This window comes from Microcebus murinus, chromosome 9 (assembly GCF_040939455.1).
Source record: "Microcebus murinus isolate Inina chromosome 9, M.murinus_Inina_mat1.0, whole genome shotgun sequence".
Lineage (NCBI taxonomy): Eukaryota > Metazoa > Chordata > Mammalia > Primates > Cheirogaleidae > Microcebus > Microcebus murinus.
The window spans coordinates 92,707,265-92,850,191 of record NC_134112.1 but is presented as its reverse complement, the minus strand read 5'-3'; the positions used below and the strand labels follow the sequence as shown (position 1 = coordinate 92,850,191).

The 142,927-nt window shown below is 46.1% G+C and overlaps 6 protein-coding genes and 1 long non-coding RNA gene across 9 annotated transcripts; 4 read left to right on the top strand and 3 right to left on the bottom strand.

Moving 5' to 3' along the window:
• The first annotated feature begins 871 nt into the window (after positions 1 to 871).
• Positions 872 to 1,999, top strand: LOC109731232 (olfactory receptor 10AC1). Its single transcript, XM_020289690.2, has one exon. The coding sequence runs from the start codon at positions 957 to 959 to the stop codon at positions 1,923 to 1,925; it is 969 nt and encodes a 322-aa protein (XP_020145279.1). The 5' UTR covers positions 872 to 956; the 3' UTR covers positions 1,926 to 1,999.
• Positions 2,000 to 23,462: 21,463 nt separating this feature from the next.
• LOC105873358 (olfactory receptor 2F1-like) lies at positions 23,463 to 24,404 on the top strand. The gene has a single exon (XM_012768208.2). It carries the CDS (start codon positions 23,463 to 23,465, stop codon positions 24,402 to 24,404), a length of 942 nt encoding a protein of 313 aa, XP_012623662.2.
• A 20,149-nt stretch (positions 24,405 to 44,553) lies between these two features.
• TAS2R41 (taste 2 receptor member 41) lies at positions 44,554 to 45,480 on the bottom strand. The gene has a single exon (XM_012768216.2). It carries the CDS (start codon positions 45,478 to 45,480, stop codon positions 44,554 to 44,556), a length of 927 nt encoding a protein of 308 aa, XP_012623670.1.
• A 23,938-nt stretch (positions 45,481 to 69,418) lies between these two features.
• Positions 69,419 to 70,465, bottom strand: TAS2R60 (taste 2 receptor member 60). The gene has a single exon (XM_012768207.2). It carries the CDS (start codon positions 70,463 to 70,465, stop codon positions 69,419 to 69,421), a length of 1,047 nt encoding a protein of 348 aa, XP_012623661.2.
• Positions 70,466 to 103,655: 33,190 nt separating this feature from the next.
• EPHA1 (EPH receptor A1) lies at positions 103,656 to 119,026 on the top strand. 2 transcript variants are annotated; one of them, XM_012768107.2, is made up of 18 exons: positions 103,656 to 103,796; positions 104,779 to 104,846; positions 109,502 to 109,783; positions 110,685 to 111,087; positions 111,303 to 111,458; positions 111,716 to 112,060; positions 112,201 to 112,328; positions 112,584 to 112,734; positions 112,963 to 113,059; positions 113,275 to 113,333; positions 114,071 to 114,196; positions 115,008 to 115,193; positions 115,326 to 115,387; positions 115,493 to 115,699; positions 115,837 to 115,986; positions 116,242 to 116,435; positions 118,420 to 118,575; positions 118,657 to 119,026. In XM_012768107.2, the coding sequence occupies exons 1-18, from the start codon at positions 103,718 to 103,720 to the stop codon at positions 118,733 to 118,735; spliced, it is 2,928 nt and encodes a 975-aa protein (XP_012623561.2). In that variant the 5' UTR covers positions 103,656 to 103,717; the 3' UTR covers positions 118,736 to 119,026. The 2 variants fall into 2 exon arrangements, with proteins under 2 accessions (XP_012623561.2, XP_012623562.2); XM_012768108.3 differs by lacking the exon at positions 103,656 to 103,796 and adding an exon at positions 103,991 to 104,155.
• Positions 119,027 to 119,112: 86 nt separating this feature from the next.
• On the bottom strand, positions 119,113 to 128,992 carry ZYX (zyxin). 2 transcript variants are annotated; one of them, XM_012768102.3, is made up of 10 exons: positions 128,394 to 128,992; positions 127,304 to 127,523; positions 126,669 to 126,865; positions 126,427 to 126,519; positions 125,785 to 126,309; positions 121,803 to 121,923; positions 121,493 to 121,662; positions 121,222 to 121,400; positions 120,249 to 120,369; positions 119,113 to 119,677 (listed from the first exon to the last, which is right to left on the bottom strand). In XM_012768102.3, exons 2-10 carry the CDS (start codon positions 127,509 to 127,511, stop codon positions 119,573 to 119,575), a joined length of 1,719 nt encoding a protein of 572 aa, XP_012623556.1. In that variant the 5' UTR covers positions 127,512 to 127,523; positions 128,394 to 128,992; the 3' UTR covers positions 119,113 to 119,572. The 2 variants fall into 2 exon arrangements, with proteins under 2 accessions (XP_012623556.1, XP_012623555.1); XM_012768101.3 differs by lacking the exon at positions 128,394 to 128,992 and adding an exon at positions 127,663 to 127,783.
• Positions 126,854 to 142,354, top strand: LOC142872942 (uncharacterized). The gene is made up of 2 exons (XR_012921042.1): positions 126,854 to 127,168; positions 142,050 to 142,354. It is a non-coding gene; the product is annotated as an uncharacterized LOC142872942 (long non-coding RNA).
• The last annotated feature ends 573 nt before the right edge of the window (positions 142,355 to 142,927 follow it).

Sequence of the window (142,927 nt, the reverse complement as noted above, 5' to 3'; positions counted from 1 at the left end):
GAATGCTCAGAAAGAAACTGTGTTTGGAAGGCAAATTTGGAATGCACTGCTAACTCTGAGAGCGAGTTAGAACAGATGCACCTCACCTGCTCGCACGTTGACAAAGTATTAATAAAAATGTTAGGGACATGTCGTTCCTGAGGCGCCCGGTGAGGCCCTCCTGCAAAGCACGTCCTGCTGCCTGCATGTCTGCCCCGGAGCCTAGCACAGACCCGGGTCTCTATTTAAAGCTAAACAAATATGGGTTGTCTTCACCCGGGTGACCTTGTCTCAGAACCTCATATGGGTCGTGGAAAGGTCTGGGTTCAGCCTCAGGAATGCAGATTCTGTTCCTAACTTCCGATAAGCAGTTAAGTCTTTCAACAACCCCCTCTTCCCACCACCTAAGCTTTATTTTCCTCCCTAAAATTATGAAGTTGCCCGAGATGATCTCTGAGGCCCTCACCCGAGTCACCTTTTTGTGATTCTATGACTTGCCACAGAAGGCAACTCAGAAGTGACAGAGTGGGGCAGGCAGGAAGAAACAGAGCAGGGACTGAAGGCATTCCCTGCCTTAGCGGACTCAGGCTGCGGCAGACATAATACTCATGGCCATATGGACCCACAAAATAATAAGAGTACGGAGGCATGTGGAGGTCAGGGGCGATGCATTGCAAAGAAAGGGAATAGAATCGGGGCTTCTTTGGAAAGAGTATGTTTACAACGCAACTCTAGGGATTCTAGTGCAGGAGGCAGCAAAAACTGCACCATTTTTCTGAGCAAGTCAGTAAGACACCCTCCTGGGGAAGGGGTTGGGAATGGACCCGTGAACCACTGTCACCTCCCTGCAGCCATCTCGCCTGGCTCACCTCTAACTTCCACTTGGTCTTTTCTCCTCCAGCGAGGCCAGAGAGGCGGGGCCCACAAGCCCGCCCTTCACTCACTTCTCTCCCTCAGGTGCCTCCCTGAGCCTGTGCATGGACAGCCCCAGCAACGCCACCATGCCCTGTGGCTTTCTTCTTCAAGGCTTCTCTGAGTTCCCGCACCTGAGGCCCGCGCTCTTCCTGTTGCTGCTGGCGGTGCATCTGGCCACCCTGAGCGGAAACCTGCTCATCCTGGTGGCCGTGGCCTCGGTGCCCAGCCGGCCGCCCATGCTGCTCTTCCTGTGCCAGCTGTCAGCCATCGAGCTCTGCTACACGCTGGTGGTGGTGCCCCGCTCCCTGGCCGACCTGACGGTGCCGGGCCACGGCGGCGGCAGCCCCATCTCCTTCCTGGGCTGCGCTCTGCAGATGCAGATGTTCGTGGCGCTGGGCGGGGCCGAATGCTTCCTGCTGGCCGCCATGGCCTACGACCGCTACGTGGCCATCTGCCACCCGCTGCGCTACGCGGCCGTGGTGACCCCTGGGCTGTGCGCGCGACTGGCGCTGGCCTGCTGCCTCGGGGGACTGGCGGTGTCGGTGGGGCTCACGGTGGCCGTCTTCCACCTGCCTTTCTGCGGCTCCCGCCTGCTGGTGCATTTCTTCTGCGACATCACGGCGCTGCTGCACCTGGCCTGCACGCGGAGCTATGTGGACGAGCTGCCCCTGCTGGGCGCCTGCCTGGTGCTGCTGCTGCTGCCCTTGGTGCTCATCCTGTCCTCCTACGGCGCCATCGTCGCCACCCTGCGCCGCCTGCACTCCCCCGGGGGCCGGCGCAAGGCCGCCTCCACCTGCGCCTCGCACCTGGCAGTGTCCTTCCTGCACTATGGCTGCGCCACCTTCATGTACGTGAGGCCTAAAGCCAGCTACTCCCCGCGGCTGGACCGCACGCTAGCGCTGGTCTACACCAATGTCACACCGCTGCTGTACCCGCTCATCTACAGCCTGCGCAACCGCGAGATCACCGCCGCCATCCGCAGGGTGCTGGGGCGCCGGCGGCCAGGCCAAGCGCGGCGGTCGTCTGTGTGAGCCCTGACAGCAGGCAGGGGCCAGGCCAAAGCCCGCAGCTCCTCTTCCTAAAGTTTTCCCTATCCCGAGGTGTCTGCATCGGGAAAGCCACCAGGGGGACTCAAGGACTGGATTCTGGAGAGAGAGCTTGGAAGTGTCCACATAAGAAGAGCATCCTAGCAGTTTCCCCATCCTCCACCTGTCCCCTGAGGAATGGCCTGGAAAGTGTGGGATCCAGCCCTGGACCTGGATTTAGTGGTTCCACGAGTATCTGCAGAGTTTTCACCACGTGCAGGAGCCGGAGCAAGGTGTTGGGCTGGCGGTGGTGAAGGAGGCACGACACATGGCCCCGAAAGGCTGTAGACCCTTAGGTGACAAGGCCAGGTGTAAGCAGTGACCAGAGATGGGTGGAGGGCTCACAGTGGCTCAAGAAGGTTTACCCATGCTAGACTGTTCCCTCTTGGAGGAGAAAGATTATCTGAGTGGAGAAAGGGAGGTCGAGTCAGGCTTACCCAGGTAAACAGAAAGGTGAGGACTGCCCCAGGCTGAAATGGTTCCCAGGGGCTGGGGCACACTGGGAAGGGCCTTGGGTACAGCTGAAGGGTCTGAAATCACGGAGGGATGTGCAGACTTGCCCTCTTGCGTGATCGCTCAGGCTGCAGGCTGGTGAAGGAACGGGAGACACGAAGACCAACTTGGGAAACTGCTGCCGCAGTCTAAGCAAGAGGCGATGGAGTCTGGACCAGAGTGTCACACAGGGGATTAAGCCATAAGGAAAAAGTCCAGAGATAGCCGGGGGTGGACATGACAGGACTTTGGAGAGGGGGCAAGGAAGAAAGAAGAGTTAAGGACCACTTCTGACCTAGGTTCTTTGTGGGTGGCGGTGCCCTTGCTGAGGAGGAGAACACGGGAGCAAGTGGGCAGAGAGGAGGAGGAGGGGTTTTGTTTCGAACATGTCACGTTGAAAGGCTGCGAGAACAAACCTGTGAAGATGCTGGTTGAGGAGGCAAATGCACGTATCCAGGGCTGGGGGAGAGGTTCGGGAGGAGGGATGGCGCCTGAGACCATGGAGGTGGGCGACACCACCCAGGATGAGTGTATAAGGGGGAAAGAGAAGAAGCCCCAGCCAGAACCCAGGGGAAGGCCAGCGTGAAAGGGAGTGGAGGAACAGAGCAGCTTGAGGCGTGAGGGCTGCTGAGGACTCCACGGCCTTGGCCATTCCTTCCTTTCCTCTCCAGCCTCAGTCGGTATAACTGCAAAATGAGTGCCAGACTTAGGGATCTGCCAGGTTCCTTCTTGTTCTGTGATCCCTTGAGGTGGAACATGCAAAGGTACATATGGATCACTTGAAAAGGAACAAAAGGAAGTGTCAATAATTTAGTGCCAACTGAATGTCTAAGGGATGACAAATGGGGAGTTGAAGTCATGATCAGATGCAGGTGGCATTAATCAGGAAGGTTTATCTGGATGGGACTAGGAGGTTGTCTGAAATGACTTTTGGAAAAAGTGACTGCTTTGTTTTGATTCCAATCATCTGGCAGTCAATTGAAATGCTTGCTAACTGATGCCGGGAGAGGCCAGTGAATGCAGAAAGTCAGCTGATGGAGGGGCCGGGCCACAAGCTTTTCTAGACCCTCTGTCCCATGAGGGGCCACCTTCCTGGGATGTTAAAGACGGTTTCTAGAGGTAGTGAGCGTGTACACTTGCTCTCAGAATGGTCGAAAGCGATCTCAGGGTAACTGGGATGGGAACCCTCAAAGGTAACTAAGGGGGGAAGCTAAGCAGGGAACCTTGAATGGAGCACTTTGGGGTTTTCCTCTGGGTTTGGGGGATGGGAGCATGATACTGACACAGTTACATGCTTGGAAGGTGAATTGGCAATAACGATTCAAAACAGAGGGAAGGGTGATGAGACTGGTAAGGGATTGTGGCACTAGTCCACAGATGAGGAGATGAGGTTACGGAAGGGAATATGTGGATGAGGTGGAACGTGGTAAAGACATTAGCATGAACCAGTGTGGGAAGGAAAAACTCACTATTTAGAATAAATAAACTTAGGTATTCACCTTAAAACATGCACAAAGTAAATGTCAGATGCATTAAAGATTTAAATGTAAAATATAAAACCATAAAAAAACTGAAAGAAGAATGTAGGTTAAAAATAGAAACATAACTTATCTCAAAATAAGGAGAAATGGTCTAAGCACAAAAGCAAAAGGAGAGTCACAAAAAAAAGACTGATAGGTTTGATTGCAGAAATATTTAATTCTTGTGTTTATTAAAAAGTATATGTAATATCTATGTGTGTGTATATATATATATTTAAAATTTAAAAGCAAGGTGACAAAATAGAAATATGTAATTGGAACAAATACTATAGTAGAATGGCTAATGTAGCAGTTTTTATCAAAATAATCTAAGAAAATGATGAATGGCACAATTTTTAAAAATGGGCTGGAGGCATGAAAAAACAATTTGTGGGATGGCTTTATACAATTTTTTTTAAGTTCGACTTCATTAGTAGTAAAAAATTCAGACAATAAAATATCATTTATCTCCTATCACACTTAGAAAGAATTTCTAAAACAATTGTCAATTATGGCATGAAGTGTACTCTCAGAGAGTTGTCATGGGACAGTCTTTAAGAGCTCCATCACTCTCTTTAAATCATGATTCTTTCTATGTGCATCCTCTTTGATCAACTAATTCCACTTCTTGAAACCTATCCTGAAGAAATGATGCAGAAAGATCATGCAGATGATGATGCAGAAAGAAGCAGAAAAGTCATGCAGAAAGATTTTTGTAAAGAATATTAATTGCAGTGTTTTTATTTAAGCAAAAAATTCAAAGCAATATATAGGTCCAATAATGGGATATTGATTAAATAAATATAATGGAATATTTAAAAGCTATGCAAACAAGAGGTGTTTGATGATTTATTTTTGACTTGAGGAAATGAATGTTTTTTAACTTTTTATTTATTTTTATTTAAATAGATTTAGGGGTTACCATTTTTTGTTACATGGATGAATGGTACAGAAGTTTAGACTTTTAACATACCTATCACCTGAATAGTGTGCAATGCACCCAATAGGTAATTTTTCATCTTGCACCCCCCTCCCACCCTTCCCTTTCTGAGTATCCAGTGTCCATTAAATTATGATGAATGACCATGCATGCCCATTGCTTAGCTCTCACTTGTAAGTGACAACATGCAGTATTTGCTTTTTTTGTTACTGGGTTACTTCACTTAGAATCATGCCCTCCAGTACCATCCAAGTTGCTGCAAAAGACATCATTTCATTCTTGTTGATGACTGAGTAGTATTCCATGGTATGTATACACCACATTTCCACATTTTCTTTATCCACTCAGTTGGTGGGCACTTAGATTGGTTCCATATCTTCACAATTGTGAATTGTGCTGCAATAAACATACGGGTGCAGGTGTCTTTTCTATAAAATGACTTCTTTTCCTCTGGGTAGTTCCCCAGGAGTGGGATTGCTGGATCAAATGGTAGATGTACTTTTAGTTCTTTGAGAAATCTCCATACTGTTTTCCATAGAGGTTGTACTAATTTACATTCCCACCGACAATGCATAACTGCTCCCTTTTTGTTGTATCCATGCCAGCATCTGTTGTTTGCTGACATTTTAATAATGGCCATTCTGACAGGGGTGAGGGGTGAGGTGATGTGTCGTTGTAGTTTTAATTTGCATTTCCCTAATGATTAGTGATATTGTGCATTTTTTCATATGTTTGTTGGCCATTTGTTTCTCTTCTTTTGAAGAATGTCTGTTCGTGTCTTTTGCCCACTTTTTAATGGGGTTATTTTTTTTCTTGCTGATTTGAGTTCCTTATAGATTGTAGATATTAATCCTTTATCAAATATATAGCTTATGAATACTTTCTCCTATTCCGTAAGTTGTCTATTTACTCTGTTGAGTATATCTTTTGCTGTGCAGAAGCTTTTTGTTTTCATTTCTATTTGTTTTTGTTTTTGTTGTATTTACCTTTGAGGCCCTAATCATACATTCTTTACCTAGGTCAATGTTGAGGATAGCTTTTTCTAGATTTTCTTCTAATATTTTTGTGGTTTCCGGTCTTACATTTAAATCTTTAATCCATCTTGAGTTAATTTTTGCATTTGGCGAGAGATGGGGATCCGGTTTCATTCTTCTGCCTGAGGCCGTCCAATTTTCCCAGCACCGTTTATTGAATAGCTCTTCCTTGCTGATGGAAGGACACATTTGCACAACTTCTGTAGAGGGCAAGTGGGCAGTATTAATTAAATGAATGGCGTGTGTCACTTGTTTCAATAATTTTGCTTCCAGGGTTTGACCTTACAAATATATTTGCCTTGTGGGAAAATATGAATGTTCAAAAATACTCGTGCCAGCATTACTTGAATTAGCTGAAATAAATAAACAAATAAATAAACCTAGAAATTGCATATCAATATGAGTCTAATCAAATACATGCTGGGTTATCCCCATGAGGGAACCCTCTGCAGCTGCCAACAACATGAAGCAGGTTTATCTGCGGCGGGTGGGAAACCGGGTCTCATGCCAGTTGTTAAGTGAAAAAAAGCAAGGTGTGTGATTGCATGCATCAAGGCATCATCCTTGACTCTACTCTCTTCTTCTGGACCATCTGGCCTTCCCCCTTGTTGAGTCCACTCTGCAGATCCTCCCAGGCTGGCCATTGTCGTTCGGATGCGGGTCACGACTCCAGCACTGACTCTTCAGAGAGGCCTTCGCTGGTCACCCCGTGCGATGTCGCCTCTCTGCCGCGTCTCGCGTTATCATGCTTTAATCTGGAATCATCTGTCGTTATTGGACATTACCTTACTTACTTGCTTTTTCCACTTTTTAATTGCCCATTGCTCCCAACATAATGTAAACCCTATGAAAGGCTGTCTGCTTTACTCACCATGCTGTTCACAGTCCCTACGAGAGCCTGGCATGGAGAAGATGCTCAATAAATTGTTGAATGAATGAGTCAATGAATCGATATTTATGGTATGCCAGCATTCATAAGCACAAATACACAATGTGTGTGCCGGGGTATGTCCTGTGTGTTTTATATGTGCACACTCATACACACACATGTTGGTGACAAAGTTAAAGTCTGACTCATAATTTTCATTGAATACCCTCCTTACATACATGTGTGTGTTACTTATTCAATAAACGCTTTTCCAAAGTAAAGATACAGGATAGGCAGAGGAAGAAGAATGCACAGCAGAGGGTATTTAAAAAAGAAGAAAAAAAAAGAGCAATCAGAAAAGTGGAAGAAAATCCACAATATTGTGGTGCCATGGAAACCTAAAATAAATTTCAAGGATGGAGTTATCAAGAGCGCCAAATGATACTCCTATTTCTATTTTTATTTCTAGAATACTATGATACTGGAGCCACAAATGGCTTTTCGAGAGGCCTGATCCAGCCCAGAAAGCACCAAATTCACCTGTGCAAACCTCTGCAACATGTGCAGAGGCCTGCTGGCCAAACGACAAAGCACACACCCAGAAACACTGTCTATCCAAAAAACACACAGTGATGGCCAGGCCCCCACCAGTACCGAAAAACTGTGCAAAAGCCACTGGAATCCCATGTAATCAACTCCCAGAGAGGGAAATAACATGGACTTTCATTTTAAATGCCAACATATTTAACACAGTTTCAAGATTTGTACCAGGCTTTGCTTTAATCGGGTAGGGCAAAGTGACAGACACACAGGAACAGCTGCCTTTGAAAGAAGAGTGTATTACTCACAGTTCCCAAGAGAAGGGGGCTGCCATGCAAGGCAGGGTCATGTGGGAGGCACATGGGCTCACCGGGAGGGGAGAAAGAGAGGGGAGAACATGGCCCAGAGCCTTGACTGTGGGTTCTATGGGAAGGAATGGGCGAGGTGGGGTAGAAAGCTTGAGCAAGTCTAGGATTGGAAAGGTTGAATAATGTTAGTGGGCTCTGGAGTACCAGGATGGTCTCTAGTTGTCCACCTTGCCCATGGGTGATTAGGGTAGGGGGCGTGTTGGCTTGGCATGTGAGAGTTAGATAGAGGAGGTGGTTGGAGACATGGGCTCTGGGTTCACTGGTTTGGATAACAATGGCATCCTCACAGGGGAGGCGTTCGCCATCTCCAGGAATTCGCTAGCACTGGAGTGGGCTGTCTCGCCCAGGCCTGAAAGGCTCCCAAGATGTTGAAGCATCATAAAATATAGAAAATTAAAAACATGATTAATACACACACGGACTCTAAAAATGATACCTAAGATAGTGTGCGTGGAATAAAATATTTCTTTGACCCTTCAACAGGACCATCCCTGAGTCCAGTTGTCTTTCTGTAACAAATCCCACCATGGAGATGAAACCAATGTCTCACCAAATCTCTCTCCACCACAGCTTCTTACTTCCCAGCTGTCATTTTCTTGCTGAGACCCTCCCTCATCACCTGCCTCAACAGCTCCGACCCCTCTGGCCCCCCATGTTCTCTCCATCTGTCAGCCGCCAAAGGGAAGCTCCTTTGCTGTCCTTCAAAACCAAGATCTCTCGGATTAACTCTTTAATCACTTGAACCAACACTCTCAACTCCATTGTCTGTGGGTTCTATACACCCCATTTATAAAACTCAATCCTTTTTCTCTAACTTCCCAAATACCTGTGTGTGCTTAGTACTGCTGAAGACTCATCACTCCACGATACCACTACCTCAGCGGGCCCTTTCCTTGGCCATGCACTGGAATTACTCAAAGGCATTTTAGAATACCAATGTCTGAGTCCAATCACCAGAGATTCTGACTTGCTTGGTCTCAGTGTAGGTCGGGCAGTGGGGTTGTCAAAAGCTCCCTTCAGGCGATTTTAAGGGGCAGGCAAGGTTGAGAAGCACTGCCCTCCACAAAATCAGTTACAGTGGAAGAGGCGGCCCTCCTCCTGCTTAAACTTAATCCTCTCGCTTGGGTTCCAGATCCATCTTCACCCACCTCCTCGGAGAGCTCACACATTACTTAGTGCTACTGTCTCCCATGCTTTGAACCCAGGTTATGAACAACTTTAAGATAGGAAAGTGCCAATTACCTTGATTGTACAGGGCCTTTTCCTGGATGTAGAACTTCTAGCTGAGGGGAGGGGCTAGATCATGTGGAGTTTGCAGTTCCCAGTCAGTGAATACATCCCCATGTGGAAGGCTAGAAGAAAGGAGGGAGCTTGAGCACCCTCATCCGGAAGGAAAAAGGAAAGGGGAAGTAAATATGAAAGTTACATAAAAAATCTTTATTAAAATTTCTTTGGATACGAGACAGTTTCCCTCATCTAAGCCAAGGCTCACTTAAGAAGTAATATTTGTGTAACCCTTTGGAGGGCAATAATTCTCCAAAAAATCTGAGTTGTAGATGACAGCTAAGCCTTTATATTAAGCCTATTAATGACTTAAGTCTTTGCCCAGGGCTTCTGAAATTTTAATCCCACATGGTGGAAATCAAGATTTCTATGATCCTCTTGACGAGGAGGCAAATGCAGCTTCTTCATATGACAATGGGGGGAGACGGCCATATCATCTCCCTGAACCCACCACCGCTTGGCTTACCTGCTCCCGGGGCTCACATCCCCTGCAGCATCCGCCTCCTCCCCTGGCAGCTGATTTATTGGTCTTAGTGTCTCATTACAGAAGTCTGTGTCGTCCCCAGCCTTCAGCTGCTCCCTAAAATAGTTGCTACCTTCTAAGAAACAATCAACAAAGTGAGTTTCATACATTCTGTGTCATTACAATTAAAACACACAAGCAGAAAAAGAAAAGTACAGTCCTTCATCTAAAGGTTGCTGGGACATATTGCCTGCAGAGGCAAGGCTGGGCCTCTTAGAGAAAGGTGGCAACGATGGCCATACCACCCTGAACGCGCCCATCTCGTCTGATCTCGGAAGCTAAGCAGGGGCGGGCCTGGTTAGTACTTGGATGGGAGAAAGGTGGCAGTGCCATATTTCAGGGACACAGAGCCAGGCCACTTGGGTCTGAATTCTGTTTCCTCCAATTCCCTACTGTGACCTTGGACAGGTTACTCTAACCTCTTTTGACCTCTTAGTCTTCACTGGATAATCTAGAGTTGATGTTAGCACCTGCCTCACAGGGCTGTGATCATTAAAGCTAATACAGAAATGTGCTTAGAACAGTGCCTGACACTCTTAGCTATTACCAGGAAGGCACCATGCATGGGAGCTATTCTCTGGTGGGCAGGATCAGTGCTGAAGTCCTGAAGCTATTCTAGGCAATGACAATTGTTAGCTTTATATCCCAGGCCTCATACCTCACAATGACACACCTGAATGGGATTTCAGGAAAAGAGCAAAGATGTTCCAGATGATTTTTAGGAAGGCTTGCTGTGGGGTGTGGAAGGAGCCCCCATCAACCTCCACACTGAAATCAGTGATCATTGCACTGGGATTTGTGGTCCATGTGGACGATGTGATTACATCCCGGCCACAGGTAAAAGAAGAAAGTCTAAGGAGCTTCAGTCTTGGTGTGGTTGTGTTGCAAAATATGGGCCTATTTCAGCTTTGTCCAATGTCACTACTAAACCTGAAAGTCGTTTATATTTGGTGAAATGTGTTGCTACATGAATAGCTGAAATTAAAAGTTTCAGCAGAAGGCCGGGCGCTGTGGCTCACGCCTGTAATCCTAGCTCTCTGGGAGGCCGAGGCGGGCGGATTGCTCAAGGTCAGGAGTTCAAAACCAGCCTGAGCAAGAGCGAGACCCCGTCTCTACTATAAATAGAAAGAAACTAATTGGCCAACTGATATATATATAAAAAATTAGCCGGGCATGGTGGCGCATGCCTGTAGTCCCAGCTACTCGGGAGGCTGAGACAGAAGGATCGCTCGAGCCCAGGAATTTGAGGTTGCTGTGAGCTAGGCTGATGCCACGGCACTCACACTAGCCTGGGCAACAAAGCGAGACTCTGTCTCAAAAAAAAAAAAAAAGTTTCAGCAGAAGAAATTCACTCCAAAAATTTTTTAAAACCATTTTACCCATAATATTCCTGGAAAACTATGTTATCAAAGAATACAATACTATATAACACACTGTATTTTCCTATAAGAACAATATCATAAATCAAAGGCTGGTTTTCTGACTAAAAATTTCCATTAAATTAATCCTCTAGGTAGCCAGAAATGTATCAAAAGAAAAGTACTCTAAACCTTTAAAATAATTTAAAGTAATGAAATAAATATTCTAATGCCTTATAAAATATTATAAGAAGCACCTACTTTTTAATGCAAAGGTCCCAATAATAAAATGCACATGTAAGTAATAAAAAATATAACCTGATGACATTATAAACTTGATTTTCTAAATAATATGCTAGCTTTAGTAATATTTTAGAAAGTCTTGTAGTTTTTCTTAGAAATAACTTCAGAATAAATATTTAGACAACCTAAATAACTTAAAATTGTTTATCGAGGATGTCTGAAATAGAGATCACTTTTTCTCGAGATATTTTTATCTTTTATTAGCTGAAGCCTTCAAAATTATTCCACTGATCTTAAGGCTACCTCACACTGGTAGAGTAGGATTTTAAATATACATTTGATGATGACAATATTAGTAACAATTATAGTACTTCTCCCATTAAAACTCTTAAAAATAAAGGAGCCAATCCAATATAAGACTTAGAGTCAGACCCCCGACTCCACTTAGGAAATACTTGACGTTGGGTTGGCCTTGAGTAGCTAACTCAGACTCAATTCTCTCCTTCCTCAAGTGTCTTTGACATTTTTTGAAATTAAATAAGCACTATACAAATGGAAACTTCTTTTTCTTTTCATGGATAAAGGAGAAATTGGCCTCCCTCTTGAGAAAACACCCTCCTAGCAAGATCAGAGCTGGAACGTCATCTTTTTTATGGAAGTTGGGGATGATTTTGGATTCTTTGTCACTAGACTAAGAGGTGGATGGAGAGAGGGAGGGGGTCTGTGAGGCAGTTTCTCAGGGCAGCACCCCTCACCTTCCCACCCTGTCTTCAGGGCACTGGTTGTATGTTCACTGTCAACAGGAACAGAGGCAAGATGGAAAGGGGCTCCCGTGCCTCTGTGAACAGCTTCGGGACCCCAATTTGCTCTTCCATCATCATTCCCAGCCCCTCCACTTATTTTCCTTTTTTTGGCCTCTCTTTGATTTCAGCGTCCCCAGCTCTGCCCCAGCTGGCCAGAAGGGAGCTTCCTGGACTGGAATCCAACCTTTCCTTTCAGCTTCCCTCACCAGCCCTCTGCAGGCTGCAGTTGGCTTCCAGGACGGGAGGGAGCCTGGAAGCACTTCACATTTAATGCAAAGCTTGAGGAGCAACTCCAACCAATGGAGCTTCTGAAAAGGGGCCTCCAAAATCTCTCTCGCAGCCTCCCGAGGGCGGCATAAAACACTTTGTGTTCGATGCAGAGAACTGTTAGAACAGCTTGTATTTTGCAAAAGAGAAAAATAAGAAAATGTTGAGTTTACAAGCCTCAGCAGAATAGAAGCAAATGTGTCAGGAAATAAAAATTAATTTCTGTTCATAGCATTGGCTCGACTAGCACCTTTCTCCTAAAGTGTTCAAAGTTCAACATGAATATGCCAAACGTTCATTGAGGGCTTGCCATGGACTGGCCACTGCTAAGTGCTCTACACAGATGATCTCGTTTAATTTTCACAAGAGCCCAGGAGGAGGATATTATCATTCACCTTATTTTACACAGGAAGAAACTGAGACAATGGAGACTTTTACTTGCCCATTGTCGTTATCGCAAAAGCTGAGGAGCCGAGATTCAGACTCCGGCATCAGGGTTTGGAGCAGACACCTGTGCTGCCTCCAGAGGGTCGTGGTCTGCCAAGCAGATGAAACCACCTCCACTACACAGAGGGCGTCTGCTCCTGAGAAGATTTTAAAGTCTTGGGAAAATGTCGCAGCCAGGGTGGGATTCCCAGGCTCCAGACCACCAGATCTCAAATCTATTGTGTTCTGGAAACAAAGAGGAACTGGCCCGTTGAACAAGCTGAACTCATAGGGTGTAATCAGAAAATAGCTGTGTTCCTCCTTTCCCCATACCATCAGCCAGCACTGCTGCGGGGTTGGTCCTTCCCTACCCTTGGACAAAATCCATACTACGTAGCATAAATTTCCTGCTTCTTCCTAGAAAATAAAAAGGTTTTCAGTCACTTTCAGTCCCCAAAGCATTCTGATGTTAGCCTTAAAAATATCCAGTGCAATGTAAAATCAATATTCTGAACCTCATTCTAAGATGCTTCTTCTGCCTCCTAAGCCCGAGAGCTTACAGCGGATAAGTTGGCTTCTTCCCTCTTCTCTAACCTTCCCAACTTTCTCACCTCCATCCCTACCTTGCCCCCACTAGACTCTTCTGATGCATCCCAGAGTGGAGCAGGGGAAAGAGCCAGATGAGGGGCAGAAATGTCCTTGCTGATGGGCAGTGGTGCCCCCTGGGAGCAGATGGAGTGCAAGAAGGAGGTCAGACTCAGGAAAATAGGCAAGGTGTGGAGAACAAAGCCAGAGCATCATTAATCGTGAACTAGTGCCAGGAGAACCTGGGGCCAAAGGAAGGGAGGATATTAGAGTCTGTATTAGTTTCCCAGTGCTGCTGTAACAAATCACTATAAATCTGGTGACTTAAGACACATTTATTGTCTTACAGTTCTGGAGGTCAAAAACCCAAAATCAATTTCACTGGGCCAACGTCAGGGCTTTGGCAGGGCTTGTTCTTTCTGATGGCTTCAGAGGAGAACTCATTTTCTTGCCTTTTTCAGCTTTTAGTGGCTACCTGCATTCCTTGGCTTGTGAACCCTTCCTCACTTCATGCCAACATCTGGCCATCACCATGACATCTCCTTTTTTCATTCTCTCCTTCCTGCCTCCCTCCTACAGGGACCCTGTGATTATACCGGGCCCACTTGGATAGCCCATGATAATCTCCCCATCGCAAAATCCTTAACTTAATCACACGTGCAGAGGCCCTTTTGCTAAATAAGGTAATACTCACAGATTTGGGAGATTAGAAGAGGATGTGGACATTTGTGGGCACCATTATTCAGCCTATCACAGGATCCAAACTGTTAGGGCAAAACTGAGGCCAAAGTTTAGGCCTGGGGGTGAGCCGGAAAGCACTAGAGATAAAGGCAAGTTGGCTTCCTCATCTACAGGCCAGGAAGCAAACTGTATCTAAGAGGAGCAGGAAACACCCAGGCAGAATGCTTTTCTCTGCTCTTTCTGAGTGTCAAGAGACATTGGTTTGCTTAATTGGGTCATGGAGAAGATCCTGACAGCAGAAGATACTGCTTTTCCTTCGGCTAACCTGGACGTGCAGGACTGCAGAACATCGGAGCAGGAAGAGACCTCCATGTTCTCCCATTACAGCCACTTCCTTTCAGAAAGAAAAGAATGCAAAGCCCAAGAGTTGAGATCTGACATCAGACGTATCTGGATTTTCATCTCGCTGGCTCTTCACCAATCGTCTACCTCTGGTGGAGTCTGTACCCACCTCACAGAATTGTCCTGGATTTGACAAAATAACACGTTCCCGCCCTCATTCCCTAGAAGATGGCATGGGCCCAGTGCCCTCTTTGGGGTCAAGCCCATACCGAGCAAGGGAAACGGGGAAGGGCCTTTCAAAAAGAATCAAACAGGCTTTTAGCAAAATATTTCGCATGCCTATGTTTAGTGGTCACACTCTGAACATCTCCTAGCGGCTGGCGTTGCAGTCTGACTTGTCCTGGCTGCATTCCTCCATTCTCTCCTCTGCCCACAGAGATCCACAGCCCCTGGTGGTTGCATCCATGAAAGAAAGGAATGGGAGTGAATCACTGGCAACCCAGGCTAAAGGCCAACGAGAAGTGGCTGGGGCGCAGACGGAGTGCAGAGATGCAAGAAGGCTAGGGGCCAGTGGGGAGAAAAATTCCATGGAGGAATTTCCTTAAAGGGCAAGGAGAGGGACAGCCACATGGAGAGGAAAATGAAAGCCCAATCTGTCCACTGGGGCAGGTGGGATGAGCTGATGAAGAAGAGAAGAGATGTCTGATTCCCCATCCAAGATGGACACTATTTGTGGAATAGTACATATAAGGATAATACTTCGGATAAATTAGATCAATATATTTTTGTCTTTATTAATCCCAAATTTCTGAGGTTCTGAAGCATCTATATCAAAGCTAATAACCTTCAGATTTAGACACTGAGATTTTGATAAACTAGGATACAGGGAACCCAGGATATGAGATAAGGGAAATCTTGCATTCCTTAAATTTGGAAAAACTTCCCTTTCTGGCAAAAGTTTGGAGCAAAATATAGGAAAAGAAACATAGGAGAAGCAGATAATCAAACACATGTGTCCTGACCAGCCCTCTAAGGGACTAAAGCCCTGGGGATGAGGACAGGGCCAGAGGTGGAAACGCTTTTCTGACCCCCATTTGGAGCCCTGCCAGGAGACTGTGTTGAGGGTGACTCAGAGGCTCCGAGGAGGTTGGAGGACAACTGAGGAGCAGCAGTGGAGCAGGATGCCAGGAAAGCCAGTCTGAGACATGCCCCAGGCTCCCTCCAGCATGGGGCGCCTGCCTCCCGTTCCTGCCCACCTCGAGTGGGAGCTACAGAGACAGCTGGAAGTTCAACCAAAGGACCTGCCAGCAGGGATCAGCTTGGTCAGAAAGAGTGGTCCTGCCACCAGGGGCTACAGAATTCACTTCCCAACCCAGGGCTCCCGGAGAAAATCAGTCAGTTCTTAGAGGGGTGTGTGTGTGTGTGTGTGTGTGTGTGTGTGTGTGTGTGTGTGTGTTGTGTGTCTGTATGTGTGTGGGGGGGAGGAATCATAGCATCAGAAAACTGGAAGTGGGATCATTTCAACAAGGGATTGCCACTGAGCCATGACAACAAACAGTCCATGGGGTCCCGGCCACCGGCTCCTACAGCGGATGCTACAGGAGGGATCCACAGTAGCCGCATCTCAACTGAAACCTGTCGTGGGAATCTGAGAGGAGAGTGGGTGCCTGGCTGCAGAGGCCAGCACCAGGACAAGCAGGAAAGAGGAGTGGTTCTGCGCTCCCATTCCACATCCCATAGTCAATACCATCGGTTTTTATCATATACGCAGAAGCCATGTGGAGAAAGGAAAAAACTATAATAAAAAACACCACTCTGACATAAGGTTGAGCCTCAAATTAATGAAATATTTACCTGGAAAGATCATTGTAAGTCAGTATAGACCATGTATACTGTACTGAGATACTCGATTAGCATTACATTATTTGCTTTTTTCCCCCCTTTTCACACTACACATCAGGATGGTGACTCAGGAAGGTAAGATCATTATAGAAAACAACTTGGCTACAGTTTTCATGGAACATCAGTGAAAAGTATTTAAATTTTATCACATAGGAAAGTTAATCTTTATTTTATTTTATTTTTTTAATTAATACTTTTTATTCTATTTTATTATATTTCTTCTCTTTTTTTTTTCCATCCTAGTTTGTCCTAAGGCAAGTTGATCTTGAAAGAAAGATTGTTCCGGACTCCAGATTTATACTTGTAACCTATTAAGGAAAGATTTCCGTTCCAGAAAGGAGCTGTGCAGTACCCAGCTAATGTTAATATACAATAAGGAAATTACATAAGGTTTCAACAAGATCATCTTCTAAAGCGTGTCCATTAAATTTTAGTTGCCATGTCTTTCTTATCCCCACTACCAACATTTAAGTGGTTTCCCCTAAGGCACAGAGTTGGTTATGCACAGAGAGAAGATCATAGCATAGAAATGCCATTTAAAATTTTTCGTAGGAGTACAGACAGGGAGAGAATAGTACCAAGACCCACTCAAGACAGCTAATGAACGATGAGTTGTATCTGAGGCTATGGAAGCTCCTATGAAGTATGGCAGGTACAGGCCGAGCAGCATGTTTCTCAGAAGGTGCCTCTTACATTTCACTGGGGAAAGAAGGAGAAAAGTTAATTCTGGCAAAAATGGGATGGAAAGAACTGAATGGAAAAGGTTAGTGGCTGAGAACCAGATATAGGAGTTCCTGAGGAGTGAACTGAACTACTGACAGTAACAGGAAAGCCTGGTGGCAGGAGATATCAGGGTAGGAAAGTCTGGGGTAGGAAAGTGGGTACGGGGGGAGGGGAGGAATTCCAAGGGGGTGAAGGGAAGACTGGGCGAGCAGCAGGCCTGCGCCCTCACAGGCAATGCAGGAAGCCAAGGGCCACAGGTCCAAATGGTGCATAAAATAGTGGTTCCTTCAATAAAACTCCTGGCATGAATCAGTCTCAAAGGGAAGAATTACTCCTATCTGCTTACGTCCACAGTTTGGAACCCACGATGGAATGACTTCTGTCTCAGGCCTCAGCATCTAGAATCTAGAATGAAAGGAAAATACTGTCCAATGCTTACGCTGAAAAACATACATTCTAGAACTGCAGGGTCTTTTAGGTCTAATCCAACCACTTTGTTTTACAAATGAGGAAACTGAGACCCAGGGAGACTAAAGGACTTGCCCCAAACCACAAAGCTATACTAAAGCCAGAGTGAACCCCCAGAGTGTTTACCACCATAGAATATTTACAAGTCTACCTTGATGGTGTAAATAATCCAAAATCTGTAGTCATATCTACTTTGCTGAGACACAATTTTTATTATGCTTTTCCTCCACCCATTATCACTCACCCAGAGGCTATTTAGCTGTGCTGGACGTTGAGACAGTGAGTCGATGTCCTACTGTAACTGTCTCAATGTGATATTTATATCAGTAAGAATCTTAAATTTTTCATTTGGATATGTACTAAAAATATGCTTTTGTAGACATCTATAAAAATATTGATAAGCAAAAAGGAAGAAAATGAAAATATACATAATCCTATTACTCAGAACCCATTGGTATTTATTATTTATGGTCATCCTTTCAGTTCTTTTTCCTACTATTTTCTAACCTACTGGGATTATTTTTTAATCTAGTAACATATCATCTGTCACTTTAGTATTCGAAAAAGTAAGAGGATATATTTTTGCTTTTCCCAGCATGGAAACATTTTTATTAGCTGACAATAGTGTGGAATCTGGAACACGATGCCCAAAAGTTCTTCGCCTTTACCCTGAGTCGCCTGTATCAGTTCATACCGAGTCTTCCTTTGAGGTGCATCAGGATCCCACCTCTCAGGTGTCTCTCCCTTCTTCTCCCTCACCATTCTCTCACTTTTCTTTTTACCTCTGGCCAACCTCTCAACCTTTGGCTGCAGCTCATAGGCAGGCACCCAGCAGTTTTTCCCATCTGTGGACCTCAAGATGGAGAACGCGCCTGGTTCTTTGGATCCTGGGGTTAGCTGGTGATGGAAGGAGCACTGATGAACCAGAAATTCTTTAGGTACTGCTCAAAGGGGAAGAGTGTGAGCAAAACAATAGTTCCCTCGTGCATTGGCATCACAGTGACAAATCTTCTGATTAAGTAAACTTTCTTCTGGCCAATAGTGGCCAAGTATTATCAAAGAATTCTAAGGGGTCACACACTGATGTATCTGGTTTTTTTCTTCCCATCTTACTAAACATCCATGATCTGTTACCATAGAAATGAATGGATTAATATTGGGAATAAAGCCCCTTCCTGACCCATTGTTTCCTCTGCGCCTTCTAGTAATGCCAGTGAAGAGATTAAAACTTTGCAGAAGATGACCGAGAACTGGGAGAACAAGATTGGTGAAAGCTGGAAATGCTTCTGGTGGTAGGAAGATATGCAAAGGAGACATGTCTCAGCAGAAACGTGATATGGGAGACCAGTGAGGAGGCTGCAGAAATAGTTTAATGACTGTGAACCTGGGACTTAATGGTTCTCAGGAGACAGATGTGACAGTTCTGTTGTGTGATGTGTCCTCTCTGCTCTAAAACTGGACGTCACTGGTCACTAAAACCAGGTGCGTGGGAGAAGGGGAAATGGTGCTTTCATCTCTTCCCTTTAGGAAGAACAGGCTCAGAAATTCTAGTTTCTCTTTCCTTTGCCAGCTACTCTCCATCTCTTCCAGCCAGGCCAGAGAAGTAACTGTTCCTGTCTCCTGACTCCTGCCAAAAGTCCCCAGTGATGCCATAGCCTGGCAGGGCAGTGAAAGACCCAAAAGAGTCAAGGAAGGCGACTTGTTAGCCTAGGAACTAGAAAGTAATTAAAAGTTAGGATAAAATGTTTTCAGAATGTTGACTCCATGGGGAACTTAGCAGAGGGGGCCCTGCAGTTGCAGAGAAGTAGCTGGGGGAGAAACGAGGGAGGAACACACCCAGAGCAAGTAATTGCCCTCTCGGGGTTCCGAGTTCTGAGAAGTCACCCGCTAAGACTGACAAAGCAAAACCTCCGTCCCCAAGAAGAGGATGGAAGATGCTTCCAGGACTTCCTGAGAGGCCCTGCCTTCGCCTTCACAGTGAGTCCTGTGCATGGGTGAGCACCCAGCCCCGGGAAGTCCACACAGGGAAGGTGACAGGAGGAGGTGAGCGGACAGAAGCTCCCGACAGCAGCCAGGTCTGTCCCAGGACCCTCCACTGTGCCTTTCTCACTGGTTGTAGTCGGAGGCTGTTTCATTTTTCCCTTGACTTACATGACGCAACTCATTGTTTTCAAGCCACTTGACACCGTCCTCGTCCTTGGTCACTCATCCAATCCACATTGTAAACTGACGTGCCCAGTACATGTGGACACACATTCAAAGAGCTAAAGAATGGAGCTCAAAAAGGAAAGGGCTCTGCCCTTGGCCTTGAGGCATTTGCATTCTGTTGGAGATAAGAAGGAGTGAAGAAGGGCTGGACTTGGTTTAAGAACCAAAGACAGACATAGACTTCCATCTTTTCTTGAAAAAGCAATGATGAACACTCTCAACCATGAGAAAGCATGACTCCTATGGAGCCAAGGCAGGTGTGGTCCCTGGTGGGGTGGAAAAGTTGGTGTTAGGGGTCCTTCCAATCCAAGAATCATCACGGATGACCTTTGGAATGTTTACACATGTCAGAAGACTATTAGTCTTTCAGCCTTGACTTGAATAGTTCCCTTAGTTCTAGTGTTAAGTCCTTTTTTCCTATTTCCTTAGTCTCTGGTTTTGAGTCCACTCATCCCATTCATCAACACCTCCTGAATCGCCTGTGTGTTTTACATGAATCCTTTCATTCCCCAAATCAGTAACTCCTATTGCTGCCTGCAGGCTCACTACCTATGCATACTTAAAGCGATCAAAGACCAAGTAATCCACCTTTCCCTTTAATACAGCTTTAAACTATAGCTTATGTGTATTCACTTATCAGGAAACTTTAGAGCTGGTTGAAATCTTGATGTTTGCCTAGTTTAACTTGCTCATTCTGCAGATGAACAGACTGTGGCTTCATAATGTAGCAATTGACTTAATAATATATAGATGGAATAGTGATACAGATTGGAACCCAGATCTCCTTATATGAATCTTAACATACCGTACATCACATCTTTTTCAAGATGCAAAGTCATAGATTTTTTGTTTGTTTGTTTGTTTTGCTTCCACTTTATTATTTCTATAAACCGGCATGGCTGTTTACATAGCCAAAGTCTATGTCTCCGGTTACCAGATGTAATGATTGAGCTTCCTCCGAACACTCCTGTGATAACATCATACTGACTCACCCTGCCTGCCTGTCTTCCCTGCCAGGCTGAATTACTGAAGAGGGAGGCCAGACCTTACTGATCTGTTACCAGCACCTTCCATCAGACCAGGCTCAATGTTTACCAAGTTCATCAAAGTGCAATGAAATTCTCTAAGTATCCCAAAAAGCTGAGAGCAAGACTCACTGCCAGCAAAAATAGTTTATCATCTTCTAAAACAGCCTAAGACTTGATTAGGATAAAAAGGCACTGAGCTCACACTGTGTGCAGGGCAAGGTACTACCCACCGGTGTGCGCAGACCCTTTGCTTCCATCCTTCACTATATAAGTAGGGGGCCTGAAAATATGAACAGGTGGTTTAGGCGATAGAATTGATTGCAAAGGGACTTTATGACCCATACTGTGTTAGCTTTCAGACCTTTATAACATATTCATGTTGCGTCCTGTCCCCAGATCACTGGACAGAGTCAACTTGAGAAATATGGACTCGTTGAGTATGTGGAGTATAGTAGCCATAGCCACTGTGATTACTTAGTATTTCCAAGCACGTTCATACTCATTTGTTCATGTGATCTTACTGAAGACATTGTGAGGTGGGCATTATGCTTATTCACCCATTTCAAATGAAAAGACTGACAGTCGGGGAGATCGAGTAATGTGTACACTGCAGGCAGACAGAAGAGGCAGGTGGCCTTCGGATCCCTGCACCTCTCCTTCAAAGCTTTCCCACTCCCCACACACCATTCTCTACCTGGCAAGATCGCTGTCCTGAGCCTGCTAAGATTCCGCAGGTGCCCGGCTTCCCAGACCACACCTTTCTGGAACTCCTTCCCGCCCCTCACCCATGGGCTTGAGGAGTGCTGAGCCACCCAGTGCAGCCTGGAACCACGAGCCAGCTTTGTTCCCAGGGAGACCTGAGACCTGGGCAAAGCCCCTTACCCCCGTTCCTTGGTGTTCTTGCTTATAAAATGAAAGGGATGAAACATTTGGCCTCCACGTTTTCATTAATTTCAAATGGCTTGATTACCTTCTGGAGAAAATCTCGATCGTTGACACCAGCTCTGAAGGTGAGGATTCTGTCTACGGTAGCAAGCGGCCTACACATCGTAGGTCAGCAGTGAGTTCCTTCTGCTGCTGGGACAAGGCAACAGGCGCTGTGGGTGGCCACAGGCTCCCGGGCACAGGACTTGGATTCTCAGCTCACTGCTCTCCAGCCCTAGAACCTCACCTGCAACCCTGAGATCCCAAAGCCAGTTGCTATTCTTAGCAGTTTCCACGGCGATACCTTCTGGCCACTGCAGGGCCAGGGCAGGAAGGACACGAGAGATGCCTGCCCCATCCAGCTCCTCTGCTCTCTCCCTCCACCAATAAGGGTCCTGCGAGTGTTTCCAGACACAAGAAATCTCAATTGAATTAAGTGTTTCGGCCTTCTCGTAGTTGATTCTGTGGCTCCACTGTGGTTTCCTTAATGCCGACGTATTGCTTATGTCCTCTGTCTGGACATAGTGGCTCTCATAGACATGCTCTCATTAGAGTCTCAGATTGGACCGAGATCTAATTTTTTTTAATTTCCTATTTGATTCTGTGGCACTGATGATTTCTAAACACAACTTTCTAATGTTTAAAAGCAGTTATTTCCTAGAGTTTGGTCGAAAGCACTATGCCTGATACACTCAATACATGTTTAATAAATGGATTTATTGATTTACTAATTAAATATTTCTAAGAGCAGGATATATACCTGGATATTACATTTCTATTAAGAAAAACTGTGGCATTTATTTCTACTTTTCTGCAGGACCAGTCAGCATGTGGGAAGGGAGATGGCCTGGTGCAGCCTTAGCTCGGAAGAAGGTTAGAAGAGGAAGGAGAACTCACTCCGTTTGAAAAGATTCAGTCGCTTTCCGTCACCTCATACTCAGTAGTAGTAGGTGCGTATCATTGGTTTTCAAATGCTCTCCTTACATGATTTTCGTTAATCACTTTTTTATAACATCCAAATAAATGTCTACCACTCACGACAGAAATGGCATGTTATTGAGAAGGAAGGCCTAACTACACTGGTAATTTAATTACAGAGCTCCAAATTTAATTAGCCAAGTACTAACCTAGTTCCTCTTCTTCATAGCACTTAGCACAATTATACTTAATTAATCATTTGTAATTATTAATTCGATCTCTGTGTCCCTAGATAAATCAGAAGAACCAAGAAAGCAGGACCCACGTTTCTGTCTTTGCTGCTCACAGATGCCTGGCCGGGCTCCGGGCTCACAGAGGGGCTTGGCCACACAGGGTTCAAGGCTCTGAGCTCCATCTGGACGGAAGGGTGACTGAGGAGGTGACAGGGCTCCTTCCAGCGGCCACCAGGACTGGGTGGGCCCCCACAAGAAGCATGAAAAGCAGCTGAATCCAGGGTCAGGGCAGGAATCGACTCTGGAAACTCACGGTTCCCTGTGGTTCTCAAGTGTCCGGTCACAGTGCTTTGCCCACTGCCACCCACACTGAAGAATCCTGCTTTTCTTTCCTGTCCTCAGCTTTCCTTCCCTCCTCCTCTGCTTTTCTGCCTTTCTTCCTTAGTTTTTCTTTTTCTTTGCTTTCTTTTGTTCTTTCCTTTCATCATTCTTTTCTCTCTGCCTTTCCTTCTCCTTTGATAGATTAACTCCATATAACTGGAGCTGTGTGGGTCCTAAACAGAAAACGGTGGCCGAAACAGGGATTTTGTCCTTCAGAATCTCAGTTGAGTGTCAGAAACCAAATGTCCCTTTCTCCGAGAGCTAATTGCATTCTCCCCTAACCACCTAGGTTGAAAAACCAAGGCTCAATGTCCCCATTCCAGCTCCAATCCTAGTGCAGGACTTCATCCAAGACTCCTAAAGGGAGCCCGTCACTTACTTCTTTCTAACTCTGCTCCTCCCTGCCAGCCTGACCGCCGGCTCCATGGAGAGGGACAACATGACCTGGGTGAGTGAGTTCGTCCTGATGGGACTCTCCAGTGACAGGCAGACCCAGGCTGGACTCTTTGTCCTGTTTGGGGCCGCCTACCTGCTGACCCTGCTGGGCAATGGGCTCATCGTCCTCCTGATCTGGCTGGACACACGACTCCACCTGCCCATGTACTTCTTCCTCTGCCACCTCTCCGTGGTGGACATCTGCTACACCTCCAGCGGGGTCCCCCAGATGCTGGTGCACTTCCTCCGGGAGCAGAAGACCATCTCGCTTGCCCGATGTGGGGCCCAGCACTTCTTCTCCCTGGCCCTTGGGGGGACTGAGTTCCTGCTGCTGGCCGCCATGGCCTACGACCGCTATGTGGCCGTCTGTGACCCCCTGCGCTACACGGCCGTCATGAGCCCAAGGCTCTGTGTGGCGTTGGCAGGTGTCTCTTGGCTGGTGGGCCTGGCTAATTCCGCCGTGCAGACGGCACTCACCATGCGCCTGCCCACCTGTGGGCACAACGTGCTGAACCACGTGGCCTGTGAGACCCTGGCACTGGTCAGGTTGGCCTGCGTGGACGTCACCCTCAACCAGATGGCCATAGTGGCCTCCAGCGTGGTGGTGCTGCTGCTGCCCTGCGGCCTGGTCTCGCTGTCCTACACCCACATCGTGGCCGCCATCCTGCGCATGCGCTCCTCCCAGGGACGCCGCAAAGCGTTCGGGACCTGCGCCTCCCACCTCACTGTGGTCTCCATGTCCTACGGGATGGCCCTCTTTACATACATACAGCCCCGCTCCATGGCCTCAGCTGAGCAGGACAAGATTGTGGTGCTCTTTTATGCTGTGGTGACCCCCATGTTGAACCCTCTCATCTACAGTCTGCGCAACAAAGACGTGAAGGCTGCTCTGAGCCGAGTTCTGATGAAGACTTCTGAATTAAAACATTAGAGTGTGGTTTTTGTAATGACAGGGCTTCACCTCGAAGACAGTGGGCATCAGAGCGTGCCCTTCAGCATAACGGGTGTGTGCCATCATGTGCACTTGTATGTGTGTATGCATACGTGTGCATGTGTGTTGCATGTGTGTGTGTCATGTGTGTGCATGTGTGTGAGTACATGTGTGTAAGTAAGGCAAAAGGTGGGTGGTCCACGCTCTGCACTATACTGTTTTGATATAATAGAGAAATGGGATTGTATCTGTTCTCTATTTTTGGTTTCTCCCTTATTCCAAAAATATGTGAATTACAACAACTTAAAAATACACACACCCTACAGAAAGTCAAATGAAATACATTCCTTTTCTTAAATGAAGGAAAGCAGGTGAGAAGATATACCAGTGTATCTGAATGAAGAAGGCAGATTAAACCAGAAGTCAGGGCAGTGCACAAAATTCATGCCAAGAAAATCTGTTTCCTTGCTAAAATCTGCAAACATATGTCTAAACTTTTCTGTAGTCAGTGAGAAGAGGGGGAAAAAACACTGTGCCCATGGAATCGAACAAGCCTTAGGGCAGAGGTACAAAGTTCAACCTGTGACTCACACATCCTCCAGCCCAGCTCACGAGGGTGGGGAATTCATACAGGGATTTGGGGCCCAAATCATAGCAATGGTCCCCTCAGCCCTGATGAACGTGAGTGGGTCATGTGAGTCACAGGGACGTCCCTTTGCTTGCTTCCCTTTCGAATCTGCAGTGGTTCCAAAGGGCTGGCCAGAAAGTCAGATGATCAGGACCTGAAATGCATGTCTTCCTACATCAGGTTCAAGGATATCCTCATGGGAAAACCGAGGGTGTATTCAGAGCTCCTCTTGGCTAGAAGGCCTGGCTGTGCACAACCTGATGTAGCCAAAGGATTCAGCAAGGGAACAATCCTAGTTCTCCGTGGTAAAAATTGTGTTCTGCTCTTAGAGTACACAGATAAATCATTGAGTTCTCAACATCCTAGACCATAAAGCAAAGCAGTGATGACTTTATCTTGAAAAATGTTTGAAACAAGCTTTAAAAATCAGAATAAAGCATCTCCTTACGTAAATATTATGGGTCTCTGGTTTGTCACAGCACAAATACACAAAGCATATAAATTGATACAATTCAAACTTTTACTCAGTCTGTTTTGACAATGCTAAAGGGTTGAGGAGAAGAGGATGGAGCACCTTTTTAAATTTTTAGTAAGACTTTTTAAAAATTGAAGTTAAGCACACATATGATTCATAATTTCTACCACTTTAAAGTGTACAATTCATTGGCATTAGGTAAATTGACAATGTTGTACAACCTCATGTCTGTCTAGCCCCAAAACATTTCCATCACTCGCAAAAGGACACCCCACACTCATTAAGCAGTCGCTCCCTCCCCCAACTCCTGAAAATTACTAATCTGCTTTGTGTCTCTATGGATTTGCCAATTTTGGACATTTCATATAAAAGGAAACATAGAATACGTCACCCTTTGTGTCTTGTGTCTCTCACTTAGAGTGATGTTTTTTGAGGTCTATCCATGCTGTAGTAGGCAGCAGTGCTTTGCTCCTTTTCATGGTTGAATAATATTCTATTTTGTGGATATATCGCAGTTGCTTATACAGCCATCAGATAATGGACATTTGGACTGCCTCTACCTTTCCACTATTGTGAATAGTGCTACTATGAACATTCATGTACAAATTTTTGTTTGAATACTTGTTTCTAATTCTATGGGGTCAGTACCTAGAAGTGGCACTGCAGGGTTGTATGGTAATTCTATGTTCAACCTTATGAGGAATTGCCGAACTGTCCTCTAGCACAGCTGACCCATTACACGTTACCACCAGCAATGAGCAAGGGTTCCAATTTCTCCACATCCTCACCAACACTTGTTAGTTTTGGTTCCTTTGATTATAGCTATCCTAGTGGGCATGAAATGTTACCTCATTCGAGTTTTCCTTTGCCTGTCCCCAAAGAATAATGACATTGAATATATTTTATATGCTTTTTGACCATTTATATATCTTCTTTAAGGAACTATCCAGCACAACTTTATAACTTATTTTTAGACACTTCTTTGACTGTTATTTTGTCTCTCAACATCAACAAGTTATTGCTTTCTCTATTTCCTCCATAGATGTTTTCTCTCCCAGTCAAATCCTCCATATGTGGGCTTTTGCCCACCTTCTTCCCAGTGTCTGCATTTTGTACAGCAAAGAAATCTCAGGAATTCTTCCTCCTTGGATAATGAGGGAGAAGAAATTGAAACTTAAAATTATTGAATATGCAAACTGTGTACATGATAAGCCAGGAATGGTGGTGCACACCTGTAGTCTCAGCTACTCGGGAGGCTGAGGTAGGAAGATCACTTGAGTCCATGAGTTCAAGGCTGTAGTGCTCTATGATCATGCCTGTGAATAACCACAGCATTCCAGCCTGGGCAACACAGCAAGACTTCACCTCTAAAAAAAAGAAAAAGAAAAGAAAAACCTTTGTGTATGATGTTTTTTGATAAAACTAGTTAAAAATTGGAGGGTCCCAACCAAAGGCAATATATTGGTTCTATACTGCTTGAGCCATAATCCTTCTTCATTAAATTACTACAGAGTAGAGGAGTAATCTATTAAGACTTACTCCATTTATCAGTTCCAGGAGTTTCCTGGTTGAATCTTTGGGGTTTTCTAAATATAGTATCATATCATCAGCAAACAGTGACAGTTTGATCTCTTCTGCCCCTATTTGAACACCTTTAATTCCACTTTCCTGTCTGATTGCTGTAGCCAGGACTTGCAGCACTATGTTGAATAGAAGCGGAGATAGTGGGCAGCCTTGTCTGGTTCCAGTTCTAAGTGGGAATGCTTTCAGTTTTTCCCCATTCAGTATGATGTTGGCTATGGGTCTGTCATATATGGCTTGTATCATTTTTAGGTATGTCCCTTCTATGCCTATTTTCTTAAGTGTTCATATCATGAAAGGGTGTTGAATTTTGTCAAAAGCTTTTTCTGCATCTATTGAGAGAATCATGTGGTCTTTGTTTTTGCTTCTGTTTATGTGGTGAATTGCATTTATAGATTTACATATGTTGAACCATCCCTGCATCCCTGGGATGAAGCCCACTTGGTCGTGATGGATTATTTTTTTGATATATTTTCCTGGTTAGAGCTGGAACCCATACTACTAGGTGAAGTATCCCAAGAATGGAAAAACAAGCACCACATATACTCACCAGCAAACTGGTATTAACTGAGTACCACCTAAGTGGACAAATAGGTACTACAGTAATAGGGTATTGGGGAGGGGGGAGGGGAGAGGGGGGCGGGTATATACATACATAATGAGTGACATGTGCACCATCTGAGGGATGGTCATGCTGGAAACTCAGACTTGTGGGGGGAGGGGGGAAGGGCATTTATTGAAACCTTAAAATCTGTACCCCCATAATATGCCGAAATAAAAAAAAAAAAAAAAAGACTTATTCCAGAGCCCGAGCTCTTGGCCACTACCTTCTATAGCTTGTATATGTGTATGGAAAGGACTCACCTGAGTTTCTAGGAAAAAATAATCATTCAAAGTGACTCACACATGAACACACCCTAGAAAGATTTTCAATCTCAAGTATATAAGAAACAATGCAATAGCAAACAGGTAAGTTCCGTGAAAAGACCAATAATCAAACTGGCACCAAACTTTTCCTCTGCAATAAAGAATGACAAGAAGGTACTGAAATAATTTTCTGCCAGGTTTTGAGGGCACAAAAGTATATAATACAAAATGTCATATCCTGCCAAATGATCCTTAAAATAAGAGAGAAACAAACAGATATTATCTTATATGCATGGCTTATAAAGTGTCAGGTAGGTTAATATTCGTACTTCTTAAAGGATAGCAATATACAAACAGATAAAAACTGTAAAAGCGAAAAGGGGAATTGTGTTGAATTAGAGATTCCAACAAATGTCTTGACTATAAAGAAGGTTGAAGGACACTTCAACCAAGAGGAGGTTGTCACAATCCAGTATATACAAAAAGGAAGCTGCAGTTAAATAAGCAGTTGATCTAATTATCAGAATCCTGGAGATGTTAAGGACTGTAATTTGGCAGTCGAAGGTAGGCAGGGTTAGTGGGCCTGCTAAAAGGGGACTCCTTGGAACATTGTTTTTGGAATAACCACACAGATCAGCTCCTCTGTCACTATCCACCACCAGAATGAATGCTCCAGCCTTCATCCTCTGGGGAAAAAGGAAAAAAAAAAGAAAAAAGAAAGGTTTTTTTCTCTAACAGATAAGATAAGATTTCTTGGAAATCCTAGAACCTCTGCAGTTGGTGCTGTTTGTGCTGAGTAAATATCACCTTTCTATGGCATTGTGGGGACCAATATCTTTATAATCAAATCCCTCCTTGACCACTTTAAAATGAACTCTATCACTTGATATAATTTATCCTCAATTGAAATACACTCAACTCTGATAAGACTATCCAGGGCAAGAGCTCATCCCTACATAGTCTCACCTGTGTAATTGCAGAGTGAACCACACTTGCTACCTAGTCCTTAATTCTTTTATATAAAAATAGGCCATCCTTATTGCTGAAATCCTTAAAAAAGAAAAAAAGGTAAGACAGTTCTAAGGTAAAATGAAAGAGTCCTCTAAGAATACAGAATAACAAATTCAAAAACAGAACTTATATAGGCCTTCTACTTCCAGACATGAAGACGTAACAGGATCCACAATTGCCCAGCTTCCATAAACAATTGGAACACTGAAAAACAATTAAAGACCATTATTTTCAGATATTGAAAAACAAGCCGCACAGAACTGTAATTCCTGTGAAAAGGAAAAATAATGAGGTGATTCTTAAAATCATCCAGACTTGCTGCCAGAAGGGGATATCCAGATTGTGGCACAGGCAGAGGGATTCCAAACAGAGTCTGGAAGTCTTGCTCAGTGGAAGACGCAGAGCTGGAAGGAGGAGTAAGCTACTACAGCCAGAAATCGGTCTGTGAGTCTCTGGCTAAACACCAATCCGTATATGAGTAGTGTGAACCCCCACAAGACTGGAAAAGAACAACTTCCAAAGAAAGAAAAATTACTGGAGAGCTGTAAAACAAACAACTCCCAGAACTCACGTGGGGCCAGGATTGATTTTAGTACTCTTCCGCTAGAGTGAGAAACGTCCTTGAACATACAGAGCTTTCCATCTGAATGGCAGAAAAGCCATGCCCTAGAAGTTGAGCAAAATTAGCCCCAGAAAGATGATGACGCTAGACCTACTTCATTCTTTTATATAAAAATAGGCCCATTAAAAAAATTTTAATGGAATTCAGTTTTTAAATGTTTTTTTTAAATTCAAAAGGATCAAACTAATTTATAACTGACTTAACTGACTGCCAGAAAAGGTCTAAAAGGCTTTAATAGAATACAACAAAAACAAGCGCTAAATAACTTAAAAATCTTAATATCTAACATTCAATTAAAAATTACTAGATCTTGTGCTATATGGTTTGGATATGGTTTGTTTGGCCCTGCCAAGTCTCATGTTGAGTTTTGATTCTCAGAGTGGGAGGTGGGGCCTGGTGGATGGTGTTTTGGTCATGAGGGCAGATCCCTCATGAATGGCGTGGTGCCATTCTCATGGGAGAGAGGGAGTTCTCACTCTCACTTCCAGCTAGAACTGGTTGCTGAAAAGGGCCTGGCACCTCCTCCCCTCTTTCTCTTGCTTTTCTCTCACCATGTGATCTCTGGTCGGCTCCCCTCGGCCATCTGCTATGAGTGGAAGCAGCCTGAAACCCTCACCAGGAGCAGATGCTGGTACCGTACATCCTGTACAGGCTGCAGAGCCATGAGCCAAATAAACCTCTTTTCATTATAAATTACCCAGTCCCAGGTATTCCTTTATAGCAACATGAAAATGGACCTTGAAAAAGCCGGAAAACATGACTCATAACTTGGAACAAATCGGTTAACAAACGTAGATCTAGAAATGGAATAAACTAGATAGGACTTCTTAGAGATGACAAATAAATATGTAAAACTAAAATTTCACTAGTAGTTTAGGCACTATGAAATAAAAGAACAGTGAGTGGATCCTCCTAAATGTATAAGCATCCAAGATCAGCACTTCAAAATATCTGAAACAAAAATGGATAAAAATGACAGGACATACAGAAAAATATACTACTAGAGTGGGATAATTCAATGTTTGCCTCTCAGTAAATGAATAAGTAGACAGGAAATCATTAAGAATACAGAGGATATGGAAGACTTAAACAACGCTGTCAGCCAGCTTGACCTAACTAAAATTATACAACACTTCATCTGACATCAGCAGAACATACGGTTCTTTTCATGTGCACATGGAGCATTCCTCAAGACTGATAATTTGCTGTTCCATAAAGCAAGTCTCAAGAAATTTTAAGGCCGGGCGCAGTGGCTCATGTCTGTAATCCTAGCACTCTGGGAGGCCAAGGCAGAAGGATCGCTCAACGTCAGGAGTTTGAAACCAGCCTGAGCAAGAGTGAGACCCTGTCTCTACTAAAAATAGAAAGACATCAATTGGACAACTAAAAATATATAGAAAAAATTAGCAGGGCATGGTGCTGCATGCCTGTAGTCCCAGCTACCAGAGAGGCTGAGGCAGGAGGATGGCTTGAGCCCAGGAGTTTGAGGTTGCTGTGAGCTAGGTTGATGCCATGGCACTCTAGCCCAGGCAACAGAGTGAGACTCTGTCTCAAAATAAATAAATAAATAAATAAGAAATTTTAAGACTAATATCATGCAGAGTATGTTCTCTGATCATAATATAATTAAATTAGAAATCACTACTAGGAAGATATCTGCAAAATCTCATAAATTTTGGATATTAAACATCAGTTGTTAGAGAACCCAGACATAAAACCATCTACCTACCACCAACTGATCTTCAACAAAGCAGACAGCAATGCACGCTGGGGAAAATCCCTATTCAATAATGGTGCTGGAAAAATTGGATAGCCACGTGCAGAAAGATGAAGCAGGACCCCTACCTCTCACCACTCACAAAAATTAATTCAAGATGGGTAAAATAATTAAATCTAAGGCATCAAATCATAAGAATGCTGGAAGAAAATGTAAGAAAAAACTCTTCTAGATATTAGCTCAGGAAAAGAATTTATGATTAAGAGCCTAATAGCAATCATGGCAACAACAAAAATTAATAAACTGGATTTGATTAAACTAAAATGCTTCTTCACAGCTAAGGAAACAATCAACAGAGCAGATAGGCAACCTACAGAATGGGAGAAAATATTCACAAGCTACACATCCGAAAAAGGGCTAACATCCAAAATCTACAAAGAACTCAAGCAAATCAGCAAGAAACAAACAGCCCTATTAAAAAGTGGGCAAAAGACATGAACGGAAGCTTCTCAAAAGAAGAATGACAAATGGCCAATAAACATATGAAAAAATACTCAACATCACTAATCATCAGGGAAATGCAAATTACCCACAATGAGATATGACCTTACCCCAGTCACAATGGGTTTTATTTAAAAGTCAAAAACAATAGATGCTAGTATGGATGCAGAAAGAAAGGAATGCTTATACACTGTTTGTGGGACTGCAAATTAGTACAGCCCCTATGGAAAACAGTATGAAGATTCCTCAAAGAACTAAAAGTAGTCCTACCATTCAATCCAGCAATCCCACTACTGGGTATTTACCCAAAGGAAAAAAAAGAGAGAGAGAGAGAGACTTTTCATCAAAATGCACCTGTACTCAAATATTTATTGCAGCACAATTCCCAATTGCAGAGATGTAGAATCAATCCAAGTGCCCATCAATTCATGAGTGGATTAATAAAATGTGGTATGCATATACCATGGAGTACTTCTCAGCCATAAAAAACAGATGAATTAATACTTTTTGCAGCACTCTGGATGGAACTGGAGACCATTCTCCTAAGCTAAGTATCTTAAGAATGGAAAAACAAAGGCCACATGTACTCACTATTAATTTGGAACTAACCAATGAGCACACATGTGCAGACAGGGAAGTAAAACTCAGTGGAAATTAACCAGGGGGGAGGGGCAAGGAGGAGAGTGGCAAAAACCTACCTAGTGGATACAATGAACAGTATTTGGGTGAGAGGCACACCTATAGCTGGGACTTAAGCATCACAAAAGTGATCCATGTAACTTAAAGCATTTGTATTCCCTTAATATTTTGAAATTAAAAAAAAATCAGTTGTCTTATTAACCCATTGGCCAAAGCAGATATCAAAAGAGAAATTGTAAAATAGTTTGAACTGGATGAAAAGGAAAACACAATATTATGTATCAAAATTTATGGTACATCTTTTCAACAAACAGTGCTAAAGATACTCAAAAGGGGGAAAATGAACCTCGACCCTCACCTCACTACATATATAACATTAACATGAAATGGATGAGACCTAAATGTAAGAGCTAAAATTATAAAGCTTCTAAATAAAAACCGAGAAAATCTTTGTAATCTTGGGATGGCAAAGATTTCTTTAGCAGGATATAAAATCACGAACTATAAAGGAAAAAAAAATTATATAATCCCATAAAGCCTACTTTTATATCTTAATATATTATCAACATATTAGTATTAATAATATTCATTATCTCTGGGAAAAGATATAATGGAGAGAAGAATGAGGAATAACGTAGACACTTTATTTTCCTTAAGCTCTTGTGTACTGTTTAGATTTTTAAAATGAGAATATACTACTTTCACAAAAATAAGTTTAAAATATATAGTCTGTGGGATGCGCTGGGGCTTCCTTCAGAATGAGATCTCAGCACAAGAGACAGTAGAGAAGAAACCTGGGGAACAGATAAGGAGGGGCCAATAAAGGAAAGGATTTTCTTAGGACTGCCCCTTTCCCTCAGGAGTTATAGCTTTGGCTTCCCCGACCACCTAGATGAGAGAATGAATTTTGAGGAGCCTCTCTTCAGTATGACGTTCAGTCAGTCACCCATTCTAGATACCAATCTCCGTTGAGAAACCAGAAAGGAGTACGATAAAAAGAGGAAATACCCTCGAGACCTTTTGAGCAGTTCGTTTGTTAGAGATCAGAAAAGAGAAATGAAAGTGCATGGCTTGGTGGAGGATTTTTTTCCCCCCAGTTCTACCTCCTGGTTGCAGAGAAAGCTCAGAGTCCAGGCGTGTGGGCTCCATACTCTTACTAAAACCAGAGGAGGAGGTTTCCCCTTTACACATAGAACCGAAAGAGGTAAGCTGACTTAGTGAACTGGGCCTCCAGTTCACCGGCCACTGCAAAGCACTCTTCAGCCTGGTTCCGGGCAGAGCCTGGTGGCCGTCCAAAGCCCCAGCTGGCCCTCAGATTCTAGGTCCAGTGCCATCCTGCGGCTAGTTAGCGTGTGACCTCGCGCCAATCAGTTCTGCTCCCTGAGCCTGCTTCCTTGTTTGTTGGGAGAAATGATGAGGTTGAAATGATGATCCTGAAAGTTCTGTCCAACTTTTATTCTTTCCTGTGACTCTCATTTTGCATTTTCTTGCCTTCGATGGGGAGCATTTCAGCAGCCCTCAGGAGCCATGTCTGGGCACCAAAGCTTGGTTCTTTCCTGTGCTGACAGAAGTAGGCTCCGTAGAAAGCCGTGGGCTCCCAGGTGCAGGGCTCAATCCCAGAAGCTGGGTAAGTGCCAAAGCCACTCTCTATTTTAGCAATTTCTATAGTGACTCCTCTGGCCACAGAAGAACTGAAAGAAGGAACAGGCTAGGCTTCCAGCTAGCTTGGAGAGCCACAGGATAGAGTCCAACTAATCTGCCCTACTCTAACCCTGCCAGAAAGACTTGGGCTAAATTGCTGTCATTTATATTTCATTTGATTCTACGGCCCGTCTCTCATATTCTTAATACAAACATTTTCATTTGGATCGTGTCGTGACGTTTATGAAGGGCTTTTTTACATATCATCTCACTCAACATTCACTGGTGCTTCTAAGGTTCTTACCTTGGGTCTAAGATATTCTAAAAGACTTCGGGACTAGACCTAAGAAAATTAAGGCTAAAGGGAAACCCAGCACACAAAAGGCAAGATATCTAGGGCAATTTTTTCTCTGATTCACAATGTGATTTGATGCAAACTGTGTAAATTTTCTGGGCTCCAACTTTTTCAAATACAGAATAAGGAGTTTAGCCCAAAAGATCTTTCCTCCTCAAAGACTCTTCTAGGTTTATCTTAAAACATATTCCTCTCTTAAAAAAAAAAAAAACATGTCTTAAGACTTCAAAAATAAAGTTAAATGTTCCGTCTAAAGCAGCTATTCCCAAACTTAGCTTCACATTGTAATTGCCTGAGAAACATTAAAAGTTACTAAATCAACTCACGCTGGATAACAGACTTAAACCTAAGATATGAAACTATTAGAATTCTAGAGGAATAATGTTAGAAACACTCTTAGACATCGGCCTAGGCAAAGAGTTTATGAAGAAGACCCCAAAGGCAATCATAGCAGCAACAAAAATAAATAAATGGGACATGACCTAACTAAAAAGCTTCTGTACAGCCAAAGAAATAGTCATGAAAGTAAACAGACAACCTACAGAATGGGAGAAAATTTTTGCATCCTACGCATCTGATAAGGGGCTGATAACTAGAATCTACTTAGAACTTATGAAAATCAGCAAGAAAAAAGCAAACAACTCTATCAAAAAGTGGGCAAAGGACATGAATAGAAACTTTTCTAAAGAAGACAGAATAATGGCTAACAAACACATGAAAAAATGCTCAGCATCTCTAATCATCATGGAAATGCAAATCAAAACCATAATGAGATATCACTTATTTCCAGTAAGAATGGCCTTTATCAAAACGTCCCAAAACAATAGATGTTGGTGTGGATGCAGAGAGATAGGAACACTTCTACACTGCTGATGGGACTGCAAACTAGTTCAACCTCTGTGGAAAGCAATATGGAGATGTCTTAAAGTGATACAAGTGGATCTACCATTTGATCCAGCAATCCCATTACTGGGCATCTATCTATCCAAAAGATCCAATGACACTCTACAAAAAAGACACCTGCACTCGAATGTTTATAGCAGCACAATTCACAATTGCAAAGCTGTGGAAACAACCCAAGTGCCTATCATTTCATGAGTGGATTAATAAAATGTGGTATATGTATACCATGGAGCTCTAAGAAACAACGGTGATATAGCACATCTTGTATTTTCCTGGATAGAGCTGGAACCCATACTACTAAGTGAAGTATCCCAAGAATGGAAAAACAAGCACCAGATATACTCACCAGCAAACTGGTATTAACTGAGCAGCACCTAAGTGGACACATAGGAACTACATTAATTGGGTATTGGGCAGGTGGAAGGGGGGAGGGAGGCACGTATATACATACATAATGAGTGAGATGTGCACCATCTGGGGGATGGTCACACTTGAAGCTCAGACTTGGGGCGGGGGTCAAGGGCATTATTTGAAACCTTAAAATTTGTACCCCCATAATATGCTGAAATTAAAAAAAAGGTTACTAACTTGTTGATGTCTGGGTTTCACCCACCTAAGATTCTCACTGAATTGCTCTAGACTGTGACGTGGGCTTCTAGAGTCAGCAGAGTTTCCCAGGTGATCTTATGCACAGCCATTGTTGAGAGCTGCTCTGGATTTTCACAGGCAACCCCTATTATCTCGAGTTTTTTTCCTTTCCTCTCGAGCCTCCCCTGCGAGCCTCCAGATGGCTGCTCCAGCAGTGAGACTCTTCTCTGTGTCCTCGTGGTCTCTCCTTCTCATAACTGCCATCAACACTACCTTCTCCCACCACGCTGCAAAGAGACACAAGGTGAAGATTGAAACGAGAGCTAGAGCGACTTGCTATCAATAAACAACAAAATAAAGACCACAAAATTCCTTAGGACATTTGTATTAAGGGGGAAAAAAAAGGACATCTCTATTTTCTTTGATAGAGGCTTAAAACCAGAAAAGTAAACAAGGAGGTGTTCCAAGGACAAACATGTCTTTGCCATGACAGAAGAGTTTACCCACAACAGAGCTCAAAGGAGTTTAGAGGCACACCCTTACTGACTTCATCTGTGGGCACCGTGAGTTTCCAAATGTTGTCATTGCAAGTAAGTGACGAGTGCATTCATCTTTTATTAATCACTGACTTTAACATTCAAACAAATGCCAGCATTTCACCAAGGAAACAGCACAGTCTCAAGAAGTTGGGACATAATTAGAGTTGATACAATGCTCCATAATGAGTCCCTGATCCTATCGACATAGGACTAAGCCTTATTAATCAGTATTCTGAAAACCAAGTGAGCGGGTTTTCTCTCTGCCACTAATCCAGCCTGGATTATGGGAGAAGCTGGAAGAGCCACTGGCTCCAGCCTGAGTAATAAGGACAAGGAGGACTCCCAGGACATACGTTCTACATCTTGATCAGAGAATAATCCTCAAAACCGTTTTAAACATCTTTATTCGTGCACCAAACAAACATTACTTATCGTGTGACATTTGTTAGGAGTCTTTGTATAAAAGAAATCAGAAAATATCCCTGACACCAGGAAGCTCACACTCCAATGGAGAAAGCGTGTAAGTACTTGCAGTCCTACTTAAGGTCCTTTGTTTAGTCCCGGGCTGTGAACTCTGACTCTGAGAAGGCTTCCCTCACTCATCTTGTGCAACCTGACCCACCTGCTTTATGGGGAGGGACAACATGATCTGGGTGAGTGAGTTCATCCTAATAGGTCTCCACCTGCCCATATAATTCTTCCTCCGAAACTTCCTGGTTGTGAACATCTGCTACACCTCTAGCAGGGTCTCCCAGATGTTGGTGCACTTCCTCCCTTGCCAGATGTGGGATCCAGCTCTTCCTCTCCCTGGACCTTGGGGGAACCGAGTTCCTACTCCTGGTCACAATGGCCATCTGTTACCTCCTGCGGTTACATGGTAGCGGTGAGCCCAAGGCTCTGTGTTGGGCTGCAGCTGCCCCTTGGCTTGTGGGCCTGGCTAATTCTGCCATGGCGACAGTAGTCATCATGCACCTGCCTACGTGTGGGCACAACATGCTGAACCCTATGGCCTGTGCGCATGTCACACACACCAGGTTGTCATGGTGGGCTCCAGCGTAGTGGTGCTACTAGTGCCCTGAGCTAAATGCTGGGCAGGAACTCAGGTGTAGCAAGAGGGAAATGCCACAAGAACTCAGAAGAGGAAAGGGGAGTCCTTCCCCTAAGAACAATGAAGCTTGTACTAGTGGATAAATTGTTTATGCAACTGTACACACGTGTATGTGTGTGTGTGTGTGTGTGTGTGTGTGTGTGTGTGTGTGTGTATGTTAGAATTATGTACTCTTTGCTGCTTTTGAAAACATGAATCTGAAATCTTCTTTGTAGCTCTGGCCTCCTCCCAACAAGATTCAAAAGACGTTTACACCCATCATAAATTTTAAATATTTGTTGATTGAGTGAATATTGGCTTATTTCCCATAGTCAGTTTTGTCATTGTCCTAAATGTCAACTTCACCATATATAATCAATCAAATACCACTTTTAATGAGCATCTTTTCTGTGCCCAACCCTGATTCCCATCATCACCAGTATTATCACTGCAACTTCCTTCCTCCTCAGTACTGAGTGCATCACAAGGCCTGGGACATCCTGTGAGTCTTGGAAAGGAATACCAATCAGTAAGCGAATCCGTGGCATGCTCCGTGAGTGAGACACACTGTGCCTGGCACTGCAAGAGGCACGAGTCCAATATGAGGTCCTTCCCCACAACCTGGAGATTATTTGGAAATATAAGAGATAAATATCAAAAAAATTTAAAAAAAAACAGAAAAAAGAAATTACATCTAACAATGCAAAAAAAGCACGATTTTTGCAATATTTGGCTGACTGTCAAATATGAGATAGAGATTAGAAGACCTGTTGAATTCATGGAATTCCCCTATAGAAGGGAGAAACTCATGTGGTTTGCAAAGGAATTAAAAGGGAAGAAAAAAATTAAATTGGATATTAAAAAATGGTAGAATTTGGATGAGGGAGTGGAGACAGATGGGTCTGTTCTTGCTAAGTAGGGGAACAGGATAAGTCAGGCGAGGGGGTAGAAGAAGGAAAGGTAGGTCTGGGGCAAACCAGTTTGGTTACAGCAAAGATTTCATTTGGAGGAGACATGAGGAAGAGCTAAGGCTGCAGAGAAGGGGTGGACATAGCAGGGCTTTGGAAACAAGGCCAAGGAATTTGCATTATAGGCAATGGCAGGACAGCTGGGTTTTTGATATGAGGAATAGCACATCTAACATGGTGCTCCAGAAGCTGGCCTCTTCCTCTCCACCAAGCCTGTTAGATTGATTGTGACAAAAATAGACAGCACTATCTCTTTTTCTTCTTATTGAACAAACTCTGTTTTATGCTTAAGTGGAAGCAGTAAGTGAATCAACTATTTATAATGACGGTTCCCGTAATTAAAACAAACTTTGTAGACCAGGTAGAGTTTAGAACATTAGACAAATGTTAGAAGTAAAAATGAATGAACAGATCTTAAAGTCGAGAATGGAACAAAGGGTATAACTACAGACAAAGTGTTTTTACTTTTCTGTTTTATTTTTGGGCTTGTTGCTATTTTGTTGTTGTTGTTGTTGTTTATTGTTTCTTTCTTTTGTTTTGTTTTGTTTTTAGTGTGAGAAGATACCATTCCATCTGAGTAACACTGAAAACTCGGCAAGATAAACAGAGCTTACTTGGTGTTTTCTCTAAGTGTCTGTGATAACAACCCACATCTGATCTCTTGCCACACCCCAAAAGGCAAAGCCCTGGTTAGACAGGTCCCCATTCTGGTTAGGGAGGGACTTGGAGCTTGCTTTGCTGGTATTGACTCACAGAACAGAGTCTAAATCTCACCAAAGGCACGAGCCTAGGAAAGCCTTCAAACCTTTTTGTATTTCCCACGGAGAATTACATCAATGCATCATGCCCGTGACAGCAAAATTCAGGGTCCGTGGCCATACAGATGTCTGAAGAACAGAGGGAAAGGGGGAAGACAGTAGGAATAGAATGAGGAGAGTGTTTCAAGAATCACTTAGAGACAAGGGAGGGAGCAAACGGGCATGACAGAACCTTGTTCTGTGGCCATTCTGAACATGCCTGGGAACTTAGGTGTCAGGATTCCCTGAGAGCAGGACTGCCCTGCTTCTCCCTGTTTCTCCCCAAAACAAAATCTCCCCCACACGCGTACTTGGCTCCACACAATCTCAGGACCTGACTGCTACAGAGAGCAGGAGCTATCGACAGGCGTCAGGGGATGTGAGCACCCGGAGTGATGCTTCTAATCGTCACCTCCTCCACAGTTTTGTCACTTCCTGAGGGAACCTTTCCCTTCTGATGCGTCCTCACCCATCTCTTCGCCACATGAAGACACTGCCTCCTGTCCTACTCACTGACAGGCCCCAGTGCTTTCTCTTCAGAGCACTTTTCCCATGTTGTAATGACAGGCTTGCTTGTATGACGAGACGTGTTGTCCCGGACTCCCCACAAGGCCACACGCCCTGTGAGGGCAGAGGCCGTCCCCGAGGTGCCCACTACTTCATCCCAGCATGGGGCATTGCCCTCAGGTGAGCACTCACAGAGTATTCGTTGCCTGAGTTAATTCTCAAACAATCTGTGGTTAACTGGTCCCAATTTACAGATTGGTTTATATCAATGTGATTTTACATTTTATAAAATGTAGTATATAAAAGCTTCAGTGGCGAACTGTGATATTTCCTGCTGGTTGAGAAGATAGATGTTTTAATGACATGAGATAAGATGACATAAGATGTCATAAGATGACATCTTATTTAATGACTTAAGATAAGTTTTAATGACATGGAGGAATTGGACTTGCCATTAGACAACTCTACCAGAAGAAGATAGCTGAGCATCTAGCCTGTGGTCAAGGGTCCATCAATAAATCTGACTTCCCATTGATCTAACCTGATTTCCAATGCATTTTCACTCCTTTCATTGCTTTCCTAAATATAACAGGTCAATATATAATAGCAACCTTATACAACATGATATAGTGGAATAAAGTTTAAAGATAATAGCTAGGTGATATTTAGTCAACTCTTAATATTTCTATAATTTCCTACTTTCCCTTTCCTTAAAAAAAAAACAAAACCTCTCAGCTCTTTTTTCTCACCTCCATTGGCTGTCGTTAAAATAAAATGCTATTTAAGTGAATTATTCTCCTAGAACCACACCCCTGAGTGAACCTCTAGTGACCTCCTGGCCGACTTCAGTGTCAGAGTCCCTGCCCAGTGATTTCTTGTCCATCATGGTTGGTTTGCATTTATCTCAGTCACACATACTATATTTGCCCTATTTGACAATTGAATAAAATTGGAAAAAGTTGAACAAAAGTATCAGAGAAAGAAAAACATAACTAGTCTTTGCTGGTGGCAAGAAAAGTCTTTGCCATACTCTGGTTTCTCTGCCATCTTCATACTGATGCAGATGCAGAAAATATTCAAAATAATGTTAATTCTGAGTTATTATAACAACTATTAAAAGGCTATAATGGATACCTCTTATGTGTCATACACATACATTATGTGTTTCAAACCTCACAACTATTACCCCATTTAACATACCAGGAAACTAAAGCATATAGGATTAAGTACACCTATAAGAATACACATTAAAATGTAGATGATCTATATTTTGAAAAATTAAACCACAACTGAGAGTAATAAAAGGAGAAGTCAGAACAAATGTAAAGGCAGACCATATTTTTACATAGGAAGTTTCAACATTATGGTGATATATGTCTCTTTGTGTTAAGTTATACATTTAACAAAATCCCAATGAATAAAAAAAAACAGAAATTCTTGTTTTGGGCCACATAAAATCATTTTTAAAATGATATCCAATAAATTTCTGAAAAAGAAGATTAATAAAGGAGGGCTAGTTTACCAGATATTCAAACATATTACAAACCTAAAATAATTAGCACCCTGTAGTCATGACACATGCTTGCACCAAGGCAGTGAAATAGAATGGAAAGTCTAGAAATAAGCAATTTATATAGCAATTTAATATATGATAAAAAGTAGTACTTTAAATCAGTAGAGGAAAAATTATGCAATAAATAGCATTAGGACAACAAGTTAATCATCCAAAAAACAAAATTTATTGATACATGATATCTTATATCAGTATAAATTCAAGAAGGGTAAAATATTTAAATGTAAAAATCAAAGCACAAACATACTAGAAGGAAATAAAAGATTTTTTTATGATATCAAAGTGAGGATTGCCTTCTAATTATGAATCAAAATCCCAGAAGTCAACAAAATTTTTTTTTGTTATAATTAGCAAAATTTTCTGCATGGCAAAATACACTATGATAAAAGTAAAAATAAACAAATAAAAATATGAAGGGCACAGTGAAGTGGTATATAACAATGCACTCTGGGAGGCTGAGGTGGGAGGATTGCTTGAGCTCAGGAGTTCGAGACCAGCCTGAGCAAGAGCAAGATCCCGTCTCTACTAAAATTAGAAAAATTAGCCGGGTGTGGTGGTGCAGGCCTGTAACTCCAGCTACTTGGGAGGCTGTGGCAGGAGGATTTCTTGAGCCATGCAGTTTGAGGTTGAAGTTTCTGTGAACTAGGCTGACACCACGACAGTCTAGCCCAGGTGACAGAGCAAGACTCCATCTCCACACACACACACAAAACCCCCCACAATGCAATGAATTAGCATGCAGGAATTATTTTGAGGTGATGGAATGGTACTGCATCTTGACTATAATTATACAGATCTATACATGGGATAAAACCACATACAATTACACACACACACACAAGTGTAAGTTTAAAAAATAGTGAAAACTGAATAAGGTCTATAGACTCATTAATGGTAATGTATCAATGTGAATGTCCTAGTTTGATATTATGCCACAGCTACATAAAATGCCACCACTGGAGGAAGCTGGAGGAAGATTAACAGAACTCTGTACTCTTTTTGAAACTTCCTGTGAGTCTATCATTATTTCAAAATAAAAAGAGTCTTGAAAATTAATATTAGAATCAAGGAAAATTAAAATAAAAAACCACTAAGAGTAGGGGATTGTTTTGCTACTCGTATGACAAATAAAAAGCTAATTACTCTAAGTCATAAAGAACTCCTACAAACCAATAAGAAAAAGGTCAAAAACCAAATCCAAAAAAGATATAGACTGTCCACAGAAAATAACACAAATGGCTCTCAACATACAGAATAATGATAAACGCTTACTCATCATAAGATTAATGCAAATTACAACTATACTAATAAGCCATTTTTTTTTACCTTAGCAGATTGGCAAAAAAAAAAAAAAGGGTGAAAACAAGCGCTCTCATAAATTGCTGGAGGGAAACTAAATTGATGCAAACCTATGGAGGGCAATATTTGTCAAAATTAGAAAATTCACATACCATTTGACTCAGTAATTCCATTTCATGGGATTTATCCAATGTTAATTTGCACATGTGCAAGATTACATATATAGAAGACTATTCACTACAACATTATTATAATAGCAAAAGACAGGAAGTAACCTAAATGACCACAATCAGATAACTAGTTTTAAAAAATCACGATACATCCATGCCAGAGATCTCCAAGATACATTGTTACGTGGAAAAAGCAAGGAAACAACAGTGTGCATATCCTGCAACCATCTATGAAGAAAGATACAGAGACAGTATAGTTAGGTAATAAGTTAGGTAATAAGTTATTTGGTTGGTTAGTTAGTTACTGGTATAAAATATGCCAGTATGTAAGTTAGTTGATTCGTTCATTAGTTAGGTATTAGTAGCTTTCTGGTACAGAACAAAATCGCTCTAGAAAGACAGACATAAAACTGATAAGAATGCCTCAGAAGCAAACAAGTAAGAGGGAGATTTCTGTGTGTACTCTTCAATCAATACATGTTGAATTTTTAAACATGCAAGTATATATACCTATTTTAGAAAACGAATGTTTAAGCAAAAAATGTGGAGTCATTTGCCCCAAGATTCTAGTTCATGAGCATATATCCTAATCAACAGGAAAGTTTTAACTCTCAAAGGAGATTAAGATTTCTCCGTCAGGAATCCAATTGCAAGCTAGTCTCTGAAATTTGCACATTGGTGTATTTTAGCAAAAACATTTACCCCTGCCTTAGAGGTACTCATCTCTAATTAAAACTTTTTCCAAAATTATTTCTAAAAATATTTGCATATAAATTGGAGCACGTTGTTTTAAAAGAACATCGAACCATAAAATGGAATGCGGTGATTCTTTCTAAAGAGATATTAAAATAGATTTTAGATAAAAACTAAGTCAAATTCTTGAGTCTTTGTTTTTCAGAATAAAAAAGTATATATTTATTCGATGCAGATGTGACTCTGTGACATTTGCTTGAGGCAAAAAAGAAAGTCCCGGAGACAATTTTAAAATGGAGAGAGTCACCATGTGTCTTTTTCTAAAGGAATGATAAACACAGAGAAAGCCTGGTGGCCACTCAGACTTCAGAGAAAAGAAAATTGAAGGCAGAACAATGAAAATATTTGTGAGAAAAGAAATGGGGTGGTGGAAAGAAACCTTCCAGTAATCTTAATAAAATTTAAACCAGATTATCCAAGTTTGTGAAGAGAGAAAGAATCTCCAGGCAGTGAAAGGGGATTAGAACTCGCAGCCCTGGCCACAGCTACCTGTCCCTTGGGACTCTCGACACTGTCCTCAAGAAGGTCGCTGCTTCCCCACTCACACCCTGGTCCAGCTGCAGACACAAACATTTCCTCACTCCCCAGAAGGCAGCCGAAATAAGATGGCACAGTTAATCAAGACTTTTAACTGAAGCCTCCCAGGTGACAAAGGAGATACTAACACAAACATAAAGAGAAGCACAACATTTTATATCCTGAACTTCTGGACAATACTGGCTCCCTGGGACACAGGGGACTCCATCCTAATAGTGTCCCAAGGAAAGGAAGTGCACCCGGAGAGTTCCCAGTTTTTTCGTCTCCTCTCCTTCCCAAGGGAGGATCCAGCTGTCACCTGCCTGTGGAGGCATTGCCATGTCAGTGCGCCACCGGCCTGTCACCCTCACCTGAGTCTTTTCTGGGGGTCTGGACACAGAGACCGTGCCATTTAGGCCACCCAGAAGCCCCTGGCCGACAGCAGTAGCTGCCTGAACATGCCTCGAAGCTTGACGTTGCTGAAGATGAGGACGAAGGGGTGCGCGGCTGTGCACAGGTACATTAGCATCTGCCACGGCCAGTACCACTCGCTCTCTGAAGTGAAAAAGCCCACAGCATCGATGATCAGGGACACGAAGGCCAGGACATAGAGAACGAGGAAGGAGACGAGGGACGTCAGAGCTCTGGTGTGAGCCTGGGTGTTGGGGTCCTGCAGGATGTGGGCGCTGTGCCGCATTCTCCGGGTGTGCCTCCTCAGAGAATTAATCAGCAGCGCGATGGACACCAGGAAAATAAAGCAAGGAATGGACGACGTGACAAGTTTCAGGGGCAGGAAATAGTGGATCTCCATCCACCTGTCCCACTGCTGGTGGGTCATGTTCCCAGGAAAGATTGTATGTAAAGATCCTCGATACACAGCGTGGTTCCCCCAGAAGAACAGCAGGGTTCCGATGAGGGAGACCAGGACGGAGGCCAGCAGGAGCCGGGGCACCGACCCTGGGAACCTCCTCTTGAGCCAGAGGAAGGAAGGGTGGGTGATGTTGGCAATCTTCAGACAGAACAGGACGCCGAGCAGGGTGTCAAACCAGAAGGTGGCTGAGTTCAGGAAGTCCCAGTGTAGACCAAAGAACTGTCGGGAGAGGCTCCTGGAGTACCGGAGCAGGTGGAAAAAGTAGTAGAAGCTGTGCACCAACCCGACCCACTGCAGGCAGAAGCGGGCGGCGCCCAGGCTAATGAGGATCATGTCCAGGGGCAGCAGCCTGCCTCGCCGCAGCCACTCCCTGCTCAGCGCCAGCGCGATGAAGCCGTTAGCCAGGATGCCCAGGAGGCACAGCAGGACGAAGAGGAGCATGAAGAAGGCCGTCAGTGCTGGCTGCATTCTGGACCGCTGCCAGCCACCACGGCACCACCCACGGTCCCTCTTTCGATCTTTCCTGCGGGTGTCAGAAGAGTGGTCAGGCTTTGCATCTGAGCCAGAGAGGAAGGCGCTCGGGCCAGGGAGGACAGGCGTGCTCTCGGCTCAGAGAGGATGCAAATGTCCTCCGGGCTCAGTTACCCCGAGGCCCTCCAGCTGCCCCTGATTTGCTTTCTCTGGTTCCACCTGCATGCTGCCATGCTCAGCATCAGCGTGGAGGACTTTTTAGGGTGTCTGTGACTAACTCCAGCCTTCTTAGTCCATCCTGGGGCCGTGTGAACATTCCTCTTCCTATCGGCACATTTTCCAGACCTTAAGTATCCAGGCAAGTTCAGGGACATGCCTAGGGAATAACGATGCCAGAGAAGTCCGTCTCAGCTGAGCGTGTCCCTGCTCCCCGTCCACCCCTGGCTATGAGCTGCCGTCCTTCCTAGTCAAACACCCTGTCTACCTGGCCATCCAAATCTCTGCTTGAATCCTTCATGGACCCTGAGGTGTAAATGATTGATTATGGTTTAACCTGGTTTTGTGTTTCCAGTGAGAGAATTCACTTCCTTTTGGAGGGGAGGGACCCCCAGAAGCAGGGCTGAGTGCACACCTTCTTGCTGGGTGCTGGCTGGGGCCGCCCTCTGGTCCTAGACCCCCCCCCCCCCCGCAGTCTCTGCCAAGAGAGCTGTTTCAACATGGCCGCTTACAGCATTAAGCCAGCAAAGGATCTCTGCAGGGTCTGCTGGCAAGATGGAGTCTAGAATAACATAACACAGTCACAGAGTGACCTCCTGTCACCTTTGCCATATCCTATTGGCTAGAAGCAAGTCACCGTCACCATCAACACTCAAAGGAAGAGAGTCACACAAAGCCCAATACCAGGGTTAGGGGACACCGCGAATGAGGTGGGGGGACTTCACAGTCTGCCACACGGAGACACCACAGTTTCTCAGGCATAGTCAGTGAGTCCCTTCCTCCAACACCAACATCGACAATAGGTCCCTATGAGACCGTGTTGAAAAGCAAAAACATTTTCTTTTCTAACAGCTCCATCATCTCACATAGTTACTATTTTCAATTTTTTTGTGTGGTTAGAACACTCAAGAGCTGACCCCTGAGCAAATTTCAAGTATGCGATACAGTATTGGTGACTATATTCATAGGACAGCCCTCTGCTTCAAAAGTAATACTTCTTGTTGTGTTCTCACGTGGTAGAAGGAAGAAGGGCAAAAAGGGTCCCACCTAGTTTTCTCCAGCCCTTTCTTAAGGGACTAAGCCCACCCACTAGGGTGGAGCCTCATGGCCTAATTACCTCCTAAAGGCCCCACTTCCTGATACTATCACCTTGTGATTAAGTTTTAATACGTGAATGTTGGGGGACATTCAGACCATAGCACTCTGTGATGGCCCATTGGTGGCCTCCTACCCCGCCCCAACAATCCTAATGTAGCCATATTCTCCTGACTCTGCCCCCAAAGTTAGCCAGTCACACTTTCCCTCTAAATCGACCAGGCAGAAGTAAGATTCTAGTCCATTGTGCCTCCCAACTAAAGATATAATACAGTAAGCTTCAGAATGGCTCCAGAGAAGCTCCGGACCACCACTAGTCCTGAAATATGAAGGAGGAATTCCTTGTCCTCCTCAATGGGATACTCAGACCATGACTTTTTCTAAATATTTATCTTCACAAAACCCTCTCTCCCCAGTCATCTCAACCCTTTCATTTTATCAAACAGTTTCAAAAGGTACGGAACACAATTATATTTTCCTTTGAAAGTCTGCATATAGTGAACTGGTAGCTCACTTTGAAATCTTCTATCATTAACTACATATTCCTGGTAGAAATCTCCACTTTTACCATCCTGTTATGTAAAGGGAAAGATCAGGAAGGTCATGTTGGTCATGGTAGGACATTTGGATATTATTCTAGTGTAATAGAAAGTCATGAGGGGGGGTGCAGTTAAACAAGGGAGTGACATGATCTAATTTAAGTTTTCAAACAGACCCCCGAACTATTACATAGAGAATAGATTCAGGGAGGGGCAAAGGTGGAAGACAGAAGGCAGAGGCTACTGCACTGGACCGTGTACAAGTAGACGGCAGCTGGTCCTCAGGCAGAAGCCCTGGAGGTGGTGAGCAGTGCTAAGACGCTGATGTATTTTGAAGGTGGATTCAATAGAACAAGCCTCATGAATAGAGGTGAGAGAGAGGAATCCTGGGATTTTTTTTTTTTTTACTTCAGTAACTGGAGGAATTTTATGGAGGCATTTATGGGGAAGACTGGGAGAAGTATTTGTTTGTGGAGGGAAATCTGTTTTGGTCATGTTAAGTTTGAGATGCCTATCAAATATCTAAGCCGAGACCCGAAGCAGACAATTGAAAGGCAAGTCTGGATCTCAGGGAAGAGCTGAGGCTGGAGTGACAGGTTTGGGAGGCATCCGCACTCACATGGTATTTAAAGCCATTAAACCCGATGAGATCATCTAGGGAAAGGTGCGGATGGAGGCTGCACAGGGGCTGGGAGCGAGCCTGGCACCTTCAACTTTTAGGGCTGGAAAGCCAGAAGATCCCACAGAGGAGACTTGGCTGAGGCTGATGTTAGAGAGGGATTCCATTTCCCGAGCTCATGTTCCGGGACAGGGAAAGAGGAAACGAAAAGGCGAGGATGGCGACACTGGAGCAAAATACATGCTGCAGAGATTCTAGATCTCCAGGGTGATCTGCACCAGGTTGTATGCTAGGCTGTCTTGGGAACTGCCCCAAGGCAGACACTGTCAACATGTCCTCATGTTTGAGAGGCTAGCAGGTTCTCAGGTTACAACCCAGGTTGCAACCCAAACCGAGCACAGCAGCGTTTCAGTGTTGAAACTGCCATCTGCCCTGTGCTTTATCCACAGGACAGATGTATCATCCGCCCAGACCAGGCACAGACGTACAAAAATTAAGGTAGTCTCTTTAGGAAGAAAGACAAGCAGACATATAATGATAATTTAGCAAAATACATGATAAAATAATAATTAATATAGTCTCAGTGTTGCTAGGCATCCTCATGCACTAAGTGCTTTAAATACATTAATATTTTTATTCTCACAAAATCTCAAGGCATTTCCAAAATGATACTGAAACAATTAGATATCCACATGAATGAAAGTGTCCCCCTTCCTCTTGCTACAACACAAAAAATAACTCGAAGCGAATTTAAGAGTTAAAACTGTAAAATTCTCAGAAGAAATCGTAAATCTTCATGATCTTGGATTAGACAAATCCCTCTTAGGTATGTCACAGAACGTATGAGCAACTAAAGAAAAATAGATAAATTGGTCTTTGTCAAAATTAAAAATGTTTGTGCATCAAAGAATATCAATAACATAGTGAAAAGAAACCGCATAATTGAAGAAAATATTTTCAAATTATTTTAGCCACTAGGGTCGCTAAAACCAAAGGACAGACACTAAGAAGTGTTGGCAAGGATGAGGAGAAATCAGACCCCTAATATACTGTTGGTGGGATTGTCAAATGGTGCTGATGCTTTGGGAAACTTCTTGGGTGCAGCTTCTTCAAATGTTAAATAGAGTTACGACACGATTCAGAAATGCCATTCCTAGATATACACCCAAGAAAAATGAAAACATATGTCCACATAGAAACCTGTACATGGATGTTCATAGAAGCATTATTCACACTAGCCCCCAAGTAGAGATAACCCAAATGTCTATGAACTGATGAATGGATAAACAAAATGAGGTATATCCAGGTAATAGAATATTATTTGGCAATAAAAAGAAATCCAGTACTGATGAATGTGTTGTATGGCATGTGAATTATATCTCAATAAAACTGTTTAAAAAACTGGTGGCCATATCAGAAAGACACAGGGAGCGTCTCTCTGGGGGGGGGGGGGGTCCTGCTGGTCAAATTTGGGAAAATTTGAGCATTGAAATTAAAGATAATGCAAATAAAATAAATCAAGCGAGGCAGGTACTATTGCTACCCCCATTTTAAAGGTCAGGCAACACAGGTACATAAGAAGTCACTTCTCAAAGTTATAATTACAACAAGTGGTGGAGCTAGGATTTCAGTGCTGGCAGGGTAGCTACAAAGCCTGTCTTCTTCACCTTTGCAGTACCCTGTCTCTGCTTTGGATGCATAAACAACACACACAGCACCTGGTGGGACGTGGAAGGAAAGAGGTAAGAGAAAGCAGGTGTCGAGGATGTCTTGCAAGAGGATACAATGCTTGACTTGAAGCTTGAATTTCACATAGAATCTATCAAGGCAAATGAGGATGGGCAGGGAAGGAGGTAAGCTACGGGGAAATGAGTGTGATAGGAAAAAGATCAGGGTAGGGGGTGGGGAGTGGGGAGAGATAGCTTGAGGTAGTTCAGAATGATGGGAGGTGAAAAGTGGTTATGTAGGAAGGAGGAAGGAGGGAGCAGATGTCACAAGGTGATGCCAGATAGGTAGGTAGAGGCCAGGTCACAAAGCTCCTGCTATGCCATTGTCAAGTGTTTGGACTCCAGCCTGAAGTTCACAGGAAACCATTTTTGGAAACTTGAACAGTCAAAGGAAGAGAATTCTGCTTTGAAGCAGACTCTTTGCTCCTGGGACTCTCTGGGCACAGTCATGGGCGTGGTGCTTTGGGGCCCAGCTGAAGAGGGGTCATTTTGCTACATCTGCCCAGAGCCAGCTCTGCGCTGCAGTCCTGGGGGTTGGTGACTAAAGTGCATCGGGACGAAGCCACCATGACATGGATGCTGGTGGTCTCACAGCAGCCAGCCCACAGAAGCTCCTTCAGGCAGCTCGTGGACGTGGAAATCAAGCCGAGAGACAGACTTGGAGAGAAGGAATATGCCATGTGGTACCTGTGCATGAAAACATCAACTATAACCATTGGAAACCCCCTGCTCTACCAACTGGGGGAACATTTTACAGAGGCAGAAGGCAGGAGCACTGAAGACCAGAAATCAGGGCTCATTAACCATTATAATTTGGGTATTAATAGTTAACAGCAGTTTATTTATCATATACTTGTCAAGTCTAGACCTACCAGTTATGTGTACAATTTCCCAGACTATCCCAAGCATCATGGGTCCATCATGTGTAAAGGAAGTCATTTCCATTGCATAAAGGTCACTATCCTATTAACAATTCTAACCCTGATAACTCTGTCTCAACGGGTACCCAATTCTGAGTTTTGATCTCACAGCATTCTGCTTTGTCTGTGTGCAACTCCCTTTTGTCCTCCACGTGGGTTTGAGAATGCCATCACCATGCCTCACTCTCCAATCAGGACTCAGGGCTGGGCAATGACTCAGGTTGGCAAATCAGAGTATTTCAACCCCAGGGCAGAGGCACTGGGTCAAGAATGGGCATCTGACCTAAACTGGGCCAGTCTAGGACTTCCCTAAGGTTTGCTACATTAAACCTGCCAAGAGAGAAGGTTTCTCTCCCACTGGAAGTGTGAGCTCCAGCTGCCAGCCACCATCTTCCCCCGCCACATGGAAGAATGCATCTGCACCAGGCATTTGGCAAAAGCCAAACACAAAGAAAGCCCAGGACAAAGCCCCAAGGACGTTGTATAACCACTGGATAGTGTCATGTCCAGAACAACACAACACCTCTAGATTTCCAGCCTATAAATATACAATAAAACTCCCTAGCTTTCTTGAGCTAGTTTGAATTGTTTGCCACTGGTTCCTAAAAGAGCTTTGGCTAATACCCAAGAAAAAAATTGTTTTCTATAAATTTATCCAGAGAAAAACAGTACAAATCATTTAAAAAAACAAGACTAAGATTATGCTTCTATAGTAGACAGAATTCTAAGATGACCCCAAATTCTTGGCTCCTGGTTTACACATACCTTCTCCCAGTTATTCAGTCAAACACAAATCTAGGTACTGTTGTGAAAGGATTTTGCAGATGTAATGAAAGTCTCAAATAAATTGACCTTAAGACAGAGGATTAATAGAGTGAGCATGACCTAATCATATGTGCCCTTCAAAAGCAGAGTCATTTCCAGCTGGTGGCAGAAGAGGACGTCAGAAAGACACATTCAGTCTGGCCTGGAATAAAGCAAACATCCGTGTTATAAATTATCTATGAAGGCCAAGTGACAAGGAACTGAGGGTGGATTCCAGGAGCTGTGAGGTAGCAACAAATGGGGACGTCAGTCTTACAACCAAGGAAATGAATTCTTCTAATAATCGTTGAACTGGAAGAGGACCTCAAGTCCCAGGTGAGAACCAAAATCTCAGCCAACACTGTAATTTCAGCCCAGAGAGACAATAAGCAGGGCTTCCAGCCATGCAGGACCTAGACTGCTAACCTATAAGAATGTGAGCTAATAAATAAATGTTATTTAAGCTATTAAGTTCATGGTAACTTGTTATGCAACAATAGAAAACTAATATAGTCTTCTTACTAGGTTCTCTGACACCAACAGTGCTTAATTTTATTCCCAGTTGGTTCTAAGAAGATATAGCAAAATAAATCACGTTAGCTGTCTCTGTTTTATCCCCAATATTTAGATAAAAATTTAAGTAAATTTTGCAAATATTTTTGTTTTGTGGATGCTTAGAAATTATATAGACACAGGTATATCTTAATTTGGAAACCTTATCCTCATTTGGATTCTAATAACTCTTATGAAATGCCTACCATGTCAATCAACCACTATGCTAAGCATTTCATCTCAATTATAACAAGCAACAGCAAAATAGGAATTATAATAATTATAGATTAGAATATTTATGCTCAAAAGTTTAAGTGACTTCTTCAAGGTCCTCAGAGGAAGATTTTCTAGAGTTAGAGTTTCTCATTCTGCATCCCATGCTCTGTCCTCTATACTCCAATGTCATGAGATCTACCACCACAGTGTGTGTGTGTGTGTATGTGTGTGTGTGTGTGTGTGTGTGTGAGAGAGAGAGAGAGAGAGAGAGAGAGAGAGAGACAGAGAGAGACAGAGAGAGACAGAGACAGAGACACAGAGAGAGACAGACAGAGAGAGAAACCACTGAAACTACACAAAACCATGCAAGGTAGAATATTCCTAATAAATATCCCTAAAGGTGACAGAGAGCCAACAAATATGGTACCTAGGACCAGGCTTAGACAATGTAACAGTTGTCTATGTGGCTAAACAGGAAATACAAGGTCAATATACATGAAAGCATGCTCCATGGGACATAAAGTTATAACACAGAATAGTATTGGCTGAGAACCTTGAGTAGGACTGGCCCATGATTTCCTCTTTAAGGAGAGAAAATGAAGTGTTTACAACAAGTGTCATTACAATGTAGACTGTAAAACAATGAGAAAAGATATAAAGTTGTTGCCTGAAATAAAATATTCAGAATCTGTCCCTATCCAGACTGTCCTGCTGGATTTTGGGGGCAGATTTTCCACCACCATTGTTGTGGAATAATTCTGAAACAACATTATCCAGTTTATTTCATCCTAGTCCCATTTTAAATTGCTATAAAAGATTTACAATAAAATTCTGCTTAGTAAACTCAAATACTTTTATTCCTAAATTGTATGGGGATTTTTTATGTTTTATACTATGCTTTCCCATATTTGGGTAGTCTAGAAGTTTGCCATCTGTGAAAATAAATGTTTGCTTCATGTGAAATGGTAAGATTTCTTTTGCTCATTATTTGTCATTTTATATTTTCATGCTTTTTCATTTACTTGTATATTTCAAAGTCTCTTTTCATGCTTATGGAAAGGGCATCCTATATCTGTCATTGCAGATAAGGAAAGTAATCATAACACATAAAAAAGAATATAAATTTATTATTCTAATTTTATAAAATTATGCTTTTTTGTTTGATATATTACCATGGTACATTTTTGTGGAATGCACACATATGAGCCCAATTCAAGGTGAGGAAAAATGTCTGGAAGGAGTAACTAGTGCTAACTGTGATTATCTCTGGGTAATGAAAGTTAGAGACCTTTTTCATAATATTCTATTTTCTAAGTTGCCTGCAATAATCACGTATTATCAAAAAAGAACATGCGAGTTTTAAAATTAATAAATTATTTGTGATCTTCAAATGTATCCCTTCAAATTCACATGTTGAAACTTAATGGCAAATATGATAGTATTAAGAGCTGGGACCCTTTGGAGAGTGATTAAGCCAAGAATGGGTTTTTATAAGAGCACTAATCTATTCATGAGAGGATGAATGGATCAGTGCTCTTATAAAAGAGGTTGAAGGGAGTGCCCTTTGCCTTTTGCCCTTTTTGCTCTTCCGGCTCTTCCACCAGGTGAGGATGGCACCAGGTAAGGGACGATGTCATCAACACAGCAGGCCCTCACCAGACACTGAGCCTGCCAGGGCCTTCATCTTAGACTTCCCAGGCTCCAAAGCCATGGGAAAATAAATTTCTGTTGCTTATAAATTACCTAGTATTTTGTCATAGCAACAAGAACGGACTAAGACAAATGTATTTGACAAAGACTAAATAACTCTCCTTTATCTCCACATTAACCCTAACCTATAAGAGCCTGTGATTTGAGAATATCAAGAGTTGATTGATCTAGCATGGGGGCTGGAGGAAGGGCAGAGCAGGAAAGAACTGGTAGCAGTATTTGAGGTCCCACCATCATGCACATTTGTACGTTAATCTTCAAAAGACTTAATTACCGATGCTTTCCCACTAATCTTCTATATAAATATTGAACATTTGACTAATTGATCCAACTAAACCTTTCATCACATCTGCCCTACCCATCCCTGCAAATGCACGCTGCCACTAGCATCACCAGCCCTACCATCTTGCCTTCACTGTCACAACCTGAGGATTTCAACCTCTACTTCCATCATGCAGATACAAAAACTGAGGCCCTATAAGGGTAATGACATTCCCAAGGCCATCATAAGAGGCATAAATAAAAGGCAGAAAAAAACTAACATTTAGATCTTGACTCCAAGACACTATAACACATTTTTCAAGAGCCCTTATGTTTAGTTCTTAGCCATTTGGTTTAGTTCTTCTTATCACCAATTTCATGCCTTGGAAGCCCTTTTATTTCCAAGATAGAGGCCCAAATGAGAACCCTTATATATATATCTTCCTGAATCTCTGCTAGTATATGGGAAGAAGGAGGGTGTCTGTAGTAGAATGCCCAGCGTAGTGCATGGAAGTGTTTGACCCTCAATTGTAACCTGGGAATAAGTGATTAGGAGGACACCTGGCTGTGATTAGGGCACTGGACTCACCTCTTCCAAAGTCCAAGTTTCTTTCATGGAAACCATTTACAAATTTCAAGTCAAAGCCAAGGCAGGCTGATCGTTTGAGCTCAGGAGTTTGAGACCAGCCTAAGCAAGAGTGAAACCCTGTCTGTACTAAAAAAAAAAAAAAAAAAAATAGAAATTAGCTGGACAACTAATATATATATATATATATATATATATATATATATATATATACATAACAGCTGGGCATGGTGGCACATGCCTATAGTCCCAGCTACCTGGGAGGCTGAGGCAGGAGGATCGCTTGAGCCCAGGAGTTGGAGGTTGCTATGAGCTAGGCTGACACCGCGGCACTCTAGCCCGGGCAACAGAGTGAGACTCTGTCTCAAAAAAAGAAAAATGCACAAGAAAGGAAGCCTCTTTGAGGCTTTGGCAGTTCTACTTCTCAGGGCTGGGTTACTAGGGGTCGCTGTAGGACTGGGCTGGCCAGGAGAAACTAAGAAGGAAATCATGCTAGTCCATAAAGTCTGACAATGTTAAAAACAAGCAAAGGATCAATACAACCAATACCATGAGTCAAAGAGGAAGTCAAAGGCAGCAACCACAGGGCTAGCCCCAGTTGGAAGGAACAGGCCAGGAGCAGAGTCTTCCTCAAGAAACCAGTTCACTTTTCAGATTATCTATGAGACAGTAGAACCTAATTGAGTTTTTACTAAGCAGAATTTTCAGTCCGAAGTTTAAACTATGCAAAGAAGCTTAAATGGAGAACAGAGGTAAGCAGAGGAAAACATCTCAAGGTTTAAGTTCATTTTACCCAAATGAGAATGCTGTCAATTTTTGGACAGGGATTAGGTGCCCCAAGCTCTATGGTTTTAAGATCCTTCTTGGTGAGAGCCAGAGCTTCCAGCGTGTGGTGCTTCAGAGAGCCGGGCTCACGGACATGGACATGGCGTGTGCACCTGCCAATGCAGCCAGGCACATGGCTCTGCCTCCGGGGACATTCTGAAGGTCTAAAATATAGTTCCACAAAGCCACCTCTGAGCTGCTCCCCACTCTGAAGGACCTTACATTCCTTACCGCCGAGAGACTCTGCAGCGTGTCTCTTTCGCTGCCCCAGTGACAATAAAATGGCTAAGGACATAGAAAGTTTATGATTCTTTCACCCATCAGCACCTGTGAATACTTTAATTCACTGTGCCTCATTGATTCTTCCTCACAAAGTGTTCATGACCATTCATCTTTGGATTCTTAAAAGGATGTGCTCAAAGAATGTTTGCGTAACACAGTCTAAGGCCTTAATCGTTTATACTTGTGGTCCAATTTCAGACTTATCTTTTGGTCTTATAGAGAAATATGTTGTTCTTTCAGTGGACAAGGACTTTCTTTATGCCCCACAGCCCCCACATAGTGGCATGAAGGAAATATTTGTCAAATGAATGAGGTTAGTTGCTTTTCTGGGTTAAAATAATCTTGATGTGTCACTACATATTTTGGTACACATGCTTTCAATATTTGGTTATTTGAGGAGACTGAGTTGGCAAAACTTTATATAAGTGCTATGATAGAAGCAGTAAAGCTTGCAACTGATTCTGGAATGTTGAGAAGAAATGTGTGTACGTTTTCATCATCATGATCCTCCTCACCTAAAGCCATAAACTAGTGGACTGTCTGTAGAGTATGTTACACATACAAAGATGTTTGCAGACTTACTTTCTGGAACCCTGAAAGTCTAGTCTCACTACTAAAGTTTGAAGGTGATTTTAAAAAAAGAAAAAAAAACAGATTAGTAAAAACTCAACTACAATAATAACATGTAATAAAAATTCCCAAACATGGCTGAGAGTGGTGGCTCACACCTGTAAAATGCCAGCACTTTCAGAGGTTTAGGTTTAAGGATCACTTGAGGCCAAGAGCTCGAGACCAGCCTGGGCAACAAAGCAAGACCTGTCTCTATAAAAACATTCACTAGGCATAGTGGCATGCCCCTGTAGTCCCAGCTACTTGGGAGGCTGGGGTGGGAGGATTGCTTGAGCCCAGAAGGTCCAGGTTGCAGTGAACTGGGATTTAGCCTGGGTGACAGGGCATGACTTTGTCTCAAAAAAAAAAAAAAAAATTCAAACACAAAGTAAAATGTAGTGTTATTGACTCACATAACACTAAATACATAAATACAAGACATTGGCTTTAACTTGAGAAATGAAGTTTTTCCCCAGTGTCCTTGTGAATTCCTCAATTATAGCAGAGAGGAGTTTGAATCTAAATGCTTTCCAAGTCTAAATATTTGAACCCCCTATTTTTCTTCTCCACTTGAAACATTCCAGTAATAAAGACAATAGTGTTCTTATATCCGATCCCTACAGGATTGAATGGATTCTGCTTTGGGTGCTGACCTGAATCGTGGCACTCTGAAGAGTCTGTCAGAAGAGCTGGAAGCCACCAACCTCGAAAAGTGAAGTCTACTCCCCTAGTTTATTAAAATTATAGTGTCAGTGGAGACAGAAATCCATCTTGCTCTCAAAAACTATTGCACTTTAGCTCTGATGTAAAAGGTATAAAAATCTAATGACATAGGAGTAGTTTCACATTTTAAAAAAAATCACCTTGAGCAAAATAGAGACTGAAAAAGTCTGTAAATATTATATCTTAAAGAGTTATTGCACCTCTTCTTAAAAATGGTTTAATTTACCAAAATAAAAATAAGATGTATCAAAAAGAGCTGCCCTCCTGTAGTCTCCTCCCCACCCCCTGTCTTGGGTTTCCATCACTCTAGCCCAGGGCAAGTATTATTTATAGTTAAAAGATGCATCAGTCAGCTCAGCTTACTAAAATTCAAAATGCACTCAGTCACCCACTGCTAAAGCCCAGTTTCAGAAGCTCTTATCTGGCACCCAGGCCAGCCATCCAAGCCACTGAAGCTTACATTCATTACAAGCCTGTGACAGAGGCCAACCCCCTGAGCAGCCACGAGAAGCCTCGTCCTGGCTCACTCTCTACCTCATTCCCATCTGACTTCAAAGTTCCAGTTCCCCTCACAACCCTCCTCCCACTCCACGGCTTGTTCTTGTGAACTTTTAAAATCTCGCCTGGGTGAATCACACAAGAGTAGCCAGCAGTACAGGCCTGAGTATACAAGAGTTCAAAAACAGAGACTGTCAGTGACTTTAAGAAAGGTCAAACCAAATAGATTGCTATCAATGATGGATGGAAATTCCCCAATATCAAGTATTTGAGACATAAAATTTCAGCAAAACATTATAAATAAGTAATGCTAGACAACAGACTGCATCTGATTAATTTCCATTTTAGAGTTCTCTCAGTACTAGGGTCAAATAGGAACTATCAGTTCTTGATTAGTGGTCACCTTAGATCTTCACTGTTTTGTAGTCCTCTACCTGGTATATGCATAGTTGCATGGCAAATTTCTTGAATGTTTAGATTCTACTTTCATATCTCCATTGCACTTGGCAATCAAATATATACCTGGGCCTCCATATCTAGGTGATCAATAAATTCTTATTAAAAAATGTAGAACAAACATGGAAGCAAATACTCCTCTCTAATAACAACTGCAGACAATGTGGAGGCTGGGTGTTGTGTCAGTGAACCAGCAACAATCACCAAGGTGTCTGAATGTACAAGAGAATGTCCACTGACAATGCAGCTTCTAGCAGCCATACTTATTTCTACAGACATAGAAATAATGATTTGTTGCATAGTAATAATATCTATTTAATTATAATAAAATAATGCATACACATGTTCAGCAAATACGTACTGAGCACCTGTCATTTTCTGGTAGAAAACACACACAATTCCCTGTCCTCATAGAGCTTACATTGGAGGGGTGGAAATAAACAATACAAATAAGTAAAATAGATAGTGATAACACTAAGGAGAAAAAGCAGGGCAGGCAATAGTAGTAGGGAAGATTGCAATTTAGATAGAGTGGCAACAGCAATGCCTGAAGAAGTGGGGGAGTGAGCCATGCGAGTATCTGGGGAAGACCATTCTGAGCACAGAGATCACCAAATGCAAAGGCTCTGGGAATGTGCATGCCTGACAGACTCAAAGAACATTAAGGAGGCCACAGTGGTGAGACAAGTGTGAGAGGAGGGTAGGACAGCAGCAGATGACTTCAGAGATATGAGGTGGAGGACTAGATCATGGGAAGCATTTTAGTTCATTATGAAGACTTAGGCTTTTACTCTAGGATGAAAAGCAAATGGAGAATCATGGAAGGGATGTGACATGATCTGATCTATATTTTTAAGTGATGCTGCTGGCTGCTTTGTTGAAAATGGACCAAAGGCAAATGAGTAAAAGCTGCAAAACCAGTTGGGAAGCCATTGCCATAACCCAAGCAACAGATAATAGTGGCTTGCATCAGAGTGGTAGCAATGGAGGTAGCAACAAGTGCTAGAGTCACAGATTCATTTTGAAGGTTGACTTAACAGTCTTAACTCTAGCCCTGACTTTTTCAAACCCTTCTGTCCAGGCCTGAGTTTCAGTAGATTGAAGTGAAGTTGCCACTTGCTGCATATAAAACGACAACCCAGAAGCAGGTCATCTACAAAGTGCTTAGCTCTGGGTCAAATGGTTTAGCATCACAGCTGCTGAGTGATTGTGCGTGGAATGTAAAAGGTTCTGTCCAGAGTAACTGGGGAAATGGAGTTGCCACATACTGAAACAGAAAAAATACTGAGAGAAGCCTGTTGGAGTTAGGGGGGAGGTCACAGAATATCAGGGGTTCGGTTTTGGATGTAAGTTTAACATTAGACATCCATGTGGAAATGTGAAGAAGGGATATCCAAGTGTAGATCAGACAGATATTGCCTGAAAATCAAGCCACTTTGATCACGCTCTTTTTAGAAGTAGAGTCTGAGGTGGAGACTCTTGTGCAAGTGATATTTTGAGGAATTGCTTCCAGGAGAACACTATAGGAAAATAAGAGATATAGGATGGGACAGGAGAAAAAGCTAAACCAAAAAAAAAAAAAAAGTGGTTTCAGGATCATAGGTCCACATTGATCTCTTGAGGAGATCTGGGGTATAGATTGCACCACAAAGGTTGTCCAACTCAAAGGCAAGGAAGCTAAGCTGTTCTAAGCCTGCACTGGACAGTCTTTAGCCAAGAACCCCCACAAAGAGGGGGATGAAACAATCTTCTAGACTTCCTTGGGTGGAGTGGCTTCCATCAATCAAAGGCAATGCCCAGATCCATTAGCAGATATTGGCAGCCAACACCTGTAGCAGGTAGCAATGGGTTCATTAATCTTATGAAGTGAATTAGTTTGGGGGGGAGGGTGCACCAAGAGCATCTGCAATAATCTACCCCTTGTACCACTCAGTTTTACCTTATTCTCACTTCGGGTTCACTCTATCTCGTTACAGCTTCTCCAGGATTCTGGTTGATTGAAATTTCTGGAGAAACTTACAAGGAGAGGTTGAGTGAAGAAGCAAACTATATACAGCTTCCAACGCTACAGGTGGCCATGAGGTCATGATTAATGCACATCGTTATCTTCTGCTACTACCCGCTACAGATTCCTTCTGGGCTAGCACTTGGTGCAGGTTTAAGTGGCTTTCCTGATGAACACTCCCAGACCCCCATCCTTGAGCAATCTAAGTCCTGACTGCCATGTCCTTCTAAGCAGCGTTTGCTGTATTTGCCCAGGTAGAGTGGAACTGGCTGCGAAAGTGCTAGGAGATGCCCCACTGGTCACACGTGTGCTGCACATGTTCTTCCCAGCCCTTGTTTCCACATGATGATCATGGTCAATTACTCCTGTCAGTATGGTAACTCTTTCCCCTGCCTCCTTGTCTTCCTGGATCAGGAGCTAAAAATGACCAGGCGGTAACTGTATTTCAGAACTCTTTCTGTATCCCCTTTTGGAAATGCTCCCTACCCTATACCTGCGAAGCCTAAAGCTACATGGACGGGAAGCACAAATCCTCTAAGTGGGTCTCTAGGAGCCATGGAGAACAGGCAGGGGCTGCTTCTGCTTCCACTTCCTGCTTCCTAGACCCATGTGAGACACAGCACAAAATAACAGCCATTAGTTTAGAGTATATTCCGTGTTTTAAGAGCAGCAACCCACTCCCACAAAGTGTCACGTCAAGGTTAGTGCCTCAGCTGCACACTCAAAAGGTCATTCTAGCGCTTTCTGAACAGGCAGCTTCCAGGTGATATGGTTGGGATGCCTCCAAGTATTTTCTCTTTGCTAGATACATAGCAGAGAGAAAGTGGTTGGTGCAGGGCTTGGAATTTCCAGCCCAAGATCCATGTGAAAGACCAGAAAGTGTCTACAACTGTCATAAAAAAATTCCTTTTCACCTGTGGTTATAAGGCTGACATTCCTGAAAAACAAACCCAAAATCTACTATGTGGGTGACTGGATTACAATGGCACTTTAACTCCCAACCTTGCAGGGTCTCTTGAAAAAGAGTGTTAATCAGGAAGGGGTGGGGCCCAGAAAATGGGCAGATTCCAATAAAGCTGGAAACTTGAACCCCTAAATTCTGCCAAATCTTCTTTACCAATAGAGGTAGCCCTTCCTCCCTTACCTAGGGAGATAGATCACCGCTTCCCTGCAGGGCCTGTGATGGACTCCAGAAGTTTCCTTGCAAGGCACTGCTGATCCTGCTAAAGGCTACCTGCCCCCTCTCATTGCTTCTGGTGAGACACAAACTGTGACCCGCGAGGAGCTGCAAGGTGTGCTATGCACCAAAATTCCAGGGAGGACTGCTGAATCAAAGGGTGCATGCTTTAGTCAATTTGATGTATATTGCTAAATTTCCCTCCAAAGAGATTACACTAATTTATACTTCTATCAGCAACGTGTAAAAGAGCATGTTTCCCCAAAAACTTGGCAAAAGAGCATGTTTTCAAAGTTTAGAAGTTTTGCCAAATGGATAGTTTAAAAATAGTAACTCAGTACAGTTTTAATTTACATTTCTCTTATTGTAAATTAGGCTGGGTATCTCTCCTGTGTGGAAGAAGCCATTCGTATTTTATTTTCTGTGAATTCCATATTCATATTCTTTGCCTTTTCTCTTTTTCTTTTGGGTTGTTGATCTTTTTCCTATGATTTCTAAGAGCTCTTTTTATATACTGGAAATTAATTTTTTCTTATAATATGGGTTGCAGATATTTTCCCAGCTTGTTATATTTTTTTGTAACTTTCTTATAAATTTTGGCCATGCAGAATTTTTTAAATTTTGATTTATCAATCTTTTTCTTTTGGTCTTAAAAGACTTTGCACATCCCAAGGTATTAAAAGAATCTTCCTCCTCCAATATTTTCTGACAGTTGTATTGTTTCATTTTTAGCATTAAAAGATTTGATATACTGGACTTTATCTTGGTATATGGTTTGACATTACCTTTTTTCAGATGGCTATCCTGTTATCTCAACATCAGTTATTGAATTTTCCTCTGATTTGAAATATTTTATGCATATTGGATTTGTAATAAAGTCCATATGTATATGACTTTCTGTACTATCCATTCTACTAATGTATATTGACATATACTGTTTAAATTTGGAGGCTCATACTGTATTTTTTTTTCTTTCTTTTTTTTTTATTTTGGCATATTATGGGGGTACAGATTTTAAGGTTTCAATAAATGCCCATTCCCCCCCATCCCCCCACAAGTCTGAGTCTCCATCATGACCATCCCCCAGATGGTGCACATCTCACTCATTATGTATGTATATACCCACCCCCCCCCACCTGCCCAATACCCTATTACTGTAGTACCTATGTGTCCACTTAGGTGCTACTCAGTTAATACCAGTTTGCTGGTGAGTATATGTGGTGCTTGTTTTTCCATTCTTGGGAAACTTCACTTAATAGTATGGGTTCCAGCTCTAACCAGGAAAATATAAGATGTGCTATGTCACCATTATTTCTTAGAGCTGAATCATACTGTATTTTAAGATACAATAGAGGCCAGGCATGGTGGCTCACGCCTGTAATCCTAGCACTCTGGAAGGCCAAAGCAGGCAGAACGTTTGAGCTCAGGAGTTCGAGACCAGCCTGAGCAATAGCAAGAACCCGTTTCTACTAAAAGAATAGAAAGAAATTAGCTGGACAACTAAATATATATACATATATATATATATATAAATTAGCCGGGCATGGTGGTGCATGCCTGTAGTCCCAGCTACTCGGGAGGCTGAGGCAGGAGGATCGCTTGAGCCCAGGAGTTTGAGGTTGCTGTGAGCTAGGCTGATGCCACAGCACTCTAGCCCCCGGGGAACAGAGCAAGATTCTGTTTCAAAAAAAAAAACAGATACAATAGAGCTTGTCTACCTTCATCATTTTGTTTTTTGGCTTCTTTCAATTTCTGTAATAACATTAGAATATTTTAGTCTGATTTTTATAGAAAAGAGGAAAAGAGTATTTTATATATATTATAGTAAATCAACAAATTAACTTAGGGATAATTATTAATAACATGTTTATGGTGCCAAATCTCCTTATTTAAGAAGATGGTGTCGTATTCCATTAGCACATGTCTTTCATGTCTTCCTGAGTGTTTTAAAGTCTCCTTCATGTAGGTCTTAAACATTTCTTATAAAATTTATTTCTGGGTAATTTTATCTTGTTGTTCTTATTGCAAATAAAATCTTTTCTTTCATTCTATACTCTAACTGGTGGTTATTTTGTGTATCAGAAAAACATGGATTTCTGTATATTGATTTTGCACATACTCCCTTACTAAATTCTTATTGTTCTATGGTAGTTTTTATGTTGATGTTGGTTGTCTGGATTTTTTTCAACCACACAAGCATATATTTTTGCCTCCCTTTCCCAAGGTCTGCAACTATCATTTCTTTCTCTTACTTAATTAGATGGGGTATTTTCACCATTCAAATACAAATAGTGGTGATAAAAGATCTGTGACTTCCAACTTGCTGGCACTCTCTGCTGCCTTGTTTCTTGTTCACCTTGATGAAGGAAGACACTTTGAGAAAGCCACATGGCCAGGAAGTGAAGGAGGCTCAGCCCAGAGCTTGTAAGAAACTGATGCCTCAGGCCAGCAACCCATGAGGAACTGGATCCTGCCAACAACCACCTGAGTGAGCTGGGAAGTAAATCCTGCCCGGATGAGCCTTGCGATGACTGCAGCCTTGTGAGAAACCCGGAGCCAGAGGACCAGTTGATACTTGCCTGGATTCCTGATCCACAGAAACCGAGTTAGTAAATGTCTTAAGCCACTAAGTGTTGAGGCAATTTGTGATGCAACAATAGAAAACTAATACATGCCTACTAAGGGGCTTTTGCACCTCAGGACGAGTCTCTTTTGTGACAGAGGTGGGTTCTCACTGGATTTTTCTTAGTTTTGCCCCTGACTGGGCCCTCTCACTCCATACTTCTTCTTTTCACTTTCTTTCTTGACTATATTATGATTGACAGTGATTTCACCTAATATAAAATTTGGGGATTATCTATCTCATAGCTTCACTGAAAATAGAGTTTTCAGAATCATTTTCAACTTTTTAATTTTTGCTCTTATGTGATTTTCAGGGAAAGAAGGGGGCAACTACTAACTTAGGTAGCTGTGTTTATAGCAGAGAACTTATTATTGTTTTAATTTGAAATTCCCTGGATAAAGGTGAATATCAGTTTCATTTCACATGTTTACTTGACAATCTGTATTTCCTTCTGTGTGAATTATCTATTTTTGCCATTTAACCATCATTCTATTAGTTTGCTTGTCTTTTTCTTATTGGTTTGTAAGAGCTCTTTGTATATTAGAGACCTTAGCTTTTATCTTTTAAAAAATGTTTGTAAATATTTTCTGAAAGTCTGTTACTTATCCTTTAAAACTTAAAAGGACTTCAGTAGTTCCTACATGTATAGGGTCTTTTCATTTTAAAAAAAAGTTCCTATTACTTCTGTACTCAAATTTACCAATGATTTTCATTACCACTTGATATTGCTAGTCTTGCTTAAGAAAGCTTAAGAAAACAGGGCTTCTCTGGCTTGTGAGGGTTAAAGATTGTGTACATACTGTACAATGACATTCAAAGGCATAGTAAACAGTCCTTTAAAATTTAAAGGCAGTATTTTATAGAGTAAAATACAGGAAAAATTGAATTATTTTAAAAATAAAAAACAGGGCTTTGAAAGAATTAATATTTAGGTTAAAGATCATCTATCTGGAATTTATGATAAAATGTTGGCTCTAACTTTATTTTTGTTTTTCCAATTGGAGTACCAGTATGCCACAATACTTCTTTTCCCCACTGATTTAATAAGCTTTAGTTATTATATGTAATTTTTTATGTAACTCTTGTTTGGACTCTCTGTTGATGTACTTATCTATTGTCCCCCTTTATTATATTCCATTATCCTAATATCTACATCAATAGCACACTGTTTTAAACACTATAGCACTGAAGTATCCCAATTCTATCATTCACTGAGCGTGTGACCTCAGTAACTCTCTCTCAGTTTCCATTTTACAGTGTTATTTTAATAGCTGAGTACATAAAGATTTAAGTAAATCTGCATTCTAGCTCCATGCCTCACACAAAATGGGCATTAAACAAATGATTATTATGAATATCATCATAATACGGGATAAGATTGAACTATGGGCAAAAATTAATGATAATAATAAGTTTCCAAGTATTTTAAAAGTACAACAAACCTTGCTTATCTTTTCTTTTTCCCTGTGCATTCAAGCTGCAGGGAAACTTGTCCCTGTGGGGAGATCATTCAGATTCTGGAAGATGTTCTGCTCTCCTAGGCTAATGATGTGAAGAGTGCAAGGAACAAAGAGTGGCTTATGTAGGGCGCTTTGGAAAGGGGGACGGGTCAGTAGCAAAGGGGAGAACTGGCACCTCACTAAGATCCCCATAGGAAGGCCTGATGTCTGCTGTGCACCGTTGCTTAGCAACAGGCAAATGTACAAGAAAGAAGGAAGTCAAAGACATCACGAAATCAGGCAAATTTTACTCTCTTACCTCACCATTTATTATTTCTACATTGTGCATAAGTGAAAGATAAACCGAATATAAGTGTGACTTACAAAAAATAAGCCAGCCAGATAGTGAAGGCATACAGCTTAAATATAGGCATAAAAACGCAGTGGGTAGCCCAGGATAAATATACAGGCAAAAGTACGTGTGCTTACAGCTGGATTCCAGGAGCAACAGAACCATTCTGTTCTACACAGCAAGGACTTGAAAGTGCTTTGAAACATGCATGGAAGAGTATGAGGCAGCCCATGCCTTTAAGAAGTTTAACATTTTCCAGGGAGATGACAAGCATGCAAATAATAGCACCACAAGGCAGAATTCATGTCACAGCTGAGGAACACCAACATATATGCCCCCAAAGGTGAGAGACATCAAAGCTTGGGGAGCATCCAGAAAAGCTTCATCAAAGAGGTGACATTTGATTAACCTTTAAAAGTTAAATAGGAAAAGAAAAAGTTAAATAGGATTTTGAACAGGTACCTGTGGGAATAAGAAAGTAGACTTCAGGATAGCAGGGAGGAAGTTTCAGGTATGCCCAGAACAATAATAATCCAACTTCGCTGAGAAATAGGGCTTTACTAGGATGGAAGAGGTGAATGATGAGGTTGTTGCCAACTGTGGAGGTCCTTGAGTGCCAAGTGTCAAGGCCTGTGCTTCACTGAATAGGCACTGAACGATGACTAGGGTGTAGGTGGAATGATCAGTTATACCTTCAGGAGATTAATCTTATGATGGTTATGTTGATTGGGATGGTAGAGAACAGCGTACTGGAGCAAGTGGTGAAGAAGAAATCTAAACAGTCCAGGTGAGAGAGGGAGATAGTCTAATTTAAATAGGGAGCTACAGAAATGGGAAGAAAAGGACAGATGATGGAGACATTGCAGGCATAAAACTTGAAGACAGGTTACTGTCTTCAAGGGCTCATCAGAGAGTGGGAGTGGAAATTAACTCAGGCTATCAGCCTAATTTACTACATAGCAGTAATAGAAAGATAGATTCAACTAAGCAGGGAGGGGTCTGGTGGGGAGAAGAAGGAAAGGAAGAGGTGGAGGAGGAGAAGGAGAAAGAAATGTTTTGAACTTGCTAAGTTTGAAGTGCTCATGGTACCATCAGGTGGTAATGTCCACTAAGTGGAAGAAAATATATGTTTAGAGTCTTGAGGAAGGTGAATGCTTTGGTACTTAACTGTATGAAGGGCATAACTGAAGCTACATGAGTAGATGTAAACAGAAAGGAAAGGGATTGGATATCATCTCGAAGGAAGAAGAGGGCTGGCTAAGGCAAGAACCAGGGAGCTGGAGGATGGGTGGTTAGTGAGAAGGACACAAAAGGAGCAGGTAGAGCAGGGAGGAGAACCTAGTGCAGTATCCCAGATGCCAACAGGAGAAGAATGTTCAGGAAGACATGTGGATGGCCAAGTATGGGTGGGGTTTATTTTCTTTTTTTTTTTTTTTTTAATCTTCCACAGAGATCAGAGAGTACTTTTGTAAAAATATTTTTTAGTCTTTTTTTTATTTCAGAATATATGGGGATACACACGTTTTTGTTCCATAATTTTCTTTTGTACAGTTTGAGTCAAAGTTATAAGTGTACCCATCACCCAGATAGTGTGCCTTTTACCCATTAGGTGTGAATTTACCCATCTCCTCCTCCCCCTTCCTACCTACTTGGTTTCCCTTGAGTTTTACTTCCATATGTGCACATAAGTGTTGATCGATTAGTTCCAATTTAGTATTGAGTACATGTGGTGTTTGTTTTTCCATTCTTGCAGCACTTCACTTAGAAGAATGGTCTCCAGTGCCATCTAGGTTGTCACAAAAGATACTAGATTACCTTATTTTTATGGCTGAGTAGTCCTCCATGGTATACAGCATGGTACTGGCACAAAACAGAGACATAGATCTATGGATCAGAACAGAGAACTCAGATATGAATCCATCCTCATATTACCACCTGACCTTTGACAAAGTAGACAAAACATATGCTGGGGTAAAGAATCCCCATTCAATAAGTGATGCTGTGAAAATTGGATAGCCACATGTAGAAGGCTGAAACAGGGTTCACATCTCTCACCACTCACAAAAATTAATTCATGATGGAAAACAGACATAAACCTAAGGCATGAAACTATAAGAATTCTAGAAGAAAATGTTGGAAAAACTCTTATTGATATTGGCCTAGGCAAAGACTTTATGAGGAAGACCCCAAAAGCAAATATAGCAATAACAAAAATAAATAAATGGGACCCGATCAAATCAAAAGCTTCTGCATAGCCAAGGGCACAATCAATAGAGTGAATAGACAACCTACAGAATGGGAGAAAATATTTGCATGCTATACATCCAATAAAGGGCTGATAACCAGAATCTACAAAGAACTCAAGCAAATCAGCAAGAAAAAAAATCAAACAACCCCATTAAAAAGTGGCCAAAAAACATGTAGAAGTATTTTTAATCAGTTTATTTTAAAATAAATCATTTGTTATCTCAAGAGGCAAACACCACAGAGGCAGAGGAAGATAAGGCTGGGATAAAGCCACTTAATGAATAGGAGATCATGTGTGTCCTTGTAGGAACACATTACAGCAGAACGGGGGAGCAGAAGAGGATGGCACCAGGCCATAGGAGGACCATCAAACAACTCGTTGACACCATGGGCTCTTAAGAGGAAAAGACATATGAGGGGATATTTTTCAGGAAAGGGGTTTAGAGGCACATTTGTTGAAGAAGGGAAGGACAGTAAAGAGGAAAAGTTTGAAGAGTCATGGAGGAGTGGGAATCCTTGACTGAGCAGGGGAAAGAAAGGGGGTGGGAGGGGTAGGGCTAAGAGCACAGGTGTTCACCTGGAGAAACCAAAAACAAAGACCTGACATTTGATGCAGAGAGCTGGGGTGAGGGAATGAGGCTGAGAAATTTTAAAGTGAACGGACAGAAGCTGAGGGATCTCCATTTGAATGGTTTGTGGGATAAAACTGGGCTTAAGTAAAGTTTGAGAAAAGCTGGCAAAATCATAAAGGCAGGCCACGTATTCCTCACCAAAAGTCTCAGACAGATGTAAATGAACTTCTCCATGTCAATAACTTGAGTAGGTCCCAATATTAACACAAAAGAAAGTATACCTGGACCCATGGACCTTAACAATTACAGAATAGATCAGGCTATCACAGAGAACATGAACCACATATAAATCACAGACCCCAAGCACTTAGAGGGATCTCCGAAGGTTGTCTTAGAATGTGCACATTCCAGACAACACACACTGCCACACGCATGCACCAATCACACCATGGTCTGTGTGGAGAATTCAGACACTGGGAACTCTTCCATGGAAGGAAAGAGAATCTTCACAGTAGCAACTGGCTGGAAAACTATGAAGTGATGAAAAGGGAAAGGTGGTTCACAGGTTGAAGCCAGAGGAAAACTGTGGTTCCAAAAATCTTCTCCAGTCTGATTCAACAGATAAAATATCACATGACATGTCAAGGTCCTTGCATCCAGTTCACAGAAGAATCATTTTAAATGCCAAGAGATCTATCATAGGAAAAGTAAGTTTCCTGATTCTTCTACCATATCAAGTCCCACAGGGAACATGGCCATATCGGCTACACTCTTGCTGAGTATATAAAGTGACCATAGTTCAGCACCTTTGCTCTCACCTTGAATCCTATTTCATTGACATTATTCTTCTAATCATTAACTATAGCAAAGAGGGAGAAAACATTAAATGTGGCAATGAGAGAAGCTATGTTCCTTTGTATCCATGCCTTCTGCAATGGAGTCTCTTTGAGGTTTCCCATCGGTTGTGATGCAAGATGCCCCACACCTTGAGGAACAGTACCTCCCCAGCACAGCTCTCAGCCTGGAGTTGCTGAAGATCAGAATGATGGGGTGGACTGCTGCACACAGGTAAATCATTACCTGACACACCCAGAATCTAAAAGCCTGAGATGGAAGAACACGTGTGGCATTGAGCACCAAGGACAGGAAATAGGAGAAAAAGAGGATGGCAAAAGAGATGAGAGCCAGCAGAGCCTTGATGTGTGCCTGGGCACTGGGATCTCGAAATTCCGAGATGGTCAAGAGGGAATTCTTCATGTGTCTTCCCAAAGATGTGATGAGCAAAGTCATGCAGATGAGAAAGAAAACAGTAGGGATTGTCCAAGTAGCCATTTTCAGGGGAAAGAGGTAGAATTTCTCATATGACCTCCTTATGCTATTTCCGGTGACATTCCATGGTGGCAGACTGCTCCTTAAATAGCTCTGATATATTCTCTGGTTGCCTATGAAAAATAGGATGGTGCTCAAGCTGGAGAACACCACAGAACTGAGCAGCATCCATAGTACCCACCCGGACAACTTGCGCTTTAGCCAGAGGAAGATGGGGTGGGTGAAGGTTGCAATTTTCACACAGTAGAAGACACTGAGCCAGGTGGAGAGCCATAAGGTGGCAGCGTTCAAGTAGTCCCACAGGAAGGCTAGAAACATCATTACAGGGATGTATGGGAAGACCACTGGATGCAGTAAAAGGTAACTACTCTTACACAGCACCACCCACTGCAGACAGAAGCGAGTGGCCGTCAGACTGACCAATAACTTGTCACAAGGCAACAGTGTTCTCCGTAGCAACCACTCTTTGCCCAGCATTGCAGTTACGAAGCCATTGCCCAACATTGACACCAGGCACAAAAGTAATGCAATGATGGCCAAGACCACGGCTCCCTTATCAGTCATCCGGGGAGGTCCTAGGTCCATGTGATCATCATTCATCTCTCCCATGGACAAGTTGGATCCTGAGGCTTCAAGGACTATTTCTGTTGGATTGTTCTGGAAGGTCCTGTATGTGTTTGTCCTTTCAGCTGCTCCAGTGGAGAGTCTAGGCCAGAGTAGAGGACACGCACTATCTGTCAAGGGTGAAAATGTTCCTTCTGCTCAGAATAGATGCAAATATCGTCAAGGCTCAGTTTCCAAAGTCCTCACGTCTGCCCATAAATTTGCTTGCTCTTCGGCCTTTTTTCTGCCCATGTCAACACTGGCGTGAATAACATATCAGGCTCCGGCATTTAGTGTCCCTTACACAGGAGGTTATACTTCTCTAAGCTGACACCTGAGACATGAGCACACACCTGCTGGTAGCTCAGTGACAATATCCACAGGCCACACTCCCAACTGAGGGTCAGAGCTCACATCCACGGCTGGGGTGACTGTTATGTCCCAGGCATTGTTCTGAGTGCTCTCCACAGTACTGAGTTCTCACAACAGCCCTATGAAGCAGGTGCTATGACGTACCCCTTTGACAGAAGGAAAACTGAGCAAAATCTCTACAGAGAGAGGTTACATCAAGTCTTATGATGGTCACAATCATCACAAAATGGAACAGAGGACACAATTATATGTAATCAGGCAGGCAAAAATTTTCAAAATATAAAAAAATTATTTGATAAGTATTGACTTTTTTTTGAGACAGAGTCTCACTCTGTTGCCCAGGCTAGAGTGCCATGGCGTCATCCTAGCTCATAGCAACCTCAAACTCCTGGGCCTAACCAATCCTTCTGCCTCAGCCTCCCGAATAGCTGGGACTACAGGCATGCACCACCATGCCCAGCTAATTTTTTTTTCTATATATTTTTAGTTGTCTAGCTAATGTCTTTCTATTTTTTTTTTTTTTTTTTTTTGGTAGAGACAGGGTCTTGCTCTTGCTCAGGCTGGTTTCGAACTCCTGACCTTGAGAGATCCACCCAAGCCATCTGCCCGCTTCAGCTTCCCAGAGTGCTAGGATTACAGGCGTGAGCCACCATACCAGGCCTGATAAGTAGTGACTTTTAAAATGGCATTTCACAAAGGAACCCCCACCAGGATAGCTATACAACCAGTGGGATATGGCAGAAAGAGCCCTGGACTAAGAGTTAAGATGGCTTTAGTCCAAGCTCCCCCAACTGTGAGTTATAGGGTATGTAGTTGAAGCCCCTCCCTGCTTCATTTTGTCCATCAGTAAAATGTGTAAAAGTATCACCTATTCTAATTCACAGGATTATTTTAGAATCTTGATTTTTAGGCTGAAAGAAGACATTAAAGATAATTTTACAGAAAACGGAATGAGTCCCCAAGTTATAGATTAAAACTCCCACCTGAAGTCACATTTATACAGAGGGAAGACCAAGACCCAAACTGATTCTAGGACCAAAGCTCTTGCCATGGTTAACAATATATCCTACACCCCCATCTTCTTCACCCTTAGCTGGAGTTAGAAGACCAGATTTTAAGTCTTGTCACAATCACTATGAATCCTCAGGTAGTCACATAACTGCTCTGAACCCCTCTTTCTTCATCCATAAAAAATATGAATGATAAATAATTATGACCACAAATATACGAAAGCACTTTGGAAACTATAAATCTCTGCGTATGCATAAGAAGTAATTATGATGATGATAATGACCTCTTAGAATGACTATCTTCCATTCCATCCATCCTGTGGAGTGACACGCAGTCCATGGAGAATTCAGGAGAGCACCAGGGATGCAATGGAAGTCCAGGACATTAAATGTTGGCCCATCGACATTAACCAGAGAAGGGAGGGGTAAGCAAACACTACATTCTCTTTAGGAATAAGCTTCAAAGGATAAAAATAAATAAAAATGGCAATCAACACCCAAGGACATGTAAGTAGGTTAATGTGTCACAGGGAGCTAGGTGAGCAGAAATTGTTCTGGGTCATTGCTAAAAGCAATGCTGAAGGCTCAGGATCAGGTAGCATGAGAGAGCGAGTTTTTAATAGTACACCCATCTCCTGGCCAGCACCATAACCTGCCAGTTCCATGCATAGGACCCCCACAAAGAGAGAATAGGATTCACAAAACTCATTGTCTTTTCCCAATTCCCAGTCCACCTCCCGGTGGAATTCTTTTTCCAACACAAAGGCCAATTATAGTGAACACCATGCTCCTGCGTAAAGGAAAGGAGGTGAACTAAGGTAACTCATTCACTCCACCTTTCTGTGAAGATGTAAATTTCCAGGGGATAGTGTTCCCAACATCTATCTTCCTTGTCCCTATTCCTCTGGCTGACATTTGGCTGTTTCCTCCAGGAACTTGGAGAAAGGGGGCAAACTTTGGAGTCATAGCTCTGGAGTTTGGCCAGCCGCAAACCCCCCGATAGATGGGAAATTCATATCTTTTCCCTCCACCTCCTACACTTTCAATGGCTCATAAGATGAGAAAGATGTGCATTTTACCTTCAATTCATTTAACAATAATTTATTAAGCATATCTTATATGTCATAATAATCCAATGAAAGGCACTACAGCTACAGCAATGAACTAAATATCCACCCTCAAAGTGCTTTCAAACACTTATCATAAACCACTAACATCTACAGGGCATATACTACATGCGATTAAGTTATTTCAAAAGGGTAAATAATCATTTGTGTTTGAATATGCAATGTGTCTTATGGTGATTCTTTTGTTGTTTGTTCTTTTTGTTTGTTGCATTTTGCTTTCTCATATTCAGATTTATCTTCTTGAGTAGAAGCCAAATCTGAGAATTTTTTAAATGTTCATAGCTAGTCTTTATAAATGTAATCATGAAGGTGGTAGGAGAGGAATTATGAGTAGATTCTCTATATGGAGAACCCTCAACTTGGTACTCTCTCTCTCAGAGGGTTAAAAAAGGAGTGACTCCCAGGCTGTGGTTCTAAATGTTATGTATCATCTTACTCCCATCCCAAGAATGTTCAGAATAGTTCAGCAGCAGCAGCAGCAGTAATGGCCCCATCACCATAGCAAAACAAAGATGCCGTCTTGTATGTTGGAAGGAAGAAGACATGGCATCAGTAAAGGAGGAGGAAATGTGATTATGTCCAGAATGATTAGATAAGTTTGGCTACAGCAGAGAATTCACATGGAATGGTGGCATATTTGGCTGAAAATTTAGGCTGGAGAGAGACCATAGAAAGCTTTGAAAGTCAAGGTGAAATATAGGATTGTATCTTTAGTCAAGATGGAACCACCAAGTGTTTTGGAGTTCTTATGAGCTAGAGTTTAGGAAAGGAGCTTGAGAACATCAACCAATTAGGAGCTCCTGAGCTAAGCCCACTAGATCTGAGATAACTCGAAAGTCTGTGAAAATGTGGCAAAATGTGAGTTGTATCACCATGCCCTACCCACCCAAAGACCTTCAGTAAAGTTCTGGAGCTCAGCCCGAGGGAAAAGCAGTCTTCCAGATGTCCATGGTTGAGGAGTAGGGACATAGAAGACAGACAACCTTGGTGTTCTTGCCTTCGCTGCCTCCACCCAACCCTCTTGTGGCTTGAGTCTCAAGGCCCAGTCCTCATAGTTTATTATTGCCATCCCTGTAGGGAGTCATTAGCTCACTCATGTGGTTGCAAAAAACCCCCTACTCTTTGTGATTGATGATAAGGCTGAGGCTAATATGTATTCCCTAGGTGCGATAATTCGCAGTTAGACTTTAAGGGGTCTATAAATTAATTGAAAGTCTGACCATGGTTTTAGCTTCCTAGGGCTTCCTCTATCCTGCCTCACCCTTTCTCTATTCTCTGGGAAAATCCCCTGTATTCTTCACCAGCAATTTGAGACTCTCTTTTAAAGCCTCAATCATCATCTTCCAAGAGAAAACTCCTCATCTCTGTCCCCTTCTCTTCTCTTGCCCCAGTTTGGCCTCCTGCTACCATTGTAACATAATGTTTAGGGGCTTCAGCTTCCCAGGATAGTTGGCCAATTTACCATAAATGCAATTCTTTATTTGAGAATTCCTTGTAACCTCTGTTCTGTCCTTTTATTCATTACTCCTGTTTTGACTAGTTCAAATATATGAATTTCCCTTAACCATGTCTGGTGTTTTCCTCAATCTCTTCTAGTCTAATGGTCACCAGTAAACTTTTTCAGGAGAAAAAAAAATATGACCATGCATCCTACCTGCTATGGACTGAATGTCTGCATCCTCCCAAAATTTTAAAATCCTAATCCCCAGTGTGATTGTATTTAGAGATGCGGTTTGGGGCAGGTCATTAGTTCATGATGGTGGAGCCCTCATGAATGGGATTAGTGCCCTTATAAGAAGGAACACAAGACAGATGATCTGTCTTCACCATGTGAGGGCTCAGCAAGAAGGTGTCTGTCTACAACCTGGAAGAGGATTCTCACCAGAACCCAGCCATACTGGCACCCTCAGTTTCAGGCTCCAGAACTGTGAGAAATAAATGTCTGTTGTTTAAGTCACCCAGTCTACAGTGTTCTGTTATAACAACCTGAGCTAACTAAGACACTACCACATGCAAATTGATTTTTAATTATATGCATGTATACTTTATTAATACATTATGTACATCATAAAATACACCAAAAGCAGTAATAAAAGGAGGAGATAAAAATAAATGGAAATTGAAGTTGCCACATTTTTCTTCCCACATCTAGCAGGTCACCTTGCACAAGTCCTGAGATGCAAACAGTTTGGATATTGTCATCCTAGGCAGCAGCAACCAGGATCCAAATTCCTGGGTGCGTGAATAGGAAGAGGAAGATCAAAATTAAGACTTGTAGAGAATTTTCTTCATTTTCCATCTACCTTCTGTTGGCCAAAACCTAAAAGCATTTCCACATCAGACAGTTCCTTTTACTGCAACACATAGCAAACACGTGAAGTCGTGAGACCTGTGGTGGCATGAAACTCAAGTATGCCCTCGCCCTTCCATGGAATCAAGCTGGAAAAGCTCCATGAGTGGGATCAGTCTTAAGTAGGGCACAAAAGAATGACAAAGATAGGCAGAGAAAGGAAGGAGGAAGCTGCAGGTGGGACGGAGAAGCAAGGCAGAAGGGAAGGACGTCTGGGAAGACGGGAAGAAGCTCTGCTGGGCTGCCATGGAGACTGAGCCGGGAGCAGAGCGAGGAACAGGAGGAGAGGTGGTGTCACAGGTGGAAGGTGCTGGGCAAGCCATGCCACTGTCAACAGACGAACTTTAGCTTGCCCACAAAGACAGCTGACGGCAGTTATGGGTCTCCGTGAAGGGAATACAGACCAGAAGGAAGCTTGGAGAACAGGGTTAGGCTTGTTGCATAGAGAGCCAGAGGGGCCAGTGAAGAAATGAGTCCAGCAGCTACGGCCGGGGTGATGTGGGACTCAGACTAGAGACTAGCAGCAGCAGAGAGGACAGTAGGAACACAGAGGGATGGAAAAAGAATTAGTGGAAAGAACGCAGAAAATGAAAAGAGAAAGGCACTCCCTGAAACCTTTTGCGTTCTTGCCACTCATGGGAGTCTTCATCCCCGGGACAGGTTGTCAATACTGATAACCGGAGAGTGGAACCACCCTTCGTCCAGGGTCCTCCAAAGCCTTGCGAGCCCGCAGCACCGGGGCCGGAAGCCTGGTCTCCAGGGCCCTTCTCAGCTTGGGGCTGCTGAGCACCAGGATGGTGGAGTGCAGACAGATGCCGGAGTAGATGAACACCTCCCAGGCCATGCGCCAGTGACCCCAGAGAAGTTTGAGATTCATAGTAGAAATGTACAGGGACAGGAAATATGAGGTATAGAAGATAAGGAAGAAGACAAGTGACTTCAGAGCCGTGGTGTGAGCCTGGGAGCTGGGGTCACGGAGGCCGGGCCTGCGGTCCCTCATGCGCGCCATGTGCCGGCACAGGGAGACCATGAGCAAGACGGTGGACACCAGGAACAGGAGGAACGGGATCGACAGTGTAAATCCTTCATGGAGGAGAAAATAGTGCCTCTGGAAGGCTTCTATTTTGTAAGCTAGAGTTCTGTTCTCACAGGCATTTAGGGAGGCAATCATCTGAATCACCATTAGATTTCCAAACACCGAGGAGATGGCCGTGAGGCTGCAGATGATCAGGGAGCCCAGCATCAGCCTGTGCACTGCCCGAGAAATCCTCCACTTCAGCCAGAAGAAGGTGGGGTGGGAGAAGGATGAGATCTTGACACAGTAGAAGACAGCAAGCCAGGCTGTAAGCCAGAAACTGAAGACATTGAGGAAGTCCCAGAAGATGTTAAGCAACAAGAAACAAAAATCAAAGGAGCTCAGGAGGCCGTTCAGCATGGCTACCCCGTGCACACAGAACCGGGTGGTGGCTATGCAGGCCACAATCGTGTCGCCTGTGGACAGTGCCTGGCGCCGCACCCACTGCCTGCCCAGCACAGTGACCATGAAGCCATTCTGCAGCATTGCAGCCAATGACTCCAGGCAAAAGATGAACAGGAAGACCATTGTCAATGAGGAGGGCATCTTCTCAAGGAAGCTTCCACTAAGATTCAGCTCCTACTCCGGAAGGCTGGAGGAAAAAACACCCAGTTGAGACCAGAGACCCAGACCCCCCCTTTCCCTGGATCTGTGCAAAAGCCCAGCAACCAATAAACACCCCAATGCCGCAAGATTTGAAAAGATGATTTCTGAGATCTCCCTTGGCTTGCAAATTGCTCCCAGCTCAATGACACCCTGTCTCTATTTGCATGACCTGCATTTGCCTATTTTTTATCAGAGCATCTGCAGGGAAATGTTAACAGAGTAGAGGCTCCAGGGTGATTGAAAATACTCATATTTTGCACATATTTCTTAATACTACTATTTCTTTCCTAACTTTTTCTCAAAAGCTGCTGGTACCCATATTACTATCCCTGAACCACAAACCTTCCCCGACTCTTCATGCCCCAGGTTAATATTTTATTCAGTAGCCTCTATATACTGTATTAAGACCCACCTCCTGAAAGGGTGGAATAGAAAATCATCCACACATACACAAAGCTTGAAATCATCAAGAAAAATCTCCCTGACCACTAACCTCTCACGCTGTGTAAAATCACACTGCCATCCTCCATACTGGAGTTCACGGCATCTCCAGTTAAAACGTGAATTTTTCTGATGTGTTAACATCAAATCTGTCAGCCGTTAACACCTTAGCGCCAGTGTGTTTCACAAAGCCAAATTAATCATTTCTTAAGAAGGATCTGAGGAATGACAGAGTAGATGAGTCATGAGAAGAAAGAGAAAAAGACAGAGAAGGAAAACTGATCCAGAAAGGACATCGCCACAGGAGGTGGGACAAGCAAGCGCTGGTGGTGTGACAAGAGGCGCTCGGGACACAGCTGGCCCCAGGAAGGGACTGCTTTACGTAGGGTGAGCCCTGTCCTGTAACAGTACTTATGACCTGTTAGAACACCTTGCCATTTATAAAGTGATTCCACATGCTACCATTTGCCTCCAACTACAGCCCACGCAAAGTGACATTGGTTCAGATCAGCCAACCCAGGCTCGGGGGGCCTTGAGGAAAGGTCCAACAGAGGTGGGCTATGAAAGGAAAGAATGCCTATGAACATACAGAAGGAGAAAGGGGAGAGACAGGAGGAGGGTAGAAGAAAGCAGAGGTGCGTGTGTGGAACAACAGGGATGGGAACCTCGTCTGCAGGTGCCTAAGATCCTGCAGTCAGCATCCTCCACCAAGATATATCACAGATGTTCACTCTGTATAGTCTCATTCAAGATTCTGCAGAGAGGTCTATGTGTGAAAGATTAAGGAGAAAAAAAAACAATGGCAAACATGTATAGTGGAGACCTCAAAAAAAAAAAAATCAGAGGGAGAGAAATTCAGCTGACTCTCAAATACTCAAATATAGCATTTGCTTAAAGAGCTGCTTTGTTTTTAGTAAACTCTTCAAAGATTATCAAAGAGTAGATAATCCAATCTGATCAACTGTTTTGCAACACAGCTTCAGTGTCTTGATTCAATTCTTTGCATGTTTTCCTCTGGCTCCTTCTTGAAGACAGCAGCGATGAGTGGCTTCTGCATATTTCACAACATTTTGGCTTTTCTTGAAATCCTCTGGCAAGAGCCCAGCTTCATGATGTCATCAAGAAGCAAGTTGGGGCCATGGTACACACACCCTGTTGTAGCCACATGAAACCAGGTAGGCATTGTGTCTTCATGGGCAGCCTTCATGTTCCTTGCACAGTCACCAAAGCGTGCCCTTTGCCAGAACCAGTCTTCCCTGCAACTTTTTCTTTTCTACAGCTGACAGCTCTACAAAGTGAATGTTTTCTCCTGTTTTAATGCTCTTCTAAACGAAGGCTGAAAGAGACCCTTTCCCCCAAACACTTGTTCATCCAGCTTTCAGCAATTTGCTAGATATGTCTTATAGAGGTTCCATGTCCCATTCATAGTCTGCCTCCAACAGAGGCCACAAGCAGGGTAATGCTTTTAGTCATTTTGAAGAGTCCTTCAATTATGAAATAGTAATCTAAACACTAGGTGTACTAGGTATATCAGATTCTCCAGTCTCTGGAGAAAAGGGTTTGATTAAAAGTCAGTTTTAGATTCAGATTCCCAGGTCACCTTCCCCTTTCCTATAACTGGTCAACTACCAATCCCTCCACCCTAGGAAACAACTGAAGTATAGTCTCTGGAAAGGATAAAACAGGATCTTTGAGCTGGATGTATATCAAACACAGTTGAGGCAAGGGTACTGTACTGAAAACAGGAAATTAGAAGAACAAATGCTTTTCTCTCACGTGGCTTTTAGAACTTTAGCACCCAGGCCTTCGTCTTCCATGCAGGAGATGAATATGGTCTTTTCCAAGAATCTGAGCATTCATTCTAAAAGGAAGATCTAAAAACAGTGATATCAGGGGTTCTTCAAATAATTGGCCCTGCCAATCACCCTACAGTGAGGCCCATGGTTAACAAGTCCCATTCGTAATTTCAGAGTTTCCAATCAGCTTTTCCACCTTTTACTTAATAGGAGCAGACGATAAGGCTCTTGGGACATCTGAAAATACAATCTAACATGGATGATAAGACCAATATACAACAGCTACTATACACAAAACAATGCAAGGAGAAGAAAGCTTTCCCCCAAAAATATCAATATTCTCAGAGTTAAGAGAAAGTAATAAAACCATATAAAATAACAAGATGCTGTTAAAAAGGTACACTCAAAAATCTTTAAAAGGAGAGCTCTTGAGAACTAAAAAAATGATACCTAAAATTAAAAACTCAATAGAAAAGCCAGAAGATAAAATCTATGAAATATCTCAGAAAATGGAGGCAAAAAATAATAATAATAATAATAACACTTTAGGTGAAAAACAAAAGAGGATGCCAGTCCAGGAGATTCAACATCCACTAGGAGTTCTAGAATGAGAGATGTAATAAATGGAGTGCAGAAAACCATCAACAAAATAATTAAAGAAAAATTCCCAGAACTAAAGGACATGAATTTTCATATTAAAAGGCTCAACAAGTATCTGGCCTGTATCATAAAATTTTAGAATAATGAGCATAAAGAGGAGATCCTACAAGCTTTTATAGAGGAAAAAGAGGAGAGGGGAAGACACCAAATTCAAAACATTAGGAATTAGAGTGATTTTAGACTTTTTGAAAGTAATTTTGGAAGCTAGAAGGCAATGGAGCAATGCCTTCAATATACTGAAAGAAAATTATCTCTAACCTAGAATTCTCTATCTGGATACTCAAGTGCAAGGGTAAGTTAAAGACTTCTCAGGCAAGAAAAGCTTCAAAATAACAGGGAGCTACTGGAGAATATGGCCCTCCAAAGCTAGAGAGTACACCGGAATAAAGGAAGACACAGGTGCAGGCAGTGTGAGCTCTAAGAGGAGGGAGAAGCAGAGGAGGCCACCATGGTGACTGTGGAGGAAGATCTCAGGATGGAGGGAGGCACATCAAGCACGAGGACAAGCACAGACTGGAGCAGGACAAGAGGCTCCAGGAGAGACTTTCTCAGGCAAACAAAATTTTAGAATACCTGATGAAGGTCAAAAATCAAACACAACAAAGCAAGCCATTGTTGAGCCGACAGGAAATAAAAATTTCTACAGGAAAGAAAAAGTAATTGCAGTTTTTTGGGTTTGGGGGTGTTTTTTCTTTTGGTCTGGGTCTTAGGCAGGTATTATTATTATTATTATTTGGGGGGATTCTGGATTAATTGCAGTTTATTGCATGGTTTTACCATGAATAGTATCTACATTGTCATAACATTTCAACCATTGAATGTTGATTTAAACAACATTACAATTAAACTACTTTGAAAAGTGGGTGATAGAGAGGATTTGCCAAGGGGATGAGGATTGAGGAAGAACTTAGGGTTCATGTTCGATAGTGCAAAGTGTACCTGAGACATCAAAGTCAAAAGTATTATAGCAAAACAAACATGTAATTTAGAGACAAAGATATGAACACACACACACACACACACACACACACACACACACACACACACACCCTCCCCAGCTGCCAGAGGTGAAAGTAGCTGACTTGGGAAAGAGGAATTGGAAAATGATGGGAGCAAGAACCTCTGCTTTTCAAGATAAACCTGGTAGAAATATCTGGCTCCTTAAATTAGACACATATACCACTTCAGTAAAATCTTAAGAAAAAAATGATAAAAGCCAAAAAGAAAAGCAAAATACAAGCAAAAATAGCCAAATTCTGCTTCTTTGGTTTTCATAAATGGTAGTGGCTCCTAGAAGCAAGGATTCATTTTCCTATTGCAATTAAATTTTGGGCTGCTGTCCCCCATAAACAGGAATTATAGTGATCTAATATTACTCATAATTTTATTAAAATCTTCCAAGTATGTGTTTTTCATAATCCTTTGGAGGAAGAAAGGGCAGAAGTCAATATGAGTCATGTTTCTAAAATGGCTTAATCATCTTGCTAAAAAAATATAATCTAAGATTTCCATTTTCCAAATGATGGAGTTTTTTCCTGATTTTTTTCTCTCCACTCCCCCTCCCATCCTCAAACATCCCCCATCCCCCACTCATCATTCCAGCCCTTCCTGGAGCCACAAGGGGTGAGGGAAATATTGAAAGTGGCAGATTACGAAATACTCCTTAGGGCAAGACCAGAGTGCGGTGACCCACATGTCACTCTTAGCGGTAGGACAGCGCTGGGCACAGGGTGGGGGATAAATTAAAGAGGCAAATGAACAGCCTTCTGCCATCTTCCCCAAATGATGGGAAAACTCACATATTTCCACTTAAACTCAATGGAGAACAAGTTTTTGCATCCCAGCTCTCGACAATCTCCACAGAAGATTGCTACCCTTTTATTCATCTGCAACAATGAAGGACATAGAGGAACTTCAGTGTGGATAACGTGGTAGAGTTTCCAACTGGGTGAACGTAGGGAGGGATTTCAGAGTGGCCGCGGGAATCCTAGGGAAGCAGAGTGTGGAACCAACAGGAAGTGGGCAGCGGCTCGCAGGCAGGTAGGTAGGTAGGTTGGTGGATGAGTCCACTTTTCCTTCCTCAGACAACGGTAGCAAAAGTAAGAGCAGAAAACATGTTTTCTTAAAGTCACGTGGTATTAAGTAGCTCTAGAAAAGAAATACAATCTCAAATTAAACTAACATTAATTGAAAACCTTGTAGCTGGTCTTGTGCTGAACACATTTGCATCCATCATATTTTTATTTAATCTTATTTAAGCATGCCATATGCGCTCCAGATTTTGTTCTTTATTATTAGATTCACTGTCTATGCCTCTGTTTTTTGTTTTGTTTTGTTTTGTTTTCTCAGAAAAATTTAGTGACACTGCTGCACCTCTACCTTTGCTCTGAATGGGACATCATGATACCATGCCACCACCCCACAGTATTTCCCATGGCCTGGTGGCGCCAAAAGAAACCAGTTTTGTCTCCTTGCCATTTCTCGGTGATTAAACCTCAAATTTCTGAACCAAAACTGCTGTTTTGTGTGACTAACAAGTGTTTTCTCACCTCCCTGTTTTTCCTCTTCCCCATAATATTTCTTATTTACCACCAGGTGGCAATGGGTAAATACGCCCAAGCAAGCAAACATTAGAAAGAATCAGAAAATAGCCTGACATTCCGAAGATAGCTACAAAAATAAAATGCTTATCACAGTGTTCAACGAGTTTAGGTTAATTTAGCATTGGTTTCTTCTAAAATGCATATAATTTAGAAGAGTTGGGCTTGAGTTTTATTTTTGTCACTTTCTCAACATGTACCCTAGGATAAGTCTCTCCCTCTTTTTCAACCTTGCTGTGTACAAATGTAATCATAAATTCCTGGCAAGGTTGGGTATATTTGGTGAGGCAATACATATAAAGATATGTATGTACATTGTTAAGCCCTATATATTTATTATTAAATAAAACAGGCACAACACAGGAAAGATAACAGATGCAAAGCAAAAGAAAGAAAATGCAGGCCCCATAAGGTATGTGTCTACTGTTTTCCTCTTCTGAAATTTCCCCACAACATTCCTACTCCAAAGTCATTTTTTAAATGTCCTTTATATTTCTTGCTCACAATTTTATACTTAAATCGTGTAACAGCATCTTTTTAGCATTTTGGAATCATGCTTCTTTCTTTCAGAACATCCAGTGGCCTCCTGCTTCATCTGTGTCTTCCTAAAGGGATCCTCACTGGTGGAGTGTCAAAGACCTTGAGGTAAATATCTTCCAGGTTCCCTGCCAACCTGAGATTTCAGGACTCTGACTCTTCTCCCTCTTTCCCAGTCATTGTCTAAGTACTTACCTCTTTGCTTTTCATCAGTCTCCCTGGAACAAAGTCCAACTTTACCACCACTCCAAAAAATGCCTTCAAGCTATTGACAATTTTAAATAGGCACAATTAAGATACCACCCCAATCAAGATAACTAGTAATTATGGCTTCTGCTTATTTTGCTCCTATTCTGAACCTGATACTTGTCTAAGTTGTGGCATCCCCACAAAAGGATTGTCCTGCCGGTGATTAAACCTCTCAATGAAAACTGTAGGTTAAGTTACAGCTGAGTAGGGTCTCCTTGGAAGAGCAGGGTGAGCTCTTTGAAATCATGAGTGAGCCACTCCCCTGAGAAGAGTGGGTAAGCGTGGCCTTCCCCAAGGGAGGGCCAGATCCCCAGAGACAGAAGGGAGGCCATGGCTCTGGGTTTTTCCAGTGAACAAGAACCTGCTCTGCTCCTGGTCTGGAAGGCTTCTAGAGAAGAGAAACAGAAGGTGAAACAGAGCCATCCTCTGGAGGAGGCACACTTCATGCCCCCACCTAAGTGTGAGGGCCCCTACGTTAAAACAACACGAGGATTTATCTTTCCCCAAGGAATCGTTCTAACATGCGCACAACAAGGCAGACATAAGGTACTCCTTGCTGCTTCATTTCTAATAGCAACAATCTAGGGGATGGGGGAAATGCATAAACGTCATCATTAATTCATCGGTTCTTAATGAGGACAAATCCACCTCCCTAAAAAGTATTTAGGAAATTTATGTGGGCCATTTTAATTACCACCATCTTTGGAGTCACTATTGGCATTTATTGTTTGGGACTAGAGTGTATCTCACGCAATGAAGAATTTCCCCCATCCAGTAAGGACTTTGGGTGTCTTGCCAGACATTCGTGTGTGTGAAAAACATCTGAGCCCAGAATTTAACTACACTATATATTAACATAAAGTAATTTTTGCACAATTTTAATATATGATGATGTTTCTAAGACTGGAACCATCAAACAAATTGAGAGACATTGTTGGAACTTTGCTTAGTGCAAGTCTTTATCATGAGTTGTTCATCATCTCAGAAATATCATAAAATTGATGGCAAAATCACCCATGTTATTTGTTTATCTGTTTTGTATTTTGGGTTTTTTTTTATTTGAAAACATTAAGAGGGTACGAATATTTTTGTTACATGGATACCTTGTATAATGTTTAAGTTGGGTTTTTAGTGTGCCTGTCACCAGAATAGTGTTCACTATGCCCAATAGTTAGTAAGTTTTTACCACTTACCCCCCTTTCACCCTCCCCTCTTCTTGGTTTTCAATGTCCTTTACATCTCTGTGTGCCCATTATTTAGATCCCAGTTATTAGTGAGTATATACAGTGTTTGTTTTTCCATGCCTGAGATACTTCACTTAGGATAATGGTCTCCAGTTCTATTCAAAGTGCTGCAAAAGACATTATTTAATTCCTTTTTATAACTGAATAGTACTCCATGGTGTGTGTGTGTGTGTGTGTGTGTGTGTGTGTGTATTTATATATATATATATATATATATATATATATATATATATATATATATATCACATTTTCTTTATCCACTCATGAATTGATGGGTGCTTAAGTTGATTTCACATCTTTGCAATTGTGAATTGTGCTGTGGTAAACACTCCAGTGCAGATATATTTTTGATAAAAAGGACTTCTTTTCCTTAGGTAGATACCCAGTAGTGGAATTGCCAGATTGAATGATAAGTCTAACATTTATTTCTTGGCAGAATCTCCAAAGTGTTTTCCATAGAGGCTGTACTAATTTGCAGTCCCACCAACAGTATAGAAGCGTTCCTTTCTCTTGGCATCCATACCAGCAGCTAATTATTTTTTCACTTCTTAATAATGGCCATTCTAACAAGGGGTAAGTTGGTATCTCACTAGGCTTTTAATTTGCATTTCTCTGATGATTAGTGATGTTGAACATTTTTTCATATGTTTGTTGGCCATTTGTCTATCTTCTTTTAAAAAACTTCTGTTCATGTCTTTTGCCCACTTTTTAATGGGATTCTTTGTTTTCTTGATGATTTGTTTGAGTTCTTTGTAGATTCTAGATGTTAGCCCTTTATCAGATATATAGTTTGTGAGTATTTTCCTCCCATTCTGTAGGTTATCTATTTACTCTGTTGATTATTTCCTATGCTGTACAGAGCTTTTTAATTTAATTAAATCCCATTTATGTATTCTTGTTATTATGTATTCTGTTTGCCTTTGGGGTCTTAATCACAAATTCTTTGCCTAGGCCATTTTCTAGAAGAGTTTTTCCTGTTTTCTTCTAGAATTTTTATGGTTTCATGCCTTAAATTTAAATCATTCATCCATCTGAATTAATTTTTATATATGGTAAGAGATATAGTTCCTGTTTCATTCTTCTGCATGTGACTATCCAGTTTTCCCAGCACTATTTATTGAAGAGGTCTTCTTTTCCCCAGTGTATGTTGTCTGCTTTGTTAAAGATCATTTGGTTGTAGGTAGATGGTTTTATTTCTTGGTTCTCTCTTCTGTCCTATTGGTCTATGTCTCTAATTTTATACCAATAACATGCTGTTTTTGTTACTATAGTCTTTAAGTGAGGTAATGTGATGCCTCCAAATTTGTTCTTTTTGCTTAAGATTTCTTTGGCTATTAGGGCTTTTTTTTTTGTTCCAAATGAAGCCTACATTACTTTTTCTAGATCTGTGAAATATCACGTTGGTATTTTGATGAGGATTACATTGACTTTGTAAATCACTTTGGGCGGCATGAACATTTTAATGATGTTGTTTCTACTAATCCATGAATATGGGATGCTTGTGTCATCTATGATTTGTTCATCAGTGTTTTGTAGTTCTCCTTGTAGAGATCTTTCATAGGTACTTTATTTTCTTTGTAGCTATTGTAAATGGCATCGAGTCCTTGATTTGACTCTCAGCTTGACTGTTATTAGTATATAGAAACGCTACTGATTTGTCCATGATTTCATAATCTGAGACTTTGCTGAATTTATTTATCAGTTCCAGAAGTCTTTTGGTGGAATCTTTAGGGTTTTCTAGATACATAATCATAGTGTCAGCAAACAAATAGTTTGACATCTTCTTTCCTGATTTGGATACTCTTTATTTCTTTCTCTTGCCTAGTTTCTCTGACTTTGTGTAGATTTGAGTGTTGCTCTTGGAACTGATTCCACTGTGGTCTGAGAAAATACGTGGTATGATTTTGATTTTTAAAAAATTTTTTGAGACTTGTTTTGTGGCCTAATATATGATCAATCTTGGAAATTGTCTCATGTGCTGATGAGAATAATGTGTATTCAGTAAATTTGGGGTCAGATGTTCTATAAATGTCTGTTAGCAACATTTGTCCTAGAGTTTCATTTAAGTCCATTGTTTCTATATTGATTTTCTGCTTCAATGATCTGTCCAGTTCTGTTAGTGGGGTGTGGAAGTCCCTAGCAATTATGATGCTACCATGTATCCATTTATTTCTTTGCTTAGATCTAGTAAAATTTGCTTTATGAATCTGGGAGCTCCTATGTTAGGTACATATATATTTAGTATTGTTATGTCTTCTTGTTGAATTGCTCCCTTTACCATTATATAATGACCATCTTTGTCTGGTTGTTTGTTAGTGAGTTAGTTTGTTTGTTTCTTTTAGACAGAGTCTTGCTCTGTTGCCTGGCCTAGAGTGCTGTGGCATCAAGCTAACTCACAGCAACCTCAAACTCCTAGGCTCAAGCAATTCTTCTGCCTCAGCCTCCCGAGTAGATGGGACTACAGGCATGTGCCACGATGCCTGGCTAATTTTTTCTATAGAGTTTTAGTTGTCCAGCTAATTTCTTTCTATTTTTAGTAAAGACGAGGTATCACTCTTGCTCAGGCTGGTCTTGAACTCCTGACCTTGAGTGATCCTCTGGCCTCAGCCTCCCATAGTGCTAAGTTTGCAGGTGTGAGCCACCACACCTGGTCTTTGTCTTTTTTTTTTTTAAATCATTGTTTATTTAAAGTCTATTTCATCTGACATGAGAATGGCTACACCTGCTTAATGTTGGTTTCTATTCGCATGGAATATTTCTTTCCATCCCCTTACCTTGAGTCTGCAAGTCTTTGCAAATTAGGTGTGTTTCAACATATACTTGGAGACAGCATATATTTGGGTTTCTTCATCTATTCAGTAAGTCTGGCTTTTATTTTATTTTTTTTTTAATTATTTTTTTTTATTTTGGCATATTATGGGGGTACAGATTTTAAGGTTTCAATAAATGCCCATTTCCCCCCCTCCCCCCAAAAGTCTGAGTCTCCATCATGACCATCCCCCAGATGGTGCACATTTCACTCACTATGTATGTATATACCCGCCCCCCTCCCCCCTCCCACCTGCCCAATACCCTATTACTGTAGCACCTATGTGTCCACTTAGGTGCTACTCAGTTAATACCAGTTTGCTGGAGAATATATCTGGTGCTTGTTTTTCCATTCTTGGGATACTTCACTTAGTAGTATGGGTTCCAGCTCTAACCAGGAAAATATAAGGTGTGCTATATCACCATTGTTTCTTAGAGCTGAATAGTACTCCATGGTGTACATATACCACATTTTATTAATCCATTCTTTGATTGATGGGCACTTGGGCTGTTTCCACAGCCTTGCAATTATGAATTGTGCTGCTATAAACATTCGAGTGCAGGTGTCTTTTTTGTAGAGTGTCACTGGATCATTTGGGTAGATGCCCAGCAATGGGATTGCTGGATCAAATGGTAGATTCACTTGTATCGCTTTAAGGTATCTCCATATTGCTTTCCACAGAGGTTGAACTAGTTTGCAGTCCCACCAGCAGTGTAGGAGTGTTCCTCTCTCTCCGCAACCACGCCAGCATTTATTGTTTGGAGATTTTTTGATAAAGGCCATTCTCACTGGGGTTAAGTGATATCTCAATGTGGTTTTGATTTGCATTTCCCTGATGATTAGAGATGTTGAGCATTTCTTCATATGTTTGTTGGCCATTCTTCTGTCTTCTTTAGAAAAATTTCTGTTCAAGTCCTTTGCCCACTTTTTAATGGGGTTATTTGATTTTTTCTTCCTAATTTTCGTGAGTTCTAAGTATATTCTAGTTATCAGTCCCTTATCGGATGCATAGGATGCAAAAATTTTCTCCCATTCTGTAGGTTGTCTGTTTACTTTCATGACTATTTCTTTGGCTGTGCAGAAGCTTTGTAGTTTGATCATGTCCCATTTATTTATTTTTGTTGCTGCTGTGATTGCCTTTGGGGACTAAGTCTGGCTTTTAAATGGGGCACTAAGACCATTCACCTCAGTGTTAGTATTGGTATGTGGGATATTGTTCTCTTTATCATGTTGGATGATATATTGTTGTTTTGTTTTCCCTCATGTACTCTTGTTTTATGGGAACTATGAGCTTCAACTTTTGGGTGTTTTTACACTGCTGGGTATCTGTTGTGGTGTTCCATGCACTTTTGAGTATTTTCTGTAGGGCAGGTCTAGTAGTGACAAATTCCCTCTGTTTGCTTGTCTGGAAAGTCTTTATTTCTCCATCATTTATGAAACTTAGTTTTGCAGGATACAAAATTCTTGGCTGATAGTTGTTCTTTTTAAGAAGACTAAAAATGGGGCCCAAATGCTTTCTGGCTTATAAACCTCTTTTGAGAAGTCTGCTGTTAGCCTGGTGGGTTTTCCTTGACAGATTAGTTTTTGCTTACATCTTGCGGCTTATAGAATTTTTTCCTTCATTTTGACTTTGGCCAGGTTGATGACTATGTGTCTTGGAGTTGGCCTATTTATTATGAATCTTCCTGTTGTTCAATGACCATATTGTATCTGGATATCTGAATCTCTGGTGATACCAGGGAAGTTTTCCTCAATAAATCCCTCAAATAGGTTTTCCATGCTTTTGTGCTTCCTCATTTTCTCCCTCAGGGATACCTATATTTCACATATTGGCTTGCTTCACATTGTCTCCTATTTCTCTGAGTAATTGTTCATTCTTCTTTATTATTTTTTCTACATCTTTTACCAACTGTGTTAGTTCAAAATCTTTGTCTTCAAGCTTTGAAATTCTTTCTTCTGTTTGTTTTAACCTGCCATTGAAGCTGTCTGATGTATTTTGAAATTCCCTAAATGAATCTTGCATTTCTTTAATCCCTGTTATATCCTTTCTTATGTTGTCTAGCTATTTAGTAACACTTTTTTTTTCTTAGTGTCCTGGATTTTGGGGGGGTTGGAGGCTTCTCTGTGTTGGTTTTCAACTTTCTCTTCAATCCCATTCATCTTATTTGCCATCCATATTTTCAATTTCATTTCAGCCATGTTGACAATTTCCTTTTGGTTAGGGTCAGTTGCTATAGACCTATTGTGATCCTTTGGGGGTGTCAAACTAGCTTGTTTTTTCATGTTGCCAGAGTTATTTTGCTGGTTTCTTCTTATCTGAAACTTCTCTCAGCTCAGGGCAGATAGGTTTGTGGTGTACCTGGTCTCCTTTGTTGGGAACTCTCCTACTTAGGGAGAAGAAGGAGAAGTCCCAGATGGTGCTTTTGTGACTTACTCTAGAAGACTCACCCAGCAGAAGAGGGGCAGATGCCCTGAGAGCCTACAGTGACACTCCTCTGTGTTGTCCCTTTCCCCTGTGATTGTCATAGTCCAAGGTAGTGCTGGATGATCTTCATGTAGAGCAGTGGATTGTTCCCCAGAGCACTTTTGGAAGCTTGGGTAGGGGGACTGGGCAAGGGTGTTGTGGGAGATTGCTCTGCCTGGGTCTCCCCATGGTGATAGCAGTGGCAGCTGGGTGAGGCTATCTCGGTAGTGGTTGTGGGTATCAGGGCTGTGGGCATTCACTCCACCCGTGTCCAAGTATGATGGCAGCTCACAGTTAGTATGTCCCTGGAAGAGCATTGGACCACAGGGGCAGTTCCCACCAGGCAATGTGCCAGATTATTTAAATCAGCAAGAAAACACACCTAAATCTGTCACATTTGGATGTGGCACATTCGCTTATCTCCACATAGCAGCGAGCATCTGTCTACTTCATTGTGTTACCTGTTACCTGTGCCATTTATCTATCATATGTGAACCATTATATATCAAACTGCATATTATTTTATTATGAATTTATTTTCTTTGTACTCTTACATTAAGTTAGGACATTATATTGATATTTAATCATTTTAGGTAAATTAATATTATTTATGAATTTCACTTCAGTGTAGAATGAGGGTCATTCCCCAATACTTTTTTAAAAAGCAGCATTAGTATGGACACAGTCTCTTTAATTAAATAAAATATGATGTATTATACTATGGAATACCCTGCTACAGTTGAAAGAATGAGCTAAATCTATATGCACTGATATAGAAAAAGCTGTAAGTTGCCGGGCGTGGTGGCTCACGCCTGTAATCCTAGCACTCTAGGAGGCCGAGGCGGGCGGATTGCTCGAGGTCAGGAGTTCGACACCAGCCTGAGCAAGAGCGAGACCCCGTCTCTACTACAAATAGAAAGAAATTAATTGGCCAACTAATACATATAGAAAAAGTCAGCCGGGCATGGTGGCGCATGCCTGTAGTCCCAGCTACTCGGGAGGCTGAGGCAGCAGGATCTCTTGAGCCCAGGATTTTGAGGTTGCTGTGAGCTAGGCTGACGCCATGGCACTCACTCTAGCCTGGACAACAAAGCAAGACTCTGTCTCAAAAAAAAAAAAAAAAAAAGGAAAAAGCTGTTAACTTGAGTGAAGAAAGTTGTTTCATAAAAATATATACAGAATGATATCAATTATATAAAATATATACACACAAAACCACACTATGTATGATTATATACATACAAAGAGAGAAAAGACATGGGAGGAGAAGTCTAGAAGTCTAAAACACAAACTGATACCAGAGAGATGGAATCAGGAATGGTAGTCCATGTGGATTTCTGCTTTATTTGCACATGTTTGAATGTGTACAAATAAAATGTGTGCCAGTATTCATTATATAATTTAAAACTATTAAGATAAAAATTATGACAAGAATTGCTGGGGAAAAAATCTATGCCCAGGTTATCGTGGCTGTCAGCCAGCGTCTGGCCTGCACTACAGAGCAGCTTTCTACAGGAGCAGCCTCTCAGCACAGTGACCGCATACCTGGGGCTGCACGTCCTGGATGCTGAAGGGACTTCACCAGGCCCAGCATTCCTGAGCCTCTCTGAGCCCAGCCTGTGGCACCTGACCCCCCACAGCTCGAGTCAGTCACAATGGATTCCTGCATCCTTCTGCACACTGCGCTTTGACTTGGAGCCCACCCTAGTCCAGATGGAGCCCCCCACTGAGTGTGACACCTGTAGGAAGTATGCAGCCCAATCCGGAGGTCTGCCATGTGGGAAGCAGCATTGCATTATCATTGCTAGCTGTAAGACAGGCCTAAAGTGTCACCCAGCTTTGGAGCCTTAAATACAGCATAGTGAGGCCAATTGCTCTGCAGCCATCAAGGTAGAACTGAGCCAAACTGGGCTCCCACCCTCCTTTCCAGACCAAGGCCCTAATAGGCATTAAGAGCCCCCAGACATGTAACAGGATGGGGGTGGGAGCGCCAGAGGAGGGTTAGTATGAAATCCTGGGTCTCCTGCCATCACTGTAGAGAGGGAGGGCTCAATGCACTCTGAGGGAGATGTGGCCATCTCATCCCGTGTGACCACAGCAGAGCCATCTGGGGGTTGTGGTCACCCAAAAGCATCCCCTCTCAGAAGATCGTGGAGCTCATTGTCAATATTAGCTACAGCAGGAAAACTAGAATTCACCTTTTGGCAAGACAGCAACAGCGACAGACCGGTACATTTACACAGCCCAGTTTGGAGGAAGATGTTTTATACATGAAAGAGCAATTTGTACACAGTTATTTCCCCAGGTCCTCACAGCCTAGGGGACAAATGACACATCACCATGGCACTAGGCCCTGTGCTCCCTGCCAGCTCATTCTGTGGGTCTCCAGGCCCAGCCCTCCCCTGGGCTTCCAGCCCCCTCACAGCTGCCCAGGGCTCTGCCCCCACAGCTGTTGTGCTCCCGGCTGTCGCTGCCTGTCCAGGCCACTGCCTGTGACTACCTCACCACCGGCTCCCAGGCTTAGGGCGCTGGTCCTACCCCCGAGGAATGTGCTCTGTCCATTAACCACAGACAGGCGAGCCTTCAGGGGATCACACAGACCTTTTTCTCTGTAGGACACACACTTCAGACAGGTATCTCAGAAGACGAACAACACCCTGAGAAAACCTGGCTGGTGACAAGACTGGTGTCCCATGACAGCTCACACACCGGCACCCTCTCCAAACATGGATGCGAGTTCCCTGCCTTCCAGGGAGCCGAGGAGGCGACATTCTTTACTGCTCCTTTACTTTTTTCACAGTCTAAACCCCAGAGCCCCCAGAACAGAGCCCTCACTGCCAAATTCCTCCTCACATAAATAAGATTCCTGGTGTCTACACAGAGGCGAGAGTTCAGTGCAGGGACAGGGTGTGAGTTCTGGTGTCAGACCAGCTAGGTTTGAAGGGCACCTTCACCAATACTGACTGTATAACCCTGAGCTAGTTACTTGCATTCCATGGGTTTCGGTTTACTTATCAGTGAAACAAGCAAACCACAAGAGTTCTCACAAGACTGAATGGCCACGTATGTGACACGCCCAGCACGGTCCTGGTTCGTATAAGAACAGAAGAGCCATCTGTCCTGGGGCCACCTGGAGAGGTGTGCAGGTGAAGCCCCCATCCTGACTTTCCCACACAGAGTTGTACAGTTTAAAGGCCTGTGTTCTGACTTCCCTCCCATCTCATTTTGGTATTGCCTTCTTATCTCCGAACTCTTCCACGGGAGAGTGAGGATTCTTCTGACATTGTGACTTTGTTTCTGGAGGCTTCAAGCAAATAGTGTTCCTAGAATTTTAGATCTTAACACTGAAGGGCCCTTAGGAGACCACGTAGTCTTGCCCAGAATTTAGGTAAGATCTTCTTATCCCCACCCAAAGCCAAGAGAGATGAAAAGACTTGCCTAAGCTCTCACAGCTAGTGAGAGACGGGGGATCAAAGGCAAAGGCAGTTGTAAAATGAGGACATTTGGTCCGTCACTTCCACTGCCCAGGACTGTCCCTTGTTCTTGGTGTCTGACTCCCAGCTTCTTCAGTGCCGAGAAAGTTTCTGTACAGTAGTTACATTTGTCCATTTCTCCTCCCGCCGACCAGTTACAATGAGGCACTTCATAAGGACTTGGGGACAACAGCAATAATACTTATGATGATGACAAGATAAATGCCATCTTTCTGTTATTTTTTTCTTTTTTTCAGTTCTGAGTGTTGCAAAAAGGCAATGAGGGATGTATTTTAAGCTGGAAGCGTGATAAGGAAAGACAGAATAAGTCCTCACAAGGAAATAAAAGGCGAGTAGGGAACTGAACAATTTCAGAGCCCCTTCTGGACAAACACAACCTTTTCGCGGAAGACCGGGCGCGGGGAAGGCGGTGGGTGACGTCAGCACTGACGGGGAGAACCGCACCGCAGAGCAAAGGCGCCCTCAGAAAGTGACCTTTATTTTCGATCCTGCTAGGCTGTAGGGAGACGCAGACCGATATTCACATCACAGAGCACAAGCAGAGAGCAAAACAGGAAAATTGGAAGAGTAGACAGCAGGAATAGAATGCATTAAACAGAGGAAAGGATAGAAAAATGTCAGAGCGTAGCTAAACTTTTCATTCATTTTTGTTCCTCTACCAGGTGACAAACAGCAGAAGAGAACAAAAAGACTGTCGTAGTCGTGGTATCCTGTCCTTCCAAGAAAACCAAGACCCTAAGTCCAAAAGCACCACACGATGACTTAGTTTTTACAGAAGGCGCTGTAGCAGGGGAGAGAGAAAGGAGGCGACATTCCATCGTGCACCTCACTGCAAATCTTCATAAATGTCCCCTTAACTGTCTCGGCTGTTTTTAGCCAATGCCGTGCTCCTGACGGCATCTGACAGCCCTCCGTCTGTTCCCTGGCCTTCTCCCGACGACCCTCTTCCAGGCCTTTCTGGTTCCTGCCTCTCATTCTCCACTGCCAGCCCCCTTGCTCAAAGTCCTCCAGCCTGCGTACCCCATCAGCCGAACGAAATCCTAGTGCAGCACCACTGTTGCAAAAGCGTTTTCCCAGGGGGCAGAAATTCGTTCCGGCACCCCTACATTCACACTGAGATCGATAGGGGTTTTAGAGACCAAAAATATAACTCTGCCAACGTGCATACAGGAGTTGGTTAACTTCCCTCACCTCCACGGCTAAGCAGCCAGCACACCTGCTGCGGCACAAGTGAGATGTCGCTCATCCTTCTCGCCCCTTCCACGCACTGCCCAGGTGGGAGCCCTTGCTGTTTCTTCCCTGGACCACTGTGTCTCGGATTTCAGCCTCTGCCTCTGCCACCTCCTCCTCCCTCCGGCCACCAGAGCTCAAAGCCCTCATCTGAGCCTGCGGCTCCCATGTTCAAAACATTTGCTGGCTCAAGGTCAGATAAAGAGGAAAGTTCAGATAGAGAGGAAAGCTCAGACTCTGTAATCTGGTCGCCAAGGCCGGCTCCAGCCTGAGCTCATCTCCCTCAGCTCTCCCTCCTCACCCCGACGCCACCCATCACCCCGCGCAGAGCACCGTTTCTTGGACAGACCGCCAGTTTCTCGTTGTGTATTTTATCAACCTGTTGTCGCCTGCCGGGGCCTCAAACAGCCTTTGAGGCCCAGCTGACTCTCGCCAGCCCCTGCACAGCCCCCTGCACCTGCTCCGAGCCCTCTCAGCTCTCACTGGACCAGGACAACAGCCTCCTAGCCTGTCCTTGCTTCTACCCTCGGCCCTGCCCCCACCCCATGTATCCCCTGCACACGAGCCAGGTTGGTCCCCTCAAAGATAAGTCAGAGAGCCCATCTCCTTTGAGTGTCTCCTCCCCAGTGGTCCCTGCCTCCCTCAAGGCCAAAGTATTTAAAACAGCCTGGAAGTCCCTGTGTGTGATGTTTCCCACCCAATACCTCTCTGTGACCATGCCCACCTAAAACACTGGCCTCCCGGCACGTTCAATGGGAACAGGGTTTGGGGGTTTGTCTATTTTTGTTGTCTACCAGTGTACCCCCAGGACTGGGAAAGTGCCTGACTCATAACAAGGACTCCTTCGCTTTCTTGAATGAATGCATAGAAACTGCCTATTGAAGTCATTCTTCCAGGCCCGACACAAAGGCTACCTTTTCCCATATTGCTCCTGTCACAACTAGCCTCCTGTATTCCCATGGTCCTTTGCTTCGGCCTCTAAAGCTTCGGGTTGACCAGAGTCGCCTCCCATACAGGTGCATCCCCCTCCCACAGACGGGCTTCTGGAGGGCAAAGGAGCTCAGGTGCATGTCAGGAAGCCGGGTCTCAGAGAGGTTAAGAAAAATGTCCGAGGCCTTACACATAGGAGGCCATGAGTTAGGATTCAACAGAATCCAAAGTCTTCTGAACACCCTTTCCACTAACCCCAATGCCTCTCAAAACAAGCAAACAAACACAAACTTGCTAAGGTTTTAATTTTAGTCTAATATATAGTACTTCCCAAGAATTATTAAGACAAAAAGAAGAGGCCGGGCGTGGTGGCTCACCCCTGTAATCCTAGCACTCTGGGAGGCTGAGGCAGGTGGATCGTTTGAGCTCAGGAGTTCGAGACCAGACTAGGCAAGAGTGGGACCCTGTCTCTACTAAAATTAGAAAGAGATTAATTGGCCAACTAAAAATATATAGAAGAAAACATTAGCCAGGCATGGTGGTGCATGCCTGTAGTCCCAGCTACTTGGGAGGATGAGGCAGTAGGATTGCTTGAGCCCTGGAGTTTGAGGTTGCTGTGAGCTAGGCTGATGCCACAGCACTCCAGCCTGGGCAACAGAGTGAGACTCTGTCTCAAAAAAACAAAACAAAACAAAACAAAAATGAAAAAAAAGACAAAAAGAAGAAGAAAGGAAGAAAGGAAGAAAGCGAAAGAAAGCAAGGAAGGAAGGAAGGAAGGAAGGAAGGAAGGAAGGAAGGAAGGAAGGAAGGAAGGAAGGAAGGAAGGAAGGAAGGAAGGAAGGAAGGAAGGAAGGAAGGAAGGAAGGAGAGAGAGGCCGGGCGCAGTGGCTCACGCCTGTAATCCTAACATTCTGAGAGGCCAAGGTGGTGGATCATTTGAGCTCAGGAGTTCCAGACCAGCCATAGCAAAAGTGAGACCCCATCTCTACTAAAAATAGAAAGAAATTAATTGGCCAACTAAAAATATATAGAAGAAAAAATTAGCCGGGCATGGTGGCGCATGCTTTAGTCCCAGCTACTCCGGAGGCTGAGGCAGAAGGATTGCTTGAGCCCTGGAGTTTGAGGTCACTGTGAGCTAGGCTGATGCCACATCACTCTAGCCTGGGCAACAAAGTGAGACTCTTTCTAAAAAAATTTTAAAAATTAAAAAAAAAAAGAAAGGAGAATGAAAAAAGAAACGAGGGAGGGAGGCAGTGACAGAGGGAGGGAAGAAGAAGAGAGGAGGAAAGGGAGGAAAGGAAGGGAGGGGAGAAGGAAAGAAAGAAGAAAAAAGAAAGAAATGCTTCAGTCACTTTTCGTTAATCTGTGCTCTGCCTAGATGACATGGCAGCTTCAGCGTAAGAAGGCTTAATCAGACCACAAGCATCTCTCTCTAGCTCATAAGCTAACAGACACATTACGAACAGTGATCACCCTGTCTTCCAGCCAGCACCTCCAGGATGCCTTGATTTCTGCCCTTTGTGTGTGTGTCGGAAGCAGAAATCCTGAAAGTAAAGGCAACATCATCATATGCCCCTCCCTGCCTTCCACCCTTACCTGATCAGAAGGCTGTCATTACTGGGATGACTAAGTCAAGTTAATAAAACTACTTTCTAGCCTAACATCCTGCCATCTTCATCATAGCAGGAATATATGAAAATCACTGTCACTTTCATACCATGTTGATAAATATCCCCGTGATATTCTAAGATTTTATAAACAGAAGTTACCTATGGCTAGCACACCTGGAATTTGAAGATACAGGTGCAGTTACCAACTTTGCTCACTAGGTGGCTCTCAAATTGTATGACCTGTGGCCTGGGTCCCTTCCAGACTCAGGGAGGGATAGGTTTGGAAATGCGTGCTTTAATTTCCACCAGGGGTGGTTGTTATCTGTATGTTGGAACATCTGTGCTTCTGGATGTGCAAACTGATAACAGTAACCTCTAGCTAGAACTTGTTAGAAGAAATTATAAATTGTCCTATTAGAATCCCTTTAAAAAGGACTTCTTCAAAGCAAAATATAAAAGAAATCCAATCTCTGCCTGATTAAGAGGTCCCATATTTATGAAGTACTTCTATTATAAGACACCAATATAATACTACCACCAGAGCACAGGACTAATAACTTCTGCAGTAAATGTGGGTTATGGCAGTCTTTTTCCCAGCCCTCTACAGAAGGTAGTGCCCCAGAACCCCTCACCCAAACTAGCAACAAAACTGTACATCTTTAAAATAAACTAGGCTAGCCTAATCCAGAAGACAAGGCTGATGGTATACTTCACCCCTCTCCACTCTCATGCCAGCTAAACTAAAATTGACTTCAAAACATGGCCGATTTACCACTTTCTCTTCCCCTCCTGAGATCTAACCAGTAAACTTTTTGACAAGGACCAAGCTATCACTGTGCTCCCAGGGGATTCTGGTGTTTAACACTTGTCTCAACCTGTTCTTATTAAATTTCTGACATGCCCCAGTTCACTGAGACACATTTGTTCTCTTCCTTTCCCTCCCTCCCTCCTACCTGCCCAGGCACTAATGCAGCATATTAATTTCTCGGGTTAGCAACACTATCTTCTCAGGCAGCCGAGCAAACAAGTGAAGGGAGAAACACGATGATTTCTCATGAGACACACACGAATATCATCGTTAAGAGTTTTTGAGGCACAACCCATTCACATGACTAAGCCCTCCAACGTTTTCATCTCACCACTGCAGAAATCAGATGAAATAATAGGATAATTGTGAGTTGGCTTTGTGTTTACTTTGGTGTGAGAGCTGGTCAGAATGGGGTTAAGGATGGTTATGTAATACATAACCGCAAGTGAATTCCCATGGGGCTCCCTTTTTCTCTTCCCTCAGCCCCAGGAACAAGCCCCCCTCCCTCCTTGGGGCTGCCGCCATCCATTCTTCAATGCCAGTTTCCTCTTCCCTGTGGTCCACACCAGAATGCAATGCAGGCTCACAGCTCTCCCACTACCTTCCTGCCTCTAAATCAAACAGAATGCTCTGCAGGATTTCCATATTGCAGAGGTGGATGCTGGATTTAAAAAATAAATAAGTGCAGAGAATTGCAATTTGTCCTGAAAGTGTTAGAGTGGTGTTTACTTTCATAATGCATGATAATGTAGATGGATCAAGTGTGATCTCTCTCAGCTCCTTTTCTCATCTTTGCTCTCCTCTCCTTGACATCTGAGCTTCATCCAGACATCCCTTTTAATCCGCGGACTGATGCTACTCTGTCTCCTCCATCCTCCAGCAGACTTTACCCTTGAATCTCTCAAAACTCTTGCAAATAAACCAGTTCAAGAGGACACAAAAATAAAAACGATGTATCCTGGAGTTGCATGATGGTACCAGGAGGTCTTGCTTGCACATTTCTCAAATCTGTACTTGTCTCATATGCTTCGAGGTAAACACCTATGACCAATGTCGTTAGCCCCATTTCTTCCATTGTGCAGATGAGGAACCTGGGGCTCAAAAAGCTAGGTGATTTGCCCGAGATGACAATATTATGAAGTTACAGTATTAAAACCTATGAAGTGACAATATTAAAACCTTCTAATGGATGACTTTGTTTCTGATACCTCAGAGAAAACTTCAAACTGCCTCTATATGAAGACAGTCCTATTTATGGCATGAAGACTCAGCTACCTAAACAGTATCGAGTGTCTTCCTCTTGGCAAAGTGGCTAGAGGAAGGGAGGACATGTGGAGTGAGGGCAGGGGGTAAACTTTGGGGCATGGGGCATTGCTCACATACCTCTGCATATATTTTATCAATTAAAGGGCCATTTGGGTTGGCAAAAATTCTCCTTTAAAAATGGAAGTACCTTCGGGTAGGATTAAGCTTCTCAGAGACACTTAAACCACAAGGGTCACTCAATGTAGCAATTCGTGCATAGAATGTTTAACCACAGGTCAACAAGTCTTTAAAAATAAGGTGTCCTGCCTGAGCAAGAGCAAGACCCCATCTCTACTAAAAATAGAAAGAAATTAATTGGCCAACTAAAAATATATATAGAAAAAATTAGCCGGGCATGGTGGCACATGCCTGTAGTCCCAGCCACTCGGGAGACTGAGGCAGAAGGATTGCCTGAGCCCAGGATTTTTGAGATTGCTGTGAGCTAGGCTGATGCCATAGCACTCTAGCCTGGGCAACACAGTGAGACTCTGTCTCAAAAAAAAAATTAAATTAAATTAAAAATTAAGGTGTTCTTTATTCAATAGAATACATACAGCAATGAGAATGAATCTATGCACAACCATGGGTCAATGGGAGAACTGAGTTACCAAAGAATATGTATCCAATGATTGTGTTTTGTAAAGTCCAAAAACAGGCAAACCTTAAGTCAGGATATTTGTTAACCCTCGAGGGCAGGCAGATGGTAAAACAGACGTGAGGCTTTCCCTAACATCTTTGTTTCTTGAAACCCTGAATAAGGTTTATGGCCACAGGAACAGAAGTCAGACAGAACTGGATTAAAACCTTGGTTCTGCAACTGAGTGACTTTGAACAATTTCAACTCCCTGTGTCTCAGATTTTTCCACCTATAAAATGGGACTAATAATACCTTCCTCAGAGGGTTGGTGTGAGAAGTAAGTGAAACAATGTATGTAAAGTGCCCCACAGCATGCGTAGGTGCTGTAATAAATGGGAATCATCATTAACCCCGCCCCTGTCGCCTGGTGGAAAGAGTACAGATGAGAAGGAAAGGGAAGGAACAAACAAGACTTATGATCAAAGATGAGCAGAATCCCCCAGGATGCTGTCCTGGAGAGTTTCTGGAGAGCGAGGTCTCTTCCCTTCCCACTGCCTACTGGGCCTCCTCAATCTTGCTGCCTGCAAGTGCAGGCTGGCCCAGCACAGCCAAACAAAGCTGTTTTGGTCCCATCCACGCAGGCCCTTGCTAGGGACCTGATAAATCAATTTGTACTAATGCTTTCCTAAGGGTTTCTAGCAGCTTCCTGGGTTACCCTCCTGGTGATGTAAGTTGCATTTTAAGCAGAGCATTATGGATATACAAGACCATGACCTAAGTTGGGTATAATTTCACCTTTTCCCAGAAAAGGAGCCAGGTGGGGTTGGGGGCTGGGAGCAAGAACACAATATGAACAGGATAGTGTTAAGGTCAAGGCTGCAGGAACAAGCCAGAGCCTGGGAAGTCCCAGGGACTATAGGGACTCTGCATGCTTTCCTTCTGACCACAGAAAGAGAACAGGGACAGATGTCTTAGGGGAAGACAGGTGTCGCTCTGGGAGACCCTGTCAGCTAAGGGGCCTATGACTCCTAGGAGACCAGAGCAGTGTTCAGAGTAAGAATTTTTGGGTTTGATTCTGTACTGTTAAATGATGCCTTAAGGCATCCATGCAGAGACTACTGCTGCGTATTGCTGAATATTAATATTCGCCAATAAAAGGCGAAACTGCTGATACAGGCAACAACATGGATGAATCTTAGGAGCATCATGTTAAAGGGAAAATACCAGACTCCAGAGACTACATAAAATTCCAAAAGGGCAAAAGTTATCCATGCTCATAGAAAGCCTGGGGCTGGAGGTGATTCAAAGGGGCACCAGGAAATGTTTATAGGTGGTGAAAATGTTCTGTGTCTTGTTATGCATTTGGCAGAGCCCATTGAACTGTACACTTGGGATGGATACAATTTATTTTATGCAAGTTATCCCCCAATAAAGTTGATTTTGAAGGGGGAAATAAATGATGTCTTAGTCATAGAGGTTGTTCCACTCTGGGAACAAGTTGGGAGGCCTGCAGGGGAATTTCAGCAAGTCTTAGCTTCCACCATTCTCCTAGCAAATTAACGTGTGCTCAGTACTTTACACTTTATGAAGCACTTTCTCTTCTTGTGATCATTACACCCACTCTATGAGGTGGGCATGATTAAGCACATTTTATAGCTAAGGAAACAGAGGCACAGAATGGCTAAGGAAACTGGCTGAAGTCTTCGGACTCAGAATCCTGCTATCTTTCCATTGTCCATAGTCCTGCTAGACTTTCCTGGAAATGGCCTCAGAGATCATCCAGGCCTAGAAAAGCAGAAGTGCAGAGAGTATAAATAACTTGGCAAAGTTGTGGTGCTAGAGTCTAAAGGACAGAGTCTAAAATCAAAGGTGTGCTCCTCTCACAACAAACATAACGAGAACATTCCGGAAGGGGATCATCATGAATGGAGACAGAGGTGGTCCTTCGCTCCCCATATATGAGATTTGCAGACCAGAAGAGAGAATCAATCCTAAAACAAAAGCAAGACTTCTTTCCAGGGCTCTAGACTCCACCTCTCACTGCATAAAGCAGTCCCCTCACCCCACCCCCTCAAGTCCCAAGGGTCTTGTAACTTTAACAAACTTTAACAAACCAAGCACATGCATTACCTCACCACAGTCTGGCTTATTTCCTAGCAGCAATTGTCCGGAGCTTGCTCCATTTCCCCCCTTCTGTTGGCTTTGTACCCTTCGCCCATTCCTCCCTGCTGAAATCACACAGCTCTGACCCCCCTGAGCCAACAGAAGCCTCCTCCTCCTTCCCAAAGTCCTGAACGTTAGAAAAGAGGGCCCGGGTGCAGAGCAGTGTGTATAGCATGGCCCCTTCTGTAGATGTATTTTAAAAGCATGTGTGGGGCAGCAGAGGGAGGGAACCGTGTGTGATGGTGTGTACACACAGCAAGACAATCCTGGGAGGAATCACAAGAAACAGTTGATGGTGGTTCCCTTGGGGGGACAGAAATTGGAAAGTTGAAGGGAGGGTTGTACTTTCCCATTTTGTTTCTCAACATGAATTTTCTAACCAGTGTACATGGTTATGCCAATAAGGAGAATCTGTGCCAAGAAGTTATGGGCCATATTTGTCTTATCTGTATAAGAAAGAGGAAAACCTGAGAAACATAAATTTTTTTTTAAATATGGGAAGCACCTACAATTCACCACCTCTATTTCTTACAGTGACAGAAACATGCAACTAAAAATTTAAATGATAGAAAAACTAGTATGAATGTTCACCCAGATGGGACGGAGTCAGGGAGGGGTGCAGGAAAAGGGCCAGGAGTGAAAGCGAAGGCTTATTCTTCATTAAAGGCATCACTCCCCTCTGAGCCATGGCAGTCCCTGTGTGCACCCCAGCTGGGGTCCGCTCCTGCCTGCGATTTTAGGATTTTAGTCATCTGTGTGCTTCCTCACGTCCTGGGCCCCAAGACTCCTCTGATGCCTAGCTTGTATAGGGCAGGGACCGTTTTACTCTTCGTTGGTGCTTTCAGAGTTTAATGTATACACAGTAGAAACTAAATCAACATTTATTAAACAGAACATCAGGCAGCCTCCAAGAGGGTGGGAGGTGTGTGGCTCGATTCCACTAGATAGGATTATAATATCTTTCTCTGCCACCCATACCAGGAACCTTCCCCAATTCTTCACGTCTGCTCTGTGAGGGCATGGTGAGGTTCAAACTCCTTCCCATGTTTACCGAGACTTCCCTGCTCTGGCCCGCACCGCCTTTCTGCCCCTGCTCCCAAGACAAATCCTGCGCCCCAGTAGTCAAACTGGTCCATTCACCACTCCCTGAGCACACCTTGAGGCTCCCAGCCTTCGGGCTCTTGCTCATGCCTTTCCCAATCTGTGCCGCTGAGAACCTGGGTCACACTGCCTTCTGCCTGAAGACTCACCCAACGCGCCCCGCTGGCTGGGCTCGCTTCCTCTGCTAACCCCCCAGGTGCTTCACTTGGGGTTGGACCCCGCCTCGCCTCGCACTGTGGTCTTCTAAGCATCCCCTACTAGAGGGTGAAGATGTGGCTCTTACCCCTGCCTTTCCCGGTGTCTGTTACAGTTCTAGGGCCTGCAGAAAGGGAGAGGGAGGGAGACAAGGGTGTAGTTCCAGTCAGAAGTAGAATTCATTAGGTTAGAGCCTGGATCAAGACCGAGTTGGGTTTAGGATTAGAATTGGGACACGGTTGGTAAATTCCTAGTCCCACCCCACTAGGCGGCGCCCACAGTCTCAGTCGGGTCAAGACGCCTCCGGTTTTTGAAGTTTATTACCTGTATAACAAGTTTCTTTCCTGCCCTACTGTCCCTTTAAGAAGGTGAACCAGGTGAGCCCGGGAGTCCGCCCCCAACTCTGGCCCCGCCCCCCGCCCCCGCCCGGCCCACCCAGTCCCTCGCGACCTGGCCCAGCCGTCCGGGCCGCGGTCCCAAGTCCGGGCCCCGCGCCATGGAGCGGCGCTGGCCCCTGGGGCTCGGGCTGCTGCTGCTCTGCGCCCCGCTGCCCCCGGGGGCGCGCGCCAAGGAAGGTACGGACCCCCGCCCGCGCGGCTCCCGCCCCGCCGGCCGGCACCTCCCCGGGAGCCGGCATTCCTGAGCAGGCCCTCCCCCCGCGCCCCTGCCCCGCTCTCTCCTTTCCCCTGGCCGCCGGCTGTAGGCTGGCCAGGCCCATCTTTGATCTTTAACCCCAAGCTGCTGCTCTCCCGGGTCAGTCACCCTTACCCCTGCCGGCCGGCAGCGTGCGCCTGCGGGGCGGGGAGGGAGCTCCTGACCACTACCTGGAGGCCGCTTCTGCACCCGCCCCCCGAGCCTTGGTGGGACCCTTCATTCCCACGCAGCCCCGGCCTCAGGTGGCCACCCCAGAGATCTGAGACCTCAGAAGTGGAAGGTGGGACGCCGTTTCCTGCCAGCCTACGCCAGGGCCAGGGACCTGGCGCTCGGGGAGGGGTTAGAACTGGCCCACAGCATGCACACCCCTCCAGCCCGGCTCCCCCACTACCCAGGCTGGGCGCTGTGCCGAGTATCCCCCTGCACAGCCCCAGTCATTGGCCCGAGCAGCCCTCTGACCCTGGGATTGACCCGCCCCACCCAGAAACCCCCTTCTGAGGTCCCCTAGCCACCCCTACCCACTCGTAACTGCAGGGCTGAGCTCCTGCCCTCCACCCATTCCAGTCCTGCCCCGGGTGGGTGCCCCAGGCGCACCAGCCCGAACTGCAAGTCAGGTGGAGCTGCTCTTCCTCCTGCTTCCTGCCTTGACTTTGGCCAAAGACCCAGCACTCCAGCCCTTGCCCCACTCTGCCGCCCTCCCTACCACTCAGAAAGAGGACGGTGTAAGCCCTGGAGCTCTTCCCTCCTCCTTCCTGGGCCCTTTTCCTCCCCTAAGCCCCAGGAAGTCACAGCTGTTAGGAACAGGATGTTGTGGCCTGGGGCTGGGCCCCCAGAATTAGGAATGTGTGTTGCGTGGGCACCTCCTCCCCCGGAGGTGACAGGCTCCTTTTCTCCCACCTTCAGTTACTCTGATGGACACAAGCACGGCACAGGGAGAGCTGGGCTGGTTGCTGGATCCCCCAGATGATGGGGTAAGTGTCAGGGGAGGGAAGCCTCAAGGCTGAAGACCAGTGGGAAATGGGGTGGAGAGGTGGGTGGAGGAACAGAGAAAAGAGCAGGAAAAACTGGAAGTGTCTCCTCTGGGAGGGGGAGGGGAGGCTGAGTCAGAGACTCCTGAATGGGTTATGGGGGGGAGGGGGGGTGCCACCCATCAGACTTCAGACTTCACCCCAAGTTGCATTACTTGTGAATATTGTGAATACCAATGAGGGGATGATGAGCCCGTATCCCCCAGGGAGAGGATGCACCATGCTGGGGCTAGATGAAGATGAGGCCACTGCTTTGCTTGGGAAGGGACAGAAATATGAGAAAAGCATCCTCAATCCAAGATCCATTCATCCAAATGGAATTGCATGGGTAGTTTTCAGGGGGTCAGGGAACCCCATAATAGTGTATTTTAAATTCTGTTTGTACGCGGACATTTTTTTCTGGAGAGGCAAGCCAAAGCTTTCATCAGATTTTTCAAAGGGTCTTTGACTCCCCCTAAGTTAAAAGCTACTACCATAGGCGGCTCTGAGCCCCTGGCATGTGGTCCATACCTCCCTAGCAGGTTCCATGCACACGATGCGCTCCAGCTGTTTGAGGGTGTAAGTAAGAGCTTGCTCCAAGTGCCTTCCCTCCTTGCACGTTGCTAAGACCCAGTGGACCCAGGGAGGTTGTGGGGTGACTTTCAGAGAACATATTCAGACTTTAAGTCCAGAGAGCACCTCTGGTGATACAGGAAAAAACAAACTCAGTTTCTTTCCTGCTATATTCTCACAACACAAATCACTTCTGTGACCTCTGGTCACCAAAATGTGTATAGGGGTTTCTCCTCACCAGCAATCAATTCTCTGGCGGATTCTTCAGTGGACACCTCTGACACTGTTTACCTGAGATAGCCTCAGGCTGAGGGCTCAACCCCACAAGACTGCCCCCCCACTTCAGACACCGATTGCAAGTAATAGGTTGTTACCTATGCTTCTGTTCGATCGGATTTAAACTGGGCTCCCCATGGCCCCCTCCTCAGGGACAGCTCACAGAACTTACATTTACTGCTTTATTATAAAGGATGTTACAGAGGATACAGATGAGCAGCCCAGATGGTGGAGATGCATGGGGCAAGGTGTGCACACCCTCGAGGACCGTCCTCCTATGCAGCTATCCAGAAGCTCTCTGAACCCTGTCCTTTGGATTTTTATGGAGGTTTCATCACCACGGCATCATTGATTAAATAACTGGCCATTGGTGATAAACTTAACCTTTAACCCCTCTCCCTTCCGGGGATGTTGGGAGTGGGGCTGAAAGTCCCAGCACTCCAATCTCTAGGTCGGTTCCCCTGGCAACCAGCCCTCCTGGGTCCTGGAGCCCCCAGCCCTCAGTCAGATCATTAGCATAAAAAAAGAGACATCACTGCGAGATTCCCAGTGTTTTAGGAGTTGTTTTCCAGGAAATGAGGACTAAGACCAAACATATTTTACGATATCACAGCATCCTTTCTGCACACAGCAGAGCCCGCCATAGAACCACAGGAGGCTGCCCCTGCTGCTGGTGCCCCTAGGACCCTGGTCCTGGACCCCCTTCTCTTGGTGTTTCCTTTTTCAATCCAGTACTTGGGACTTCAGTCCAGCCTCCACTTTCTTTTCCTCTGGGTCCTAGGGTCCTGGCTCCTCCGTTCCCTGCTCTCCCACGGAGTGGCCTGTAATTAAAGTTAATAGACTAAACCATAATGTATCCTGCAGGAGGGGCTGTTTGAAAATCCTGGATTAGGCCAGCCCTAATAGGTGCCTTATCTCATAAACCAGCTAATCACCCCACAACGATGGCTGTGGGTCCATCTGCTGGCTCCCAGGGGCCTTCATGGCACCCCTGCCAACTCCAGCCACATAACTCTTCCCTAATTGGGCTGGAGTGCAAGCAAAGCCCCTTTCACAGCTCAGGCGAAATAGCCTTGCATGCTAGGAGGATAAGAAGACAGCCAGCAGTCACACACTCCCACCACCTACCTTGTCACCTCTCCTCCCCATCTTTTCAGAACGCACACGCACTTGCACACACACACACACATTCGGGTTCAGGCTCCCCAGAGCGCTGGCATGCAGCAGCCAGCAGCGCCTGAGTGATAAGGGAAGGGATCCTTCTTGCTGATCCTGGGCAGCTGGTTGTCCCCCATCTGTCACTGCTGGAACTGAGAGAGGCAAGCTACAGCTGGGAACATCTGCTTCTCCTGGCTCCAGCTGGGGCAGCGGCAGTCTGGCTAATGATCCGCACATTAACCACCCACCTGCCCCACCCCAGACCTCCCCCTGGGGCTTCCTCAGCACAGCTCCCTCTGGGAGTAGACTCTAGGTGCCTTTTTCATTGCAGTTTCCTGGCCTTTCGCACACCTCTTGCCGGATCTTTGAACTCCCTAGCATGATGCAGAAATATGCTTCGAAGCAGCATACATGTCTTCCCCACTCTACCCCAAATTCTTAATTAAGGGTGCTTTTTCTTCCCTTTTGCTAGGGATTGAGAGCCTGCCTTAGGGTGCAGTAAAAACCTGGGGAAAGCAAACCTTCTAAGAGCCTCAGTCTCTTTTCTATTAATTGTGTGGTTGCAACCAAAATATCAATGGAATATTTAATAGAATTTGAGACCTGTTTTCTTAAATTTATCTGTCAAAGAAAATACTTAAGAATGGTTGAGAATATTTTTTTGAAGAAGAATGAAAGGGGAGACTTGTCTGACCAACAGATATTAGAATGTCAACTATAAATCATGTGGCATTGTACAAGATACTCAGGTGAATGGAATGGAACAGAGAATCCAAAAACAAGCCCACATATGTGAGATTTGAGTATGTTTTAGCATTTTAATAGCAAATCAGTGTGGAAAGTATTGACTAGTCAATAAATTGACAAATGGATATTCATATTTTTTTAAAAAAGATAAAGATATATCTCCACTTCACATTATGCACACATAAAAAATAAATTCTAGGGAGATTAAAATCCAAACCCACAAAAATTGGGGGGAAAATATAGATCTTTATAATCTTGGGATGTGAAAGCTTCCCAAGCAAAATACTCACCCCAGAAATCATAAATGGAAAGACTATAAAAGTTATTATGTAAAAATGTACAATGTATGTCCACTCCAAAGACACCATCAGCAAAGTTAAGTGGCATGGCAGACAGGGAGAAAATATATTAAATATACATTTCAAGCAAATTATTAATGTCTATAAAAGGGGGGGGAAGTCTCATCCAAATAAGTAATCAAAAGATAATAAAATATCAGGCAAAGGTTATGAACAGAATAATTACATAAAAATAACAAATACCCAAGGAGCAAAAGTGAAAGGCACAAGGTCATCCTCAAAGAAATGTAAATTACAATGATAAGAAGCTGTGTTTTGACTGTAGGATTGGCAAAAGTAGAAGTGTTGAGGAGGTTTTGAGAAAATAAGCCCTCTGGCATTGGTGGTCAAAGTGTAAATATATAAAGCCTTTTGGAAGACAATTTGGCAGTTTCTTATAAAATTTTTAGTATGTCTACCTTGGATACCACAGTTCTACAGAAATCTTACAATAATCTGTGGGTTTTCTAAAAAAAAAAACAAAAAAAAAAACCTAGAAGCTACCTGAATGTGCAATGATGGGTGAATTATTAAATAAATAATGGTACATCCATACAATGGAGTATTATTTATGGATTGCTAAAAAGGGTTAGATAGACCTCTATGTATTCATGTGGACATCTTTCAAAGACTTATTATTTATGAAAACAGAAAATAGGTTACAGAATAACATTTGTATGATCTCATTTATCTTAAAACACAGAAACATTCAAACATTTCTCTGGAGGCATGGAAAGTTTTACTGCAAATTGTTAAGAGTGGCTGCCTTGGGGAATGAGGGTGGAAGGATGGAGGCGATTAAACTTTTTATTTGATGTGAGTCTTTACTCTTTGGCTTTTTACAATAAACACACAGAGGCACAATGATTACGAGCGTAAACTCTGGAGCCTAGTCCCTGGCTCACGTCCCCACAGGTCACTCAACCTCACCGTGCCTCAGTTTCCTCATGGCAAATGCTCAGAACAGTGACTGGCCCCCAATCAGCACTATATAAGCGCCAGCCGTTACTGTTACAAAGTTTAAAAATTCTTTTAATATAAAAGAAGTTAGGGGAGCAGGCTAGGTGATGTCTAGAAGTCCTGCCAAGTCTTTTGTCAATTGCTGGTTTCGATAATAGCAATACCTGGAAGGAATATTGGAGAAGGTGCGATTCCCCTGTACAGAGAGTTCTATGCTTGTTATTGCCCTACAAAAGCTTAGGGGCTTTTTAAAAAGAAGTCTCTTCTCTGAACAAACCGGCAGAAGGGTTTTGTGACAGAGCTTCACTTTTGGGGTACCTGACAGCTCTGCTGATGAAAGACCTAAAAATGTAGTGCTCGTGTATTGTCTTGCCCACCCTATATCCAAACAAATTACCGACCCTAAACATTTAACCTACTATCCTGGAGCTGAGGGGTGGGGAGAGGCAGGACAAGTAGCATGAACCGGGGGGCTCTGACACCAGCTTCCTCTCCATCAGTCATAAAAAACAAGGGTTTGGGGAGCAGGTAATGATCTGACACCTGATTCTGCTTCCCTTCTCACAGTGGAGTGAGGTGCAGCAGATGCTGAATGGGACACCCCTGTACATGTACCAGGACTGCCCAGTGCAAGAACGCGGAGACACCGACCACTGGCTCCGCTCCAATTGGATCTACCGCGGGGAGGAGGCCTCTCGCGTCCACGTGGAGCTGCAGTTCACCGTGAGGGACTGCAAGAGCTTCCCCGGGGGAGCCGGGCCTCTGGGCTGCAAGGAGACCTTCAACCTTCTGTACATGGAGAGTGACCAGGATGTGGGCATCCAGCTCCGGCGGCCCTTGTTCCAGAAGGTACTGCTGCCTTTCTGTGCTGCCTCAGTCCTAATGCTCACCCCACTCACCCAAAGGAAAAGGGAGAAGGTGGCAGAGACAGGAAAAGAGTGAAGGTGTAGGACCAGAAAAAGAATGTGGCACCAGTCACCAGAAAGGCTGGATTTGAGTACCTTTTCTGCTGCATCCTGACTTAGGGGATATCATTTAACCTCTCCAAGCTTTTGTTTCCTTGTCATAAAACAGTGACAATAAGAGGGCCAGCCTTATCTAGAGTGTTTTAGAAGCATCCATTGAGGTAACAGGATGCCCTGGTGGAAGAGGGCAGCATTGTGCAGAGGTATTGAGACTTTTTCTATCAGTCATGTGACGTTCATGTGTGGCACAGCCCTACGGGCACAGCTGGAGTCTTGTGGTCAAACAGTTCCCTGCAGGCTAGTGCTCTCTAATACCGTCCCTTCTTTTCTACTCGGGAAAACACACTGCAGTGCAGAAGAGTAAGGAGCATTTTACGATAGGACGTGCTCTCGTTTCTTTCAAAACAGAAAATGTTGTAAAGTTTATTAGCAATAAATTAATTATGACATGCTCTGTTACCGATCGTCTCATTGGCACTACAGTTGGGAACACCTCTGGGTAGTGGAAATTTTGTGGACCATAGAGCCCCAGTGCCTGGCTTCCAGTTCTGGCCTCATCATGCTCTTCTCTTAGCTTTAGTCTCCTCATCTGTTAGGGAGAGACGATAAGGTGTGCGGGGTAAATAGCATCGTGCACATAGCCCTGCACCCCACATATAATATGCTCTTTGTCCATGGTTGTGCAGATGGTAAAGCACTTAGCAAAGACAGAGAGTTGTTTCTGTGGTGGGGGGAAGAAGCAGTTGCCAATCCTCCCCTTTCCCCACCCCCAACCTTCTTCCCAGGTCACCACGGTGGCTGCAGACCAGAGCTTCACCATTCGAGACCTCGCCTCCGGCTCCGTGAAGCTGAATGTGGAGCGCTGCTCCCTGGGCCGCCTGACCCGCCGAGGCCTCTACCTCGCTTTCCACAACCCAGGTGCCTGTGTGGCCCTGGTGTCTGTCCGGGTCTTCTATCAGCGCTGTCCTGAGGCCCTGCATGGCTTGGCCCACTTCCCCGACACTCTCCCCGGACCCGCTGGGTTGGTGGAAGTGGCGGGGACCTGCTTGCCCCATGCACAGGCCAGCCCCGGGCCCTCGGGCGCGCCCCGCATGCACTGCAGCCCCGACGGCGAGTGGCTGGTGCCAGTGGGCCGGTGCCAGTGTGAGCCTGGCCACGAGGAAGCCAGCGACGGCAAGGGGTGTGTTGGTAAGGACGGAGGAGCACAGAACCCCAGGGCCTGTTTGGGAGGGTCTCTCTCTGGGGTGCCACGGCAGGAAAGGCGGCAGATGCTCCCTCTCGGCTGCTTTTAACCCAAGTGGCCCCGAGCACGCAGGGCTGTTTTCAGTTCAGGGACTGGGATGGAGGGGACGGCTCTGCCTGTAAAACATGAGAAAGCCATGGCTCTGCTGCGTTCTCTCCAGCCTGCCCCAGCGGCTCCTACCGGATCAACACGGACTCACCTCATTGTCTCAAGTGCCCCCAGCACAGCACCGCCGAGTCCTCGGGGACCACCGTCTGCGCCTGTGAGAGTGGCCACTCCAGAGCCCCCGGGGAGGGCCCCCACGTGGCATGCACACGTGAGTCCGGGGGTAGGGCTGGCATCTGGGACGAGGTGGTGGCCCTTTGCTAAGCCCTTCTCCGGGTCAGAATGTGCCAGAACTTATTAGATACTGGAGATGTCCGGAGTGTCAGGCACGTTCAGCCCGCGCCCTCCCTGGAGGAACTCAGAGATGTAGTCAAGCTACACTCTCCTCCGTGGGAGTCGAGTCTCCCCACAAGGCCCCGGGCAGTGGGCGGAGGCTGGCTATCACTGATGGCTCCTCTTCTTCCACAGGTCCCCCCTCAGCGCCCCGAAACCTGAGCTTCTCTGCATCAGGGACCCAGCTCTCCTTGAGGTGGGAGCCCCCAGCAGATACGGGGGGACGCCAGGATGTGAGATACAGCGTGGGGTGTTCCCAGTGTCGGGGCACCGCGCCGGACGGGGGCCCCTGCCAGCCCTGCAGTGGGGGTGTGCGCTTCTCTCCTGGGGCCAGGGGGCTCACCGCCCCCGCCGTGCGGGTGGAAGGCCTGGAACCCTATGCCAACTACACCTTCAAGGTCGAAGCCCTCAACGGAGTGTCCGGGCTGGGCGGCTCCAGCCACGCCAGTGCCTCCCTCAGCATCGGCATGGGGCACGCAGGTGAGGGACCCGCGGGCCAGGCCGGGCCAGAGGACATGGGCTTAGGACCACAGGGGCACACTGAGGGGTGTGGAGCAGTGGAAAAGCTACTGACATTATTTCCTGTTTCCTTCCCAATCCGACTTTATCCTTCTGGACAGAGTCACTGTCGGGGCTGTCTCTGAGGCTGGTGAAGAAGGAACCGAGGCAGCTGGAGCTGGCCTGGGCGGGGTCCCGGCCTCGCAGTCCCGGGGGGAACCTGAGCTATGAACTGCACGTGCTGAACCAGGTCAGGCTGCCACTGAGAGACGGTGTCCGGTGTCCCTGCCTGGGCACGCTCCACCCGTGTTCTCAGCCTCGGGTGCCGGATGGGAGGAATACACCCACAGCAAACTGCGTGGCTGTCTTAGGACAAAAGTCTGCGAAGGACCCTGTCCTCAACATTCTGCTAGCGAGCCCTGCCCCACGTGCTCCCACTAGCATCCGCCACATGCACCCACGCCTGGCTCAGTGGGGCCCAAGTAACGCTAGTCCCCCCCCACAGGATGAAGAACGGCACCAGATGGTTGTAGAGCCCAGGGTTTTGCTGACAGAACTGCAGCCAGACACCAAGTACATCGTCAGAGTCCGGATGCTGACCCCGCTGGGCCCTGGCCCCTTCTCTCCCGACCATGAGTTTCGGACCAGCCCGCCAGGTGGGTATCTCGTGTTCTGCCCCAAACACACACGCACCTGTGGCCACACTTGGTGAGCCCTCCTCCTCCTCTGCACATAGGCATGCACACCTGTCCTCTGGTGTAAGGGACAGACACATGCCCGACTCCCAGTGAGAGACCTGACCCAGGGTGTACCTGAGGCCCTGCCCTTCACCCCCCATCCCCATGGACTGCGCCCCCAGACTTTCTCACCCCGTGTGCCTGCAGTTTCCAGGGGCCTGACGGGAGGAGAGATCGTGGCCATCATCTTTGGGCTGCTGCTCGGGGTAGCTCTGCTGCTCGGGATCCTCGTCTTCCGTTCAAGGTGCGGGCTCTGCCCCTCCCACCGCCACTCTGGGGCCCTTTGCCCCTCACCGTGGCCCCAACGGCCTTCTCACACCCTGGTGCCAAAGCTCAGGGTGTCCCCACTCCCATCCTGCACTCTCAGCCCCCGTCGTCTCTGGGGGAGATCCAGCTGGAGCCCGGTGGACCCCTGAGGTGGTCCTGAGCCCCTGACGAAGCTGGTCCCCAACCCCACAGGAAAGCACAGCGGCAGCGGCAGCAGAGGCAGCGTGACCGCACCACTGACGCGGATAGGGGTGAGCTGTGAGTGTGTCCTCGCGAGCATGTGTGTGTGCATGTGCATGTGTGTGCATGCGTGTTGGGGGTTGCCGCTGGGAAGGATCCAGGGGACCCACACTTGCTAGGCCAACTCTGGGGGTACTGATGGAGTTTATTGTCCCTAGGGCTCCTGTGTTGCTACCTGATTAACTTTGGTTAATTAACTTTGTGCTAATAGCCCCCAGTGGCCCTGAGGCAATTATCTCTTAGCTGTTGGTGCTGCTGTCCCAGCACCCTGGGCTCTGGGCAGCCTTCCCCCATCCCCGAGCAGAGCAGGACGGGGACTGAGGTCCTCCAAGGCATGTGGGTTTCCTGCTCGTCACCTCATTAGCCCCCACAGAAGGGGAGCGAGTGATTGGCTCCGTCTGGGAATGTGGAGGAGGCGTGACTGACGCGTAGGGCCTGGGGATGGGTTGGGAGGGCAGGGGTGGAGGCCTGGAGGGCAGGGGTGGAGGCCGGGAGGATCTGCCTTTCGCCTGTGGGTTCTGGCCCACTGCTCTGGCCTTGGGGAGCAAGGACAGAGGATCTTGGAGTGTAGATGGGAGAAAAAAGCTTAGCTGCCAAGGACAGGGACTCTCGTCCACTCCAGCCCCCACAGGAGTCACTTGGGCAACAGGGAAGTGTGGAGAAGAGGGGTGTGTGTGGCCAGCCCCTTCCTCCTCGCCTCCCCCCAGCACTTGTGGTGCCTCTGTGGCTGAACCCCCTTGCCCCACAGAGGACAAGCTATGGCTGAAGCCCTACGTGGACCTCCAGGCGTATGAGGACCCTGCCCAGGGAGCCCTGGACTTCACCCAGGAGCTTGACCCAGCCTGGCTGCTGGTGGACACTGTCATAGGGGAAGGTGAGCCCTGCCGTGCACGGCAGCCGGCCCTCTGTGTGGCCGCACACTAACGCCAGTGGGCCCTTCCTTCCAGCCCTTCCCTGGGGAGCCCCACTGGTCTCTCCTCTGGCCCAAGAGTTTGCAGATGAGCTCACACTCTGTTTTGCCCTGTGTCCTCCTCAAGCTGCTGTGTTCATGTTAAAAACCCCTCCTCGGGTGCCCTGGAGCAGCCCTTGCCTCCCCTGGCTTGCTTCTGTGGTCACGGAATTGCAGGTGAAGAGTGCTGAGCACGTCTGCCTCATCCATAGAGATGCTGCCAGCCGAGGCCCGGCTGTTGTCCAGCGGCTCCCGAGTGTGGGAGCTATTCAGAGCCTCCCGGCCACATTCCACCCATCAGGGGCCCGGTGTCCTTGGGTCGCCTTGATCCCTTGAGTCACCAGAGGAAATGGACCTGAGCAGAGAACAAAACATGGCATTGTCCTTGCCAATCGTACAGCCAAGCTGGCTGAGCCACGACCAGAGGAGCTTACGGAAGACAGGTGGCAATGGTCAGCTACCCCGGTCACCTGGGCACTAGCCCTGGCCCGGCCTGCCCTTCGTGGACACACCCTAGTCCTGCTCAGGGCTCCCTCACCCAGCATTTACTGAGCACCTGCTGCAAGCCAGGAACTGTGCTCACGCTGGAAGACAGAGTTTCACTCCGGTCCCGCACTCTGTCCTTCCCCAGGAAGCTCACTCCACACTTCTGATCCTCCAGAGAGGAAAGGGGGACTGGCGGACTCTGGGGGAGCCTGGAAGTGCACTGGGCCATGCCCGTTTTCCTTCCACCCAGGAGAGTTTGGGGAAGTGTATCGAGGGACCCTGAGGCTCCCCGGCCAGGACTGCAAGCCCGTGGCCATTAAGACCTTGAAAGACACATCCCCAGACGGCCAGTGGTGGAACTTCTTTCGAGAGACGACCATCATGGGCCAGTTCAACCACCCGCACATTCTGCATCTGGAAGGCGTTGTCACAAAGAGTATGAGGGGTGGTCTCCCTGGGCTCCAGGAACGGGGTGGGGGGATGGGGGAGACCACTGAAGTGGAGGGGGGATGGGCTTCCAGGGCAGGAAGCCTGGCCTGGGCATGATGACGTGTGCTCCGTGTCTCAGGGAAGCCCATCATGATCATCACAGAGTTTATGGAGCACGGAGCCCTGGATGCCTTCCTGAGGGTGAGGAGGGGAGAGGGCCAGTGGGGGATGGGGGTGCCACGCAGTCCCGGGCATTGGGGGCCAGGCCCTGCCCATCCCCTGACTCGCCCGTTCACCCTGCTGCAGGAGCGGGAGGACCAGCTGGTCCCCGGGCAGCTGGTGGCCATGCTGCAGGGCATAGCGTCCGGCATGAACTACCTCAGTGACCACAATTATGTCCACCGGGACCTGGCCGCCAGGAACATCTTGGTGAGTCAGAACCTGTGCTGCAAGGTATCTGACTTTGGCCTGACCCGCCTCCTGGACGACTTCGATGGCACCTACGAAACCCAGGTTAGAGCCCTGCACAGACCGCGCACCCTCTCACACGCACTGTTACGTGCCATCCGTAGTCATGTGTGGACAAGCACACAGACTCATGCTCACATGAGCACTGTAACCTTCCATCCCCATCCCACGTGCCTTCTTAGGGAGGAAAGATCCCCATCCGCTGGACAGCACCTGAAGCCATTGCCCATCGGATCTTCACCACGGCCAGCGATGTGTGGAGCTTTGGGATTGTGATGTGGGAGGTGCTGAGCTTCGGGGACAAGCCCTATGGGGAGATGAGCAATCAGGAGGTGAGCCTAGAATATTCCGCCCCATGTCATCCCTAACTCACAGCTCGCATCTCCTCCCAAAGTCCTCCCATGGCCTTTTGTGCAAAACCCTTATGTCTTCACTGGCCGGTTTTCCTACACTCCCGTCTCCTCTGGTCCCTTCACCCCACACCCTCCCCTCTGTACTCCTCCCACCCTGGTCAGGTTCCTTAGAGGCTCCATGCAGTGATCTTGTGAACATCGTTTCCCCTGGGCATCCTCCCTGCCCCGCTGCAGGTCATGAAGAGCATTGAGGACGGGTACCGGCTGCCCCCTCCTGTGGACTGCCCTGCCCCTCTGTACGAACTCATGAAGAACTGCTGGTCATATGACCGCGCCCGGCGGCCCCACTTCCGCAAGCTGCAGGCACATCTGGAGCAATTGCTTGCCAACCCCCACTCCCTGCGCACCATTGCCAACTTCGACCCCAGGTAACCATGCCAGGGAAGGACTAGGGCAGCTGTCCCCCACCTTTATGGCACCAGGGACCGGATTCATGGAAGATAATTTTTCTGCAGGGCGGTAGGGGACGGTTTCAAGATGATTGAAGTGTATTACCTTTATTGTGCATTTTATTTGTATTATTATTGTTACGTTGTAATATGTAATGAAATAATCATACAAGTCACCATAATGCAGAATCAGGGGGAGCCCTGAGCTCGTTTTCCTGTGACTAGACGGTCCCATGTGGGGGTGATGGGAGACAGTGATTGATCTGACGGGAGGCAGAGCTCAGGCGGTGATGCCAGGAATGGGGAGCAGCTGCAAATACAGATGAAGCTTCTTCGCTCGCTCGCTGACCTGCCATTCGCCTCCTGCTGTGCAGCCCTGTTCCTAACAGGCCACAGACCCTACCCGTCCGCAGCCATGGGGTTGGGGACTGCAGAACTAGGGAATTCAGAGAGCAGATCTGGAAGAATGGAAATGGCATTCAGCCACATCCACCAGGGGCTGGGCCCAGGGAACTCTGGACAGAGTCCAACGCATGAAGCAGGACTACAGTCTGTGCCCTGGGGGAGAGTCCAGTAAGTAGGTCAGCTCCAGACTATTCCCATTTGCAGAAAATCGATTATAGTCAGGCCCCTATTCCTTAACTCCATTTGGGCTGGAGGTCCCCATCCTTTCCCTTCTTAGGCTGTCTAACCTGGGACCCTCCCTGGACCCATCCGTGCCAGTCTCACTGCATCGAACTGTGGCCCAGTCTGGGACTTGGGTGCATACTCTTCCCCATAGGAATAGGAAAAAGTCGTTCATTCAACAGGTTTTGGAGAACCTGCTGGTGCAAACTCTTTACTGGACGTTGGAGATAAGCTGGACTTATGACCTGGTACCTGCTCCAGGGAGTTTGGGCAGCCAGGTTGGGGTGCAGGAGGCAGGGCCACCTTGCTGGGCCTGGGAAGGCTCCTGATCACATGGCCAGCCTGGGAGGGGCTGAGACGGCAGCGTCCAGTCCAGGGACAGCAGCCACGAATCTGGGGGAACAGCAGGAATCAGCACAAAGAGGACCAGTCCTATTGAATAAGTTTAGACTTTATCTTGAATATAGAGAACCAATTTTCTAAAATCGTCCATAAGAGGTACAGGGTCGGAATGGCCTTTTTTTCCAAAAACATGGCTGGAGACACAGAGAATGAACTGATGGGGGTTGCGGCGATGGGGGGATGGGCAAGGCTGCACTTCAAGCGCTTTATCGGGTAGCCAGCCTGGCGTACTGGCCTCTGTATCCAACCACCATATATAACCTTGTTTCTGGGAGAAAATGTGCTCCAAGTTCCAACCTTTGAAACTATCTTTTGGAGCACAACTCCCTCGTGCACTGGAGACTGCATGTGCTAATCTTTCTGGAATGCTGGGTATTTTTCCCCCAGCAGATTTACTTTGCTAATGGTTTTTGGCTCTGGCCGGCCTAGTACAGGAACACTCATTGTATTGTGGGTGTCAGAGTGCGAGAGTAACAGCCCAGGTCGAAGGTGGCGAGCAAAGGCCGCTCCAGAACTCCAGCAGCCGCTCTGGAAAAGGGAGGACCCCTCGCCACTGCCCAGGCCTCTGTTCCCCTGCCTTCAGCGTCCTCCCTCTCGGTTGGGGAACTTTCAGGTCTTAACCAGGCTCCCAGTCCGCTGCCCAGAACCAGCCACTCCAGTGGGAGACTGGCTGATGGTCCGCTTCCGCCGGGGACTCCCGGGGCTGCCACTTTCCCTGAGTCTGTGGATGTGGCAGGACTGTCAGCTGGCCCGCTGCTGTGAGCACCCCGGGACACAGGCCAGGCAGTGGGCGCACAGACAATGGCCGGGCTAATCCTCACGGTCTGGGTGACTCTGCCCAGACACCCAGCGTGAGTGCTGGCTGCAGATGCGCAGAGGCCGAGGCCGGCCGGCTCCCACACCTCGTGGGACTGACACTGCCTTTATTCCACAGGGTGACCCTCCGCCTGCCCAGCCTCAGTGGCTCAGACGGGATCCCGTACCGAAGCGTCGCCGAGTGGCTCGAGTCCATCCGCATGAAACGCTACATCCTGCACTTCCGCTCGGCCGGGCTGGACACCATGGAGTGTGTGCTGGAGCTGACGGCCGAGTGAGGACGCTGGGGCGGCCGGGCAGGGGGGGGCCGCCGGGGTGGAGCCTCCAGACTCACAGTCCCCTTCCTTGCCCACAGGGACCTGATGCAGATGGGAATCACGCTGCCTGGGCACCAGAAGCGCATTCTTTGCAGTATTCAGGGATTCAAGGACTGAGTGGCAATACCCGCTCCACCAGCCCTCCTCAGGGAGCAAGGATGGGCCGTGGTCGCCCGTGGCCACTCACAGTGCCCTTTCCCTCAGCCTTCCGGACACAGGCTATTGGTGCTGCTCCTGCCCACCTTCCAGAGAACCCTGCCTCTGGGCCCTGGAGGCCTGTTTGTTTTAAAAAGGAAGGGTGGGGGATCAAAGTAAAAAGGCAATGGCAGGAGGGAGGTGGGGAAGGCTTAATATATATACATGCATATACAGATATATTTTTGTAAATAAACAGGAAATGAGTTTTCACCCTTACCCTGATCTTTTCATCCCACCATCCCCTCCATCCCACCCAGGAGGGCTGGAGACGCTGCAGAAAGAGTCACTGCTATAAATTATGAAAAAACAACGTGTTTTATTTGCAGCTGTAGCCACAGCCTGGCAGCACAGGGGAAAGGGGAGTGTCCAGGCCGGTCAGCCCCGGCGCCCAGAGGGTCAGGGCGTCTCGGGCCCTCAGCAAGCAGAGTGCAGAGGCTGCTTGGGCCGCCAAGGGCGTGGGCGCAGCAGTGAAAGCAGCAGCACTAAACCTGGTGCCCCCTCAGGTGGGGACCTGGAGGACGGCGGGTGATCCCTGAAGGGGGGCAGGCAAGGACTAGCGCCCAGGGCTGGGACTCTGCATCCCTAGGCATGTGGGGCCCTGGGTCAGGGCACTTGGGACACTGGGGTGGGGTTAGGAATGGAGGGAGGGGCTGGACATCAAAACAATAACTGGGGCGGGTGGACAGATGGACGGACGGGCGTGGGGGCAGTTGGTCTCCGTGTGGGTGGTCCACAGTCTGGAGGGCCGGTCCTCGCTCAGGTCTGGGCTCTAGCAGTGTGGCACTTCCGACAAAGCACGTGGCCATCCAGCGGGAAGCAGCCGTTGTCATCGGCCTCAATGGACAAGGGCTTCCCACAGTCCTGGAAGAAGGGTGGATGAGAGAGGCACTGGCCGGCTGGGAAAGACCCACCCCTGCGGCTCCATCTTGGAATCAGAAAGGCCAGGTGCTTCATGGCCCAGAGCTGGTGTTTTCTCAGCCACACCCACCTCCCGTCCCCAACTCACTTCCAATCACCCAGCAGGCCTCTCCTGGGACAGGACCAACGTGGGTAGAGCTGCTTCCGAGGTGCCCACCCCCCTGCCCACTGCCACCCTGATAAAGGCTTTGGGGCCTCTCCCATCCTGTCCCACCCCCCCTCTGCCTCCCTCTCTAACCTCCTGGCTCCCCATTCCCTGCTGCAATGAAACAACGCCCTGCCCTCCCCTCGGCTGCCCCCCTTTCTTGGTCTACTCATGACTCAAAGTGACCTTACAGAAACCCACAGCCTCTCTCCTGCAGCAACAGCGAGCATTAGACCAGGGCAGCCACGGCCACCCTCAAAATCAGTCCTGTTTCCTGCAGGCTGGCGCTTCCCGCCGCCCGGTCAGGAAGCAGGGTCTCCCACCACCGCCCGGCCGGAGCTGCCCAGGGAGCCCCGAGGGACGGCTGACCTCACACTTGTAACACTTCATGTGGAAGTTCTTGTCCAGAGCGACCACTCGCACGGTCTCATCGCGGCCAGGCTCGGGCATGATGGGCTCGGCGCAGACGGAGCACTTGGGGGCGTATTGCCTGGCAGGGGTAGAAAGGGGCCAGGCAGAGTCAGCGTGGGGACTGTCATCGCCCTGTGAGAGCACGGGGTAAGGACAGAGGGTGTGCAGCCACGAGGCAGCCTTCCTTGCCCACACCTCCAGGTGGAGGAAGCTATCCAGAAAGGCCTAACGCCCTCATCAAGGGGACTCTCCAGCCTCTCCAATGACCCCCACACACGCTTTTGTCACAGGGTTCTCTCCCACTGGGTCCTTACCCCCCTCCATCTACACTGCAGCTCCTCTAGAAAGCATGTCCCAAGGCACCCCCAACTCCCATCCTGGGACCCCCAAAGCTCCCTCCACCCCCCATGTGGGATGTGAAGTCCTGGACACCCCAGGTGGAATCCTGACAGTCGAACCCCCAACACCGTCAGAGGTGGGAGTCAGACCCTGCAGTTTCCCACGGCCCATTAGCCACATCAGGAGCCTTTGCTGCAAGCCTGAGAAAGTAGCCACCTTGTAATCACTGTCTCTGGGGAGGCGCCAGTGTTGCAAACGGCTGATCTCCAAAAGAACTTTTAGAAACCAGCCTGTGTCGGAAAGGACGTCACTCCAGCACACTCTGCTAAACACCAGACACACACCCAAAATAAGCCTGGGCGAGGCTAGGGCTAGGGTGGGACCAGCCAGTCGTGGGACCTGCCTGCCACCCAGGGCTAAGGCCACTGGACAGCCAAATCCAGATGACTTGGCCCCTGCTGTCTACAGAAAGACGTGGGGCCGGAAAGCAAGCCTGGGACTTGGGGCCATCCTGGGCCAGGGTGGCAGCCTGCCACCACACCAAGCACGGAACCCAGAGAACAGCCCAGAAGGTGGGTAGGTGGGTTCTCACTTGTGGTAGTCAGGGACGCAGTGGGGCTGGTTGGCCTGGTCCACGATGAAGGAGGTGCCCTCGAGCGGGCAGGCGCAGACCACGCAGGTGAAGCACTGCGGGTGGTAGGCCTTGCCCGTGGCCCTCAGCATGCGGTCGGTGATGGGCTGCCCGCAGGTGCTGCACTTCTCCAGCGTGTCCTGAGAAGACAGCAGGACGAAGCTGGCAGGGGACCGGCACCACCCAGCTGGCCTCCACTCCCGCCCGCCCAGCCCCACTCAGCCCTACTCACGGTGTAGCAGCCCTCGCAGTAGGGCACCCCCTCCAGGCTGTAGAACTGCTGCCCTTGGAGCTGCTGTGCGCACTGGCGGCAGGTGAAGCAGGCGATGTGGAACAGCTGCCCCAGCGCACGCACGGCCGGCTGCCCCCGAGCCAGGGGCTGGCGACACTGGCCGCAGATCTCTGGGAAGGCAAAGACGGCAGTAAATGGAAGTAGGGACAGGTGGAAGCTCACGTGGGATCAGTGGCCTGGGGGGAGGGGCACCCCAGGCCTGGCCCCCACAGGGAGGTAGGGGAGGTGTCCCCGTGGGGAGGGGGCTCACCGCTGACCGCCACGTTCTGCCGCTGAGGGTGCTCCATGTCCTGCATCAGCTGCTGGGTCAGCTGCTCCAGCTCCTCCACCTCCTTCAGAGTCAGGGGTCCGGGGCCCCCAGGGGAGCGCACCTGAAACCCAGCGTGGCCTTCACCCTGGAGGTCACTGCTGCCACACGCCCGTCCAGGCCAGCTCCAGGGAGGGTCTCGGCTCCCAGATGCTCAGGTTTGACCCCTGAAGCTCCTCCTCCTCCCTCCCTGCTCCGACCCAACCCCGGCACCACACAAATAACAGAGGGGAAGGGGATGCCCTTAGCCTGGCTCTCACACAGCGAGACGCGTCCACCCGCTTTGCCCAAGCCCCCCTGAGCAGTCACAGACAGGCCAGAACAACTGGGCAGACGGAGGCCACGCACACAGCAGCCCAGGTCACTTAAGCACTGGACACGCCAGGGCCACGCATCAACCCCACAGAGCATGCTCGGACACGGCCCCCACGGCAGAGGGGCACGCGGTGGCGCACACATGCGCACACACCTACCGTCCTGGCCGCTGTCAGCGTGAGGATACAACACAGGCGGGAATCACAGGTTAAACCCCCAGAGCTGTCTGCAGGGGCCCAGCCCCCAGGCCCCTGCTCCCCGCACAGAGACCCGGTGTCCTCCACGCAGGCCTCAGAGGAGGTCCAGAGGCCGCTCCCTAGGCCAACCCAGCCCTGCCAGGTAGGGGACCCTGGGTGCTGGAGACTGGGGCTGGGTGGAGGTTGGGGCCGGGCGCTGTGGGCAACCCTGAGAACTCTGGGAGGGGCCACTTGACCTGCACCAGCGTTTCTAAGAAACACTCTCACAGGAACAGGGGGCGGGGGTCTCCTCTACGACTGCAGAGTCCCCCCCAGGTCTGTGGCCCCATCACTGAATGCTCTACCTGCTGGTGCTGCCATTCCCATTAACACCTGGAATCCCCCAAGCCTCCCTGTTACCTTCTCCTGGGGCCACCCTCCTTTTCCTGTGACCCACCCACCCAGCCCCCTCTGCATCCAGAGATCCACAGACGTCCCCTCCCCTCCCCCAGCTCTTAGCCACTTTCCCTCAAGATCCTGCCGTCTCCCGCCCTTGACGGACACATGTAATGCAGGCATCACCTTGTTCCTCCTCCAGTCTTCCCTTCCTTGCATCTTGGGGACACAGGAAAGGGGCTCAGCCAGCCCTTGCTCTCTGATGCCACTTTAAATGCCTGGTCCATTTTGGGAAGCACGAAATCTTCGTCTGCGTCCCCTCCTGTGGGCACCCTCATCCTTCAGGACACTCTATGCAGCCGCTGATCCCTCTGCCAGCCAGCATCAGTGCCCCTGCTTCAGCAACCACTCTCCGACCTCGAGCTCCTCAATGTCCCTCTGTCTCGGTCACCTTCTGCACGGGACACCCTGGACCTAAGTTTTACCTCTGAGTCCCTGCCAACCACCACCTGCCTCTCCTCACCAGAAAGACTTTTGTTCCCCTAACCCCCTGCCGACCCCTGGGTCTTGCCCACCAAACCCCCGCTGGGCCCGTGGCCATCTGCTCCTGCAAGGCTCTCGCTGTCCCTCCTGCCACCCTGTCCCTCCTGCCACCCGCAGCTATCTGGACCGATCTCCAACCCCAGGTCACACTGCTGCCCGCTTCCTGTTTCTGCCTCCGCGCTGCAGAAAGTAGGTGGGGCGCTCACTGAACACTGCAGTGAGCTCAGGACGCTGCAGTGCCCTCCCCGTGCGGCTGCTCCAAATCCACCTCCTGTGCCCAGCCCACGGCCTGGCCCCCCGCTGGCGCCCATGACTTCACCCTGACCACGGAAGCCAGCCAGCACGGTCCTTCCTCTCCACCGCAAACGCAGACGGTGCGCGACCCTGCCCTTGCTCTCTGGATGCCTCTGGGGGAGAGGGCGTCCCCAAGCTGCCCCCGGGCTCAGCACCACAGTCCTGCCTCACACCCTGCTCCCCAAACCTGGAAATCACGCACACCACACCACACGCTCACACACCCACACCACACACATATACACACAGTCTCTCACACTCACATATCTACACATCACACTCGCACAAACATACACACATACTTACACACAAACATACACATACAAACACCACGCTCGCTCTCAACACACTCTCTCACACTCAGTCCCTCCCTGAGTCCCTCTTCTCCTGCCCACGGGTGAGTCGAGGCTACGCCAGCAGCCCCATTTCTCGCCACCCACACTCTGTCCCACCACATGACACACACGCCAGGCCAAGGCCATCTATGATTTCCTAACCGCCTAACCTCGGGCCTTATTTGAGTCCTCATTTTCCTCCTCCAACCCCCGCCACCACCACTCTCTCTGCTCGGGGACCCACCTGCCTCTCTCTCCCACGCTCCCCACCCCCGAATATTCCCTGGGAAGCTCCTCAGCTTTGGGGCCACCACTGCGCCCCACTCCCAAGCCACACGCCTCTACTTCGGGGCTTTCCTGAAACCCAGCCCTACACTTCTAACTGAAGGACAGATCCAGCCGAAGGAAAGTCCTCCGGGAACCTGTTGCTCAACATGTTGACAGCTGGACCCCTCCTCTTCCCGTCCAAACCATTTCCCCTTCTGGACTTCTCTATTTTGTCAGCAACACAGTCCCAACACACCCACGCTCCAAACCGCCCTGGCTTTTTCTTTCACTCCTCCCTTCCCCTTCCAACTGCTTATCAGTTGCTGAGTCTTGGAGGCTCTTCCTTTGTAAGAGCTCTCATACCAGGGTCTTATTTTTCATGGCAACTAACACTACCGCTGCCCAGGAGTGAACTCCCTGACCTTCCTACCTCCAATACACATCTCTGCTGGAAGAGCTTTCCAGAAAGCTTCCAGAAGCACTGCTTTCACCAGCCCGCCCAACCCACCGCACCTAACTCAAAAGTCATTAGGGACTGACTCTCCAGGACATCCGAATGCCATTCCATCTCCTGTCTGGATTCTCCAGTTCTGCCCATCCTTCAAGGCACACCAACTCCATAAAGCTTTCCAAACTTTGCTGGCCCCAAGTCCACTGCCTGTTGTGAGTTCCTGTAACTCACAGGATTCTACAAAAGCTCACTGGCACTTGGCATTTCTTCCTATACCGTGTCTGAGTATAAGCAGACACCCACACTGTCTGCGGCCTCTGTGGATGGCTGGACTAGATGACCACCAGGGTCCCCCATCTCATTGGAAGACTTCATATCCCAAATTAGAGTGCAAGAACCATTTTGTAATGATAGCTTTTCTATTTTGAGCATTTATGTGCCAGTTACAGAACCGAGCACTCTCTAGGCATTCGCTCACTTAACCTTCACAGCCACTATATAAGCAGATCGCGTTATTTTAAAGATGGGGAAACTGAGGCTCAAGGTTCACCTAACTCGACTAGGGTGTAATGGCTGTGAGATGCCAAGCCAGGAATTCTATCCCAGGTCCATCTGACTCCCAAAGGCTGAGCCTCTCGGAGAGATGTCTTCCCTCCCGTGTCCCAGCCTCTGGAGCACAGAGCACAGAGCCTGGCATCAGCTGATCCAGCTAGGCCAGTGTTTACTGGGGCTGACACTCTTATCTCCAGATGGCCCTCAGGCGGTGAAAGTGCTCAGAGAAGCAGGGTGATTAACTCAAGACCCAAGAATGGGAAAAACCAAGGTTGGACTGCTGATGTCATCTCTCCGCTTTAACATTCTGGGGCAGAGGCACAAGGGAAGGTCCATAAACCCTCCTAATTCAGAGCTTGTGCTGCTCTGCGCACTCCCAGCCAGGCCCCGCCCAGCCAGGCCCCTCCTCCAGAAGGGCTTCTCCTACCATTGTCCCACCAGCCTAACTGGCTGGATGAAAACTCTTATCTACCCACCCCCACTCTCCTGGGTCACCCTGGGTGCTTATTCTCTGGCTCCTGAGTCAGCCCCCCCCCCCCCCCCCCCCCCCCGGCCCCCAGTCCCTGGCCTCAGCTTGTCCCACAGCAGTCCCTTACCTGATTTTGGTTAGGAGCTGGAGGGGCCACCGGGTACTGCTTCTCCTGCACTCGGGGCTTGTCCCTCTGCTGAGCATAGGTGAAGCTGGGGGGCTGAGGGGAGCCTGTGCCAGTGGAAGAGGGAGCTTCGGGGGGCCCCAATTTTTGATTGGGCTGTGACCCAGGTCCACCTGGGGCTCCAGGGCTGAACTTGGAGGCCACAGAAGTAAACTTGGGTGTTGCTGGAGAATACTTAGGAGCTGGAGCTGGAGATGGGGCTGGGGGACCTCGGGGCTGGGTGTTAGCCAAAGATGCAGGCTGGGGCTGGGCCTGGGCCTGGGCTTGGACCAGAGGCTTGGCCTGGGGCTGGGGTTGCACATGGAACTGTGTCTGGCTCTGAGGCTGAGCTGGAGCCAGGGGGGCAGCCTGGGAGCTGGAAGGGGCCTTCCAAGGAGGCAGGGGCGCTGTGCCCCCGGCCGCAGGTTTTGTACTGGACTTGGAAATGAATGGAGTGGCCACTGGCGGGGGTACATATCCAGATGACACCTGCAGGGGGCACGGGAGGGGAGAGAAGTGCAGTCAGAGGAGGACACAGCTGTCCACAGCTCTACCCCCAGCGTCTCCTGCCCTGAGCCCTGCTTTTCCTACTTCCTGGTCCCTTACCCGGGCTTTGAAGGGATCATTCTTGGTCATGTCATCCAGCAGAGAGGACAGAGAGTCGATCTCCAGGTCAATACTGCTCACCTTCTCCCTGGGCTAGAGGGTCAGGGGTCAGAGCACCAATCCCAGGCTTCCCCCCAACCCCAAACAGGGCAGAAGGGCAGAGGTGCAGGAGAGGTATCAGGAAAGGGCCCTCCTCTCCTCGGGGGTGTCCCGGTGCAGCTGCCTCTCCCAGGCCTCCATACCTGCGGTGGGAGCGGTACGGGGGCCTCGGGGGCTCCCTCCTCCTCCAGCGGAGGCGGCGGGGAAGGGAAGATCTCCTCCTCCAGAGGCACAGGGGGAAATGGCTCTTCGATCGGGGGAGGCGGGGGTGGGAAGGCACCTCCCAGAGCACCCTCGTCGTCGCCGTCCCCAATGAGGGGAGGAGGAGGTAAGGGAAAGTCTGAGGTAGGAAGGACAGAGAGGGCCTTCAGCAAGCGCCCCTCCTCTCCTCCCGTCTACAGCTCTCGCCCCAGCCCGAGAACTCTCTCCGGGGTCCCGGAGCGCGTGGGGAAGGAAAGGAGGGGGGAGCGCAGGCTCAGGAAAGGCTGGGGGGACGGCCGAGGGTGGTGCAGCTCCCGTTACACTTCGGAAAACGGACACAGAGGGGAAGATTCGAGGCCCACATTCCCGCCTCTCACCCCCAGGCGAGGGACTTGGAACTGTCCCAGGAGCCCTGGCTCCCGGCCACGAGCTCCACGATGAGGTAAGAACATCTGCTCGGGACAGGGTGGCTGCGCCCAGCCCCCTCCGCAACAACCTTTCCAGACACCCCCAAATTCCCGAAACCACTGCCCCCACGCCGGCACGCGCCGGGTCCAGCCCCATCCCAACTGCATACCTTCCGGGGGCGGCAGGGGGATCTCGCCCACCCGGCCCATGTGTGCGCGCTGGGCCCCGGCTGCCGGGGCGGGCTCGCTGTCCCCGGGCCGGAAAGGATTCACTTTGGGTTTGGGGGCCACCACAGGGCCGAACTTCTTCTGCGGGGCGTAGAAAGCCGGAGCCGAGACCGAGACGGAGATCGCGGGAGGCGGGCGGGGGGCCGCCATGGCCTGGCCGGGCTGCCGGGGGGAGGTCGCCAGGTTACGCGGCGCCGGTCGGGCGAAGGACCCCCCCAGCGGCCGGAGCTCCCCCGGCGCCCCCTGCCCCGCCCGACGCCCCCTCCCTGTGGCGGCCGCCGGGCGGCTCCCCGCGCCTCACCGCGGGCCGGAGGTGCGCGCCGCCTCTCGGTGGCCGCCTCGGCGCCGGGTCCGCGGACTGTGCGTCCCGGCCCCGAGCAGCCTCCAGCCAGGCGGGGAGGGACGCGCTGAAGAGGGACGGAGGGAGGGAGGGGCGGGGAGAGAGAGGCGCGAGACCATACAAGGAGCGGCCTGGAGAGGGGGCGGGGAGAGCGGGGCAGGGCGGACCAGGCAGGAAACTCCCCCAGGAAGGGGCCCTGGTCCTGCCCGGGGCCGGAGGCTCCGCCAGGTCCGCCTGCCCCCGCCCCACTCACCGCCGCCCCCGCCGCCCCGGCCGGGCACAGACCACCGCTCCCCAAACACAGGCCTCTGATGTCATTTCCTGACCTGCCCCACTCCCCCTCCCCCTCCCGCCCGACTGGCGGGTGCCGGAGGTCTGACTCACCGTCCCTGCTCCCGGCTCCGCCGGCGGGGGTCGGGCGGGCGCCCCGCAGGGACTCGTGCAGCCCCGTTGCACCCCCGCGGCGGCCCGCCCCGCCCCAGGGCCTGCCGTTACCTGAGGCCGCTCCCGCCGCCACCTCCCCAGCCAGCCGCCAGCCCCGCGCCCCAGATTCCCCCCACTCCGGGTCAGGCTGGGCTGGCAGGACGCATGGATCGGGCTCCAGGCTGGACGCTATGGTGAGGGGGCGTTCTTTCCCCCTGCACCCCACCCAGGCTAGTCTGTGCCCCGGGGGAGCGCGAGTGACCACGAACCTCCAGCGTTTGGGGGGATCTAACTTCCAGCGCTGGGCAGCCTCTTCAGGCTTCTAGGAATTCGCATCGCCCGCGCCCCGCGGGCGGCTCCGCTGCGGGAGGGACGGTCGCGGCCCGGGTCGGGAATGAAGCCGGAGGGCGGGGCCGAGGCGAGGGCTGCGGGCGGGCTAGGGATCGCGGAGGACGGACGTGGACGCGGGCGACAAGCCCGAGGCAGTTCTCCGAAGCCCACCGCGACCCACCCTCTCCGGGAGCCGCTGGGCGACTGCGGGGCTCCTGGGGGTTCGGGAACCGCGCGCGGTGGAGCCCCCCACTGGTCAGACCGGATTCCGCGGCCTGAGCCTCTGCCCCCGGCAACGGGAAAGGGACCAGACCTGGGTTCTTCTTCTTTTTTAATTGCACTGGGTTCTCCTTTTTTAATTGCACTGGGAGGGGTCTTCTGCTTCCTCTTCTTTTTTAATTGCACTAGGAAACTTACTGTCGCCGCCAGAATTCTTCCACACTCACTGCCTGCAAACTACTGAGTCACGGCTTGTCGCCTCCTAGCCCAATATCCACCCCCCAGGCGCTTCCTTTTCTCTCACCCTGTCAGCCTTTGCTGCTATCTGAGACAGTCCAGCCCTTGGCCCTCCAAATCCGCCACACTCTACTGTCGAGGAGGAGCGTCTGGGCCACTCTTCAGAGATCATCCGAACTAATCCATTAAATTTATGATGGAAAAAAACGGAGGCTGAGAGCGGCCGGCGAGATGGGGCCCGGGTTACACCCAGGTAGTGCAGGTCTACACTGGCACTGGTGTCAGAGCGTGTCCCCTGCACTCTGATGTCAGGCACAGCAACGCTGGGCGACAGCAGAGTGAGGTCGGCGTGACAAGTCTCTTCTCTCTCGCTGCTCTGTCTTCTCCATCTGTAAGACTGATGTTATTTAATCCACCCAGCTTATTGCATTATACGGAGAAGTAAACGAAATGCCATAGCTGAAAGTGCTATAGAATACTCAGTATTACTAATGTCCTGGTTCTGCCCAGAATGGAAATTCTGACTGATTAAACATGGGCCTTGGTATATACGGTGTCCTCTCCTTCCTTCAACCTTACTAAGTCCTCATTATGCCTAACACTACATCTCTGGCACCTTCCAGACCACGTTGCCCTTTCTGGCTTCTTGCTTTTGTCACCAGTGTTTCTCACAGCTGCAGCCTGTGTAGCCACACGCAGCATGGAAAATACACAGTGCACACCTTCCTCTGACACGCTCAAGCCGGTCCTGGGCCTGTCCCTATGAAGATCTGTTAGACATTTGATACTGGATTTCCTGTGCGTGTTGGAGACTGTCTTAGTCTTTATAGACCAAATTTCTCATCACCAATATTTCAAAATATACCCACTTGAAAAATAAAAAAGGTTAAGAAGATGGGCCGGGCGTGGTGGCTCACACCTGTAATCCTAGCACACTGGGAGGCTGGGGCGGTCGGATTGCTCGAGGTCAGGAGTTCGAAACCAGCCTGAGCAAGAGCGAGAGCCCGTCTCTACTATAAATAGAAAGAAATTAATTGGCCAACTGATATATATATAAAAAATTAGCCGGGCATGGTGGCGCATGCCTGTAGTCCCAGCCACTCGGGAGGCTGAGGCAGCAGGATTGCTTGAGCCCAGGAGTTTGAGGTTGCTGTGAGCTAGGCTGACGTCACGGTACTCACTCTAGCCTGGACAACAAAGTGAGACTCTGTCTAAAAAAAAAAAAAAAAAGAAGATGGTTTCCAGATAACTTCATAGGAGTAAAAGCCATCTGCCCTCTAAGTGTCTCCTTGAGGAATGTGCGTGTGCAAAGTGGAGTATGTGTAATTGTTAGGCAACTGAGCCTATTTATAAATCAGGAATAGAAGAGCGCGTAGGCAGGCTTGGTTTTAATGACAACTAAGAGCATTTGGGATGCAAAATATTAAAGCTCAGAGTTTTAAGCCAGCCGTCCTAAATACGAGAAGAAACACACAGAGTATTTCAGAAGGACAGAGTCACTGGGCCAGGTTGTCTCACGTGGTGCTGAGAGTCACTGCTATTAAAATGCAGACAATGAACAGGAGCAGCCCTGATGATCCCTGGGGATTTGTCTTAAGTAAGCAGAACTCTAATTGATATCCTCAGGTAGTATGCGTAAAGTGTAACAAATAAGTAGATGTCCTTGCCCAAAGCATGTCCAACAGCTTGGGACCACCAGGTCAGGGAGATGAAGTGAAAATATGAACTCTGGCCTTTGCTACACACCTCCCAGGATTTATATCCACCAGGGACCAGAACGTTTTGTTTAAGTGTACACAACATAAAGTAGGAAGTTAGAAGCAGTCAAGGAAGAAAAAGGAAGAAACAGCATCATGACAAAAAAGTGAATTTCAAAATGAAAAGAGGAATGCTAGCTATCAGGAGGTTCCTTCTATACGCCGCTGCAGAGGGACAGAGATTCGTCCATGGGCCAGGCACCATGCTAAGTACTCTAGCGACAGCAGCAATGGCACCAGCATGACAATAACAACAACAACTATAATAACTGCACACACTGAGATAAGGCTTCGGTTGTCTTGCGAGGCACAATGCTAAGTACTTTAAATAGATTACTCCCTTGCTATGGACTGACCTACCCGGAAAAAAAAAAAAAAGTAAATATATTACCCTTATCTAATCTTGCCCGTACACCCATGAAGAATATACATCATCCCATTTTTCAGTTAAGGAAACTGAGGCCAACTAGATGTTGGATTTCTTTCCTGCTAAACTGCAAAAGTTTTTTGCAACACAAATATTTTACTATTTTACAACACCCGTGCCCAACCCCAGCTAACCTGGCCCATCAACAGCCTCTGCAGTTCTGCCTCCAGCCCAGCCTTCTATTCTATATCCATGGGCCACCATTTTCTCTATCACACGATACCTTGAAATTCTATCTATCAGCTTGTGAAAACACACACACACACAGATTTTTATAGATGCCAGGTGTATGTATACAAAAAGACTTCAAAAAGTTCATGGAGGCCGGGCGCGGTGGCTCATGCCTGTAATCCTAGCACTCTGGGAGGCCGAGGCGGGCGGATTGCTCGAGGTCAGGGGTTCGAAACCAGCCTGAGCAAGAGCGAGATCCCATCTCTACTATAAATAGAAAGAAATTAGTTGGCCAACTAATATATATAGAAAAATTAGCCGGGCATGGTGGTGCATGCCTGTAGTCCCAGCTACTCGGGAGGCTGAGGCAGGAGGATCGCTTGAGCCCAGGAGTTTGAGGTTGCTGTGAGCTAGGCTGATGCCACGGCACTCACTCTAGCCTGGGCAACAAAGCAAGACTCTGTCTCAAAAAAATAAATAATAAAAAAGTTCGTGGAAAATGGAATTAAAAGATAAAAATAAAAATGTAAACTTTATCCCTCAACATAAGCTCCATCAAGGTCAAGACACTTTCGTATCCAATGATACCAGCCACTTAGTCTGTGCCTAAGAACTGAGGGGCCTGGGAATTTAACCATGTCCATGCAGTCCTTTTTACATTATTAACTGAAGGAAAAATGGGTGCTTCTTGTAGATTTAGATTTTTTAAGATTAGGAAACAAAAAGAAGTGAGAAGGAGCCAAGTCAGGACTGGACAGTGGATGCCTAATGATGTCCCATCAGAACTCTCACAAAATTCCCCTTGTTTGATGACAGGGATGAGCAGGAGCATGGTTGAGGGGGAGAAGGACTCTCTGGTGAAGCTTTCCCAGGTGTTTTTCTGCTAAAGCTTTGGCTGACGTCCTCAAAACACTCTCATAATAAGCAGATGCTTTTGTTCGCCGGCACTCCAGAAAGTCAACAAGCACACTGCCTTGAGCAACCCAAAAATACTGCTGCCATGACCTTTGCTCTTGACCGGTTCACTTCTGGTTTGAGTAGACCTCTTCCGCCTCTTGGTAGCCGTTGCTTGGATTGTGCCGTCCTCAGGATTGTACTGGGAAAGCCAAGTTCTGTCTCCTGTTTACAGTTCTTTGGAGAAATGCCTCAGGACCCCAATGACACTTCTCAAAAATTTCCATGGAAAGCTCTGCTCTTCTCAATCGGGCACAATGGCTTTGGCACCCATCGAGTGGAAAGTTTGCTCAACTTTAATTATTCAGTTAGAATTGTGTAAGCTGAACTAATGGAGATGTCCCCGATGTCGGTTATTTGTGCTGTTAAGCATCAGTCCTTTTCGATTAAGGCACAAACCAGATGATTTTTCTCCTCACAAATTGATGTGGATGGTCTGCCATTGCAGGCTTCATCTTCAGCATCGTCTTATTCCTTCTTAAAATGTGTTATTCATTTGTGAACTGCTGATTTCTTTGGGGCATTGTCCCCATAAACTTTTATTTATTTATTTTTTTTTTGAGACGGTATCTTGCTGCGTTGCCCAGGCTGGTCTGGAACTCCTGGCCTCAAGTGATCCTCCCACCTTGGCCTCCCAAAGTGCTAGGATTATAAGTGTGAACCACGATGCCCAGCCCCATAAACTTTTTGTAAAACATCAATGACTTCATCATTCTTCCACCCGAGCTTCACCATAAATTCAATGTTTGTTCTTACTACCATTTTAGCAAAATTCATGTTGGTCTGATAGCAGCTCTTTTCAAACTGATGTCTTCTCCTTAGTGCCTCGAACTAGATCCTGTTCAGACATGTTATAACAAGTTAGTATGAGTTTATTTTGGTGCAAAAAGAAATTTGAAATCCATGCACAGTTTTTTCATAATATGCATTTTTCATGAACTTTTTGAAGACCGCTTGTACATGCTTTTGTATAATAGCACATTTCCAGAAAGCTTCTCAAGAATGGTGAACAGCAGTTAGCGTCAGGGAGTAGAATGGGGCAGGCAGAAGGCTGTATACTGTTGTATTTTTCCATATGAACATGCATTGCTTTTATAAGCTAAGAAAGGAAAAGAAAGGAGAGAGCTGAGAGGACCACTGTGTCTTTTTTCGTGACAGCAGAGCGCTTCCCTTGCATGGAGTACTGTGTGCACTTGGCTTGCAGATCTCCCACCTGCCCCCACATGACCGCCCTCCCAGTCCTTCAGGAATCTGCCTGTCATTACAGAAGAATCTCTGCCTAGTGAAACTGCAGACTTGAGGGAAGGGCTGGGTGGGAATGAGGATGTGGTGAGGGTGAAACACTCAGAGAGACTCAGAGATCTTTGTGGTTAAGGCCAAGGATGAGCAGCTTCCGGCTCTGCCCCGGGGGGGGGGGGGACACTCCCCCCCATCCCACCCCCCAACCGAAGGGTGGGACTGACACCCACCAATGCCCCTTTTTCCTCCTTTCTTCAAAGTCAGCACAGGAGGCTGATAATCAGGGCATCACCCTCTACCTTCCTTCCCTCCCATTCTCCAACCTGAGTTTGAGCAATATTTACCAAACAACTTCTGTATCCTAGGCAGTCCAGATATAAAGATAAACAATGCCAGTTCTTGCCCGCAAGAGACTCTCCATCTAGGAAAAAACACTTAAGTAGAGAGTTTTAGTATAATAAGTGTTAAGGTTAAAAAAAATTTTTTTTCTACTCACCCACCCAGTAGTGCTTGCTTGGTGTGGCTCTGCTGATTACGGTAGCTGGGCACCTCCTCACTACGCAAACCTGTGTGTTATCCCTCCAGGTCAGAGCAGCTGTGAGGATTCCAGCACCAGGGGAGCAGGATCTGCACAGGGCATCCAGGGAGCAGAGGTCAGAGAAGCAGTAGAAGGCAGGAGTCCATCCCTCCCAGGGGCTGGGCCAGATGGGCACCCAAAGGCACTGCAGGCATCAGCAAGCCAGAGCTGTGTGTCTGTGGGCATGTGTGCACGCGCGCATGTGTGTGTGTGTGTGTGTGTGTGTGTTGGGGCAGGGGGAGCAAGGCAGATGGTCAGATGGCCGAGAGTCAGCAACCGAGGGAGCCGAGAAGGGCAGGCAGGAAAAGAGACCCAGGGCACCAACAGCAGCACAGGCAGGTTGCTGGCACCGAGGCAGCCGCTAGCGGAGCATCAGCTGCCTTCCTTCTCCCTGCACCTAGAGAAAGCCAAAATCGGAGGGAGCCTGGCCTCAAAGCTGGAGTGTTTGTCACTGAAAATAGCAGGCTAAGTCACTAGAGGGAGTAAACATTTCAGAGAAGGGGGGATGAATACAGATAGATAAGCTATCTTGCTTGAAATAAAAAGTATTCCTGTCTCTCTAGTTGCTTTGCCGCCTCCACTTCCTTTAATAGGGTGGGCTTACTATGAAGAAACTCACTAGGCTGATCTGACGTAGGAAGTGGGGACACCAGGGCAAACCCAGAGCTTGCTCAAGCTTCCTTAGGCTGCCTGTCCTGCCACCCAGTTTGTTGTTATTTGTTTTCATGTCATCAAGAATGCTTCATTTGTTTATTCAGTGAATATGTTTGTTAAGCACCTACTGTACCAGGATGCTTTGCTGGGGACATAAAATTGAGCAAAGACAGACATGATCTCAGCCTGCACTTGGGTATGGGGGTTCTGCCAGGGAGGGGAGATAAATACTAATTAAATAATGACAGACAAATGCAAAACTGCAACTGTTACAAGGGACCTCAAGAGAAAGGTATATATATGATGCATGTGACAGAGCGTATGTGTGGAAAATGTGACCTGGCTGGGGAGCTCAAGGAAGGGGTGTCCAAGTGGAGATATGAAAGATGAGGAGTGGGTGGGAGCAGCATGTGCAAAGTCCTGGGACCCCCAAGGCATGTGTGGCTGGGGTGTCTGAGAGGGAGGTGCAAGCACAGCGTGAGCAAAGGCCAGACAGGTGGGCGTGGGGAGATTACAGAGCATGTGAAACAGTTTCGAATGGGGCCCAAGAGCCATGGGGAGCCACTGCAGTGTTGTAGGTTGAAAGGAATGGCATGAAAAGACTTGGGAATTTTGAAAATGTCACCCTAGGGACAGTGTGGAGAATAACAGGAGGGGCCAGTACAGATGTGTTTAGGCCAATGAAGAGGCTACTATAGAGCTCGAGGTGCAAAGGTTGGGGGGGGTCTGTGGACAAAAGTGGATAGATGAGAGATCTTTTTAGGACATGAACTCATCTGCAAAACCTCATGATGGATGGAGGGAGGCAGAAATAGACACTGTGGGCCCAGCCCAGCTTCTGGCTGTGCTACATGGAGTAAGTAGGGGTGGGCGTTTCGTTCTGGACGTACTGAGAACAAGCCCGTACAGAGGGCACTGGGATATCTGGGTCCAGAGCAGAAAATCGACGATTATATTGAAGGTCCATATTTAGGAGTTATCTGCCTCCAAGTAAGAATTTGAGTGAGAAGTTGAGAAGGCCTAGAATGATGGGCTTTGATGGATTCCAGCACCTGAGGACAGGTGGAAGAGGGAGGCATGCACCCTGAGTAACAGCCGCCCTTCCCCAGCCTCCAGGCCTCCTCCAGCAGGAGTGAAGAAAGGATGCCCGCTCCTTCCCTCCACCTACACTCACAGCTTTGCCGCCAGTCGCTCTGCCTCAAGACCACTAGAGCCAATTTCATTGAGTCCCTTAACCCTGGTATGTCAGGCACAGAAAGGAACACAATCCCCAGCTCACCCCACATCTCCATCCCCAGCCCCACTCCTGAAACCTGTCCAGGGTGCCCTCTGGAGCAGATGGACCATTGTCAGCAGGTGCTCCTCTTCTCTGAGCATCCTCTCTCCTTCTTGCTCTAACCTCGGTCCCCTCTCAGCACACGTCTCCTCTGTAGCCCTCCCAAGTGGCAGCAAAGGTTTTCCCCACAGCCCTGAATGTGGGGCAGATAATGTCTTTGGATCCTCATTGCCACATCCAGAGAATTCTCCTTCCCCCCTCCCTAAAGCCCCCTAGCTTTGAATAGCATGTGATCAAACTCTGTATCTACTGCCTGTCCTTGAACAAGTCATCTGTCGCCCAGGGTCACATGTCCTCATTTCTCAAATGTTATGTTCTAGCTCACTGTCACTCACTCCAAAATGACCCTGCTATTAATTCTTAGTTGTTTCCATATCCACACGGGTGCTCCTTCCTTCTACCTGCCTCTCTGTGCCTTGAATGCCTCTCCTTTCATGACTTTACCCTACCTCATCCCCTATCCCCACAGTGACACCTGAAACCAACATGGACCAATAGAAACACGATGTGAGCCACATGTGTAAAGTAAAAAAATAAGTTACATTAATTTTAATAATAGACTTTCAGCCAGTATATCCAAAATATTATGATTTTGACATGTGACCAATATTTTTTTAAATATTAATAATAAAGAAAGAGAATATTAATGAAATATTTTACTTTTTTGGCACTAAGTAATGGGAATTTGGTGAGTATTTTACCCTCATGGCACGTCTCAATTTGTACTAGTGCCACCACAGGTGTTCAAAGGTCACACATTGCTAGTGGCTCCCAGATCGCACAGCACGGCTCTAAGTAGACATTGAGCCATCTCTTTCCAAACCAATTTTAAGCCATGCTTTCTCCAACCAGCTCTATTTTTCCAGCTCATTCTCTCTTTTCTTTTTTTTTTACTTAACTCAAACAATCCTTAGACCCACTGGAGGGTACAATTCCTTCCCCGCCGCACCCCATCGTGCCCGCCATACTGGTTCACAGTCCCTGAACAGTCACTGGAGTCACTGCCTGGCCTCTACTCTCAAGTCCTTTGTGTCCTCACTATGTGATACCCCCTTGGCAAAACCCCAGCCTGGGCCAAGTCCAACTCTACCAACTCCAAACCTGCAACCATGCAGCTCCGTGAGGCTGAAGAGAAACATACAGCTCTGTGGACGGGTCTCTTTGTAAAAGTCATAGCAGTGAGCTTCAGGTGCCACCTGAAAATGCTGCTTCCTGATATCCATACCAATTTCCCTTGTCCATTCACTCTTCCATGCTCTTGGAAGCCTTCTAGACCTTCTCCATCTTCATGCACAGCTGATACTTTGCTGCCTGTTGCACTGAGAAAATTAAGCAAATGGGATAGAACCTTGCCCAGGCTCTGCCCACATCTACCCAAACTAGTCCCTCAAGATCATCTCCTACCATTATTCTGCTCCCGCCACACTGGCTTCCTTGCAGAGGCACATTCCCACCTTGCACTTGCCGTGCCCTCTGCTTGGAATCCTCTTCCACTGGCATCTGCCTGGATCACCCATTATCTCCCTCACACTCTTCCTCACATGCTGTCTTCTCAGTGAGGCCATCCATGACCACCCTATTTAGAACCACATAGACCAACCTCCTTTATTTATTATCCACCTCTCCTGCATTTTTCTTCATAGCACTTATCACCTTCAATATATCATTTGGTCTCAGGTTTGGGCACCAAAAATATATATATTCTACCACCTAATATTTTATTGCTGTCCATCTTTACTAATTCCCATAGACTGTAAGCCCGTGGCAGCATGCGTGTTGGCCCCTAGCACCTAGAGAGGTGCTCCCACTGAGTGGTGCTCCATAGCTGTTTGTTAATGTGGAGTGAATGGATGAATGGAATGAACTAGTAAAGAAAACAAAGAAGGAGAAGCGACAAAGGCAGGAGGAAAACCAGGAAAAAGTTTAAGAATGAGGAAGCAGTCATGAGTCCCTCCTGTGGGTGCGAAATGCCCCATTGTGCCAAGTAAGATTAGAGATGAACAAAGTCTATCGACATGGAGAATAGGGAGCCCCCCTCCCATCTGAGCTGATTCTGTGGAGTGAAGACTCCAGACTGGGGGCATTGGTAGTGCACCGAGGTGAGGAAATAGAGAAGATGAACCTTGGCAGCTCTTCAAGATTTCTGCTGTGAAGGAAAATAGAGAAATCCAGGGAAAGAAAGATCAAGTGACAAATTCCAGCTCTCACCTTAGAATGAAGAAATCGCCAGCATTGCATTCCTTTGCCCCACCCCCAAACAGTTTTCTACCATCAGAAATAAAAGTCAACCTGACTATCACCAGCCACTTCGTTGCATGTGTGCGTGTGTATATATATACATATATGCACAAAGAAAATGGAAAGAAAACACATCAAAATGTTAATAGTGTAAGAAACAGGGTGATGACTTTGATTTTCTTCTTCTTGCTTGTATTTTTATGTATTTCCAAAATGAGTACACATTAATTGTGTAACTTTTCTTTACGTTAAAGAAAGAAGCACACACCCTTCACATGAAGTTCAAAGTTTTCGGTCTCCGTTGGACTTGCCCATCTGGGTAGTTCCACTGGCAGGATAATCATGATTGATTCAGTGAGTGAACAGCCCTCAAATGGACCCCCACCCAGGACAGTCATGCCTTGTCCCCATTAGCTTATCACCAGCAGAAAACCTTAACCAAACAATGACCTGAACATATGCACCAGGATTCCACACCCATTCTTAAACATAAAGTTCAAGAGAATAATTAGCTCTGGAACTCCTAGATTACAAAGAACAATGATCTTTTTTTTTTTTCCTTTTAATTTTACTGTGATAAGAGCACTTAACGTGAGATCTGTGCTCTTAAAACATTGTTCTTTTTAACTCATTTTATTCACAAGGAGCTGATCAGACCCCATAAGCAAAAAGAATATGAGGACCCAGCTTATTTCAACAGGGTTTAATGTTATAATAAAAATCATATAAAAATAATCTAACATAGATTTAGGGAGGCAAAGGACTTGAATTTCAGTTGCAGTTCAGCCACTTACTAGCTGTGTGTGACTTCAAAATTCCGAGAGATGGATTTTCCTTGTCTGTGAAAGTACAACAAGAGGCTTGACTTCTAAGGACTCATCCAGTTCTAGCAATCAATGATGTGTAATTAATGCCCTATATATCCACTTCTCTTTAATTGTCAGGAAAATGCTTCTGCTATCTCCTCTCTGGACTTGACTGGCTCCATTAAAGGAGACGGCAGATGGGAGCTACATCTACCCTTTATGCATTAAACACCTTTAGGAACAGGACCAGTTGCAGGAAAGGAGAAAAGGTTTGAGGCAGTTAGATTTTGCAGCCAAAAGAGATCTTTGCCCAAGCAAGCATTTGCAAGAGGAATCTAAGCTGAGATTGAAGGATATCCCAAAAGCTAGGGACGGCACAGGGCTAGAGAACCCAGAGGAGGGTATAGTCAGGAATCCGAGAGGTGTGCTGTCAGCTGTCTCCTGGTGACAGAGAAGTCTGATGGGTAGTAATAGAGCTCCAACTACCAGGCCCTGTGTGGTTCATAGGCAGGGCCTGGGGAGGAAACCTTATAAGCACACGGCAGGACATCACTCCTAGAAGAGCTGTGGATGCAAGTGAGGGCTAAGGGGTTTCTGCAGGGGAGGCTACAGAGGCGAGATGTGACATCTCCTGCTCTACCCCGAGTTCATAAATACTAGCTGGGTAGCTAGCAGTGATGATCAGGAACAGGCCTTCCAGTTCCAGGTTCTCATTGGTTCTCCCTGCAGGTGCAGCCACTGAGGCTGGAACAAACACCTGCCTTGTGTTGCATATGTGCTCCTTCTCTTGCTCTGTTGATGCACTGGGACTTATAAGCACTGAGTACTTGCTTGACCTTTGAAGTTTCCATCTGGGTCCTCTCTCCAGGATTCTTGAACTCCGTTTTTGACTGCTTACCTGGCCTCTGACTCATGGTTGCCCAGACCCTAGGCCCTGCTTCCTTGGTCCTGGCATCCCGCCTGTTTGCTGGGACTGTGACCTGGTCAAGATGAAGGGACCCTGAGGCCCTGAGTGAGCTTCGGGGCCTGCCCAGGAAATGGTAGGGAAGCACCAACATTCTTCCAGGCTCTCTGGCAGAGATGCGGGATCCCCTCAGCCCAGAGCTCCTAGCTTGATCCTTCTCATCAGACTGTTTGGATGGAACCCCCACGTCTGAAATAGTTCTCTGCCAGGCTTTCCCACAGACCTACTTCCCAAAGAAGAGACAGGGCAAATGCATTCCCTCGACGATGTGAAGCACAGACTCTATGAGAGCCACCAGGGGCCGGGTGCGGTGGCTCACGCCTGTAATCCTAGCACTCTGGGAGGCTGGGGCGGGCAGTTTGCTCGAGGTCAGGAGTTCGAAACCAGCCTGAGCAAGAGTGAGACCCCCGTCTCTACTATAAATAGAAATTAATTGGCCAACTAATATATATAGAAAAAATTAGCCGGGCATGGTGGCACATGCCTGTAGTCCCAGCTACTCGGGAGGCTGAGGCAGCAGGATTGCTTAAGCCCAGGAGTTTGAGGTTGCTGTAAGCTAGGCTGATGCCACGGCACTCACTCTAGCCTGGGCAACAAAGCAAGACTCTGTCTTTAAAAAAAAGAGAGAGAGAGCCACCAGGGAAGCAGTCGCCTGGACACTGTCCTCTGCGAGGCGATCCAGTGGTGCGGGCCTGCCTCTCTATACGGGAGACTTTGGCTCGTGGAGGTGTGTCCCTAGGGACGGCACCAAGGAGAGAGCTTGCCACCACTTTCGTGCTGATAACTGTCCTTATCTCACTACCAGTTGGAGTGAGCTCACCTTCGATCCCCAATATTTTGCAAAGGTTTCGAATCTCATCTAAAAGTCAAAGGAGCAATGGCCTATGGCTGATCTACAGGGTTTTATCTTCCTCGCTGCTGAAAAGATCACAGATTGGTCAAGTAAGGCTTTTCTGTCTCTGCTGCCAACACTGAAGCCAGACAACTTCTGCTACAGACCGTATAGTCCTCTGTATCTGGCTGCCCTGAGCCATCCTTCCTTCCTCTGTAAACTTGCTCTGCCCAGGGAAGTGCTCCACCCCAGCACAATGGCCAGGAAGGCGTGGGGAAGAGAACTACACAGACCACCAGGATGGATGTCATGGCCGTGTCCTACTCCGTGGGAGCACAGTTTACACACTACAGTGTCCCCACTGCTCCATGACTTAGGTCGGAGCCTGCCCCTCTGTATGAATGGGGTCCCTTGTCAGCAACCAAATGGCCCCCAAAGTCCATTCTCGGTCCTCCTGTTCACAGGGCATTGAGGAAATTACTCGCGTTTTAAAGAAGACACACCTCTATCCCTGCTCCTTCTCAGACCCTTGTGATTGTTTTTACCAAGGCTCTCCTCTCTCCTGTGCTTTGAGCAAATAGGGCGTGTGGGGAACCACTAAGAGCTGCCCCGAAGCTGCCCCTGAATAGCTTCCTTGGCACCCGAGGGTACAGAGACTCTGACGCCATACCCAGACAGACACACATGGTAACTGAGACACTCCTGTCATCAGTACTCCATATAGTACCAAAGACCTATCAGGACAAGTCACTCCGAGGAAAGATAATTCTCATTACATCTAGATAGACATATCCCTCTCTTGAGCTATGGTTCCACCTTAATTAGAGACAAGAGTGAAAGAATGTGTATCAATTAACATTTCCTGAACCAAGCAACTCTAATGATTTGAAAAGCAAATGAACAAATACATAAATAAAGCGCTTTTCTACAGCATCCAGAATGGATTTTCCATCTGAGGAGCTTAGTTTAAGCTCTAGCTCTTCTCTTTCCTGCTGGCAAGTCTTGGAGGAAAGAGTCAATTGACCTCTAGGCCCAAGTTTCCTCAGCTGCGATGCAATGATCATGTCTTTCCTATAGGGCTGTAAGAATAGTCTGAAAACTCTTTGTCCACTATAAAGTAATATTTGCATATTATTGAGCTTTATTTTTTTTTTCTCTATCTCTTCTGTCTTCACTCTCAATAGATGATCTCGCCTCCTACTTCTCAGAGAAAATAGATGCCATCAGACAGGAATTCCTCATCTTCCCTGCAGCAAATATGCAGCCTACTGGCATCGGCCCCATCCTCCCTGCTGCTAGAGTAGAGGAGCTGAGCTCCTCCCGCAAAGCCTGATCCCTCTCCCGGAGCTTTGCTGCCATCCCTTGGGGCTGCCTTAGGAATATCGATTGGTCTTCCCATCTTGTACTTTGAACCTCCCCCTCTCCACTGGACCTTTGTATAGGCCTTTAACTGTCATCTAATGTCTCCCATTAAAACAAAATAAACACTTTATCAAGCTGTTGTGTTTGGGGGCTGTCTCTCCATTTGTTGGGGCTTTCAGTCCTGCAGGTAAAAGGGAACTTACCGTTATTCTTGGAGACCTCGACTTCAAAATGAGGTCTTGAGTGTGTTGCTTGATCATTTCATATTGGACTGTTTACAGCATTAAGCCCATGCAGAATCGGAGAGCCCCTCAATGAGTAGGTATTTTATTTATTTATTTATTTAGAGACAGAGTCTCACTCTGTTCCCCGGGCTAGAGTGCTGTGGCGTCAGCCTAGCTCACAGCAACCTCAAACTCCTGGGCTCAAGCAATCCTCCTGCCTCAGCCTCCTGAGTAGCTGGGACTATAGGCATGTACCACCATGCCCAGCTGATGTTTTCTATATATTTTTAGTTGTACAGCTAATTTATTTCTATTTTTTTTAGTAGAGACAGGGTCTGGCTCTTGTTCAGGCTGGTCTTGTACTCCTGAGCTCAAATGATCTGCCCACCTTGGCCTCCCAGAGTGCTAAGATTACAGGCTTGAGCCACCCTGCCAGGCCGTCAATGAGTAGGTATTTTAAATCCATGGGTTTTTTT

Coding starts and splice junctions, on each gene's coding strand:
- TAS2R41 (XM_012768216.2), bottom strand. CDS start 45,480: ATGCAGCCAGCACTGACGGCCTTCTTCATGCTCCTCTTCGTCCTGCTG.
- EPHA1 (XM_012768107.2), top strand. CDS start 103,718: ATGGAGCGGCGCTGGCCCCTGGGGCTCGGGCTGCTGCTGCTCTGCGCC. Junction 104,847..109,501: donor TGGATCCCCCAGATGATGGG/GTAAGTGTCAGG, acceptor CCCTTCTCACAG/TGGAGTGAGGTGCAGCAGAT. Junction 112,329..112,583: donor AACTGCACGTGCTGAACCAG/GTCAGGCTGCCA, acceptor CCCCCCCCACAG/GATGAAGAACGGCACCAGAT.
- TAS2R60 (XM_012768207.2), bottom strand. CDS start 70,465: ATGAATGATGATCACATGGACCTAGGACCTCCCCGGATGACTGATAAG.
- LOC105873358 (XM_012768208.2), top strand. CDS start 23,463: ATGGAGAGGGACAACATGACCTGGGTGAGTGAGTTCGTCCTGATGGGA.
- ZYX (XM_012768102.3), bottom strand. CDS start 127,511: ATGGCGGCCCCCCGCCCGCCTCCCGCGATCTCCGTCTCGGTCTCGGCT. Junction 121,924..125,784: donor CAGCTCCTAACCAAAATCAG/GTAAGGGACTGC, acceptor GCTGGGTTTCAG/GTGCGCTCCCCTGGGGGCCC. Junction 120,370..121,221: donor TGCGTCCCTGACTACCACAA/GTGAGAACCCAC, acceptor TACCCCTGCCAG/GCAATACGCCCCCAAGTGCT.
- LOC109731232 (XM_020289690.2), top strand. CDS start 957: ATGGACAGCCCCAGCAACGCCACCATGCCCTGTGGCTTTCTTCTTCAA.